Here is a 107881-nt window from a genome sequence, read left to right on the forward strand (position 1 = left end):
GATGGATCGGTGTGGTTGCCACAGTAATGGGGGCGCTGTGCCGGTCCCTTGTGGTGAAGAGAGGGTTCAGCCAATTTACCAGTTGGTCTACGCTCTTACCCTCACTTATGACCACTTTGGGTCATGACCGAAAGAACCAGATCCCGGATACAAGCGGCTGAAATGAGCTTCCTCCGTAGGGTGGCCAGGCACCCTAGAGATAGGGTGAGGAGCTCAGAGTAGAGCCGCTGCTCCTCCACGTCAGCCAGTTGAGGTGGCTCGTTCATCTATACCGGATGCCTTTTGGACGCCTCCCTTGGGAGGTGTTCTAGGCACGTCACACCAGGGGGAGGCCCAGGACATGCTGGAGGGACTATTTCTCTTGGCTGGCCTGGGAATGCCTTGAGCTCCCCCTGGAGGAGATGGAGGAGGTGTCTTTACAGAATCTGCTGCCCCCGCGACCCAATCCGGATAAAGCAGAAAACGACGAGTACAAGGAATAAGGTTATTACTCTAAGGAGCACTAATCTGACCTGCATCCACATCCATCTAAGTAATGCTAGTATGACAATTTCACGGTTATAAACATTACACTTTTGACCATCTCAGAAGAAAGGTCCGTCACAATGTGATATGTGCATGTATATGTATGTTTGTGTGTTTCCTAATGATAGTTGTTTTTCTGAGATATATGTAGCTCTAAAAGTGAAATTACTTTAGGACCCATCTAATCCAGATTCTATTAGAGGATTGGAGTGCATTGGTGGTTCACCTGTGCTATCAGTGCCTTTCAAAAATACTTCTTGAGCTTTTTCACATCACAACTAAACCTTTGATATATTTTATATTAATGTGAAGTAGAAGGAAAATTACTTTTATTACATAAAAAAAAAATGTATTCAATCCTAATCCAAATGAGAATCTAAAGGAAGACTTGAAAGTTGCTGTTTAAATAAGGGATCTGAATCAGGAAAATATTGGTATTAAAACTGGTATTTTTTTTAAAATATTGGTATTGGTCCGATAAGTAAAACAAGGTCGATATTAATAATTGATTTCCATTTCCATCTTGTTGCCCTTTGTGAATGTTCATTGGAAGTGGTTGGCCATGTGGTTGTTTGGTCACGTGATGCAGCACAGGATTGTGGGGGGTTTAACTGTAGCAGAGAAGCAATGTCAGCAGTGTGATTATTTGTTCACGGTGTCGAAAGGGTAGAAAATACAATGTATATAATATTGGTTATCAGACATGGCAACAATATTATCAAATATCGATGTCGGCCCCAATTTTCATATCGGTGCATCCCTAGAGTGAAAACAAAAGCATGCCACAATGTTCAGATTTTTAACTGGAGAAAATGTTGAATAGTGTTGCTAGGCACCGTATATTAAGCTGTTGTTTGACCATGTTTAGTTTTGCAAACCTCTTCAGCTGCATAAGTTTATGCCTTACCAATCAGATAACAAGAGGAAGTATGAGGGGCCACTGCTGCTTCCAAGCCGTGTTTGCCTCTGAAGTATGCTGATAACACCATTGTGCCAAGCATTTAAAACCTGGTATGTTTGCTTCCTCAATCTTTGTTGCTTTGCATTTCTTGGAACAGAATCAAAATAGAGGAAGACAACCAAGTGTGAAACAGTGTCTAAGCTACTCTGTTTGCTGTTGAGAACTACTTCCTGTTTTCTCTTTTGTCCATGCAATTAGAAGAAACAATTATCTAATTTTCTGAAGGTGTAATTTGACCTTTGCTTTGTGGCCCTCCAGTGGCAGAGACTGGTCATAGACAGGAGCCAAATACAGGTCCTTCTCAAAATATTAGCATATTGTGATAAAGTTCATTATTTTCCATAATGTCATGATGAAAATTTAACATTCATATATTTTAGATTCATTGCACACTAACTGAAATATTTCAGGTCTTTTATTGTCTTAATACGGATGATTTTGGCATACAGCTCATGAAAACCCAAAATTCCTATCTCACAAAATTAGCATATTACATCCGACCAATAAAAGAAAAGTGTTTTTAATACAAAAAACATCAACCTTCAAATAATCATGTACAGTTATGCACTCAATACTTGGTCGGGAATCCTTTGGCAGAAATGACTGCTTCAATGCGGCGTGGCATGGAGGCAATCAGCCTGTGACACTGCTGAGGTCTTATGGAGGCCCAGGATGCTTTGATAGCGGCCTTTAGCTCATCCAGAGTGTTGGGTCTTGAGTCTCTCAACGTTCTCTTCACAATATCCCACAGATTCTCTATGGGGTTCAGGTCAGGAGAGTTGGCAGGCCAATTGAGCACAGTGATACCATGGTCAGTAAACCATTTACCAGTGGTTTTGGCACTGTGAGCAGGTGCCAGGTCGTGCTGAAAAATGAAATCTTCATCTCCATAAAGCTTTTCAGCAGATGGAAGCATGAAGTGCTCCAAAATCTCCTGATAGCTAGCTGCATTGACCCTGCCCTTGATAAAACACAGTGGACCAACACCAGCAGCTGACACGGCACCCCAGACCATCACTGACTGTGGGTACTTGACACTGGACTTCTGGCATTTTGGCATTTCCTTCTCCCCAGTCTTCCTCCAGACTCTGGCACCTTGATTTCCGAATGACATGCAGAATTTGCTTTCATCCAAAAAAAGTACTTTGGACCACTGAGCAACAGTCCAGTGCTGCTTCTCTGTAGCCCAGGTCAGGCGCTTCTGCCGCTGTTTCTGGTTCAAAAGTGGCTTGACCTGGGGAATGCGGCACCTGTAGCCCATTTCCTGCACACGCCTGTGCACGGTGGCTCTGGATGTTTCTACTCCAGACTCAGTCCACTGCTTCCGCAGGTCCCCCAAGGTCTGGAATCGGCCCTTCTCCACAATCTTCCTCAGGGTCCGGTCACCTCTTCTCGTTGTGCAGCATTTTCTGCCACACTTTTTCCTTCCCACAGACTTCCCACTGAGGTGCCTTGATACAGCACTCTGGGAACAGCCTATTCGTTCAGAAATGTCTTTCTGTGTCTTACCCTCTTGCTTGAGGGTGTCAATAGTGGCCTTCTGGACAGCAGTCAGGTCGGCAGTCTTACCCATGATTGGGGTTTTGAGTGATGAACCAGGCTGGGAGTTTTAAAGGACTCAGGAATCTTTTGCAGGTGTTTAGAGTTAACTTGTTGATTCAGATGATTAGGTTCATAGCTCGTTTAGAGACCCTTTTAATGATATGCTAATTTTGGGTTTTCATGAGCTGTATGCCAAAATCATCCATATTAAGACAATAAAATACCTGAAATATTTCAGTTAGTGTGCAATGAATCTAAAATATATGAATGTTAAATTTTCATCATGACATTATGGAAAATAATGAACTTTATCACAATATGCTAATATTTTGAGAAGGACCTGTATTGGGTGGAAGGTTTTCTCCAATCACATAAACACAGCGGCAATGTTTGCCTCGGAAACGTGAATGTGGTTTGATACATTAGTTTCCTACATGCTGTTAAAGTGCCACCATTTCACACAGGAGCAGTCTTGTGCATTTTATTCAATCTGGTTTGTTTTAAAAAATCTTAGGTTTTAAAAGCATTTAGGACATGTTTGTGCTCTGATGTACAAGCTATTACATCTGAGGATTTTATATTTAGCTGTGCAACAACTCTTACAAATGATGTGTTAAGTTCATCTAGCACATATGGATAATATGGTTCACAGATGGGCATAAATGCAGCTTTCAAAGCCAAGGCGGTCATTTGGGTTTCGTGTAGGTGTCACCTGAATAATTAGACTGATTCAGTTTGGTTCTGACGGACATGTATTGCGATCACATCCTTTTACTGTGGAGCCTGGTGCTGTTCAGGGGAGACGACAGAACATATCTTATTAATGAAGATGTGTCAGCATGTGATGGGGGTCATTTACCATTCATGTTGTCCAGGACACTCAGGTTGACTCAAGTTATAAAATGACAACAGCTTTTAAAACTAAATCACACACTCCAAAGGTTCAAAGGTCACAATTCATTTTATTTAAAAAAAGTCAAATAAATATTAGAAAATATGTTTACATTTGTTTTTTTGGAGAGGGGAATGTCACAGATACGATTAATGAAACGTGCCCGATTGGTCGCTGGTTTGGTAGATGGATATGAAATGTTAAGTCATAGCACCATTGTGAGGTCATCTTCACCTTCCAGCTCTGCTAACCTTGTAAATCAGTTCACAAAAGAAAAAAAAAAAAAAGTAGAACAAACAGAATCTGCTATGGATCAATGAGCAGAGGGCCGCTGCTTTAGGTTTTATTTTTTATATAAATATATTAATTTACACATAAACTCAGTCATCACAGACACAACTAAGGTAAAGACAAAAAGGCAACAGATGATTTTAAAATCTAAACTCAGGTCTGTGATAAATCTAAATGAAGTATTTTAGCTGCACAGATGGAAAACAAAAACTTAAATTTGTTGTGCTTTAGGCATTAACCAAAGATATGCAAACTCACATGACATTTTAAAAAGGCATTCTAATTGGTTTACAATCTTTAGGAACAAGTGTCAGTATTGATGCTTGTAGAGAGTCATGAGTTTGTGCAAACAGTCAATGATGGGAGATCACAACCTTGAATTCACTACAGGTTCACCTTGTGCTGCAGCACTGACATTACAATTCAAATATTTCCTCATTCAGACAAACTGAGAACTTCTAATGGACGCCGACGGCCAACTAGCGCACCAGGAGGAAGGTGAGTCCAGCGATGCCGACTCCGGCAACAGCAACCAGCGCCGTCTTCATGGAGGAGTCCTGACTTACTTCTCTGGCGTTGTGGGCGTAATTACAGAACCCATCCTGAAAGAGTAGGGGGAAAAAAAACGCATAAAATCTCCCGTTTACAGCTCTGCAACATTTAACTTGGTCTAAAAGCAGAGCAGCTGCTCAGCCTTAAACATTAAAAACAAAGTATTAAACTGAACCTGAATTAGGTTTGAAAACACAGGTCATGTTGGTCATTACAGTGAGACACAGTCATGTTTTAACACTGAGGCAACACATTTGTACACGACATGACGACACCTGCTGTTAGCTCCAGGTGTCCCCCCCCCCGATCTACAGCTGCATGTTTTTCTAGTCATACAACGTTGCCCTTCAATGTGGAGCAGGGCTGGCATTCAATGCGGCTTTGACTGTTACCACAAAGTCCATCTGGCTGAGCTGGTCATGCGTCTGTTGAAACCAGCTGCCAGCTTTGCTCCAGAATGGAGGGTGTGTTTGTGTGTGTGTGTGTTATATGGTGGGGTCCATCTTCTGAAAATATACAACGTTGTGAGGACGAAAGCCAGGGGGCCATGGGGGAAAATGCTGTTGTAGGGTGAAAGGTTAGGTTTAGGCCATATAAATGAATGAAAAATGAAGTCAATGCAAAGTCCCTGTAAGAATAGAAAAAGCCAAGCTGTGTGTGCGTGCATGTTTACATGGGTGTTACGCAATCCCATTGATAAAAAAAAAAAAAAAAGACATTCAACTTGCATTGCATTTAGATTGAGCTTTCAGGGTGTCATAACTGCCCTTTCATGTAAAAGAATTTTTAATCATTAAACTGGAATTTGTCCTTGATTTCCTACCACTGATCAATCCTCCAGTTCCAGATTGCTCATTTCTTAAATTATTACTGCCTGAAATCCTGAGAATATTTTTAGCTGTATCTATTTTGGTATTCCTCTTTGTGGCTTAATTGTGGCAGCTAGATCAAGAAGTTAAACCCCAGCAGGAAATAAGTAGAATCATGTTAAAACAGGTGGTTTTCATGTGTAGCTGGTTCTTATTTTTAGGCAGTGTTTTGAAATTACTTGTCTGAAACAAAAACAAACTCCCCCTCTAATCTGCAGGTTTACATCCCATAATTTTTTCCCCAATACACAAGCATTACAACTTACCCATCCATTATTTTCCTGTAGCCAGTCTTTTTTGTGCCTCTCCAGGTAATCCGCAATGGTCTCTGCCAGCGCTCTGCAGCTTACGGGCTCCTGCTGCAGTTCCTGCTGCTTCTTGGGTTCCTGCCCTGGGTTCTTGCCCTTCTGCTCCTGCAGCTGTCTGGCCAGCACACCAGCAAAGGTGAAGAGGGATACAACCCTCCCCCAGTTGAAGTGTCCATCCCCCACCATCTCGTCCATTACCTTCCTCAGCCTGGAGCAGAGGTCCATCCCGCCGTGCTTCAGGAAGGTCTGGGCCAGGGAGTGGAATCGAGCCTGGTGCTGGGTCTCCAAGTCCCGAGCTAGGCGCCTCATGGCGGTGGCGGGCTCGCTGGGAGATGGAGGGGCTGGATGTGGGCTTGAGCAGCACAGTTGCATGTAGTCCTCTGCAACAGCCACGGTCTCTTTCCACAGCCCACAGGACATTTTCTAAGAGGATAACAAAAAATGTGCAATTATTCTGTCATAAAAGAATAAAGTAAATAAAAATCACTCAGAAATAGTATAAATAGTTGTACTGATGGTATTCATATTGTTTTATAAAATTCCTGCTAAGTAGAAATGCATCACTCAAACGACCAGATATAGGAATTTTCCTTAACTGGGTCTGATTGATGGTCTGCAAGTAAAATACTGAAAAACGTCATTTTTACCAGTTCAACTGCATATAAACACTCCCACCATTTTCAGTCTTAATATGTCCTAAAGGAAAAATGTTGTATGTCCCTAATAAGGATTCAGCACCTCTATAAAGGTTTTTATTTCGTGTGTTAAACTAAACGGATAAGTCACTACTTCAAAGAAAACCGGAAGTCAGTGGGACCCAGAAAACGCCTGATTGGTGCATCTGGGTAGATGACTAATAGAAAACAAGAGTGACCTTTAAAACCCTTACTGGGATTTCCAGATGTTTCCATCCACTCCAACTCTTTGTTCCGCTTCAATATTTATTTAGTTATACTTTTATATCTAAATAAATACATTTAAGTAGAAAAAAAAAAACCCAGTGGATATTGGTTGGACCAACCATGTTTCCTGTCAGCTGACAGGTCCAGTCATAAAGCCTTCATGTCCGGTCACCATCATCAGGATAGCATGACTGCAACTCTGTAAATAAGTGATTTTTCCGCTGTCTCATCTGGTAACACAGATGTTCCCTTTACTTAGTAAATAAAAACTAAACCTGAGTCCAGAGTGAAACAACATATTTTTGCATCTAATTTAACCAGCTTTGTCTAATTTATTAAACTTCATTATGACTAAACGCTGTTTAAAAAAAAAAAAAAAAATGGCGTAAAAAGTGAACAGAAAGCTAAGCGCGTCAGTCTGTGAGGTCAACCGCTTCACTGGGAGCCATGGCTTCATGAACCGAGAGAGAAACGGCTTTTGTTAGCTCCCAGTGAACCCAGCTGGTTAGTCTTCAAGCCGACTCAAAGCTTCGCACACTGCTTTGAAAATCTTAAATAATTTTTACTTTTTATTTTGGAGTACAAGACAGCATTAAGAGTCCGTTAGTCGCAGGGTTTAACCGGCGAACTTGAAGTTGTTGGAGCCGCTGTCTGTCAGTCACCGCCGCAATGGAGGACACAAAGAACCGCTCACACGGGGAACTAACTGAGCTCCAACATCCACTCTACGCCGGAGCCGACCACCGTACAAACACCTCTATATCAGCAGGCCTCCTATCTCCAAAACGACGCGCTAATATACCAGTAAAACAGGGTATTTTCTTTCACACAAAGGCTTACCCTCCCAGCGATATGTGACGGCTCTCTGCACATCCAGACGGCGGAAGGAGAACCTCGGTTCGCTCACAGCTTCCCCTAAGCCGGCTGGTAGCTGCGCGTTTATCTCCTAACTCCGCCCACAGTTTCCGCTAAAGGCAGCGGAAGAAAGCTTCAAAAAAAAAACACCGTGGAAATGAAATATGCACAGCCTTCGTGTTATTGATCTTAGTTCCAGATCAATATTTGGTTAGGAAAACAAAGGATTGCTTGCAGTGAAATTCAGACATACACAGACAGAGTTGAACCAATAAAACTGTTTATTCAGGATTTCTGAGAGGAAATGATTGACGTTCAAACAGCTAAAGAACACGTGAATGTGTTAAATTACAACCAATTATTGAAATGTACTCTCAACAAAATCATTCTACTCGAATTGATGAATTTTGTTTCTTAATAAAATTAGTTTCTAATCTTCTATATCTTGACTTAGACACAACAGTGTGATAAAGTAAAGATTGAGAACAAATATTACTGTTTCACAGCATCAAGGTAGTTACACAATAATATGAGGCAAAAATGTATAACACGAATTTACCTTAGATTTGGAATAATCATCTGCAAAATTAGCAGTAGAGTTTGAGCAAATATTGCTCAAAAAATACCGTATGCGTATTGCACTTTAGAGAGACACTAGCAGCATAATAAACGGATATTAACCAGTTAAATAGTTGTGTTATATTCTTGGCTACCAATTTTTAAGGCTCTTTTCTCCTTTTTGTCTTGGTTTTGTAAGTGAGAAAAAGCAGCATCATTCTTTAAGCCAGCTGACCAGCAGGTGAGGAGGGAGTTCTCCCTACAGCAGGAGAACGCTCAAGTCACTCCAGCCTTTTGTCTGACATTCCATTGAAAGTATTTGGAACCGTTGGACTGGGTTGATGGAAAATTATTGTGGTAAAACTTGGTTTCCGTAACCAGCTTTTGTCTAGACAAATTAGATTCTAATAAAAGATGTAGAAAATGTCACTACAATCAATCAACAGTTCATAAAAACAAGACAACAGCATGGATTTCAAATGTCTGTCCATAATGATCTTCTCTATACTCTACATTCTTGGATTGATCAATGCCAGCCTTTATGTGTCTCAGAGCTTACCTGTTTAGCTGTGTTTCTCTTCTAGATGAGGCCACTCAAGGTGCTATACTGCTATTAACTCTCTATGTTTTCTTAAACATAGAAAGTACTCCTGGATCAGTGCTTCTGTGTTCTTTTTGTGTCTCTGCTTTGTCCTCTCAAACCCCAGTTGATTGTGGCAGATGGCTGCTTTCACTGAATCTGCTGGAGGTTTCTTCCTGTTAAAGGGGTATTTCTCTTTCTGCTGTCAAAGCCAACGTCACAATGGAACAGAATGTCCATTGTTGCTACATGATCATTCAGGAGGAGTGAATGCTGCAAGTGATTTGACGCAGTCTGCTGGCTTTTTAACCAATTTGACTAATAAACAGAATTTGACTGAATTGTTTGATAAATGGGATCAGTTTTAATGTATGTACTTGACTTTGAATCTGTCTGAATGATTGGATTGAATTGACTCGGTAAAGTGTCTTTACATAATATTTGTTGTGAATTAGTTTTGTTACCAAATAAAGCAGTTCAGGCTGCTATAATTAAATCCTCATTGAGTATTACTTGACAAAGAAATATGCTTTATTAGAGCGTGAAAAATGTCTGATATATTACCCACCAAATTTTATTCCTCTAGTGTGCATTCAAGTCTATTACAGCACAATATTCCTCTTTTTTAGTGACCATGAATATATCTTTAAGAGTGTTTCAAAATAATTAAAAATAACCTTTATCTACCGTTTTAAGCCACATAAGCTAAATGCTAAGTTCTGCATAGAATCTGGATTTGTTGTGAGAGCATATAAAACCTATTTTGGCTGTCATAAATTAACAAATAAATCTTAATAATTTAATGTCCAGGCTGCTAATTTAAAATCATCCAATTCAAATTTGCCCCTTGTAATATCACCTGAGCTGTAAATAAGCTATCAACATAACAGGTGTTAAATTGTCACCATTAGAACCTCAATGTGTGGGAGGTAAAAGTCCAGTAGGTACTTTCACTTTGTGGGAATTCCCTCCTTATAAGTCACCTCATTTATCCTTCCTCTATTCCTCTTTCTCACTCTTTATTAGCCTTGATGTTTCCCTCAGGGATGTTTTGGGGATTTCTGGTTTAAACTGAGGTACGGTTTAATCTGAAAAACAACATTAAATTCTGCCATTAAGAGATGCTTTTTATTGTTTTGGTTTGTTCTGAGACAGAGCTACCAAATGCACAAGGCTTCAGTAATTCTTTGTGTTGCATTAGTACCTGAAATGACTTGAAACATACTGTACAATGAATCCACTCAAAACATAGCAACATGTCCAGAGAGCTTCAGTGGAAGTGTGTGCTGTATTTGGGCACACAACTGCTTGCACACTATTGATAGGTGAATCATGGATTATCTCTGAGTACATTCTGTGTTACAAACCCTGCGTATGTAGAAAAACTGCCTGACCTTTGAGCACTGTCAGTAAAATGGTGTGTGAGATAAAGTTTGTGGTCAACAATCAATTATGTTTTAAGGAAACAAACTAGACTTGAATTCCTTTATTATTTTCATTCACTGTTTTATATTTGAGTTTTTCCACTTCTTACCTTTAGTCTTCCTTCTGTTAAATCTGTGTTTTTCTGTGCCACAGTTTGGTCAGTTTTATTGCTGTTTTAAAGTGCTTTATAAGAAAAGTGGTGTGTTGTGTTGTGGCGTGGCGGGGCGTGGCGTGGCGTGGCGTGGCGTGGCGTGGCGTGGCATGGCGTGGCGTGGCGTGGCGTGGCGTGGCGTGGTGTGGTGTGGTGTGGTGTGGTGTGGTGTGGTGTGGTGTGGTGTGGTGTGGTGTGGTGTGGTGTGGTGTGGTGTGGTGTGGTGTGGTGTGGTGTGGTGTGGTGTGGTGTGGTGTGGTGTGGTGTGGTATGGTGTGGTGTGGTGTGGTGTGGTGTGGAGTGGCGTGGTGTGGTGTGGTGTGGTGTGGTGTGGTATGGTATGGTATGGAATGGTATGGTATGGTATGGTATGGTGTGGTGTGGTGTGGTGTGGTGTGGTGTGGTGTGGTGTGGTATGGTGTGGTATGGTATGGTGTGGTATGGTGTGGTATGGTATGGTGTGATGTGGTGTGGTGTGGTATGGTATGGTGTGGTGTGGTATGGTATGTTGTGGTGTGTTGTGGTGTGGTGTGGTATGGTATGTTGTGGTGTGTTGTGGTGTGGTGTGGTGTGGTGTGTTGTGGTGTGGTGTGGTATGGTATGGTATGGTATGGTATGTTGTGGTGTGGTGTGGTGTGGTGTGGTGTGGTGTGGTATGGTATGGTATGGTGTTGTGTGGTGTGGTGTGGTATGGTATGGTATGTTGTGGTGTGTTGTGGTGTGGTGTGGTGTGGTGTGGTGTGGTGTGGTGTGATGTGGTGTGGTGTGGTATGGTATGGTATGGTATGGTATGTTGTGGTGTGGTGTGGTATGGTATGGTATGGGATGGTATGGTATGGTGTTGTGTGGTGTGGTATGGTATGGTATGTTGTGGTGTGTTGTGGTGTGGTGTGGTGTGGTGTGGTGTGATGTGGTGTGGTGTGGTATGGTATGGTATGGTATGGTATGTTGTGGTGTGGTGTGGTATGGTATGGTATGGGATGGTATGGTATGGTGTGGTATGGTATGGTGTGGTGTGGTGTGTTGTGGTGTGGTATGGTGTGGTGTGTTGTGTTGTGTTGTATTGTGTTGTGGTGTGTTATGGTGTGGTATTGTATGGCACACTTTGCACGGATCAGGCTCTTCCTGGCTAATACCAATTTCCAGTTTTCCTTGAGCTCTGACTTACTTATTACAATTTTGACCATTTCATGTTTTTTTTCTAAGCACTATAACAGAGATAGTAGATTTGAATCCAACAAACAACAAAGCTAAATACAAGATAATTACCATTTGTGCATAAAACGTTTTGTTCCTAAGCTTTAGCTGATATTTATGAAACTCAAAACAGAGGCCTCACAGTAAAAGTTGTTAGTTGATGCCTTCAAATATACTGATGCATTTAATGAATAGAAGAAAAAAAATCTGTGTTTAACTTGCTGATTATGTTCAGATCCCACTAAGGGAAATTGCCAGATTTCATTCTCTGGGCAGATGTTTGATGCATCTCCAGATAAATCACATCTTAACACAAGTTCTTCCGAGGTCTGTATCTGAGGATTTGTAAAACCCAGAGGTCATCGTTTTTGCAAGTTTATTAAGGTGCATCTTTAAAATGTGCTAAATCTGCCTAAAATGGCAAATATCATATTGAAGGCATAGATATTTATAAATGTTTAAGTATAAAACACAGATAAATCATCATTGACCTTGAAAATGTGACCTGAGAACTGTGTGTAAATAATGCCGATAATCTGTTTCACTTAGTTTATCAAGTTACTGAAATAATTTAACTTTTTAATAATATTATAAGTTATTGAATCAGTCTGTATACATCGTCTACAATAGGTAGCTTCAGCAGGGAGTCAACAACCAGACCATGAGGTGACTGTGGGTGTTGTTTGTGAACATAATGTTTATCAGGTAAGAAAATGTTTTCTTTTAGTGTTTTTTTTTTTTTTTTAGATTTAATGTGTCTTCTGTCAGTACAAAATGTCTGCAGATTTTGCTAAATCAATCTCCACATGTTATCCATGATAATTTATCTTCAGGAGTGAATGTTTTCAGTTTTCTGTGTCTGAGAATTTTACCATCCCTTCCTCCTGTGTCTTATTAGCTTGAAGTGACTTTTTGGGACAAACCAAACGTGTAATCCTCAGGATTAAAAGACAGAATAATTATGTAGAGAACAAAGCAATTTTCACAACCACAGTGGATGGCTTGCTGAAATAATATAAGCAATGTGGTTGACCCATTTTGTTGGGAGGAATGTACTGCATGCCTTCATACATCCTAGGAACAATGCTGGCCAGGGCCTGTAACACACCAAATGGCCAAGGAGAAGAGAACCCAAGATAAAGTCCTCAAAAAAAGGGTTATTTTTGAATAAACTTTTAAAGCAAAATTGAGAAATGAATGGGCCCTTAAAAGAGGTCAAAGTAACAAAACTAGACTGATTACTGAAAGAGATTACCCAATAAACACTAATCAACAAACTGGTAATACAAAGAGACAAAGAGGAGACTTAAACAGTGGCTGATCAGATCACTAAACACAACAAAAGAGAAAACTTTACAAACACTAACTAAGTGAACACAATGAAACTGAACCCCAACTCCCCACCCCACATGACGATGGAGTCCATGGTTAAGTCCAATAGCAGACAGAAGCACTCAGAAATTAAGTCATAATTCATCACTATGCATCTTCAGATCTTTCGATGGGGTTCCCGTTTGTTAGGTAACCAGGTTACTGCTCTCTGAAGACATTTCTCCTGACGTCTACATCTTGACTGGATAAATAACCATTTCAAGATTCACTTTATGAACTCAAATTCAAGCTGGAGACTTTGCTATCACTGAGTTTGTCCTGGGTAGGCATTGTGCTGTTATCCCCGGGTCCGACTTTCCAAAAAAACATCACAGCCTTCGATTGTGTTCTCGGCTGCCTTTTGCAAGCCATTTATTATTAATTTTTCTTTGGCTCAGTGGTACCATAAATATAGGATACAGTCCTTCACGCAGCTGTCCCAGGTACAATTCCCAGTCCCAGGCCATTTTCTGCGTTTCTTCCCCATTTCTTTCTTCCCTTCTTCCTGCCCATCTACTAATGCATAAAGGCCACTAATGCCACACAAACCCCACTCATAAACCTAGTCGGCCTTTTGCAGACAGAAGTGCCAAAACATGTCGGGGTGACCAGATGTGCCCGAGTGAAAACAATATAATATGATATATGGAGTGTACATCCTCTGCTGTTAATAGATTGTGCCTCACAGACAGCCTGCCAGCCTCCCAGAATAACCTAAATTCCCAATAGGCATGGCAGAATGAGCTCCACAACTGTGTTTATTTTATCACAGGAATATCAGTGTTGATCAAAACAGTTAATCAAATAAAAACACGGTAATATCTGTAGTTAAACTGAATATATCTTCCTTTATGCCATAAGATGCAACAGTTAGAGTATCGCTTCCCAACCCAATAAAAGAAGAGCAGTGAACCTGACTATAGCTCAGGTATACTCATAAGTCAAATAAATAAGATTAAAATGACAAAAACAACAAATATATTTGTTAGTACTGCTTTTATCCGTGGCAGCAGTTATTGCATAAATATGCTATTAACATGATTTGTTTTAATTATTTAGTCTGATTTCTAAGGAGTACAACATCATTATCAGTGAGCCAACACATTAGTTAATTACTACTGTCTCTACAAGTAATAAAACACTTCAAAAGGAATGATATAGGATACAGTACGCAGTGCCTTGTAAAAGTGTTCATGGTTCAACTTTTTCACATGTCACATAATTACAAGCTTGAATGTGTTTTACTGAAATCTTATGTGATATACTTGCACAAAGTAGTGCATCACTATAAAGTCAAAGAAGTCAAAGATTTTTCACAAGTTCAAGTCTGAAAAGTGTGGCGTGCACATGTATTCAGCCCAGTTATATGATACCCATATATAAAATCCATTGCATTTCAGAAGTCACCTAAATAGTAGAAACTCCATCTCTGTTTGATTTAGTGGGAGAATCTGTTGGCAGGACAGCAGTTAGTCAAGTACTTTACAAAACTGTCCTTTAAAGAAGAGTGTCAAGAAGAAATTTACAAGCTATAAGAGCATTGGCGGTTGCTGGTCTTTTAAGGAGGGGAAGCTCATTTTCAAGATCGCTGATTCGCTCATTTTGCTGTCAATCAAAAAGGGATTCAGCCTCAGACAGATCATCCAATCATCATGCAGAAGATGAGCATCCGGGCCAGCTGAGGCCAGCCCACTGCCACATAGACCCCCAGAGATGCTGAGCGTCCGATGGGCGGGAAAAACCCCAGCATTTATCCAATGACTCGTCTCGTTTCGCTGCAGCCGAGGCTGCCCCATAGACCCCCAGAGACGCTGAGCGCCCGATGGGCGGGACAAACCCCGGCATTTTTGCTGCGCTATGGAACTCATTGTTTAAAGCACTGTGAAGCTGCGGGAATGAGTGAGAGGATAGTCACTTCGTTACCAGTGATAAGAAGCTGATTCTGAACAAACGTTGAGCGCGTTGTAGCGCATATTTAGTGAATGACATGTACACACAACAGTATATATTTGATCAAGGAAGCTGAGCTTCCCTTGCAGTCTTAGAGTAATCGCCACTGTATGAGAGAGTGTTTGCCAGAAACTACGGTATGTATGTCTGTTGATATGAGACTAAAAGTGAACTTTTCAGCCCTCATGCAAATGTTGACTCTGCACTGTCCCCACAGTGAAACATGATGGTGGCAGTATCATGCTGTGGTTATGCTTTCCTTTTTCAGGGTTAGGAAAACTGGTTGTAGTTGATGGGAAGTTGGATCAAATAAAGGTGAGAAACCATCTTTTCCTTCCACTTTACAGTTATGCACTCATATTCACATTGTTGTAACTTGACAAAATTTGAAAAAGTTCCAGGGGTATGAATACATTTTCAAGGCACTGTGTTTTTAGCCATTAAGCCATGAAACTAACAATGATGAGGTTTAAGCTGTTTCCCTTTGTGTGTTAACAAGGAACTGATACATCTTCACATTTAGATGTTGTTGAACTTCTGGGGGGAGCTGAAGTTTTGCATTATCGCATTCAAGCAGGAGTGTTGATTTCAGGCAGGCGTTTACGCGAACTGAACCATCGAACAACTTTAGGCCCAAATCTGCAAGAAAGAGGAAGATTATAGTGTCACAACATGTCTCCAAAAACAAACGTTGCAGTGTTGTGATACAATATTTTAATAACTGCTCATGTTTAAATCTAAATATAAAACTGAACATTTCATTTTCTTAATATATAAATCCTGTCACACATTTGCCATCATAATGCTTCTGTTTAGATGAATGGGAAATCTGATATTTATTTCTGAGGTCCTCCATCTGTTGGTTTATCTTTTGTTTGTTTTTATGTTCTAACTGACACAACCAGTTGAATGTTGAGTGTAATGTTATCTATAGAAGAAGTTGAGGTGGTTCGGGCATCTGTTTAGGATGCCTGAAGGCGCTTCCCTTTGAAGATTTTCTGAGCCAGTCCCGCTGGGAGAAGACCCAGGTGAAGACTAGGAACTTGCTGGAGGGACTATAAATCCTGTCTGCCCTGGGAATGCTTTGGGATTTCCCAGAATGAGCTGGAGGATGTAGATGGGGACCAGGATGTGTGGGGTTCCCTCTTGGGCCTGTTTCCCCAATCTCGGATAAGTGGAACACAGTGTATGGATGGACACAAAACTACTTCTTGCATTATTACTATTATTTTTTAACATGCATTAACCAGGCTGTCTTAAGAGTTGAAAAAATACCTAAACCCCTTTTCCACTCTCAGAATTCACACCATCCCATTTAATCTACATGGAGTGACATTTATGCCTGTAGTAGAGATTTTTATCAGAGCAATAAACCATGCCAACGGCAGGTTTTTGAAGCCACTGACATTAAGTCTAACAGCCCACTTCCTGCATTGTGGGGAAACTCCCGCTCACCCGTAGACTGTTGTCCCAGGAGGCCGAGCAGAGCGCCGTGCCATCAGGTGATACACGGACCCTGCTGATGCGGTTCTCATGGCCAAACAGGATGGAAACACGAGTTCCCTTCAAAACGTCCCAAACGTTAATAGTGTAGTCATTGTACCCAGTGAAGAGCAGACGGCCTAGAGGTGGGTGGACATGTGGGTGATGATGTAAAGTTAACAAAAAAAAGGAAGTCGGAAATTTTGGAATAGGGGAAACAGAAACAAATAAAAGGATTAGAGGGAACTTTGCTATGGCTCTAAAATACTTATGAAGCAAACATTTATCATACATACTGAACAACCTAATATTAAACAGTTTATTACTAATTATAATAAGGTTATATCGAAGAAAGATTAAAAGTTTCAGCACCACATTGTGTCAATTTCATGGATCAGAGGACAGAAAAAGGATAAATCAGTTGACCATTTATAGACCAATCTGAATAAAAAATGCTTCTCACCACTCAGAGAGAAATCCACAGAGGAGGCGCCAAATATGATGCTGTCCTTCTGATAGACGGCGACTTCACGGTCAGCTCGCAGGTCATAGAAACGGCACTGGAGAGCACCGACACACAGCTCAGACACAAATACAACACAGCTGGACCACACTAGATAAACATCTGAGAGGCTGTTTTAACTCATGCATTAAGGTCACAAGGAGTTAAAGATGGCCACAGGTGTTAATGATGTCACAGAGAAAAGGTTCTTCCTTTTATTAAAAATGATGCACATTGGTGTCATCAAAACCATATTACTTCCTCAGAATAACTGATATATGTAGTTCCTACTGACAGAGCATGATGACAGCAAGCGGGATAGGCAGGTCTGACAGAACTTACCGTGGCGTCATCTGACGCAGATGCAAATGCATCTCCACTGGGGTAATACCTGGACATGAAGAAAAGCACATTCAGACACGTTACTGGAGCAACTAATATACTTTACTTAGTGCCTTGAAACAACGAAAATTTCAGTTTTATAGTTCTGTTAATAAAGTCAAAACTCAATGCTTTTGGTTTGATCATTTCTACTGATTACGTTTGAGTTCTGGTCGCATTTATTCAGCAACTACTTTAATTTGCAGCCTGTGAAAATAATATAAAATTTCTCCTCTATTTGTATAAAAGCTTTTTCATTGAGCACAGCTGTGAGATCAAATAAGTGAGATTTTTTTTTTTACTAAATTTGAACCAGGTGAAGCTAAAGGTATGCCACTTGAGGATATCTGGATAGAGCATATTCAGAGACAAAAAAGGTTTTTCATCTTAAATGCCAAATTATTATTTTTTGTACAATTCTGGTTTAATTATTGCTCTGCATGGGTTATTTTTTCAGCAAATGGTATGTTTTAGAGTCTGTATGCTCCAGTTAACGATTATTCAATTACTAAATTAGTTGACGATTATTTAAATAACTGATTAATTACGATTAATCTGATTAATTGTTTTAGCCCTAGTGTTAACCCAGAAGTGGTTCCAGTAATCACATTCTGCCCAGGGCCCTGTATAACCTTGGGCTGGCTCTGACCTGCAAGGACCTCTAATAAATCCTAAACCCTGTTTTGAATTTTGATTTTTATAGCAGAAAATTACAACACTTTAGTAAATCAGAACTAATCAGAAGATCTTTATTTATTTACAGTCTAACAGATTTGCCATGTTTCTCATTTGTTTAAACTGAGGATGTTTTCAGCGCTCTCTTGTAATGATGCACTTAGCATCAAATTAGATTGGGTGTCCAAATCTATTGAAATGTGGACTGATCTCAGTAGTTTAAATTTTTCAAACAAGTCTTTGTATTTTTTCTTATTGTGACAAGCATGGCCCATGTTGTTTTCCTTGAAAGGTTTATGGTTGGGACGTGTAAATGCTGCAACACAGCTTTAATGACCAAAAAAAAAGCTTTTGCTGACACTGCTGTTCTGGGAATAATGTCATGGCAACACAAAGTCATACAATGTCACATGACTGCACTTGTAGGGTTATGGGTTAAAATGTAAGATAAAGCTGTATGAGGAATTTTCCAGAGCATTAAAATGATATGCGACATACGACTAAGGAGTGAAAACCTTAATTGAGTTTAACACTGAATATTTCCTCAACAAATCTCAGCAACCAGACAGCTGGAAACCCAAGAGACTCACACATGCAGATGCTCGTTTAAATCACATCTGTTAGACCTCAGAGTTTAATGGTGTGAAAAGCTGATTAGGCATGGCCACAACTCAGCAACATCTAAAGCAGCACTTTCTTCTAGTCTTTAAGTCTAAAAACACAAAAATGCTTGTAAAATGATGAATGCTGATCTGTTTTGGTTAATGCCAGATTTGAGTGTTTTTTAAAGTACTGAACTCACTTCACACAGTTGATGTCAGACTCGTGGCTTTCAAAAGACTGAATGTTCTGTCCTGAGCGCATATCCCACACATTGGCCTTCATATCACAGCCCTGAGAATAACACACAAAAAATGCAGTATAGTAAAAGAAAACCACTGATGACTTCATTAAAAACTGAAGAGTTTTAACATTATTCCTAATAAATATCAGGAGAAGTTCCTCACCCCAGACACAAAGGTGTTTCCGGTCTCAGACGGAGCGAGGTCCAGGGACAAGATGTCTGCCGTGTGACCGTGGAAACTCTGCAGCAGCTGCCCACTCTCCACGTCCCACAGTGCACATGTGCCATCCCCACTGGAGGTCAGCAGCTGGCAGATACAGCACAGCACACACACAATGTGAAAGGTATCACAACATGCCTGTGGGCTAGGGTGCATTGAATGCACTCAGGACAAAACAGAAAAACAAGCAGGAAAACATGAATTCACCCTGAAGGTGATTATAAGTGGTTTTGAAACAGTATTTTTTTAAACCTTGGTACACCTTAATTCTGGTAACAAACTAATACGTAGTTGGGTGTTAGAAATCCTACACATAGCATACGTCTGTTATTTGTGGAACCTATTACATCCTTTTCTTTTTAATTGCTTTACCTGCTGGTTTTACTTTCAATTCTCTAATTTACTGGTAAATGAAAGAGACAAAAATAAACCAGTAGCATCTCGGTGTCCTATATTTACTCAGCAACCAGACCAGAACCAGTTTGTTCCCAGGGGACCTTCATTAAAAGGAGAAGAAAGTTTTTTTTTTTTTCACATGATAAAGGAAGTTTCTGGTTGTCGGTAACAGTGGAAGGAAAAATTGATCTTTCCGAAGATCAGAGCTGGAATATGGGAATATAAAACGATTAATACATTCAATACACACAGCAAAGATAGTAGATCAGCACCTCCTTGCTTACACTGAGCAATCATCCATCTGCATAGAAACAGCCTGCAAAATGTTCAAATGTCACCAAATCCTCTGTTGAAAACAAATCATGGGCATGCAGAGATACACAGAAACATCTGACATCCCTGGTGGCTGCCTGATTAGAGAGGATGCTGCATGACCTCAGACCTGAAACACACCACATCCTGCTGCAGACAGAGCAACTCTCACTTTTAGCATTTAAAAGCCACAGTAAAACAGAAGCAAGTAAGCTGTAACTAGCAGACAGACTGTTTTGGTTTCAGTCTGACTGTGTTGATCTGCTGCATGGTATTTAAAAGCCCACTGACAGGTATGACTAAAGTCTTGACTCAGGTACACACAGATTTACTCTAATTTACCTCAGAGAGTTAGATACATAGGTGGAGAAAGTTGTGTTTATGTGTGCAGGATTATCCATTCTGCTTGAACCTTTCCACATTGGGTCACACTACAGCCATTATTGTCAGTGTGTTTCATTGGGATTCTATGTGACCAACACCAAGTAGTATGTAGTTGGCAGAAGGAAAACGATGTATGGTTTGAAAACAAATTTTAAAAGTGCGGCGCACATTTGTATTCAGCCTCCCTAATTCAATACTTTGTAGAACCCCCATTTCCTGCTATCACACCTGCAAGTCTTTTGGAGTATAGGTCTGTACTTTGACTGGGCCATTCTAACACATTAATTTGATTTGATCTGAACCTTTCCACATTGGGTCACACTACAGCCATTATTGTCAGTGTGTTTCATTGGGATTCTATGTGACCAACACCAAGTAGTATGTAGTTGGCAGAAGGAAAACGATGTATGGTTTGAAAACAAATTTTAAAAGTGCGGTGCACATTTGTATTCAGCCTCCCTAATTCAATACTTTGTAGAACCCCCATTTCCTGCTATCACACCTGCAAGTCTTTTGGAGTATAGGTCTGTACTTTGACTGGGCCATTCTAACACATTAATTTGATTTGATCTGAACCTTTCCTTTGCAGCTCTGTCTGTATGTTCGGGTTATCGTCCTGCTGGAAGGCGAACCCTCACCACAGTCTCAAGCCTTTTGTGACCTCTAGTAGCAGGTTACCTTCCATGATCATCCTGTATTTAGCTCCATCCATCTTCACATCAGCTCCACAGCCCTGGTTATAATGTTTTCTCACTTGCTAAAGGATTGTCTGTGAATATTATTAGTTGAGTTAATGCGATTTAAGATTTGTTACTGGAGGCAACTTTATTTGGGGACAACCAATGTATTTCCTGTTTGAAGTAAGGATCTGTTTGTTGCTAAGCTAACTACCGAAAACACCTGTCTGTAAATTTAAATTGTTGGATGTAATGATTTTGACATTATTATCATGGTACAAGCATTTTTATGTATTTCCGCTTATTTATCCTGTTACAGTTTCACAGAAAAACCGATGTCCTTAAATTCTACAAGATATCATACTGGAGTCTGTGGAGTTTCTGCGTTCATTCTGTTTGGATATCTTGTGGCACCAGGCTGGCAAGGCCTATGCAGCCATGTTTCACTGTTGGAATGGTGTGTTCAGAGATATGCGTAGTGTTAGCTTTCTGTTATTAAACTAGCTATAACTAAACCCTCCTTGAGACTTCTCCACAGCTTTATCTGCGATCTTCACTAATGTTCTCTAACAAACCTCTGAAACCTTGACAGAACATGGGAATTTCTTTCTACTAATTCAGTGGAGACAGTGGGTTTCACTGGGTTTTTATTTAGTGGTATTTGAATAAAGGGGGCGGAATACATGCCACACTTTTCGGATTTTGTAAAAACCAAAAAACCATGTATCCTTTTCCTTCCGCTTCACCATTAGGCCCTACTTCGTGTTGCTTTGTCACATAATATTTTTAGCATTGAAGGTTTTTTTCACTTCAATACACGGAGCCTTGTTCCTAAATTAGATCTGTTCAAAGCATGGTTCATAACTCCTAAGCCCGATATTGCGATTGTCTCAGAGTCCTGGGTAAAATCAAATGTACCTAATGAGATTATTCAGATTGCTGGTTATAATGTCTTTCGAGCAGATAGAAAGGGCAGAGCTGGAGGTGTTGCCATGTATGTATCTCAGCATTTGCAAGGATCGTTGTTGCATTCTATATCGATTACTAGACAATTTGAGTTTGTGGCTCTGGAAATAATTTTGATTAACTCTGCAATCACAATAATTAGGTGCTACAGACCTCCCTCAGCATCTGCAGACTCTATTTCTAATCTGTCAGACCATTTATCTAAATATCTGTCTCATGAGTTGATCTTAATGGGGAACTTGAGTCTAGACTGGTTCAATGTGATACACTGAATCTCACACAGCTTATTGATAGCCCTACTAGGATCAACTCAAGTAATTCAAGCAATGATACTCCTATTGATATTATTTTAACAAAGACTTCTCATAAGTATACATCTAGAGGAGTATTCCGAAATGACGTCAGCAATCATTGTTGCATTGCATGTGTGAGGAACAGTAAAATGACAAAGTCAAAGAGTCAAATTGTCATAAAACATAATTTCCAACATTTCTTGGACCAAGCTTTCCTTCAAGATATAGCCCTGGTGAACAGGGAGCAAATAAATTTAATACGCTCTGTTGATGATGCGGTTACGTTTTTCTGTGATACTTTTATCACAATAATAAACAAACACGTTCCATTCAAAAAGTGTAGAAAAAAAAAAAAACCCAGAGGCAATCTCTGATTATTTAAGTATTTAGCTGATTTATCACATGAGCGAAACAAACAGTAGTCAGTTGCCAGAAAAACCAAGTCTGAATTTAAATTGGCAGTGCTTTTGTGAACTTAGAGACAAAAGTACTTCATTTATTAGAAAATCTAAATCTAGTTATTATTTAAACTTAACTACAAACAACTTTATCAATCATTTCAAAGTTCTGGAAGACAGTTAAAAAGCTACAAAATAAGCCAGCTTTCAGTCTCCCTCAGAAATTGAAACATAACGACTTTTTTATTGTTGATATAAAGGATATGTTGAATTTATTTAAAGTTCATTTCAAAGAGGCTGGTCATGGGGAATCGGCTGATCTGGCTAAATAAGCAGTAAAGCAATCTGCTCCTAACTAGAATCACATTCTAGATTTCACTCCTCTGCTCTGCTGTGACGTTTTGCATGCTTTGCAAACATTAGATCTTAGGAAGTCTGCAGAGCCTGATGGATTTGATGCTTTTTTCCTTAAGTTAGCTGTTCCAATTATTGCACAATCTGTGAGTGATATTTTTAATCTGTCAGTGTCTTCAAATACGTGTCCCACTATGTGGAAGCAGGCCTCTGTCATTCCTTTACTTAAATCAGGTGATCCCACAGATATGAACAACTACAGACCTATTTTTAGTCTTTTGGTTCTAGCAAAAGTGTTTGAGTCTTTGGTGTCTATCCAGTTCAAACAGTTAGTTAAAACTAATAATATTCTTAATAATTTTCAATCAGGATTTAGGGCAGGACACAGTACAATCACAGTAACTTTAAAAGTAATTGATGATGTCAAAACAGCACAGGAAAGTAAACATGCTTGTTTAGCTTTGTTTATTGATCTAACTAAGGCATTTGACACCGTTGACCACTGTCACCTAATCAATACAATACAAATGCTTGGCTTTAGTACAAACATGGCTAGCTGGATAAAAAACTATTTATCAAAACGCAATCAGTTTGTTCAGTTTGACTCTTTTTTATCGTATCCGGTCACTTTGAATAAGGGGGTCCCACAGGGATCTATTTTAGGGCCCTTTCTCTTTTTATTCTATATTAATTGAATCTGCGATTAAATTTTCATCTTATCACATGAATGCAAATGACACAACTTTATACTCATCAGCACCCTCTTTAGATGCAGTACACTTAAATCTTCACACTGACTTCATTACCTTACAAAATGCCTTTCTTGATTCAAAATTAGTCCAAAATGCTAGCAAAACCAAAGTTATGTTGTTTTCCAACAAGTCTACGGCAACCACTCCTCCTATTAAAACATTGGATGGTGATATCATAGAGGTTGTAGACACATATAAATATCTTGGTATTTGGCTTGATAAAGACCTTAATCTTAAACATCATGTTCCTTTATTTACTATATATATGCTTCCAATAGGTCAAATTATCAGGCAGCGTAGGATAGGGTTTCACTGTTACGCTGATGATACTCAGCTTTACTTATCCATAAATCGTGATGAACCCAACCAGTTAGATAGACTACAAGCATGTCTTGAAGATATAAAAACTTGGATGACTTTAAATTTTTTGCTTCTAAATTCAGACAAGACAGAAGTTGTCGTCTTTGGACCTGAGTCTTTAAAAAAGAAACTGCTTAGTCAATCACTTAACCTGGATGGCATTTAATTGACCTCCGGTAATAAAGTAAAAAACCATGGTGCTATTTCTGAAGAGGACATGTCATTTAAATCCCATATTAAACAGGTTTCTAGGGTTTCCTTCTTTGAAATCCTGAACATTGCCAAAATTAGAAATATCCTATCCAGGAGTGACGCTGAAAAACTAGTCCATGCATTTGTTACTTCAAGGCTGGACTATTGTAATTCTTTAGTATCAGGATGTCCACAAAATGCAGTTAAAAGCCTTCAGCTGATTCAGAATGCTGCAAGAGTTCTGATAAAAATTAAAAAGAGAGATCATATTTCTCCTACTTTAGCTTCCATTCATTGGCTCCCTGTTAAATCCAGAATAGAATTTAAAATTCTCCTCCTCAAATATAAAGCCTTTAATGATCTAGCACCATCATACATCAGATGGTTCCTAGAGTCTCTAGAAGTAGAATGGGAGGCAGATCCTTTAGTTATCAGGCTCCTCTCCTGTGGAACCAGCTCCCAGTTTTAGTCCGTGAGGTAGACACCCTGTCTACTTTTAAGGCTAGGCTTAAAACTTTCCATTTCTGATAAAGCTTATAGTTAGAGTGGCTTAGGTTATCAGGGAGGGAACCTTCCTCCCTCCCTGTTGGTTGGAGTAAGGGGGAGTCAGGTTTAGCCTAAACCGGCTCAGTTATGGTTGAGGTGCAAACACACCCTCCATTTCTGCTACCTGTATGATCCCTTCTCTTTTCCAATGGTTGTGATCAGTCTGACAGGGAGAGGTATCCCAATCATTGTGGTTTTTAGTATAACAATGACCATCAGTGGGACCCTTTGTGGGGTGCCTTGAGACGACATTGTTGTAAATAAGCGCCGTTTAACAAAATAATCTGAACTGAAACTATCTGTGTAGTTATGCTGCTATAGGCTTAGGCTGCTGGAGGACATAATGACCACTTTCACCCTCTTTGCTACATTCTCACACTACTCTCCAATTTTGCATTATTTGCTGTTATTTCAGTTCTTAACTTTATGTTCTCCCTCTTTTCTCTTCCTAGAAGCTACACCTGGCCTGACTCTGTGTCTACCAGTGACACCTTTCTGGAGAAGGGCATCGTCCGACATTCTGCTGGCAACAACTTAATGCTCACCCTCTACCGATGACCCACATGGCCCTGTCTTTCAGTGTTTAACCCTTTCTCTCTCCCAGACATGGCAATTGACTGAGCTTTTACTGTAACTAATTACGTGCTCTCTTGCAGACTCTAACCTTGAAAACTGGCTCAGAGTTTATCTGTTCTTTCTTTCTAGGTGAAACGACTAAAGGAGCTACATCCATTAACATTTACTTTTCCTTCCCATAGAAAGGACTCCTGGATCAGTGCTTCTTTGTTCTCTTTGTTTCTCTGCTCTGTTCTCTCAAACCCCCAGTTGGTCGTGGCAGATGGCCACTCACACTGAGCCTGGTTCTGCTGGAGGTTTCTTCCTGTTAAAAGGGAGTTTTTCCTCTCCACTGTCGCTACATGCATGCTCAGTATGAGGGATTGCTGCAAAGTCAACGCCAGTGACTGTCCACTGTCGCTACATGTTCATCCAGGAGGAGGGATTGCTGCAAAGTCACTGACGCGATGCAATCTGCTGGGTTTCCTTAGATAGAAAAACTTTTTATCCAATTTGAATAAATAACTGAATCTGACTGCACTGTTCAATGATTAGGGTTAATTGGAATGTATGTACCTGACTGTTGTGAAGTGCCTTGAGACGACATGTGTTGTGAATTGGCACTATATAAATAAACTGAATTGAATTGAAAAAGTTTACTTAAAATTGTTTGTGTATATTAAAACCTTGCTTTTCTATTTCCTCCTGTACGCGACTAGAAACCAGCTTGTTTTTATCATAGTTGGACCACGGTGACACCATTTATAGATTTGCCTGTCATTTTAGTGTTACTTTGTAATATGAAATAACTTTTTATTTATTTTTTTATTTCTGTATATTGTGCTGTGTTTTATATTGGCCAGGACATCCTTGTAAAAGAGATTACAACTCTCAATGGATTTCTTTCCTGGAAACCTAGAGATAACATAAATAAATAACAAATATCCCAATAAAACACATCAAAAATAGTGCTTGTAACTGGATGTGAAAAAGCTGAAGGGGTATTAATACTTTGGGAAGGCACTGTTTACTTGTATGTATTTGTGTGATAAATGTTGTGCCCTCAGGGTCGATGTACTCCAGTCTCCCAGATAAAAGCCACTCAGTGTCTATTAATACTCCCAGGACAGAAGATCATACCACTCTTTCTCTCCTCAGCTCTAATATCTGCCGGCTCTTCTCTCTTGCCCTCTCCTTATTTCCCACCCCTCTGCTTTGTGGAGAGTCGGAGAAGAGTAAATTATTAATGCAAATAGCTCAGACCATTTCCTTCATGTTCTCCCTTTCACCCTGTCCTCTTTTCATTCTCAGCTCGGGAGTGATGTATACAGGTTGCAACCAATTAATCCTGAGGTACAAAATATCAACGATGTAACATTTTGATACATTAAATAAAGATAAAATTGCAGCTGTGACAGATTTTTTAAGCTAACTCTTTAACTAAACTAGAAATGAGAATCTTTGTCTGAGTTAGTACATGGTATGTAGGTTGTAGCCCCATATTCTGTGAGATAATAAAAAATTATGCACAAACTTTGTTTAATTTTAAAAGTTAATTAATCTGTTGCACTGTTTTGTTTTTAATTGCTGCTGCATGCTGTAGTCACCATTTTAGATTTTGCTTGAAGTGTTTAGTTTGTGTTCCTGTAGAATGCTTCTCAATGACACTAAATTAGTTAAAAACTAATTGTTCAGATTTTTTTCTTTTGGGGTTATGATGAAAAGTTATGACTTGGAAATATCTTACCTGCAGTAGTCTCATCTTGATTAAAGACATTTGTGTTCATAACGACCAGTCATGTAGAGTAGAGTGATTAATACTAAAACAGCTCCATTCTCTAAAAATGTATTACGGTCCATAAGAAAGAAGGTTTTGGTGTTGGACGGTTATTTGTATTGAAATCTATAGTTTTAATAGATTATATTGAGTCTATGTCTCTTGCTCTGATGCTTTCTGTGAGCATGTGATTCTGCCTTAATTAGGCCTCATGTACTGATGTTGTCCAGCATCAAGGTTATTTCTGTTTTTGCTGTTATTAACAGCAGTCTGTTATCAGGTGTGGCTCCCAAACCTTTTCAGCAGCTGCTGAGTCTGGATCCTACAAAACTTCACTTATATTTATTTTATTTTTCCAAGCTTTTGGGATTTCTCTAAAATGCTGGAGTAAATTGTTTCCATCTACTTGAAAGCCTTTTAGATGAACCTGATGTACTTAAGGTCTTTGAGTCTGTCTTTAAATTTCTTTATAGCAAAGGATCTGAGGTTTTTACTGAAATCCCTCTGGCTACAGAAGCAGGGAACATGTCATTATAATTGGATAGCTTTCTCCAACACAGAGGATCATAGCATTGCAGTATCCTAACAGAATTATTAAGGAATCTGTGGTACCACACAAGAGCTGTTCCAATTTTATCTGGTTCACAGCTGTTTTTGTGCTGGTCTAGATTATTTCAAATCTTTCTCAGTTCTCCTGTAGGGTTCCACAGGGCTTGATATTTGGGCCTCTGCTATTAAATTTGTATCTCCTGCCCTTTACTTCCATTCTTAGAAACCATAATCTGCATCCATTGCTTTGCAGATGATACTCAAATGTATGTGCCCCTAAAATGGAAGAGTGACTACTCACGCTAACACTAACTGATCTGGAGGAACTAAAGCCTTGGATAGATCTTAATAATTTTTAAATCCTGCAAAAGTGAAAAAGCCAATACATTTATGTACTGCAGGTAAGATACTGACTTGACTTGAGCTAGAATCTCTCAATGAAGCATCACTTTTAAAAATTGGAACTGCATGTTTTTAAAGCCAATTCTGTCTTCATAGCTAAGGTATGTTGTGTATTTTCTTGACCATTCCCTCTGTTTCCTCAGTAGTGGTTATGTTCCTGTTTGACATTTTCTACATATCTATTCTAATTTCTCCATGACTTCCAACCCTGCATGTACTTACTGAATAATATTGTAATACGTTTCATCCAGAAATGGAATTGTAATAGAAAATCCACCGGTTTACTGCCGGATTGGGTTTCAGCAGTTATCAGTATGTAGTTATTGTGTATTAGTAGCGTCATACTCTTCATATAGATGTTTGATTAGGTCTGTTATAATTGTTGATATTTCTGATACATCTCAGTACAGCAAAGACCTTGTGAGTTCCTATAGGAGAGGTACAGGACCCAGTTTGGCCTCCTTGTGGCTGAGAAACATATGAACCATGTTCTTAATGTGTTTTTATTCTTATTATTCAGTGTGTATTTGAAGCATAATGCTGGTCACAACTAATAGGCATGCTTTTAAGACACTTTACACCCTACAAAGAACACAGTAACCTATTGCTCATTGCTCACCTGCATGTCTGAGTTGGTGAAGGAGCATCCTGATACATAGTTGGTATGCATGGCGACCGACTTCTTCTTTGCAGCCAGATTCTCATTTCTGTCTAGTGACAACGGGACCACCGAGCATTTGTTATCCAAGCCGCTATGGGATGAAATTAGATATTTTTTAACATATCAGTTTACTGCTCATTGACAGGAAGTAAAGCAGACATCCTATATTTAAACAGGTTTAATAACAACCTTTCTGGGAGTTCTGCTAATAAGGAATGCCAACCAACTGATTTTCTCACCCGCATGCCACAGCACAACCAGAGGGAGCATATGCACATGCCATAACCCACGTACATGGTAGGGTCACCCCATGCTCCTTTAGGACACAAATAACACACACATATATGGACCAGCATCAAAAACTATTTATTCCTGATTAGAAAATGAATTCTGTTTAATAATTGTACAGCTCACACATGCAATGCATTGAATATAATTAATTTCCCTTAAACATTCTTAACATTTTCAGTGTGTTTTATTGGGACTTTATTAGACAGGCCAACAAAAAGTAATTAATAATTGTAAAGAGGAGGAAAAACATTTTACATATTTGTTTTAGCAACAAAAGCATATTTATGTTAAGAGTCCACCTGTGAGTAATTTAAATCCATCTGTTTTTCAGAGAACATGCAAAGTGCAAACCTACCAGTACATGGCAATTAACCTAAACTGACAGCCTAGTCAAAGAGAGCATTAATCAGAGTAGCAGCCAACAGGCCAATGGTAACTGTGGAGGAGCTTGAGATATCCACAGCTCAGGTGGGAGAATCTGTTGAGAGGACATCTATTATTCGTGTACTGTACAAACCTGGCATTTCTTGAAGAGTGGCAAGAAGAAAGCTGTTGTTGAAAGAAAGTCAGAACTAGTCCAATTCAATTGCTAAAGTCTGTTACAAAGTCTGCCATGTGGAAGAAGGTGCTCTGGTCAGGTGAGACTAAAATTTTCTGGCCTAAATGCAAAAACACACCATCCCTATGGTAAAACATGGCGACATATGCTGGACAGGAAAGCTGATCATAGCTGACAGGAAGATGCATGGGGCTAAATCCAGGGCAATCCTGGAAACAAACCTGTTAGAGGCACCAAAAGACTTGAGACCGGGGTAAAGGTTAATCTATCACCAGGACAGTGGTCCTACACATACAGCCTGATGGCAGAGGAATGATTCAGGTCAAACCATATTAATGTGCTAGAATGGCCTAGTCAGAATTCCAACTTAAATCCAACTGAGAACCTCTATCATAACTTCAAAAAAGATGTTCAAAGATACGCTCCATCCAACCCAACAGAGCTTGAGTGTTCTGGTATCCAGTTTTAAAAAGCTGCTAGATACATACACCAAAAGACTTGCAGCTGTTACTGAAGTAAAATGTCAAATCCATCCATCCATCCATCCATCCATCCATCCATCCATCCATCCATCCATTCATCCATCCATCCATCTTCTATTCCCATAAATCAATACACTTTTTAGATTTTCATTTCCAAAAAAAAAAATTCTTCCACTTCACAGTAATGCATTACTTAATGTTGATTTATTAAATAAAATCCCAACAAATTACACTAAGGTTTTTCATTGTAACATAACACAATATAGAGAAGTATTAATAGTCTCTTGGTATAGACCCTGTAGCTCCTGTGATTCTGGATATGAGGTGCATTAATTATGCATGTTGAGTTAAAAGTTCCAGGTCTGGTAATGAGTTGTGCATAAAATAAATATTTAATCTAGAAGAAATCCTGGCTGTCATTCACCCCCACTCAGACCTACATACATATTAACACACTGACAGATGTTAAGGTCGACTGATGGACAGATAGTCTGTAAAGGCATATTTCTGTCTAATCATTTTATGTCCCTAATGTTAGAAGAGCAGAGGATTATAAACCCATCAACTGCAGCTTTTATGGAGGAATGTTTACATCTAAGCCCTAAATGGGAAGCTGCTTGATGAGTAAAGAAGGTCAAACTGGGCCACCATTCCTCCAGAAATGAGAACAATAATCACACAGCGAAACACCTACTGCTTTGTTACAGGATGGTTATATTGGTCAAAGCTGACCTAATGAGTTGGATGAAACAAAACTGATTAGCCTACTATTAATAATGATTTTCATTTTCAACACCCTTTATTTTGGATTATAGGTGCGTACATAAAGGCACACATGGATTAAACGAAGGTTGCACCGTTTTCTGACAAGGCAATCTACATTTAAGACATTAACTCACTGTTGAGAAATATGGTTTATCCTCAGCAAGTCTAAGTCAACGCCTCATCCATCCATCCATCCATCCATCCATCCATCCATCCATCCATCCATCACAGAATAAAAACAAACCTACCTTATTAAGAGTGAATGCATCCCAGACAATCACTTTTCCATCCTAGGAGAGAAACATATTTGCATTTATGTCAGGGTTACGCAACGTTCAACATTTCAGTGTCTTACATGTCTGCCAGTGTTCCTGCAATGTATTAAAAAGCCAGAAAAACTAATAAAATAATGAACGCAAGTCTTGAAAAATCTTAAATTAGATATAGTTGTGTCTTATATTTGTACATTTATTCTATTCTATTTGTGATTTGCAGCTCTGGCAGAGGAAATATGAATTATGTAGTGACTAAACTACAAATCCCATTGTGCAAAGAAGCAATTGGCCCAGCTAAATGGAATATATGCTGAAAGACATTCAGTTGTCTCTGCAAATCTGTGAAAGAGTTTTTAATGGCTCTAAATTATGTTTAGATAACTCAAATCCAAATTTGCATGTGGGCCGCTACATGGCTACAGTCCTCAAAGCAGTTTGATTCTTGGCCCCGGGCCATTTGATGCATGTCTTCTTCTTCCCTCTGGCCTTCTTCCTTTCCAGCTACTAATGAATAAAGGCCACGAGTGCCCCAAAAGCCTTTAAAAAATAAAAACAGGCGTGTTATTTTATCCAGTACCAGCTCTTCATCATCATTAAGTGTATATTTATTTATATAGGTGGCTAAAGTCTAATGCCAATCATACATAAATAATTATGAAGCTTTTATACTGTAGGAAGGCACTGAAGTAAGAGAACCAAGGTGTAAACGTGTCACATGCCACAGCTGAAAAACACATATTTTTCTTGAAAAGCTAATATTAAACTTAATGAGTTAAACATAACTCTTTAAGCAATAAAGGTATTTAGTAAAGTGACTTTTCATAATTCATGTAGGTCTTTAATTCAAATGAACATAAATGGTCTTTAAAGTTCTTGTGGAGTCATAAAATGAACTTTTTCCTTAAACTTGCAGGAACCCTGTGTGCATACCACAGAACCTTTCAAAACACATACATTTGTGTGGACGGGGATGGGTGTGTACCTGTGAGGAGCTGACCAAGCGCCGTTTGTCCTTGCACCAGTCCATGCACAGCACCTTATTCCCATGACCTTTCAGAACACGCCTGGTCTTCAAGGAGAGAGCAGCCACCGCCTCAACCTTCTCAGCGACCTGATGCACTGAGGGGATGTGAACAAACACACACAGACATATATAATTACACAGTGACTGTTTGGCGTTTGGAACAAGGTCTGAGCTTTCAGTTTTTACAACCCTATGTTGTTTATATTCTTAGATTTTGCTTCCATGATTGTCGCCTGCAAATGAAACAAATGCTTTGATATGCTTTAATATTTTTTCTGTATGTTTTTAAAAAAAATGGAGTCTAAAGAGGGTAAAGAAGAAGAAAATGAAAACAGCCTTAGAAAACATTTCTTCTGAAATTAGCATCTCTACATGTATAAGAAGTGTTCCACTCAAGTGTCTGCTGAGTTCCAACATAAGCTTACATAATGCCAGTTATTGAGGTTCTGATTAGGAGATCATCAGATACCAATGGTAACATAAAGGACAAAATGAAAGCTGTCACTGAAAATCAAGGTTAAACTGGATTTTTAATTTCCTAGAGTAAAAGGAACACAAATGTTCCTTTTACTTAAAAACAAAACAAGTTAAAAAGAGAAAGTACAAATCTGGAAGCAATCTGCACCTTGAAACAAGTATGTACTTTGCTCTGAAGTGCACAGTTAGAGTGATGCTCATCTGACTTGTTAAAGTTGGGAATAAAATCCCTACGATCACTTCTATAAACAAACCAAATAAACTGGAAACTGGATGAGATCACTGCACTGTGTCTCAGTAAGCAATCAGACACAGAGCTCCAGCAGTTTTAGTTTCCACAGCCACTTACACTCTATGTCGTTCAGCTTGCCCCGCTCCTCCTCCAGCTTCTTCTTCAGATTCTCGCTCTCCTTCTTCAGCGATGCCAGGGTCTCCCCTTTCTGGAGCCCCTGACAAGCCATCTTCATACAGAAAAATGCCACCAAGACAGAAAGAGAGACAGAAAAAGAGATGGAGAGAGAGAGAAAGAGAGAGAGGGTCAAAAAAAGACAAGAGGAGGGAAGGGAAGGGAAGGGAAGGGAGCAGGGAAACAGGAAAATGTGGAGAACTACCAGAGTCTGGTTGGTGGTGAGAGGTCCATTAAAATAGCCCTGGAGAACAACTGTGATGCTGTCACACTCTGCTTAGCCTCCTCCCCCCACCTCGACTCTATCTCTCCTGCTATTCGACGACAATGAAGGCTTTTAAAAGCCGGCGCAGCAGAACAAACACAGGTTCTCTCCTCTAGTCCTTGTTTTTAAAGTCGACTGAAGCTGTAAGGCAGAAATCCGTCATGACGCTGCAAGTGTAGAAAGCCAGTCCCAGTTTGCTTGACTCATTGAAAAATAAACATTTGTTATAACGTTGAGGTAGGGTTTCCTGTTATAACCAGCAAGCTGACTTATCAGAATAAGGCTGTGCTTTTCAGCAAATAGGAGTCAAGAAATGTGACATTTGTCACAAATGTCTGATTTGCCAATTCAATAAATATCCAAGCATTTGCTCTTACATACATGTTAATTACATGAAAAATAAATGCTTTTGCCTTCTACTTCAGGGCAATCACAGTCAGTATTCTCATAGCTAAATATATGGCAGAAATCCATGCTAAAGTATCATATACCCCTATGATATCAATTATACTAATTAAAATGTGAATATGGACATTTGTACTCAGGCTCCCTGAGTCAGTTTGTAGAGATTATACTTTGGTCCAATTTTAGCTGCAAGTCTTTCATCATATGTCTCTACCAGCTTTACACATCTAGAGATTACAATTTCTGCAAAATAGTTTAAGCTCAGTCAGATTGGACTTTAAGTCTGGACTTTAACTTGGCCATCTAACACAAACAGGTGGACATCTGCTACAGTCTCATTTTTTCCCTCTAACATGTTTTCTTCTTTCTGTATTTTCTGTATTCTTCATTTCTGTATTTACAGCAGCTCCATAATGCATCAACTCTGACCAGATTGCCTCTTTGCTGATCAAAAGAAGCATACCCAGAGCATGATGCGGCCACCACCCATAAAGTTTGATGTGAAAATGTTTAAGGGATGTGACAACTTTTGCAAGGCACTGTAGCTCTGCAGTTTGTATTTCCACAGGACTAAAACAGTGAAACTGCGCAGCAGCTCAGAGATGATAACTGAATGAGAGCATTTACCATTTCCACGCAGAAGGAGCAGTAGTTGATGGCCTCGCTCTTAATGTAGATGTTCATCAGAGGACTCGCCTTGCTGCAGCTGTCACACGGGCCAAAAGTGGCCGCCATGAAAGTCTGATCACACATGGCTGCAGAGGATCACCGATGCACCTGTGGAAAACAGAGAAATTCACTCCATGAAGCCAACTGCAGGCTGATTAGGTTTTTATTTAATTAAGGCTTTCTTTGTAACAGGGTGGTTGTTTGTGTTGTAGTTAGTGGGAATGCTGTACAGGAGATAAGCAGTTAGTAATCTACTCCAACCTGATCCTTCTCAGGGCTGCAGAGCAGAGGACAGCAGCTATTCTGGGAAACACACACACTTACAGCGCCTCATCACACAGTAAAACAACTCTTTATACATGGCTTCAGCTTCTCTGCTTATAAACTATTTAAAAGTTACATAAATTATTTAGGTAGTAAAATAAAATTGTTTTTGTTCAAATTTCTTTGATTCCTTCTTTGATTTTTATATTTTAAGCTAAACCATGCATATAAAAACACTCCAAACACTGCAACACTTTGCTCCCAAATTAAGTTAATTGTTCAGAACGATATCAAACTGCACATAGTTCTAGATTTTTATCTCAAAATGCAAATTTTCTAGCAGCTATATGATTTGATTTTGATTAGTTTTTTGATTAGATTTTAAATATGTTTTGCAGAGGTCCCACATTTAACCAATTCCTTTGATACATTTCTAGATTAGCAGAAGAAAGCTTCACACATAAGCTATTTAGTGCAAAGCTTTCTGGGATTAAATGAAATTCCATCTCAGTGATATTTAACAAGTTTATTATAAATATTTCTAACTAAATAAAACATATCTTACCACAGAAGACAATGTTTCCCTCTCCACAGCAGGTACCTGCGCCTGTAGGTGTGAGCTGAGTTGTTCCAGTGAGGCGGGTTGATCAGTGAGGGACAGAGAGGACGCAGTAAGCTTCTTAGGACAGTGTCTAAGCTGTGACTCTGCTCTGTTTTTACTTGGCTGCTTCTTCTGCGAGGCCTGGAGGATCCGTTTAAAGGTAGGACCAAAGGATTTTACCATGAATTCATTCTTGTTTGATTGTACTTGGCTCCATGGCATCAGATCAGCTAATTCGTTAATCTGAAACAAAGAAAAAACAACTTACTCTCCCCTCAGTCCCACCATAGATTCCACATAAATTGCATGATTGATACCCTAAACTTCTTTCATCTCCATACCCATATAGTCAACACACTAAACTGTTAAAAACATAAATGAGGTTAAAATGTCTGAAAAGGAAACACTGAATAATGAAAGGCTTGCATAAAAACATAAGAAATAGTAAGAGTAGAAGCATTTCTAAAATTAAAATTAAATACAGTTAGGCTCAAAATTATTTATATCTCTGGTAGATTAAGCATTATTTTCAGCCAACAGAGAAGTTTATGAGAGGAAAATAAATCATGTCTCAAGAGATAATAAACCACATAAAAGAAGTATTGGTAAAAAAAAAACCAAAAACATGTTTTTATTTATATTTAAAAAAAAGGCATGTTGAAAATTATTAGTCAAAGCCTTATAATTACTCACCGGCTATTTCTATGACTGTTCTTTCTTTGGTGATGAGATCCAAGTCTTGGAGGTTGAAAGGCCTCCCAGCCATCACCTTAATCTTTAACTGCCTCAAGTCTGATTCCACTGAATCTGATTCTCTTTGAGGTTCAAGTCAGGACTCTGTTTGGGCCACTCCAAAATGTTAATATTACTACCAGTCAGCAGAATCTTTATTAAAATTAAAACATTATTTATAACCCTAATCTGACTGGGGGTATGAACAATTTTGGTCCTAATTGTAAATAAATAAACAGAAAAACAGGGATACAAAAAAGTATGTAATTAAACATGGATAAAAATCAAAAGGTCTGGTATTTATGGAAAGCAGATAAAGAATCAAAAGTACAAAGAGTGCAGGAAAACTATTTGATTTAAAATAAAAGCTAATTCAAATCTCAGCTTCAGAAGATGTCATTAGAATCTGAAAAATGCCAAATTAATAAGCTGTTTCTTCATTTTACTTTTAATATTTGCAACACTCAGTGCTGTCCCAACTTTTTTCCATGGTGGTACACAAAATAATTTTTTAATTACAGTTGCAAATATGTTTTTTATTTTCTATTTCCTTTTTAGCTGCTCAGCAATAGAAAAGGGATCTGTAACTCATCGTAGATCCGAAACATAACAAGGATCTCGCATGTTTTCCCAAATCTGCAATTTTTTTCGGCTGATTATGTGTATCTAGATTTCTTTTAGTGTGTATCTTCAGCAACATGAACTGGATCCGGCTCACTCTTGCTTCATTTAGCCAGGCTTAATAAATGGGTGTGTATTATTCTGCTTCTTGGTGGAAGTCACAGGATATTTGTGGTCTTTTTTACTAGCAAATTAAATTAAAAGCATTGTTAATACAAGATGAATACTTTGTGTTGCCCTTTACATTTCCCATTTTAAGGTTTTCATTTGCGTCTTTTTTGAAAGACCTCCCATGGGGGAAGATTATACCTAAACTCTGTTCTTTAAAACATATATCTGTATCAACCGCCTGAAAAACTAAATTTGTGCCACTCTCTAATCCATCCTCAGGTCCTCTGAGAGCCCATCTCAGAGGTAAGGACACAAAAATCGAGGCCCAGTTATTTGTTTTAGTTGTGAATCTCGGAATCTGTAAGGTACTAGGTTGTCACTGTAGAGATTTTGGTGGGATCTCTACCGTCTCTCTGGTTTGTCTTACTATCGTTGCAGCTTAATTCTGCAGTAGCTGTAGAGGAGAACATATTTGGGAAACCCCAAACAAAAGATAATTGCAGTAATGGAGTCTGTAGGTAAGAAAAGCTTGGATTAATGTCTATGTGTTCAGAGTCTTGAGAGAGAAAAGGTCTTACCCTGGTGTCATTTTTATGATAATAAAATCTAGTTGTAGCAGAAGATTTTAGACTCAAACTGAGGTCTGAAATAAAAATAACTCAGCGGTTTAAAGTCTCTCTAAATATGCTTCATTGAATGCTCTATTAATGTTCAGACTTATATTTGTAGCCACAGGTCAGGGGTTCAACATAGGCGATGGACGAACCCCTCCTCCAACCCCAGGCACAACAAAACTCAATTTCCCTTAGTATGCAACTTTTATCAAACAGTAGGAAATAAAAAAATCTTTGTGTTTTAACAATCACAGTAAAGGATTTGTAAAATGTTCAATGCAGAAGAATCCAGTCGTGGTCAGGATTCAGTATTTGAAACGGGGGCACAAATTCTGTCAACTGGCAAAATGGCAGAAAGGAAAACTTATTCAAGGAGCTTCTCTTTGTTTTGCTGATCTGTCTAAACTACAGCCAGGCCTGTTTCCACCACTGTGACAATAAAACCTCGTAATTATATGAAATTGTGAAATGCATTTTTCTAAAGTGTCAGACATTTCTGCCAAGTCGTTCAGACTCTTTGGATATTAGTCGGTCTAATTGCCTCAGTCTTATGAAGGCTGTTGCTGGAACCTCAAACCCAGTTGTGTTTATGGGCTGGTTCCTGCCTTTAACCATGCAGTGCACCAAGTGCGATGTTTCAAAATAAAGTGGTTGTGTGTTCCATAGCTCATTGGCCTGGTGTTATTCTCTGCCTTATTTAATTGGGTTTACTGGATTAAAGGTAATACAAGAGCTCAGGTCTTAAATAATTTAACAAAGAAAAATACTGTACAAACCCTTATTTTAAAATTTAGATTTTTTTAACCTCGTTCGTTCGTTCGTTCGTCGTCTTCCGCTTATCCAGGACCGGGTCGCGGGGGCAGCAGACTCAGCAGAGACGCCCAGACGTCCCTCTCTCCAGACACCTCTTCCAGCTCCTCCAGGGGGAGCCCAAGGCGTTCCCAGGCCAGCCGAGAGACATAGTCCCTCCAGCGTGTCCTGGGCCGTCCCCTGGGCCTCCTCCCGGTGGGACGTGCCTGGAACACCTCCCGAGGAAGGCGTCCAGGAGGCATCCGGTATAGATGCCCGAGCCACCTCAACTGGCTCCTCTCAATGTGGAGGAGCAGCGGCTCTACTCCGAGCTCCTCCCGGATGGCCGAGCTCCTCACCCTATCTCTAAGGGAGTGCCCGGCCACCCTACGGAGGAAGCTCATTTCAGCCGCTTGTATCCGTGATCTCGTTCTTTCGGTCATGACCCAAAGTTCATGGCCATAGGTGAGGGTAGGAACGTAGACCGACCAGTAAATTGAGAGCTTTGTTTTTCGGCTCAGCTCTCTCTTCACCACAATGGACCGGCACAGCGCCCCCATTACTGTGGCAGCTGCACCGATCCGTCTGTCGATCTCCCGCTCCATTCTTCCCTCACTCGTGAACAAGACCCCGAGATACTTAAACTCCTCCAACCAGGAAGTCCCCTCCAACCTGAAGAGGACAAGCCACCCTTTTCCGGTCGAGTACCATGGCCTCGGACTTGGAGGAGCTGATCCTCATCCCAGCCGCTTCACACTCGGCTGCGAACCGCCACAGCGCATGCTGTAGGTCTTGGCTAGAGGGGGCCAGCAGGACCACGTCATCCGCAAAAAGAAGAGACGAAATCCACTGGTCCCCAAACCAGACCCCCTTCGGCCCTTGGCTGCGTCTAGAAATCCTGTCCATAAAAGTTATGAACAGGACCGGCGACAAAGGGCAGCCCTGCCGGAGTCCAACATGCACTGGGAACAGGTCCGACTTAGTGCCGGCAATGCGGACCAAACTCCTGCTCCTTTATAAGAAGGTGAAGAGAGGGGCTGAGCTGTCCACTGATCATCACCTGGTGGTGAGTTGGATCCGCTGGAGGAGGAGAAAGCTGGACAGACTCGGCAGGCCCAAGCGCATAGTGAGGGTCTGCTGGGAACGCCTGGCGGAGCCCTCGGCCAGGGATGTATTCAACTCCCACCTCCGGGAGAGCTTCGACCAGATCCCGGGGGATGTTGGAGACATAGAGTCCGAGTGGACCATGTTCTCTGCATCTATTGTCGATGCTGCTGCCCATAGCTGCGGCCGTAAGGTCTGCGGTGTCTGTCGTGGCGGCAATCCCAGAACCCGGTGGTCGACACCGGCAGTAAGGGATGCTGTTAAGCTGAAGAAGGAGTCCTATCGGCTGTGGTTGGCTTGTGGGACTCCTGAGGCGGCTGACGGGTACCGTGAGGCCAAGCGTGCTGCGGCCCGGGCTGTGGCAGAGGCAAAAACTCGGGCCTGGGAAGAGTTCGGTGAGGCCATGGAGAAGGACTACCGGTTGGCCTCGAAGCGATTCTGGCAAACTGTCCGGCGCCTCAGGAGGGGGAAGCAGTGCGTCGCCAACACTGTTTATAGTGGGGGCGGGAGACTGCTGACCTCGACTGAGGACATTATCGGGCGGTGGAAGGAGTACTTCGAGGATCTCCTCAATCCTGCCATCACGCATTCCGTGGTGGAAACAGAGGCTGGGGACTCGGGGTTGGACTCTTTCATCACCCAGGCTGAAGTCACCGAGGTGGTTAAAAAGCTCCGCGGTGGCAAGGCTTCGAGGGTGGATGAGATCCGCCCTGAGTACCTCAAGTGTCTGGATGTTGTAGGGCTGTCATGGTTGACACGCCTCTTCAACATTGCGTGGCGGTCGGGGACAGTGCCTCTGGGTGTGTTCCAACTACAGGGGGATCACACTCCTCAGCCTCCCTGGTAAGGCCTACGCCAGGGTATTGGAGAGGAGAGTCCGACCGATAGTCGAACCTCGGCTTCAGGAGGAACAGTGTGGTTTTCGTCCCAGCCGTGGAACACTGGACCAGCTCTATACCCTCTACAGGGTGCTCGAGGGTTCATGGGAGTTTGCCCGACCCGTTCACATGTGTTTTGTGGACCTGGAGAAGGCATTCGACTGTGTCCCTCGTGATGCCCTGTGGGGGTGCTCCAGGAGTATGGAATCGGGGGCCCTTTATTAGGGGCCATCCGGTCCCTGTACGAGCGGAGCAGGAGTTTGGTCCGCATTGCCGGCATTTTTTTAACCTAAATTTTATAAATCAGTACTCAAATAAAAAGCAACAAAAAAGCTCGCAGCCCACAGTCCGACAGTGCTGAAATCTTTTATTTTACTTACAGAGTTGAACGTTTATTCCAAGTTTCCTAACAGTGAACACATTCACAAAGCACAGCTACCAGAAACATCAAACAGTCCAGTTTGTCAAATGTACACATGGGTTTAAAGAGGAGAACATCCGATACCAACTTCAGCATGTTTGCACCAGTACCACCACAGCTGGGCTCAGAACTTCTTTTTTTTTTCCTTTTGTTTATGAGCAACTTTTAAAACGGCACAATGACCTTGAGTGCTGATGAGAAAAACGATCATTTCTAATGTCTGGGTCAAAATGGTACAAGCAGCTGTCTGATTGGTGTGAACCTGGAGATGTTCCAAATGACAAAACCAACCAGTGGATGAGTATCACAGCTCCCACTGTCACTCAGCACAGTCCAATGGGTCGGTGCTTGTTTTAGTTTCCCAGCCCGTACTCATCAGTTATTTATCAGCCTTCCTGTGCAGCGTTCTGGCCGAGGGTTAAACAGCACGAACCCTCCGTGTTACACCAGCTGCAGGACAAGATGATCACATTTTTACAACCTCTACTCATTTAACAGCAGGAGAACACGATGTCACAAAGCTCATGGTATATGTGTGTAAGTCATTCACATAACGAGTAAGTGAGATAAGGCTTCTTCTACAATGTGCAGCTAAAATCATGATACACTTGTGGAACATTAACATTCAAATGGTGGATAAACTCCTTCGTTACTATCCTTCCAAACTCAACCAGCAGATATGTTCTCCTGGCACAGGCCAGACATGTAACACAATAAACAAAGCCAGACAAACAAAATGATAAAATGTGGTCCCAGTGGGATGTTCTTAAAGTGCCACACAGAAAAACGTCGTCACTGCTAATGCATCAATCAGACTTTTCCAGGCCAAAGAGAAAACTCTTTATCCCCTTTCATTCATCAAAGCCTTTGCGAGTCCAAAAGTGCATAAGAGTAAATGCTGCTGATAGATGCGTTTATAGACAGGAAATGGTGGGAATTCTCAGTTTTGATGCATTTAATGAATGCTTTTTTGGGGTTAGAACTGATTACGGATCAGGAAAAAATTGTCCGATTCCAAACTCTGGCCATTTGATTGGTGCATCTCTAAACATCACACTTTCTCTTAATCTAAGACAGGACTGTCCAACAAGACGCTTTATAAATAATCTGGTTTACTGAGATTTCTCTGCCTTATTTTGTCCGTTTTCTTTTTTCATGTCATTCCTTTACGATAAAAGATGAAATAAAGTCCACTTCCAAGAGGAGAAAATATCCTTCAGACATAGACAGCATTTTATTAAGCGGTTTTTGGTAAGAGAATGGTCCAAGGCGAAGAGGCAGACATGGCTCATCTTAAAAACTAATGGCACAACAGGGAGTAAGCTGGAAGTGCAGGAGGCAGAAAAGACAGAGCTGAGGAAGACAGAAGAGTCTTTGTTACAACATGGGCAGATTTCCTGGAACTTTCCCCATGACTCCACTCCACTCTTCAGTTATAGTAACATGCAGGCTCATTTCTCAAGCTGGTGATGTCTGGAAAGCCAAATCCATGCAGGGTACACGAATCAAGCAGCAGCACTTCATGCCTAACACTTGCCAAAGTACCAAACATGGCAAGATATCTGAAGCTAAACAATCTGTACACTGAATAAAAAAAGACTAAACACAGGTAAACACTGAGCCAGCAGTTCGAATGAGAACGATCAACATAATCTGTGGTTTTTGGTAACAAATGCCCATGTTGTGTCACAAAAACGGGAAGGTAAGGGTGGGATCAAAGCAGAGAAACAGTAACATAGAAGAGATCTCAGACAATTTCTGCAAAACCAACTTAAAAAAAACCCCACTTATGTTCTTTCTGCTCAGTAATTCATGGCTTTACAATACAAACAACCCTTAAAATGGTAATACTGAAATAAATAAGCACACAAAGGTAAAGGGAACATTTTCCAGTGCTCCGACCAGAAGAATGTGAAGGCAAACATAAGCTAGGTGGGCAGAGCCAACACTGCTCTGGGCAGGTTAACCAATCCAATGCTAACTAAATACTGAAATACTACTAAATCACTATAAATTATTTTCAAATATATCAACTTCAAATTTCAGTGAAGGGATTTCACATTTAATGATTTAATTATGGATTTTACAACTGACATAAATATTTAGGGATAAATTAATTGATCTAATGTAGCAACTTTAATAATCTCATAAATAAATAAGTATTTATTTATGACACTGTGGCACATTGGGTCCTCTGTAGTTAAATGTTCCTGGTTTATTTTCTTGGTTCTGGTCAAACTCTGGTCTGTAAACAGCAGAGATTAAGCCTCTCTTATCTTAAACCTGCACTACTCTGCCAAAAACACACATCAAACATCTAAGTTGAATACATAACTAATCAAAATTTGTGCCATACCTTTTAACTATATGATATAATATACCTATTATGACATAAATATTGTATATGTCAGTGCAGCTAAAGCAAAGCAGTTTAGCCTGTCCTGGTGGTCTTTATCCTTAATTCTGAAATGACGATGCAAGAAATCTTTAAAAGGGAGGCTGGCAACATAAGGTCAATAAATAAAATACAGGCTATATATTATCTATTTTTCTATAGATATATTTGTGTATAAATAATATAATACAATGAGTTTTATCTTGGCTGGACTGTGCTCAGAGGGCGAATAAAACCTGATAATTTGGATGTTTTTGCATCAACACGTCATGGTGGATGACAACTTGCTAAATAAGTCCTTGTCGTGAGATCTTTGCCTCCTTTGCTCTTATGATTCATGAACAAGAGCTACCTTAATGAGGACAGGAAACACAGATGAAGGATCAGGGCTGAGGACTGACCTTCTGGCTGATGGATTGATTGACTGGATCCTATGCCTACTTTAAGTAACAGGCGTTTCTACAAGCATGTAATGAAGCCTATCGGGCGAGTAGTGTGTGTGTGTTTCTGAGTGAGACAAGGTAATGCTAATCTAGAAAGTGACACAGATGTGTGTGCATGTCAGCATTTAGACAGAAACTGTTCAAATTGTGTTCATCCACATTTTCTGAAGTGCTTTATTATAATTATTATTAATATTCTTTCTTGGGCCAGTAGGTGGCAGCTGCTGTTGCAGCACTGATTGGGTTCAGCTTAGACCCTGGTGAGGAAGGCCAGGTTCAGAGAGGTGGGAATCTGAATGGTTTCCAGGGCGAGGGAGGACGGGTTAAATGGGAAGGTGACTGGATATATCATTTTCGTGTCCATTAACAGCTGGGGGCTCTCACAGCGGTCCCGTAAGCGAGTCTGAAAGAGAAGAAGGGAGAGTTAGCTCATTTACTGGACAGGAAGAAGGATTTGGGAACGAAGCAAAACAAGGAAGGACACTGTGACTACATTCCCCACCAGCTAATAGAAACGAGTACCGCTGTAACAAATGTTTTTGAAAAACTGTCATATAAAGTTTAGAACAAAAACTCCTAACTGTGATAATATATAAATACCAAACAAAATCTCAGTTTCCACAGCAGATATGTGTTTTTTTGGCCATAAATATAAAATATAACCATAAATTTATTCTCTAATCATAATAGTGTATTATTTATCTCACTTCACACTTTCCAGTTTCGCTACTTTTGACACAAAGTTTATTGCTTTAAAGGGACAGCTGCATTTCTTATTATATTGGTGATTTTACATTGGCAGGACTGATACAAACCATCAACATTCAAAAAATTGGACTTTTGCATGTTCAGCCAAAGAGGAATGCCTCAATCTATACAGTAAATATAGCCATGGGCCAGAGAGCATAACTCTGTCTGTCAGGCTGGTAATATTTAACCTGCAGTAGATAACTCTCTTGACATCTTAATGTAATAAAAACCCAGACTAGCTGGTCTTGCAGGCTGAAGCCAACAGGAGCCAGGACCAAAGAGGCTTCTACCATCTTAAAACACCTCTGCGCTGATCAGACTTTTCCAGGCCAACATATTTTTATCGATTGTGATTTCTTTTGGATTAGATCTCATGAAAGAGAAATCCTCCTATCTTAAAAACGTCTTAGCAGTTTATGCAAACACTGTTTTATAATATTTTTACCGTTGCCATGTTTTCATTGGGTGGTTATTTACACATGAATATTTATTTGGGAAAAGGCAGTGAAAACAAGACCATCAATGAAACAGTGTAGCTGCCTCTGACTTCAGAACAGCTGAGTCAGAACCTTTAACAAAGATGGATTTTATCAGACGGTTGGGTCAGGATGCCTGACAGCTTTATGGGTAAATATAAAGTTAGAAGTACAACCTGTACAAACACTAGCTTGCATTAAATCATTTTTATTACCAGTGATTTCTATAATAGCTACATGACACAACATGTTGTGTTTTACATATAAATGAATCACCTGTATAGTTCGAATGAAAGCGACTGAAACTCTCTCCTCAAACTCATTGACTGGAGTGTAGAGATTCAGGACCTTTACAATCTGAAAGAGACCAACCGTACCAAAAATCATTTAAAGAATATGATTGTTTATGGTTTTCACGTTTTTTAAGATGTTGCTGAGAGTTTACCTGAGCAGTGGTGAGGGCGTGACACATGGAGCAGATGGCCTCTGCGTCTTCGTCCGTCTTCTTCTTCACCTGCAGCAGCTGAGCAGCCTGGATCAGAGGCTCCAGGGTCTCCTTGGCGCCACAGTTCATCAGACCTTTGTCTCTTAGCCACTCCTCCAGCTGGCTCACATTGTACCTGCACACATGCATGATTAACTATGCTCTTACAGTAAAATCAGTCAGACTCTGCAGCTAACATCTCCTACCTGATCTGCATGCCTTTGCTCCAGGAGCACATGTCCTTGCGCAGCAGCAGGTTGTTGAGGGTGACGGCGCCGATGATGTAGAACATCTGCTTCACCACCTGCTTGATGAGCTCGGGGTCGGTGCCGTGCTGGCACATGGTGGAGTGGAAGGCGCTGAGCTGCCGCAGGATGGAGTCCAGGGTGTAGGTGCCCTCGTCGGCGATACTGGAAGTACGCTTACGGAGACCCGTGGGCTTCACTCCGGAGACGCCTTGGATGGTCTCGTGTTCCAACATCCCAGATACTGCGAGGAAAAACACACATACAGTGCCTTGCAAAACTATTTACACCCCTTGAGCGTCTGAACATTTTGTCAAATTCCAACTACCAACCTTAACGTGTTTTATTTAGATTTTATGTGGCAGACACAAACACAAAGTAGTGGATAATTGAGAGGTTTAAGGGAAATGACACTGTTTTTAAATTATTTAACAAAAAAAAAAGATTCTTCTTTGCAAAACAGCTCAAGCTCAGTCACATAGAAACGGAAATGGTCTTTGAACAGTCTTTTCACAGATTCTCAATTGATTTAGGTCTATACTTTGATTGAGCCCATCTACCACACCAATATGCTTCGATTGTACCATTCTATTGTAGTTCTCTCTATTTGTTCAGAGTCACCTTGTTGAAAGGTGAACCTCTGCCCCAGTTTCAATAAATTGCAGTCGCTCACATTTTCGCCCAGGACTGCCGTGTTTTTGGCTCCATCCATTTGTTGATAAATTTTCAACAGGTTCCCCTGGTTCAGCCCAGCCCAGAGCACCTTCTGTTAAGGGACGCATGTTTGCCGTTTCTTTTACATGGCTTGTGCTAAACTGCACAACAGATTTCTTACAGCCTCTAACTGCATTTGTTTCACTACTGTATTTAGCTTAACCCATCAGCTTCCCTGTCTTTGCTGAAGAAACCCATCCCCAAAGCATTTCACCCCCACAAATAGCAAACTGGAAATGGGATCTTAGAGGACTTTCTTGCTGTCCCTCCTCCATACAGTCCAGAATTGCGGAGTCCCAGACTAATAGTTTTCCTGTAATCAGATTTTTACACATGAGCAGTGGATCTCTGCTGCTCCCCTAGCAACACTGTGGGTCTCTTGCCTGCTGATTCGGCCCGTCACTTCAGGTGGACGTCCAAGTCTTGGTAGGTCTGCAGCTGTGACATACTCTCTCCATTTCGGGATGGTGGACTGAATAGAGCTCTGTGATATTTTGTGTTATAATCCTGCTTCACACTTCTCTACAACCTTTTAATAATAATGATGATGATCATATGTAAGTTTATTACAAATACTATTTATAATGTTACAGTAATGTTAGGCAGTCAGACTACCATGCGAGCAGACATGACTCTACACACCTATCATTGGCTGGAGGATGTTCTCCATGCATTTGACCAGCTGCTGGTAGATCTGGATGGCCAGGTCACTGATCACCTGCCTGTATTCTGCCAGGTCGAAGTTGGACAGACAGTGTTCATTCTGCCTCGATGTGTTGTGCTTCATAAAGGCCTGGAAAAAAAAACAGAAGGATCTGCCTTAAGATTGAACAAATGCAGCAACTTTTCCACATCAGATAGTTGGGACACATAAAGGCAAAATTACAGCACATTTACAACGATGAAAAGTTAGTTTGGTATAGATTTGCTACTTTGGTTTTAATATGCATACGCAGATCTAAAGTTGTGAAAAGATGTCAGTCTGTTTCAGAAAGGTCAAATCATTGGCATGCATCAAAAAGAGAAAACATCTAAGGAGATTGAAGAAACTACCAAAATTGGGTTAAGAACTGTCCAACGCATTATTAAAAACTGGAAGGATAGTGGGGATCCATCGTCTTCAAGGAAGAAATGTGGCCGGAAGAAAATCCTGAATGATCGTGATTGACGATCACTTAAACGTTTGGTGAAATCAAATCGAAGAAAAACAACAGTAGAACTCTGGGCTATGTTTAATAGTGAAAGTAAGAGCATTTCCACACGCATAATGCAAAGGGAACTCAAGGGATTGGGATTGACCAGCTGTGTAACCTTAAGAAAACCACTAATCAATGAGGCTAACGGGAAAAAAAGCTTCAATTTGCTAGGGAGCATAAAGATTAGACTCTGGAGCAATGGAAGAAGGTCATATGGTCTGATGAGTCCAGATTTAACCTGTTCCAGAGTGATGGAACATCAGGGTAAGAAGAGAGGCAGGTGAAGTGATGCACCCATCATGCCTAGTGTCTACTGTACCAGCCTGTGGGGGCAGAGCTATGATCTGGGGTTGCTGCAGTTGGTCAGGTCTGGGTTCAGCAACAGTATGTGTTCAAAGAATGAGGTCAGCTGACTACCTGAATATACTGAATGACCAGGTTATTCCATCAATGGATTTTTTCTTCCCTGATGACACAGGCATATTCCAGGATTCATTGGGCTGAATTGTGAAAGAGTGGTTCAGGGAGCATGAGACATCATTGTCACACATGGATTGGCCACCTCAGAGTCCAGACCTTAACCCCATTGAGAAACTTTGGGATGTGCTGGAAAAGGCTTTGCGCAAGATCTTGGTGAAAAATTAATGCAACACTGGGTGGAAATAAATCTTGTGACATTGCAGAAGCTTATTGAAACAATGCCACAGCGAATGCGTGTCATAATAAAAGCTAAAGGTGGTCCAACGAAATATTAGTGTGTGACCTTTTTTTCCTATGGTGAGTACTTTTTCTTTGTGCCAGTCAGTGTATTTGTGATCTTTATTCTGTATGTTTGCCTGTTTGTTTGGTTTTGATGAATAAAGTTTAACAAATCACTGGAATGTTTCTGTGATTAGAAGGTGCCAAAAGGTAAAATAACTATAAATCTGACCACACAAAAAGGACACAATGAAGCAAAGATTTGTTTATATAAATACCCTGTGAAAAAAAACTGTTATTGCTGAAATCCCTGAGGTGGAGAGCAGACAGAGGTCAAGGCTCTTTTTAGGCAAAATGTTATGTTTACATATTAGGCTTTAATGGAACCATAAATACAACTGGTCTGATAAAAGATGCGCCAGTCAATTGGCCAGCAAAATGTCCCCTTGACTGGCTCATGGATCAGTGGGTCAAATACCAGCCCACCAATAAATAAAACTGCACTATGAGCTCCAACTACTTGCTTTTAATCCTCAGCCTGTACTTTGATGCTCATTTGTTCTTTTAGGTTCATTGGAAGTGAGAAAAAAGAAGCACTGGTCAACATTGGAACAGCAGCTCAGACCTTGAAGAAAACCTGAAACTAGCATCGAGCAGAACAAGCAGCATCTCCAGTTAGAATGGGATTAAAGCAGAAATGCATGTCAAGATGTTTATTTATCAAGAATCGTTTTTCTTTCAAACTGTAAATAGATGATTATTCAATTTGTTTGTTCATACAGCCCCCAGAAAACTATTCATACCCCTGGCAGATCCTTTAACTTTACCAACATGTTTCTCCGGAGTAGAAGTTAAATGGCCCAGCCAAAGGCTGGACTTGAATAAGATGGAGAATCTGTGGAGGGAGCTAAAGATTAGGGTGATGGCAAGGTGGGCTTCCAACCTTACTGTCATAATACCAGTGGAAACATGAAAGAAGCTGGTTAGCCATTATACGAAGAGTTTAACTACAATGAAAAAAATGTCCACTGATTATTGATATAAATCATTTTGAACATGCAATTTTCAAAAAATAAAACACAACTAAAAAGGTTTAACATGATTTTCTTATCTTCTAATAGAAACAAACTTCTTGGTTGAAAGAAAATCATGTTAAACCTAAACCCGCCAGGGGTGTGAATAATTTTGAGCTGAACTCGTGACAGCAGTCGGGTTTTAGTGTACAGGTGTGTTGGTGTCACCTCGTCTCCGCTGTATTGTTTCAGACAGTGCAGGAAGCGGCAGGTGTTGGCCAACCAAAACGAGACGGTCTCAAAGTCATCACCTCGTTTCTAAGAGAAGAACCACATCGGTATCAATATACGCCTCCTACGGGCCTCCTAACAGGTCCGTTTCATTCCCACATGTCTACATCCCTCAACCTGATTCTTCTCTTTCGGATTTCCATTAAATAAACTGACCTTGAGGATCTTCTTGATGCTATTAATGGTTGATGTGAGCAGAGTGCGAACTTTCTGGTCATCGTTGACGTAGTCTGCATGTCTCAGACACATGAACAGGATGTAGGCTGGCAGACCTGGGATCAGATTCACTGCTACTCCACGAGGTTTCAGCTCTGGAAAGTCAAAAGAGAAAAAAAGATTTTCAGATGTCCCAAAACATAAACTGTGAAGGAACCTTTCATAATGAACTTAGTCCCATATTATATCTCATCTTAGCTTTTTTTTATTGAGAAAAAGCTTGAGGAGAAGAACCAGAACCCTGGGAAAGTTCAACAACTACCCTGCCTTAAAGGACTGAACTTCTTTATACAACATGTCAGTTCGTACCCAGAATAAGATTCTTAACCAGCTTCATTTCATCCTCCTTCTTGTACTCCAACATTCCCTGGAAGTCCTTCTCCCTGCGGGGGATGTTGACAGGGTGGATGGGCTCCTCCACCATCTGTCCTGGAGACGTTTGTCCTTCAGTTTGACCCGCTGGGAAACAGATTTCATAACACGTTTAGAGGAATACCTGCAGCACCAAACATTATTTCGACAGTCTAAAGATGCACCCAGAAATCTAGAGGTGACCATAATCTGAGAGTTTCTAGCTTGAGCGGATGGTTGGAAACTTAAAAATCTAATCTTTTCCTGATCAGGAAACCACATCATGCTGACAATAACACTTCACCGTGGAGGTTGACATTGAGGGAAGACGACTCAAAGTTAGCCGTTTTCAGTATCGGGGAGGTGTGAAGAACAAAAGCTGTAAGAGGCCATTTAAATTCACAGTGTATTTTCTATCGAAGTATGTTGCCTGTCCATTCAGTCTGCAACAACAGAGCCATCTCAGAGTTGCTCTTTTGTGATTGTGTACTTTTGCAGTTTTTGTCATTTTGTACTAAAACTGTAGGTGTGAAAAAAAGCCTTCTGCTACAGAAGGTCAGATCATTCCTACTTTGGGAGAGTTTCGTCGAGTCTGAGACCTGGAAACTTGGATACCAAGAAGGCTGAACATAGTATAGCGAAGTCCAGGTTGGAAATACCAGCAACCTCTTGGAAACCTCAGTGTTAAAGTATAAATCTACATTCCCACAAGACTGGTGTTAGTAATGCTAATGATGCTCATCAGTAATACAGGATGCTAGGGACAGTTAGAAATGTCAACAGCTTGATCACTCAGTCTTTGTTTGAAATGACTGAAACCATGTTCCGCAGCGAATGACGTCTCTCTCACACAATGTGTGAAGTCGTCGCTACTCCTAATATAAATTATTTTCACCGCTCACAGCTGAAAGCCTGTTTTAAATGTTATTTGAAATAAAGAGAAATGAAAACTGGTCCTTGCAGTTTCAAGCTTTATAAGAAAAGGAAATTGTAATAGTACCTCCCATCTCTCCGATTCTCTTCGAATAGACCTTCAGCTGCTTCTTCAGCTTGCGGATGGTTCGGTCCTGCTTCTCCAGCTGCTCCATTAGATCCTAAAGCAGACCGAGAGAAGAAGAGGAGAGAACAGTGAGGCCCCATTTGGACTGAATCAGAATCCTCAGCAAATGTCACCCTCTAGTTGTACGTGAGAGAAAAAGAAACCGAAAACAAGCAGAAGTAGGTGTAGGCAATTAGAGATCAGAATCAGAGCTGAGGTGCTGATTATTGCTTCAGAGGAAGAAAGGCTGTGAGACTTTCTAGCTGTTACAGAGGAGAAAAGTGTGCAGAACTGCTTCGCTTTGAGTTAGAGCCAACGTGGAGTGATCGCTCAGAATACACCTCTCTCAGTTAATCCTCACACACACACATGCAAACACACACACAGTAGCATGCAGGCCAGCACACGCAGACTCTACATACAACCATCCGCCGCAATATGATGACTCGAGCCTCTCTGGATGCCGTGGGGTCGTCGGTCATTAGTTCCTGTCAGGTGACAACATCCACACAGTGAGAGTGTGCTGTTGTTTGGCTTGATGTGTGGCCCAAAGTGAAAGTCATGATACATTATGGTAAAAAACGGTAAACTGGTTCAGAGTTTCAAAGGACCAGATACCCTGCTGTAACTGAAAGGGAATAATAAGAGCCAAGTCTTTGTTTTTAAAACAAGACCACCTGGTTGGCAAAGTGCTCAGATGCAGCTGAATACCCTCATCAGCTGATAACTGGGGTCTAATTCTCAGCAGATTGGACCTTTACTGTCCATGTTTTTAGTTTCTTTTTCGTACCTAATCAGTACACACAGTTTAAAATAAATAGCAAAATGGCTTTAAAATTAAACTTTCTAACCATCCTTCAGTTGATGAAACTAGAACTTCTGTCTGTATTTCTATAACACATCTGACTGCATGGAGGACTTTAGGTTGGACATGCATTTGCTCCTCATGCGTCCGTTTGTGAATGACTATGTTGGAGCATACCAAGTTCTCGTTGGTCAGCCGGGTGATCTCATGCTGCAGGCTGGCTTCAATCCGGGCCTCTGGAGGCAGCTGGAGGTTTTGGGCCAGTAGCTGCTGCTGCCGGTTGTTCTCCTCCTTCACGTTCTGCAGCTCACCACGCAGCGACTCCACCTCGCTGTCGTAAGTTCTGCGCTGGGTCTGCAGCTGCTGCTCCATTAACCTGAGGAGAAGAAGGGATAAAGAAAATAATCTTAGGAAAAGTGAGAGGCAGAAACACAAAGGGAATCTGATCAGAGAGATTTGAGTCTTAATTCAGCTGATAGTCTAACATGCAACAGCTGCACCTCTACTCAAAATCTAAAGAAACCCACAGAGTTAATTCATCAAAAAAAAAAACACTCCTAAGCTAGTTTGGGAGGTTTTTCTGAACCACATTTCCGGCATGCTGTCTTTGCATGCCTAAAGCTGATCTGGAGACTAAGATGACATTTTTGGCAGGGCTGCAGAGTCTGCTGTGCACAAGAACATGCATGAGCAGAACAAATCAAACAGCAGACCTCTCACAGAAGGACATCTCTGTAGCATCACAGGATGAATCGAACTCTACTGAACGTTTAACTGCAAGCCTGAATTAATATTTAGCACAACTGTGCATTGAAACATTATTTATACTGTTAAGAGATGAAAAATAAACATTAGAAACCAACAAGTCTTGGTTCAATATTCTATTATACACACAATCTGGCACGTTAACCAGAACATGTTATACGGGTAGATCTCCAAAAAGTAGAACATCATTTCAGAAAATGAACTTCTGATATTTTATACAGGTCCTTCTCAAAATATTAGCATATTGTGATAAAGTTCATTATTTTCCATAATGTCATGATGAAAATTTAACATTCATATATTTTAGATTCATTGCACACTAACTGAAATATTTCAGGTATTTTATTGTCTTAATACGGATGATTTTGGCATACAGCTCATGAAAACCCAAAATTCCTATCTCACAAAATTAGCATATCATTAAAAGGGTCTCTAAACGAGCTATGAACCTAATCATCTGAATCAACGAGTTAACTCTAAACACCTGCAAAAGATTCCTGAGGCCTTTAAAACTCCCAGCCTGGTTCATCACTCAAAACCCCAATCATGGGTAAGACTGCCGACCTGACTGCTGTCCAAAAGGCCACTATTGACACCCTCAAGCAAGAGGGTAAAACACAGAAAGACATTTCTGAACGAATAGGCTGTTCCCAGAGTGCTGTATCAAGGCACCTCAGTGGGAAGTCTGTGGGAAGGAAAAAGTGTGGCAGAAAACGCTGCACAACGAGAAGAGGTGACCGGACCCTGAGGAAGATTGTGGAGAAGGGCTGATTCCAGACCTTGGGGGACCTGCGGAAGCAGTGGACTGAGTCTGGAGTAGAAACATCCAGAGCCACCGTGCACAGGCGTGTGCAGGAAATGGGCTACAGGTGTTGGTCCAGTGTGTTTTATCAAGGGCAGGGTCAATGCAGCTAGCTATCAGGAGATTTTGGAGCACTTCATGCCTCCATCTGCTGAAAAGCTTTATGGAGATGAAGATTTCATTTTTCAGCACGACCTGGCACCTGCTCACAGTGCCAAAACCACTGGTAAATGGTTTACTGACCATGGTATCACTGTGCTCAATTGGCCTGTCAACTCTCCTGACCTGAACCCCATAGAGAATCTGTGGGATATTGTGAAGAGAACGTTGAGAGACTCAAGACCCAACACTCTGGATGAGCTAAAGGCCGCTATCGAAGCATCCTGGGCCTCCATAAGACCTCAGCAGTGCCACAGGCTGATTGCCTCCATGCCACGCCGCATTGAAGCAGTCATTTCTGCAAAAGGATTCCCGACCAAGTATTGAGTGCATAACTGTACATGATTATTTGAAGGTTGACGTTTTTTGTATTAAAAACACTTTTCTTTTATTGGTCGGATGAAATATGCTAATTTTGTGAGATAGGAATTTGGGGTTTTCATGAGCTGTATGCCAAAATCATCCGTATTAAGACAATAAAAGATTTGAAATATTTCAGTTAGTGTGCGATGAATCTAAAATATATGAATATTAAATTTTCATCATTACATTATAGAAAATAATGAACTTTATCACAATATGCTAATTTGTTGAGAAGGACCTGTAGATTAATTAAACATAGAATATAATATTTTTAAGCATTCATTTCTCGTAAATTTGATGATTATAGCTTCTAGATGACAACCCAAAATTCTTAGAAAATTAGAATATTGTGAAAAAGTTAAACATTGGAAACTCATGGCGTCACATCCTACTCAGCTTATTAACTCAAAACAGCTGCAAAGGGGTTTCCCGAGCCTCTAAATGGTCTGGGTCAGTAGGCTACATAATCATGGGGAAGACTGTTGACTGGACAGATGTCCAGAGGCCTCCATTCCACACTGCACTGATGCCGTAATTCATGCAACAGGACCTTTAACCAAGCATGGAGTGCATAGAAAAATGACCATAGTTTTCAAAAGCCTGACATTTCTGTTGAAAATATCCTTTTGCATTGATCTTATGTAATATTCTAATTTTCTGAGACACTGAATTTGGGTTTTCATTATCTGTATGCTATAAATCATTACAATTACAACAGATTAGGGCTTGAAATATTTAACTCCATGTATAATCCATCCATATCATATATGAGTTTCACTTTCTGAAATGAGCATTAAAAATAATGAACTTAATCAAAATTCTGGAGATCTACCTGAATAGTAACAGGATGAGAACTCAACTACCCATCTAACCTAAGGCTCCGAGAAATGATCATACATGGTGATTACACCGCCTCTTTAATAGGAAAAATCCTCTGAAGTACCACGTCCAAGAAGCAGCAATAAGTGGAACATTTATAGGTTCATGTGAAAGCAGAGAGAAACCCAGAAGCACGCATTCCCTCCTGGACTAAAGCCAAACACATCATGCTCGAAGGTCACCATGTGTTTGAGCCTCAGTTACACCTGATGGTCTCCTTTAAGCCCTGATTAACCAGCCACAGCTCCCCGTCCTCATTCAGCTTATGGAGGTCTGGAGCAGCAGATCTGACCAACACACAGCACAGAGGGACATGAAGGACGTCATGACAACAGCAAACATGAGGGACAGCTAACGCAAAAGAAAAAAAACATGAATGACATGAATAAATGAATAATTGCACTATATTATCTAACCTGAACTGTCCGTAGAGAAGCTAACAGAAATACTGCCCTACAGTACAATTATATACTGGATTCATATTGTAACAGAGGAGTGCAGTTGCTATGTAGCGTTGTCAGAGTAACTGAGCAGGACAACATTAGAAATATCTAAATGAATTTATATTTTGAACTTCTAAATGTCTACAGTCATCCTCTGCAGTGTTGGACATTCACATTTAACTACTTTATAGCTACGAGGAGCGATCAGAGGAAGCCGCAAACACAGGAAGCAGATAAATGAGAGGAACAGAATGGTCGAGGCAGTGATGCACAGTAAAACCTAGAAGCAAGCTTTGGTGGGACACACTGCAGAGCTGCGTTGCTGCTTTACTTATCCTTGCAATGTTTTACATTTAAAAGCTTGTTTCTCTTCACTGCATCCAAAGCACAGAACCACTAATCAGATATGCTGCTGAGAGCTACTGATCATCAAGAAATCACTGGTGATGTCTTCATCAGAACGGGTTCTGGAAAATGTGTAGGAAAAATTACAATTTTCAAATCACATGTAGAAATCAGTGGGCATCTTTATGTATACATCCTTTCTACAATGAAAAGATGCTAGAAGCTACACCTGGCCTGACTGTGTCTACCTGTGACACCTTTCTGGAGAGGGGAATCATCCGAGCTTCTGCTGGCACCAACTTAATGCTCCCCCTCTACCGATGACCCACATGGGCCTGTCTTTTAGTATTTAACCCTTTCTCTCTCCTAGACATGGCAATTGATTGAGCTTTTACTGTAACTAATTATATGTCCTCTCTTTCAGACTCTAACCTTGAAAACTGGCTCAGAGTTTATCTGTTCTTTCTTTCTAGATGAAATGACTAAAGGAGCTATATCCACTCACATTTACTTTTCCTTCCCATAGAAAGTACTCCTGGATCAGTGCTTCTTTCTTCTCTTTGTCTCTGCTCTGTTCTCTCAAACTCCCAGTTGGTTGTAGCAGATGGCCGCTCACACTGAGCCTGGTTCTGCTGGAGGTTTCTTCCTGTTAAAAGGGAGTTTTTCCTCTCCACTGTCGCTACATGCATGCTCAGTATGAGGGATTGCTGCAAAGTCAACACCAGTGACTGTCCACTGTCTCTACATGCTCATCCAGGAGGAGTGAATGCTACAAGTCACTGACTGGATGCAATCTGCTGGGTTTCCTTAGATAGAAAAACTTTTTATCCAATTTAAATAAATAACTGAATCTGACTGCACTGTTCAATGATTAGGATTAACTGGAATGTATGAACCTGACTGTTGTGAATTGGCGCTATATAAATAAAACTGAATTGAATTGAATCTCATTAAGAGTAAATAAGATGGCTCTTTACTTTTGAACCATACAGAAGCATCAAAGGACACCTTTATGTAGACAGCTTTCCAACCACGTACGATGGATGCTTTTTCTACTTCTTATGTTCAGACGCATTTAGACATCAGTAGATGCCTTCAGTTGAATCCCTTTTCTCCACTGACTTAACAGAAATTTGTCATTAGGTTTTAGCATCTGAACTATGTATGTTTTCCCGCTATGTGCCATTGTACCATTGAACTGGGATTTACTGACTGTAAATGGTGGGAAAAGCTGACAGGTTGCATGTTTGGCAGTTTAAAAGCACAAGCGGATACAGACTAAAAATGTAAGGTTTTGCAAACTTCCTTAATATTTTACAGTGCAGAAGTATTTTAATATGAAAAGAGAAAATAGAAATATTGAATTTCATGCACTATTGTTGACAAACTCATTCCTTCAACCATATCGACGCAACAGTCTGTGTTAGTCAGAATTAAAGGTCGTCTCTCCTTGATCTAAACCATTTGCATGTATAAATCCATTCTGGATTGTAAATGTGGAGTTCACCATGAAAGCTCCAGTTTCCAAACTCATCTGAGTTGCCTTAAGTCTAAGAGTGATGCTCGGCTCTAATCCATGCTAACCACTTTAACCCAGGCAGACCTTTAAAATCATAACTTCCAACAACATCCTGATAAACAACACATGCTGATAGCTACGGTAGAGCTGAACATACAGCCAACTTCTCTTCTGTTAGACCCAAACTAAAGCAAAAGCTGTTATGTTAAATCACATGCTGTAGGGGCACAAAATGCCATGTGACTCTAACGCAGCAGTCTGACATCAGCCATTTTGGTCCTCAGCGGTTATTGGTAACCTTTTCCCCCCTGACAGAAAGTGCATGCTCTGATCCATGATGCAAGAGCCACCTCTCTTCAGTTACCTCAGCATACTCAGGAGATCACTGACTTTCACCGCTGGGGTCACTGACCTGGGGGATCTGGCAGGACATACAGCCTTACACTGGTTTCTCACACATAACGGAACTACGTCTTGATAACACAGAGGTTAGATGTAATGGAGGCCGAGTGTGAGTAGAAGGAGAGCTGGCTTTTACAGCGTACCTGTTAGTGTCTTTGAGGCCGACGTAAGCTTGCTTTAATTCATCAGCGTCTTTCAGTTTGTTCACATCCTGAGCGAAAACTGAAGGCTCCGTCATGGTCTCCTGGAAGAAAGGTGAAACAGAGGAGGAGATGCTCAAACTGCAGGTGAAGCCCAAAATCCTTAAGCATCCTTTTTATCACAGTAACAATCTGTGAGCAAATCTCAGTGTGCACATTTTTCTTTTTATTTCACATTAGGACAAAACACTGCACTACTACTGAAATAAATCCAGGAGAACTTGCATCTTTCTCCAGATGTATGCTTGTGACAATCACAACAGTTCTAGTTTAGGTTGTTTTTGCCTCTAAAGGCAAACAACACAAGGGATAGATAAGGTAGTACAACAAAAAAAACTCATGGATGACTCAGTTTATCACCATACCTTCTCATCCTGTGGAAAAGCATGAATGGTGGAGAGAAGGTGGAGACAGAGAATTAGACATACAGCTGGGACAATGAGAATCTAAGCAACACAGGCAGTAAATGATCTGATGTTTAGTTCATTGTTTGACTTTTTAAAGACAAAAGGCAGCTACCAAGACGTGCTCTTTTTATCCGATACATAAAACATGAAAATGAAGGAGGAGTCATGTGGACTCTCGACGAATATGGCAGCTTGCTCCGTAGTTTGAAAAGACTACTGAAAGGTAGTCTGAAACACCTAAAATTGTTACGATATTGGACACAGTCTGTTGCTATAAAGTGCTTCAGTTTATGTTAAGTGAAGTAGTCTATAACCAACCGGCTCTCATGAATCAATGCCTAGGAGGCAAATAAGATGGTGGAATAATTCTTCAATGCACATTAACACAATGTAAGCAACTCTGATATGTGTGCTGAGATGACGGATTACGGGGTCTGAGCTCATCCCAAATCATTCCGGATCCGGCACAATTCGAAGGTTGATCAACCTACAACATCATGTAGGTTAATCACATCGGCAAAAACATCCCCCTCCTTATGAGGAGTGGTTGACAACAATGGCGTCTAATGGGAAGGTGACATATGGTCTATTGCAGGTGTTCCCAAACCCCTGCTCTATTGGGTCAGCTTCACCAACATGTTTGTATCTGGTCTCCCTTTCCCAGTTGGTTTTCTGCTACATGATGTACATGTTGACGGGTCTGTGTGTGTAAATAAAAGGTAAAATATGTTGTAGTATTTAAGCGTTATAACTTCGTTTTGTATTGTTCACAAACGTTTCAATAACGATGTAAATTATAAAACATGGAAATGACACGGGATTAGGAAGAGGGAACACCTTTTGGTGAACCTGACTAAAAACACATAAAATGATGGGGTCAACAACTCATGAATGTAAGCAGGTGGATGAAAAACAGCCACGGTGCCATCCACCTACATTCAGCATTGATGAGTCACTGCAGAACAATAGTTCTTCGCAGATGATCACAGCAAGTGGAACACTGCCTAACTTTCTATGTTTAAACACTGAAAAAAATAAGCAAAAATGAAAAGGTATTTTCACCTTGTGGTGCATGGCTTCCTTTTGGCTGACCAGCTGGGAACGCAGGATCAGGACCTCTTCCTTGCGGACCTCCAGCTCCTCACAGGAAGCATTGAGCTGGTCGAGGAGCACCTTGTAAGCTGGCGAACCCGGCGCCCCGGCACCTGTGGCTGCGTCACCGAGCAGGCTTTGCCTCATCTCTGCCAGGTCGTGTCTCAACTTCTTGTTCTCCGACTCCAGCTCCTGACGCTGAGAGGTGAGAGTTCAGAGCACCGCAGTTAGTCAAAGTAACATTTCATAAAGAATAAGGAGTGGGACAAATATTCCACATAAGTTGATGCATTTGGAAATTTTATTCTTCCCTATTTACCTTCAGGGACTCATACTCCAGCTCTGCTCCACGAGCCTTTCTAAACTGTGCATCATCCTGAAACACAAAGAAAAACCCTGACTTAAGGAAACATGTTGGTCTCCGATACAGTCGATCGAGCGATCATAGATCAATATAGATATAAAAAATACACACACAGCATCTCATTCCATTTTTAACCACACTTTTCCTTCCACTTAACTTTCATTAATATGCTTGGACACAGATCTGTGTGAACAGTGAGCTTCTTCAGCAAATCATCCACCTTCCTGTGGAGGATTTCAATAACTGTCTCATGGTCACGTCAGACGTATTCATGATTGTGTAGGCCATTACAAAACATTTCTGCTTCAAAACCAGCCTTATAATATTCCTATTTTCAAAGACATTTTGGTTATTATGAGCTGTAAGCATGGCTGATAAATGGACACAACAGAGCATATTTAATTTAACAATGAATACTGGCTGCTAACACTGTTGTTTCAGACGTAATATTATAGTGATACAGTGAGATAAGTTGTGAGAACTGAAAGTACCCTGGCTCTAGCCCGCTGGAACTGTTCCTCTTTGTTTTCCAGTTCGTTGCGCAACGACTGCTTTTCTTGCTCCAGCTCTGTAACACGTTTCTGCAGCTTTAGAGTCAGTGAAGTATCCATTCCCCGTGTCACATCCTGTGTGATAAAGATATGTAACAACGGTAAAAAGGTTGAAACAGAAGCCAAGCGCTACATGCCATACATTTTGTGACGTATCGTTTATTGCCTTACTTCGCCGGCACGGGAACCTTCTTCCAACTCGGCGTACTCTGAGTTGTAGGTGTACTCTGATTCGTTGCTGCTGTGGGTAGAGTCTGTTCTCCTGTGGCCGGGTTTGGAGACGTTCTGCAGAAAAAGTCAAGCTTTAAAAAACTCCCTTTGGTAGATGAATTATTTTGAAAATAGTTTTGTGAAGAAAAAAAGTAGCTCTCCATCTATAAGCTCCTCGGGATTCAATTTGGTATTTTTCATAGATTCAAATAAATTTGGAAAATTGTGTTTTATGACCGGCTTCTAACACAAAATCTCTAAATATCCAGTTTAATAGATTTTACATCTAAAACTGAACTTTTGCTCCACACTTACAATGAGGTATCAAAAGGTTTGCTCTTCAATGGTAACTCTGAATGAAATGTGAAAAGCAGACTACGTAATGAGATGACATTCTGTCTAAAAGGGCTCAGTCTTAGGTTGAGGCACATGTTCCTCACCGAGGAGTGAGCCAACTCTTCCTTCAGGTCGTCGTATTTCTCCTCCAGGCGAAGGTGCTCCGTCAGCAGGTTCTGGTAGCGAGAGCGCTCCTCGTTCAGATCCGTCTCCAGCTGCTGAGTCTCCTGTGCTATCGCACGAGCCATTTTCTCTGACAAGACGACACAGAGGACAAATTTGAAACAAAAGCAATCGCATGGATAAACGACGACGATGATAGTTCAGCCATAAAACTGTAGATAGGAAGAGAAACACACCTGTCATCTGCTGACTCTGTTCCTGAATCATCCTGTTCAGGTCGTCCTTCTCTTTCTTTAGCAGGCCGTTCTGGTCCTTCAACTCGGACACCATCTAAACAAAAACAAATAATCCATCTGTTATAAACTACTGCCCCTTTCAACCTTCCAGCATCTTTACTGACTCTGAAGGCTCAAAGGATGCTTCCTCCATAGTAGAGATGCACCAATCAATTTTCTCTTGAATCCACTAAATTAAAATATTTTCCCCCATTTATTAAATACATCAAAGCATTAATGGTCTATAAACACATCAACCAATAGCTGTTTCTCTATAACTGTAATTGAAAATTTGCTAAACGCTTTAAAGACTAAATGGGGATAATCTTGTGATTGCTTTATTGCCTTTAATATTCCAAACTACTACCTCCAATAAAGAAAATCAGAAATCAGTATCGTCTAGAAAAAGCCTGATCAGTGCATCTCTACAACGCCTCCAAAGACTTATTAAAAGGTCAACTACAAAGCTTAATTTGTTTGGATAATGTCAAGGTTTTAGAAAGTCAGCCTACTCCATGTCAGTGTCAACATGATCTGCATGAAAACACCAAACCTAAACAAAATAACAGAGCTCTAACACAGCAGCTACCTCAACGACCCAACACTATCCTGTGCTCACCTGCCCTGGAGCAACATTTCCTTCTGAGCCCACTGTAGGCCCATTCCCCCCTGGTTTGTTCTGGTTCTTAATGAGGATAAAAAGCATTTTCCTCTGATGCCGATATATAGTCAGTCAAAAATAATACCGTTGAACTAAAGGAAACCAAGTCCCATTCTGCTTAATGTTTCTATTTATAGGATTTTTATCAAACAGAGCGTCAGGAGGTAGAGACAAGAAGATAAAAATAAACACTGATTTATCAAACTGAAAACACACACATAAAATCCCAGAGAGACGGATGATCAGGAGACCCACACAGCCTTACCTTTTCCATTTCGTCCCTGTACTTTTGTGCCCAGTCCTCGATGGTCTTCTTCTCCTGCTGGGTGACGCTCAGCTCCTTCTTCAGCCTCTCCAGCTCCTCCAGCAGAGACGACACCTGGTTGGTTTTGTTCTTGGCGTCCTCCTCCACCCCCCGCAGCCGTCTCAGGTCGCCACGCATGCGCTCACTCTCAGTTGCATATGAACTCTCCACAGTGGCTAATCTCTCACTAATCAACCGGTTGTCCTTATTCTATGAGCACAGGTTGAATAAAACATTAAAAACTAATCAAGTAACAGATGAAGTCAAAATAAATCAAAGAGAAACTGGGACAGATGGTCAGAACATTACCTGCTCATCAATCTTCCTCTGCAGCTGCATGATTTTGTTCTCCATGCCTTTGTTAAGCTTCTTGAAGTGCTCTACCGAGCGAGCCTCAATCTTCAGCTTCTTCAGCTCTTGCTTGGCTCTCATCCTGCGGATGCAGCACTGCAGGTAGACGATAGCCTCCAAGCAGCGCTTGTACCAGCACCGGGCCAACCAGCCGCGGACTCGCTTCTGAATGATTATGGCCTTATGCTCCCGCAGCAGCTGCAGACACACGGCCACGGAGAGGAAGAGACTTTAAATTAGGAGAAACTATGTAGAACGTAAAGAAATGTGGGGAGAACAACGCAGCTTAAATGTTTTGTCTGAGCATGGTGATACAAAACATGAAATAAACATATAGGAATTCATCCTGTACAGATATGACTTTGTTTCTCCTCATTGAGTGTTGTGTCTCACCGCCTGGTACTTCTGCCGGGCCATGTAGGCTCTGAGGATAGTCTGCATGACCAGAGCAGCAGCCTGCTTCTGTCTGTAGCGCTCCCTTTCCACATACATCCTCTGGTACTTCTGGATGATGGTGGCTGCCTGAGTGCGACGCATGAACTTCGCCAAGCTGTCCAGAAGCAGAACACACACACTTTCAACTTTTCTTTAGGTCTATCATATTAACCTCAAGTTTAAATGGTTAGAAATAGTAAGTGAATATCTTTTATTCATCCTGCACTGCTTGGAGGGTACCACTAGGTGGTGTTCCTGGGCTTGATTGTGGTTGCTCTTCTTTGGCAAACCTCCATTATAACAAATTTGCGGCTTGAGTGCCTATTTATGCAACATGCACATTTATTCCCTTGTTTCTTATTCTTTTTTTTCTGTTACTTAACTTTTTTCATCACTTTGTTGTCGTTGTTTGTTACGGGTGCCGGTTGTTCACCATTTTGTAGTTCTGAACCCCAACTTTTTCGGTTGCGAAATAGAGCCCTCTCACATTGGACGTTTCATTCCAACCAGGACAAGATTTTACACTTGTGTTGGTAACTTATGATCTGAAGTAATTTTCTACATTTGTAGAGTACTGTCAGCAAATGTGTCTGTATTAATTTAATAAATATGATCCACAGGCAGGAGGTCGCTCGTAGTGTGTTTAGGAGTCATATTCTAAATGTTTCATAATGTTTTTTAGGAGTCACACAAACAGGAATATGAACAGAAATAAAATAATAAGTGTAATGCCATGATTTCAGAGAATAATGTAAATAACACTTGAGATTTGTGTAGTTTTATTATCATTTATCTCCATAATTGAACAATAGTTAAGAACAAAGAAAAAAAGCTGATCAAAAATGGTTAAAAAAAAGACTACAAAATTATTTGTACTGTATGCATGTACTGTAAATTGCAGCCAGAGCACAAATCAGTTGTTGTGACTCTACCTGCAATTTTTCTCTTTTAATAAATGTTGTGACACATCCAATATGTTGCTTGAATTGTTGTGGTTAAGTTAACTGTGCAGTTGGAGCGATATCTAACTTTTAATAGAGTACATCTGACCTGACGCTGCAAGGCAACTAAACATCCCTACACTGTTTGCCTAAGCCGCCAAGGCAGGACCCATAAAATAAAAAAGTCAGTGAATATCATGACTGTAATATATATTTTTAACTGGCCACCTACCATCGAGCCTGGTATCCTCTGGTAAACCTCTGAATGGTGATAGCGGCGCTGCGCTGGCGCAGGTACTTCTTGCGTGCCAACCAGCAGCGGATGGTCTTCTGGATGCGGATGCAGGCGGCACGCAGCTTGTCCGCCCTCAGTTTTTCCAGATAAGCCACCTGGCCGGCTCTGAAGAAGATTTTAGTCTTACCAAATTGATACTTATCCTGGTCCTGAGGAGGAGACAGAAGTAAAGAATGGAAAGAACAAAAAAGAGGAAATTCGCCATTTGTGAGATTACTAAAAAAGGACATATTAATTGTTAGTAATAAAAATAAAAAAAATGTGGATGAGAATAAAGAGTCCATCTAACTTGTACTAATTTCTCCAGGACATTCCTGCAGGTCAGCTTCTTATCAGGGAGAACATCCTTCTGCTTCATCAGCACTCTGTAACGGCTGAAGAACTCCTGGTACGTCCATCTGACAAAACACACAAGCACGCACCACGCACACACACAACTGAGTGTCCTTTTCATATAATCATAATTAAATCATCCAGTCATGGTGAAATGAAAGTACACAACATTTAAATTTTATAGTTACATTTATACAATTTAGGAAGTACTTATTTTTCACCAATCTGTGTAGTTTGGTTTAATACACTTCAGCTTAAAAGGAAATTATTTTAGAAGCTGGTAAACACTAGATGACTTTTACATTAAGACCCTAGATGTGACACAGGATGTACCTTCTTTTTTTAACATGACCAAATGGAATTTACACAAAATGGATTATCTGCAAAATATAAAGTGTTACTGTAGGTAAAATGATGCATAGAGAGTTTATACTATAAAGCAACATCAGAATATCTGAGACTTACTGAGAAATGTTACATCTGAGCAGCCATGACAGGTGATTGGCCAGTCATGAATTAAAAACCAAATGTTTTGGCTAACCACCAATAAATAGAAGCTCAGATTACTCTAACAAAAGAAGAAAAGAAGAAGCTTTTGGAAAGAAAATTGAACTTTGTGAGAAGACATGTCATCAGTTCATTCAGGCTGCTACTTTTAAACAGCGGTTGACACAACAGTAAATAACAAAGCTTAAAATACTGCAGCACAGGGGTTCTGTTTTGTCCTGAGCTTTCAGCCTCCGTCTGTGGAGGAACATGCTATATTTGGAAATGTTAGAAATATTAGTTATTATAATGGTCTACTAATGCTAAATGGAATACACAGAGACTGTAGTCTGTAAGGCTGATTGTGCTAAACCCTTAATATAGGATGCTGAAGAAAGTTTAAAATTCCACCTCAGTGATCATGTTTTCATTGTTTCAAAATAATAGTAAAATAAAGTTTAACTGCAGAGGTTCTGTAACCGACTTATTTCTCACACACACAACGCCTCCTAATATAAATAATTTACAATCAATCAAATAAAGGCTCCTATGTAGTTACAATAAATGAATAAATATGTTTTTTTCACCTCAAATGTTGGTCTGACACAGATATTTACTTTGAATATACCATTTAAAAATAAAATTAACATATTTTACTATGGTGCACTTATACATTTTGAAAAGTGCTATGGTTTTAGATAAATCTAACACATCTGTCCAATAATAACCTGGAGTGTTTAACTGCATTAGATTTCCTTAAATGCAGAGAAAGAGATGGCTCTGTATTTATCCGTAAATACGTTGAATTTTGTTGTTTATAGTACTTATAGAGAGGTCAGAATCAATCGTAGCTTTCAACTCATTTTTTGTTGCAGGCATGTTTCAGTACCTGGACGGGAAGCCGGCGGCAGAGATGCGGATGGTTTCCAGGACGCCACAAGCTCTGAGCTGCTGCACTGCTCGCTTAGGATCAAACCTGCCAACAGCACATATCCAGAGTCAGCATGTTCATCTGTGAGGCACACTGGAACCAAGAGTGTGACTGGGCTACATTATTCCCAACACAGTAAAGCCTAATTAGTAAAACAAAAATATACAGAGATGCAAATAGGGAGGAGACTCACGAGAAGGCTAGCTTGAAGTCATTGGGTTTGATGCAGCGGACATAGTGTGGAGTGGTGGCGTTCAAAGTCTCCATCAACATTTGGAGGGAGTTCCGAAACTACAAGAGAGAACCAGCATCCTCATCATTCCTCCATATTACTATAGTGAAGAACAATAACTTTTTTCAGGGTGCTTTGTTATGAGATGGTATCACTATGTGAGCCTGACTCATATGATGACCCTGTAGGGGGCATTGATGACCACCTGACAGCCCACGGTCTTCTTGTGCTCCTTGCTGCTCTTGTCCCGACCCTTGTCCGGTTTGATGCTGAGCCTGGTTCGGCCCCCAGTGCCGGGCACCTGGCCAGTCGGGGTGGTGGCCTTCTCCTCGTCCTGGAACAGCTCCACCAGCAGGTTGAACTGGAAACGACAGCCCAGGTAAACTATAACTGATACTATGAGACACAGAGGGTTTACCATTGCTAGGTTTAATGTTTTCACCATTAATATGATGTTAAACTACAGAATAATCTAGCCATGCTATTTAGATCTTCGTAAGCATTGCACACAGGCGTACAAAGCAATGACAGCAATGTGCTTGTACCTTAAATCACTAATCTTTTTACTTTTTAATCTCATAAAACTGAGCATTAGTGTTTGTTACTCTTTATAAGAAACACAGATGTGATGGTTAATCAGCATCAACATTTTATTTTCAATAGGTGAATAAATCTATCAATTAGTTCTTAAGAAATTCACTGAAAGTCAGAAGTTAAAAAAGAACAAAAACGGTGAAAATGTTAATGTTCGGTCATGTATGATGAGGCCATATATGACCCTATGGCATAATCCTGCCATAGTGTTAGGACGTAAACATTGCCACTCATGTCCCATTCAACGCTGAGGCGATATGATGAAGATGCTGTGTTATACGTGCAGCTTCGTGTCGTCCTGCTGAGTTTAGAGCCAGCACCATGCTGCTTCTCTAACCAGCATCATTAAGCAGGACAGCCACAGTGCCTTCAGCAGCTGCTCGCTCTCAGCTTCACTCTGGAAGATAAAAATGCCCTCCTTCCTTTGTCCCTTACTGTGGAGATGAATCCTTACTTCTCTCCCTGCAGTGCCACTGTTGATCCCACCCCCATGCAGCAAACAAAGGCGCGCACACACACATACACACACGGACACACACACAACTTCAAACTCCTCAGTGCTGTTAGAGTGTAATAACTCGGTGACACAAAGAAAGACAAGGAAGGAAGAAAGGCAAACAGCTGAATGAAGAGCTATGGGCGCACTAGCGTTCTCAGAGCACTTCTGATTACCTTCTGCTGGCAGGGAAGGTTGTCATGATGAGGACAGAACCAAACATACATGGACAACATATGGAAAAACAGTTACAAAGAAACACATGGCATTAAAAGTAAAAGTTAAAAGAAAACCCATATTCCAAACAACCAGACAGCTCAAAATGATGATCACCCTATTCTAAACAGCCATATAAAACAAAAACAAAGGAAAAAAGGCAGACAGACAATGAATGGAAGGAAACATGACTTTTTAAAATGTTAATATGGGTTTTCAGTGAAACATTCAGATCTGAAGTCAGTAAAAACAAATTCTTCCATGGGGAAGAATTTATTCTTTAGATCCACAACCGACCACATGTCAATTCTTCTTTATTAAACTGCTCTTTGCACAGTGAAGAGGAAGGTGACAAACAATATCTCTGTCAGCCTGGGTATTTTTATAAATACAATACAAAATCTTCCATCAGTTCTAATGAAATTCCTAAATTGCAGGCATGTCGGGAAACCACTAAAATCCAGCAGCACATTGATCAGAGCTGCAGACCCCTCTGTGTCCCGTGGCTCTCGGCAGTTTAGAGCAGAGGAGAGCACATTTTCTTCTAATCTGAATCTGTTTTGAACTGCTTACAGGTTCACAAAGGATTACAGCAGAAATGCTGAACTTACTTTGGGGAAAAAAGGCACATATAAAATGATCTGATCATATAAAAATAAAATATGATGCAAACCATAATAGTATGCATAACAATTTATAGACATTGTTAAACTTTCAGACTCTACTGCAGCTGCACCTGCTGGAAGATCTGGACTTCTGAACTGGTTTACAATGCTCTGAAAAACTATTCCTACCCTTTAAACATTTTTACATTTTGTCGCATTACAACCACAAACTGCAATGCCTTTTATTAGGTTGTTATGACACAGACCAACACAAAGTGGTGGATAATTGTAAACTGGTGAAGAGAAAATGGCACAGGTTTAAAATGATGTATTAAAAAATCTGTATAATGTCGCACGCATTTGTATTTAGCCTATTAAATCTGATACCCCTAAATAAACTCTTGTGCAGATAACTACTTTTAAAAGTCACTTAATTAGTAAAATAGTCCTCTTGGTGTAATTGTATCTCATATTAAATGCAGCTGTACTGTTAAGACCTCAGAGGTTTGTTGGAGAACAATCAGAACCATGAAGATAACCACAGCAGACAGGCAAGGGAGAAGGTTGTAAAGACGTTTATAGCAGAGTTAGGTTATATAACAATATCCCAAGCTTTAAGCATCCCACAGACCTTTGACAATGCATCAACTGAAAATTAAAAAAGCATGGCTAAACATCTAACAAGATATGGCCATCCACCTAAACTGGCAGGCCCAGCAAGGAGACCATTAACAGAGAAGCAACCAAGAGGCTGATGGTAACACTGGGGGAGCTGCAGAGATCCCAAGCTCACGTGGGGGAATCTGGTAATAAAAATAATTAGGTGTGCATTCCACAAATCTGACATTTATGGACGAGTTGCAATAAGAAAACAATATGAAGTCCCTTTTGCAGTTTGCCAGAAGTACTGAACGAAGCAAACATGTGACCTGAAGGAGCTTGGGGCAGAAAAAAACAAAACTGAACATTTTGACCTACATACAAAGCTCTATGTGGGAAAGAAAACTCAAACTGAACATTAGCCTGAAAATACCAATCCCATGGTTACACATGGTGGGGGCAGCGTCATGCTGTGGAGATGTTTTTCTACAGCAGGGACAGGTGGGCTGGTCAAAGTTGATAAAAAAGATAAATGGAGCTAAATACGGAGAAGTCCTAGAAGAAAACACTGGAGACCTTCCATCAGGACAACAACCCTGAACATGCAGCCAGAGCTGCAACAGAATGGTTTAGTTCAAAGCACTGTCATGTGTTAGAATGACCTAGACCTAAATCTAACTGAGAATCTGCAGCAAGACTTGAAAACCGATGTTAACAAACGCTCTCCACCTAATCTGACTGAGCTTGAGCTGTTCTGCAAAGAGCAATGAGCAGAAATTTCAGCCTCTAAATGTGCAGAGCTGGTAGAGGAGTACTCCAAAAGTCTTGCAGCCTTAATTCCAGTAAAAAGTGGTTTTATTATTGACTCTGAATAGAAACACATGAACAAATTTGCAGATTTCCATTTTTTAGGCAATTTTAGAAATTAGAGATATTTTCTTTTCTCTCCCACAATTATACACTACTTTCTGTTGGTCACCCTCACATACAATAAAATACATTGAGTTTGTGTTGGAACATGACGAAATGGGAAAAAGTTCAAGGGTCATGAATACTTTTGTGAGGCACTGCAGATAATCTTCTAATGAACTGCTGCCTTTTCTAATGAGATGTGACTCTGTCCACTTGTAGCGAATACAACAGACAGGTACATTTTATTCAACACCGAGAGCGTTCTGTGGTTCCCTATTCTTCTGGTAATGTGTTGAATGACAGTGGAATGAGTGGATAGTGGCTCATTATGTATATTTTGCAGAAATTATACAAAAAATAAAGAGAAAAAAATGAAAACACAAACTAACATGGAGGTTTTTATTTAAGCTAATTTATATCACTAACGCACGAAAGAGACTACATGTGGCTTGTAGGCTGATCCGTAAATAACTACCTAACAGCTCACTGTTAAAGTATTTACAGACAACAGTGGCATCAGGCTGCTGTAAAATGGCTGTTTAGTTTTTATTTCATTTTGTCCTTTTTCGTCTTGGACACACAAGCCAGTGAACCAAGTATGTATGTTGAAGTTTTAAATAAAACCTACCATTACATGTCCGTAAAAAAAAGATTTTTCAGACCGAGACTACTGATGTCTAGATGGTGTCACCACCCTCACATGGTCAGTAGAGGGAGCTGTTTCCCCGATCCTTCAGGTGAAATCTACAGTCTAAAACTTCTCACAGCTTGTCCTGAAAAGGCGATTTGAAAGAGCAGCAGCCTTCTTTTTTTTTTTTTCCCCAAATCATTTTTTTTTTCTTGAAGTCTAACATATTTAAAGTAGATTTAGGATTGTTTGTACGATCTGCTTCTGGTTGGATAAATTACCGTGGAGTTGCAGAGTGTCTCACCTTGCTGGCTTTCAGCACATTGATCTGTTCTTCGTTTACTGTGTCCTTATTCTTCTCCAGAAAACCCTCACACTGGTACTCTACCTGCTCAACAAGAACAGCAGCCTGTGTTACAGCAGGGGAGTTGTCACATGCATGTCTCAAGGTCCTAATGTACATTTTGTTTTAAATATATCACATCAAGGAGAGCAAATTGATGATTAAAACACCTCTCAAGAAGACCACTGATAATGCCACAAGAGATCATAGAGAAGCATTATTTGGTCCTTGACCTGCTTATCAATTTCTACTGAAAAACTAACAACAGATGTGCACAGATATGTTGGCACCTCTGTGTAATAAGCCTTAAAATGAACTCCTCTTTGACTGCAGTAGCAGAATCTCACACTTTTCCTTTCTGTTTGAAAAATCAAACCTTTAATTTAAGCATATTTATTAAGTAGGGAAATCAATCCATTTATAGATATCATTGCTTTAACAAAATCCCTGTAGCACAATTATTGGTACCCCTAACGACACCTTTAAAATGTAACTAAAGCATTTTTTATCTTTAAGTTGATCACAGTTTTGAGGAACTTCTAATTCACAATTCAAGGTTTCCTGTTTCCCTGGGGTACAAATATGACGAGGCACAGAGGTCCATTTCTTTTAGCCAATGGCCAAAAGGCTTGACGAGGACCCAAATTAATTTTGCCATTATGAACAGTAAGCAAAAGGGTAAGGGTTGTAAAAAAATAAAAGGAAAAAAAGATCTTCATCATCAAGTACCAGGCTGCAAAGAAAAACAAACTTTTGCAAGATTTTATTTTGAAAAACTGGAAGCCTCCGTCTATCTACATCTGATACAAAGCCAAGAGTGAGCAGGAAGACAAGCATGTTTGCACTGACACACAGTTATTTGTTCAGTTAAATTGTCTTTGCATTTGTGAGGTGTTATGCTCTTCTGTAATAAGCAAACACTATACAATACACCCCTCAATGGTCTAATAACTAGCCGAGCCAGCGGGTCCTTAGGGGGGAAAAAAAGGTTGCGGACCACTGCATCAGAGGCTACCTACACACAGACTTGTTGCTAAAGAGACCTGCCAGAAAAAGCCTTTTCTGTTCTACCATCACAAACGTAATGCTGGGGTTTAACCCTATGCTTTGGTCAGCAGGAACAAATTTCAGAGCCTTTCAGAAAAAAAATACATTAGGTGGGATGGCATCAGACAAAGGATGAATATGTGGTAAAGCCCCTCACATCCATTGTTGAATATAGTGGAGGATCCGTCATGCTGTGGGTTGGTTTGCCTTACTGTGGGACTGATAACCTTGCTGGAGTGCACAAAATACCAGGAGACTCGACCAGTAAACTGAAACAAGGATCTTGATTGTGCCTTTAGAAGTGAAAATGATCTAAAACACCAGACCCAGACCTCTGGAACACAGAGAGAAATCATTGACCATTACTTTTGGTTTAATCTCTTTAAATCATCCAATCATGTGAAATGTTATAGAGAAGGACTAAGTGTTGTCTTTCTGACAAAAGGTGGGTGCAACCAGGAATTTATAATTTTTTTCAGAAACAATTAATAAATATGCACAAACTAAAGGTTGTAATTGAGACTGTGCTCCTGCAATATGAAATGAGCGGATGAATGAATTCAGTTTTTAAAATCTCTACCAGTAATGCCAACAAAGTGTCTCTCCACTTACCTAAAACAAGAAAAGTCCTTGCTGTCACTTCCCTATAACCCTCACGCAGTCATTGTAGCCAACATGTTTCATAAACGTCTCATACTTTAAGCCAATACAAGTTACAGTGTGACCTTGGCTTAATGATTAAAACCGTGAAACACGGAAAAACATATATTTGACCATCCCACCTTATCAGCAAAATGTTGGATGATGAAGGCACGGTTAGACATGCGTGGCTTCTCAAACAGGGAACAAGTCTTTAGGTGGGTGTTGTACAGTTTCTGGGCCCATGAATCATCTGAACCTTTTGGCATCTGAAGAAAACAGAGAGAAACAATCACTAAAACTAAGAAAACATGTACTTGTTTTTATATATATGCATGTCATAATTGTTCCACAGATAATGCAGAAAAAATGTTTTTAATACAATTTTTTACAGTTTCTAAAAAGAAAAAAATCCTAACCATAGTGGCACCAGTGCGACCCACCTCAAATGTCAACATTCTACAAAATGACCTTGCAGAGATTGAGAGCCACAGAGAGATAAGATGGCATATCTGACTTTCTGCCTACGATGAAAATGGTGCAAACTGGAACCATTAGTACAGACAGAACTCAGTGGCTCAGTCAAACTATATGTGTAGGAGGGACCCGTTTAAAAACCAAATGAGAACTACTGACATGTCCACAAGCAAAAACTGAAAAGCAGAATGTGGATGTGAAGTACAAACGCCCCTGGATGACATGCAGAAGAGACAAACTTTACATTAATCATGAACTTTTCATCCCACCTGTAGCATAAATAGGTTTTACATCTCAGACAATGCAGAGTTTTGGAGAAAGGTAGCGAGAAAGGAACAAGATGTAAAATAAATGACATGGCCTGTACACTTTATGATGTTTGCGCTGCAAACATTTGTTTTATAAGCATGAAGCCCTTATACCTTGTCCACAAAAACCTCAAAATATTCTCCTGGCTTTATATAAAAGGATGTTCCATGTTTCTTGCTCTGACTCTGTACCTTGCACTCTTCGTCCAGCAGGTCCAGGATGCCCATCTTAGCTTCTATGAGGTTGATGCAGGGCTGATTATCGTAGAAGTCGATCAAAGTCCAGGGGATCTGCTCCTTCATGTACTCCTCCTGCTCCAGCTTGAACACATGCTGTGCTCACACAAAATAACATAAAAAAATAAACATATTTTTGTTTATTACTTCCAAAAACCAAATAAAAAAAAACCTTTGTCAGTAAGTATAGTAGGCAGTTCAGAGGGTAAAAACCATGCTGCTCACCATGTTGAACTGCTGCTGGAGCTTCTCATTAGCGTAGTTGATGCAGAATTGCTCAAAACTGTTGATTTCAAATGTTTCAAACCTAAAGAGCCAAAAGATCAGGAATAAAGCAGTGCATTACACTGGACTTGCACTATAAACCTGCAACACCAACATACTGACATAAAAATGTAGATCACGGTCATGTACTTTTTAATCACTGTGATACTGTGGTATTTTTGCCATATTTTGATGATGCATTACACTGAATGTCTAAACACAAGTTGTAGCTGAGCAAAGAGATGATAATCAGAGAAGCAGTCAAACAGGTTCATGATGACTCTGGAGGAGCTGCAGAGATCAACATCTAAGCTGGGACAGTTGTCAATGGGACAACTATTAGTAATCCTCCACAAAATTGGCCTTCATTGAAGAAGGATAAGAAGAAATTATTCAGCCATAAGAAGTCCAGTTGCCACAAGCTGTGTAGGAGACAGCAAATGTGGAGGAAGGGGTCCTTGTCAGATAAAACCACAAAGTTTTTTTGCAAACATGCAAAATGTTATGTGTGGCAGAAAGCTGACACTGCAGATTACACTAAACATGACATCTTCATGGTGGAACATGGTGGTGGTAGCATCATGCTGTGGGGATGCTTATGTTCAGTTGGAAAAGGGAAGCTGGTAGGACTTGATGGGAAGATGGATGGAGCTAAATACAGGACAATCCTGAAAGAAGACCTGTTAGAGGCTGCAAAAGACTTGAGACTGGTCCAGAGATTCTCCTTTCAGCAGTGTAAGCATGGCCTAGTCAAAGTTCAGAGCTAAACCAAACTGACAATCTATGGCAAGACTAAAAAGATGTTCATGGAAGCTCTCCATCAAAGCTGAGGGAACCTGAGAAGAATAAGCAAACAATGTTGACTCAAGATGCACAAATCCGTTAGGGACATGGCCTAAACACTGCTGTAATTGAGAAAAAGGTGGTTGTAAGTTGATGAATGTGAAATAATTTCAGGTGTATGAATGCTTGTGGAAAGCATTGTGGGTATGGTAGTCTTTGGTACCTCAAGGCAAAGCTACATTGCTTGCGTCTCACTTCTGTGACCAGGCCTTCAGCCATCTCTCTCAAAGTCTGGAACCTGCATCACTGGTTTCATTTAACATGACTCTTTAGCCTCTTGGTTTTAGGCCTTCTGATCCACATCATTTTCATCTTTCTGTCTCTTCATTGGCCCACTGCACGCTGATCCATTAACCACAGGTTAGCTGCTGCTCATACGTACCCATAAATGTCAAGGACTCCAATGAAGGAGTGTTGTTTAACACTGGTGACCAGAGCCTTGTTTACGTGTTCTACAATCCAGCTGAACAACTTGGCATAGATATGTTTGGACAGAGCGTCACGAGCGTTGGTGGCCTGAAGTCGAGGGAGGGGCTTGATATAAGTCTCTGTGGCCGTCTTCAGCTTCCTGTGGCACAGCCAGTGGGACATGTTCTGATAGGTCACGCCCACCAGCTCACAGAACGCCGTCAGGTGCCGATTGTTGGGCTAAAGCAGAGAGCAAAGATGTTCATTTTCTGAACACATCAGAAACTCAACATTAATCAAAATCTAAGCAGCTGAACCTTTTTCTGGCTCATTGTCACATGTTTTTCTATTGTCATGAAACTATTGCTTTGCATTTATCTATATAAATATATATCCAGAAAGTAAGTTCTAGGAACCATTTCTAATGCTGATAAAAAAAACACTGTATCCTCACTGCAATAAGGCTGCTGTCTGAATCTCTGTCTTTTATCTCCACGTTTCCAAGGTGAAGAATAGCAGCCAAAACTTGGAATAAGCCAATCTGGTAGGACTCATTGATACCTGCAAAACACAAAGGCAGACAAACAGATTTATCAAATGCATAGCATGTGCTGCCCTTTGGAAGCAGGCGAATCCAGCAGTCAGAGGAGTTAACAGAAAGCTACAATGCAGAATGTGTGGAAACAGATAAAACACAAATGTTTGTTTTACCCAGAAGTGTGAAGGCATGGCGAGTAGTGCGAAGCTCTTTGGCGTCGTCTACGCCTTCAATGACAGGACTGCGACCCTGCCTGGTGTAGAGGAAGTCATTTGCGATGCCTGAGAGGAGAAAGACGCATTATTTCTAGGTATTTAGTTATATATGTGCAACATGGGTAAAAGTGTAAACTGAAAACTTGGTTTATTCTCTTAATTAAACTATATTAACAACAGTGTTACAAACACCAAAGGCTTCAATGATTCAAGTCTGTGCTTCAGCTAACCTTGCAAGTAAGCAGAGCAAGAATCCAGACAAGAAGATAAACAGGAGAATAAACTAAAGAAGTGATCCATAGTGGTCAAAAAAAGTCAGATTTTTTTTAGTTCTAGATTAAAGTGAGGAAAACACTCTTCGAGGCGTAAAACACACAAGATACGTCTTTATGGACTCGTGCAAAATACAATTGTCGGTTATTGACCAAATGTCCTTCATTTGGATTAGAGATGCGCAGAAAAATTCCCTGGTGATTGGAATTGGATGATTTTTAGTTTTTTGCCTTAGACCAGTATCTCAAGCATACAACCTTTTTCAAGTTAAGGAACGTACTTTACCAAAGCGCTAACAGGTTGTGCTGACAACTAAACTCTTTGGTGTGGACAGTGTTGCTGAGCAAAGAATAACTGAAGTTAGCTACTTCAGTTGATAGCTATAAACTGAAAAAATAAAGCAATAATATTGTCTAAAACTCTGTTAAACAGCAACCACTCTCTCACACATGCAGTGTGATGTCGTCTCTGCTTATAATACACTAATGAACCCTGACCGCAAAAAAGCTACAAAAAGGATTTTCCATTCTGTTCTGACATCTTCTTATATTACAGAGAAATCAGAATCCGCTAAATGGATACTGGCTGATCAAGAAGAACTGGTGATCAGAAATCAGATGAAAAAATCTGATTGGTGCATCCCTAATTTTTTACAAAATCTGGAAATGTGTCCAGGGCACATTTCCTCTGGGCACAACCACCATGTGATATGGCGAGGTCCTGCAAGACAAATGAAATCAAAAGCACTTGAGAGATGATACCCTAACTTTCCCACAATCAGGTCCTTTATACACATTTAACACTTAATTAGGGTATGGCCTGTTGCCTGGCAACAAGAGGCGCTGACATGACTGTGACAACCACTCTATTAACAGGGCCAGGAAGTCAGCAGGAGAGGAAAAGACAGCAGCTGTGACTGTGTGTGTGAGAGAGAGAGCTAATGCCAACTGAGTGGGGGTAGGTAATGGTGCCAGAAGTGTGTGCGTGTGTGTGTGTGTGTGTGTGTGTGTGTTGTCTAAAATCAGAAATCAGGATGAGCAGGTGCAGGTCCACTATGGGAGCCTGTTCAACTACTGACTCAGTGAGTAAGTTGTTGCTGCAGGAACATGATTGGATACATCTGAATGATATAACACATAATGAAGTGTGCTGCTGGGGTGGGGGGTAAATATCATCACCACATTTTAAAATAATAAAATCAGGATTTTATCCATCCTCTAAATATTTTATGAATTGCACTACTCAAAGTCAAAGTTCTTAAAGATACATGAGAAAACTGTGGACAAAAAACATTTCTTCACAGATTTTAATCAGTTGGTGCAATTTTTGACAACTTGTGTCAAGCACAATGAACATTTATCAATTACTTTGACATATTTAAGTCTTGAAGCAACCCCAACTCTTAGACTTTTATCCCAAAATTGTTATTTTTTATATTTTAATAAAAAATGTAGACAAGATCAGCAGGACTCTAGAATAGAGCACTCCTGCAACATAGTCTACGAGGCTAAGGAAAAGTAGACAAATGAAACTGAAGCTGCAGAAGAACAGAGTGTATGGGTTTTATGACCTTCCTGCTTCAGCAGGTAGTAAACATGTTGCAATTCTTCACAAGGCATGGGCTGGTTACAAGGATCGCCGTTCCCTACAGTTCAGTGAGAAAATGCTGGAGTGACCGGAATAAAGCAATGTAGCGCTACCCCTCCCCACCTTTTGCTGTGCACTGACAGCCAGCTGAAAAAAGACCACCTTATTCTACTCTTGCTTACAAAAAAGACAAAATTGACTGTTAGGAAATATTTTGTGGGACAAAAAAGCCTGAAAACTTAAGGAATGCCACCCATCACTGGTTGATGTAAACCTTTAGAACTAAAGTTGGTAGGCTACAAGCGAGATGTTTGTGAAGCAGCTGACTGCAGGTTCCCTACCGAGGTAGATAGCCCCACTTATTAACAAGCTAATATCAGATTGTTATACTCCCACTGTTACTCTATTAAGAGCAAAATGGCAAAAACGGTTGAATATTTTATGCAGTGAAAAAGGTTCCCTAAGAACAATTTCTAAATATTTCTAAATCATTTAAATGTTTGTGCTGCTAAAACACATGGTATTTTAACTGAAGTGATTATACCCCAACAAACTTATAATGGCTTTATATGAGATAACATTTTATATCAAAAAGCCTTATTCAAGCTCTAAAGTAAATTAACTCAAATGCACTGGAAGAAAATAAAATAGAAGTAGCTGTAAAATTAAACAAAATCTTTATTTTCTATTTTGTTTTGGTTATTAAGCAAATACAGTAGATAGGGTCCTGCAACTCTTAGGATGTAGAGAGCAACCACAGATAAAACCCAGAAAGGTCAAAGTGCCCAGATATTTTAACCTGAACACACGTTTCCAGAGAGTGTTTTCTGCTTTCTGGTGTAATGTGAAGGATGTGAGGAGGTAGACATGCATGTAACTTACTTAGCCTCAGATTCTTGAACTCAGGCAGGTTAGCTGATGCACAGAGTTGATAGAAGATGTGATAATTCCTCTCCTCGTCCGCCTGAAGTACGGCAGGAAGAACAAATAAACATAAGAAACCTGATAACACACAAGCTACGAGAAGATCGGTATATTTAGATAAAATCATTTCATTCATCGTGATAGAGCATTCATATTACAAATGCATGATTTAACAGTTTTAAAAGTGGAAGATCTGGAAACAGCACCTTGCTCCAGGGCACACAAACACACTTACAGGAAATGGAAATGAAACATGTGACCATATGTATTCCACTCATACCAGAAAATCAGTGATGCACATTAAAATCCAGTAAAACCAAAATAAGTGTCAGCCTGTAGTTAAAAACTTACCACCACACCTGATGACCTCAAAATATGAAGTCTGGTACCTCTGACCCAGATCAGTACAGAAAAACACTCAAAATGCAAACCCAGACACACACACACTCCAAAATGGGTTTCTGGAGCTAGGTATGTAGACATTTGAGAAGAAAAGGTATTAGCCTTTGTTAGCAACATCCTCATTCCTCAATAGCGCCATCTGTGACACCAAAGTGTTTCTGTTCAGAAAGAAAATAGCTTTATTCTTTATTTAGAAGCTGCCTTCCTGGATCTATGAGTAAGCCACTACAATCTGCTGAGCATGTACATATATGTCATCTAAATGAGTAACACATAAAAGCAAAAAAATATATGTTTTTAAACAGTAGTTGGACAATGGCACTGAACAAACCAGACACTCAGACAGAAAGGGAAAAGCAAAGAAGACTTTATAAACTGCTCAGTACTTGTTCTGCTCAAAAAGCACCAGAGCTAGCCAGACAGCTACAGCCTAGGCAAATAAAAAAAAGGTCAGACCTGTTTTTTTGCTGCCTAATGTATAGATTTGATTAGAGCTTGCTTTTGCCTTGGAATCACTGGCACAGATGCTTACACTTTGTCACGTTTATTTTTAGACAAAGTGGTATTCATGCAATGTCTAAAAATGAACATTCAGTTCACAGTCTGATTTATAAATCCAAGCATTACTATCTTAGATATAGAGACAAGGAACAGCTCAGTCAGGTAGACCTTGTTGTTCTGCTGACTGAAGTAGATTCCCACAGTAGGCACTAGGTGTGATAGGTTCATTTTTTCATCTGACACTCGCATTACACTGTGAAATAACAGCAGCTCAAACCTACTGGACTATTTAGTGCCTCGCAGAAGCATCTCACTTCAACCTTTTCACATTACATATCTCACTTCACCCTCAGACTTTAATGTATCTGGGATTTATGTGATAGACCGACACAGAGTAGTGCATAATTATGAAGTAGAAGTAAAACGACCCATGGCTTTTAATTTTTTACGAATACAACTCTGAGAGGTTTGGCATGTATTTGTATTTACCAGTCTGAGTAAATATTTTGTAGAACCAGGGGTGTGTCCTGACCAGACTCGCACAGTCGATGAAGGGTACCTGTGAAAAATCTCAACTCTTGACAAAGGTTGTCAGTTGGTTTTTGGACTACACTTTTATAAGGCCACCAAAACACCTGAACACGCATGGATCTATGCATGTCCTCAGGGGCAGGTGTCCTGCAATTTTTAGATGCCTCTTCCAACTCTGGCGGACTTCAGTTTGAAACCCCTGATCTAAACCATTTCACTGTAGCTCTAGTTAAATGTTTAGGGTTGCTATCCTGCTCCAAGGTGAACCTCCACCTCAGTCTTAGCCACTCACATCTTTTCTGTTCAATCCATCATCAGCACTGACCAGATTTTCTGTCCCGGACATGGCCCCTCATGATGTTGTTTTGTTCACTGATGTTCTCCAACAAACCGCTGAGGCCTTCAGAGAACAGCTAGATTTATGAGATTAAATCATGCATTAGCCGGACTCTGTTTACTAACTATGTAACTCCTAAAGGCAACAGCTTCTCATGGGTTTTATGTAGAGGTATCAGAGTAAACAGAGCTGAATAGAAATACACACCACACTTTTCATATTTTTACTTGTAAACTGTTTTAAAAGCCATGTATCATTTTCCTTTCACATCGAAGTTGTGTGCTACTTTATGTTGGTTCGTTCGTTCGTCGTCTTCCGCTTATCCAGGACCGGGTCGCGGGGGCAGCAGACTCAGCAGAGACGCCCAGACGTCCCTCTCTCCAGACACCTGCTCCAGCTCCTCCAGGGGGAGCCCAAGGCGTTCCCAGGCCAGCCGAGAGACATAGTCCCTCCAGCGTGTCCTGGGCCGTCCCCTGGGCCTCCTCCCGGTGGGACGTGAATGGAACACCTCCCGAGGAAGGCGTCCAGGAGGCATCCGGTATAGATGCCCGAGCCACCTCAACTGGCTCCTCTCAATGTGGAGGAGCAGCGGCTCTACTCCGAGCTCCTCCCGGATGGCCGAGCTCCTCACCCTATCTCTAAGGGAGTGCCCGGCCACCCTACGGAGGAAGCTCATTTCAGCCGCTTGTATCCGTGATCTCGTTCTTTCGGTCATGACCCAAAGTTCATGGCCATAGGTGAGGGTAGGAACGTAGACCGACCGGTAAATTGAGAGCTTTGCTTTTCGGCTCAGCTCTCTCTTCACCACAATGGACCGGCACAGTGCCCCCATTACTGTGGCAGCTGCACCGATCCGTCTGTCGATCTCCCGCTCCATTCTTCCCTCACTCGTGAACAAGACCCCGAGATACTTAAACTCCTCCACTTGAGGCAGGAACTCCCCTCCAACCTGAAGAGGACAAGCCACCCTTTTCCGGTCGAGTACCATGGCCTCGGACTTGGAGGAGCTGATCCTCATCCCAGCCGCTTCACACTCGGCTGCGAACCGCCACAGCGCATGCTGTAGGTCTTGGCTAGAGGGGGCCAGCAGGACCACGTCATCTGCAAAAAGAAGAGACGAAATCCACTGGTCCCCAAACCAGACCCCCTCCGGCCCTTGGCTGCGTCTAGAAATCCTGTCCATAAAAGTTATGAACAGGACCGGCGACAAAGGGCAGCCCTGCCGGAGTCCAACATGCACTGGGAACAGGTCCGACTTAGTGCCGGCAATGCGGACCAAACTCCTGCTCCGCTCGTACAGGGACCGGATGGCCCCTAATAAAGGGCCCCCGATTCCATACTCCTGGAGCACCCCCCACAGGGCATCACGAGGGACACAGTCGAATGCCTTCTCCAGGTCCACAAAACACATGTGAACCGGTTGGGCAAACTCCCATGAACCCTCGAGCACCCTGTAGAGGGTATAGAGCTGGTCCAGTGTTCCACGGCTGGGACGAAAACCACACTGTTCCTCCTGAAGCCGAGGTTCGACTATCGGTCGGACTCTCCTCTCCAATACCCTGGCGTAGGCCTTACCAGGGAGGCTGAGGAGTGTGATCCCCCTGTAGTTGGAACACACCCTCCGGTCCCCCTTCTTATAAAGGGGGACCACCACCCCAGTCTGCCAGTCCAGAGGCACTGTCCCCGACCGCCACGCAATGTTGAAGAGGCGTGTCAACCATGACAGCCCTACAACATCCAGACACTTGAGGTACTCAGGGCGGATCTCATCCACCCCCGAAGCCTTGCCACCGCGGAGCTTTTTAACCACCTCGGTGACTTCAGCCTGGGTGATGAAAGAGTCCAACCCCGAGTCCCCAGCCTCTGTTTCCACCACGGAATGCGTGATGGCAGGATTGAGGAGATCCTCGAAGTACTCCTCCCACCGCCCGATAATGTCCTCAGTCGAGGTCAGCAGTCTCCCGCCCCCACTATAAACAGTGTTGGCAAAGCACTGCTTCCCCCTCCTGAGGCGCCGGACGGTTTGCCAGAATCGCTTCGAGGCCAACTGGTAGTCCTTCTCCATGGCCTCACCGAACTCTTCCCAGGCCCGAGTTTTTGCCTCTGCCACAGCCCGGGCCGCAGCACGCTTGGCCTCACGGTACCCGTCAGCCGCCTCAGGAGTCCCACAAGCCAACCACAGCCGATAGGACTCCTTCTTCAGCTTAACAGCATCCCTTACTGCCGGTGTCCACCACCGGGTTCTGGGATTGCCGCCACGACAGGCACCGCAGACCTTACGGCCGCAGCTATGGGCAGCAGCATCGACAATAGATGCAGAGAACATGGTCCACTCGGACTCTATGTCTCCAACATCCCCCGGGATCTGGTCGAAGCTCTCCCGGAGGTGGGAGTTGAATACATCCCTGGCCGAGGGCTCCGCCAGGCGTTCCCAGCAGACCCTCACTATGCGCTTGGGCCTGCCGAGTCTGTCCAGCTTTCTCCTCCTCCAGCGGATCCAACTCACCACCAGGTGGTGATCAGTGGACAGCTCAGCCCCTCTCTTCACCCGAGTGTCCAAAACATGCGGCCGAAGGTCTGATGATACGACAACAAAGTCGATCATCGACCTCCTGCCTAGGGTGTCCTGGTGCCAAGTGCACTGATGGACACCCTTATGTTTGAACATGGTGTTCGTTATGGACAATCCGTGACTAGCACAGAAGTCCAATAACAAAACACCACTCGGATTCAGATCGGGGAGGCCATTCCTCCCGATCACGCCTCTCCAGGTGTCACTGTCGTTCCCCACGTGGGCGTTGAAGTCCCCCAGCAGAATAATGGAGTCCCCGGGAGGGGCACTTTCCAGCACCCCCGACAGGGACGCCAAGAAGGCAGGGTACTCTGCACTACCACTCGGCCCGTAGGCTGAAATGATAGTCAGAGACCTCTCCCCAACCCGAAGGCGCAGGGATACAACCCTCTCATCCACTGGGGTAAACCCCAACACGAGACGGCTGAGCTGGGGGGCAACAAGCAAACCCACACCAGCCCGCCGCCTCTCCCCGTGGGCCACTCCAGAGTAGAAGAGAGTCCAACCCCTCTCAAGGAGATGGGTTCCAGAGCCCACGCTGTGCGTGGAGGCGAGCCCGACTATTTCTAGTCGATATCTCTCGACCTCCCGCACAAGCTCAGGCTCCTTCCCCCCCAGCGAGGTGACATTCCACGTCCCTAGAGCCAGCCTAAGCATCCGGGGATCGGGCCGTTGACGTCTCCACCTTCGTCCGCCACCCAATCCTCTTTGCACCGGTCCCTCACGGTTCCCCCTGCAGGTGGTGGGCCCACTGGGGGATGGCCTCGCGTCTCTCGTTCGGGCTTGGCCCGGCCGGGTCCCGCGAGGAGCAACCCGGCCACCAGGCGCTCTCCGACGAGTCCCGACCCCAGGCCTGGCTCCAGGGTGGGACCCCGGCTCCGCCGTACCGGGCGACGTCACGTGCCTCGATATTGTGTTCTTCATGAGGGGTTCTTGAACCATTCTTTGTCTGACCCATCACCTAGAACCTGTGTGCCATGGGAGACCCTACCAGGGGCATTTAGGCCCCAGACAACATAGCCTCTAGGATCATTTGAGCACTCAAACCCCTCCACCACGTTAAGGTGACGGTTATGTTGGTCTACCACATAAAACCCCAATGCACAACCTCTTTCAGTTTGAGGTTTTAAGAAAAAAAATATAAAAAAGCTCATTGGATATCTTTCCAAAGCACTTTATACCATTTTTTATTGCGTGAAATGCCTAACTTAACAAATGAAAGCATTTAATCCTTTTTTGCTTCACAGACATATGGCGCTTCTTTTTAACAGGACTGAATTTAATGGTTTCTACTTCTTTTCGGTTTGTGTTCAGCAAATATTTCCGTTATCTCAGTCCTTGACCACAATCATTCCCATTTTTATTGATTTAAAGGACAGTTACACTTTTGTTTTTCAGGCACTGATTGTTACAAGTTAGCACAACTCAAAATAAAAGCCACCTTTAATGCCTAAGTGGTAACCTGACTGTAAAGAGTTAATGTGATGAATCACATGTCCAACTTAAGGTTTCTGCCAAAGTAAACGTGCATCTCTGCCCTCACCTGGAACACCACTCTGGATTTCTCCAGCAGATATGTTCTCATGTTGGCCCCAATGATGCGATATCGATTGTCAAAGCCGATCTCAATGTATTTGCCAAAGCGGCTGCTGTTGTCGTTTCTGGTGGTCTTTGCGTTTCCAATGGCCTGAACAAAACAAGACAGAAAGTCACATTATGCTAACAGACCCTGCATGCTAGTGTGATTGCCTCATGACATTTTAAAGTGTCCTAAATGTAGACTTCAAATTAACTGTCCAGAACACACCATCTCAGTTGGTGTTTACAGGTTGATAAGAAAATAGACATATCCTCCAAAGCTGGTTGGTCAAATTCAACTACAGTAAGAACAACTTTTCTGTGTTATAAAGGATCCATTCTTCTACACACTGTATGCATTCAAATGAATCAACAACAGTCAGCAGCCATACTCCAATCCATGGAGAATCATTGATCAATGAGCCCTGTAGGAATTGGCGGGCGGGGCCACATAAACACACACATCAAAGCCGAATACCAGCTTGCCTGAACAGAATTAGATTAAGCATGAGCACAGAGGGTTCTTGCTGAGTTAAGGCCAGACACAGTCTTTCACTGCAGACAAGGACGCATTCAGCAGAGCAGGTATTGCCATCTCTGCCTGCATCAGCCAAACATGAGCAAACAGCACACGCTAACTCTCTCTCCCCGTCAAACTAGCATTCACACAGAGTGGTTCTGTAAAATCTGCAAAGCTGAGCAACCATCTGCTCTGAGTCCAGGTTTACAGGCTGAGGTGACATCACTGCGGCGTGGGGAGAAAGACTCCTATTCATTCTGTGAGTCCATCCTTGACTGGCTTGGAGGGGGAGGTGGTGGCTGGGAAGAAGACTGTGATGGTAGTACAGTGGTTGGAAAGTACTGACAGCGTGGGGGATGGTGCATTGTATATGTGATATGATTTAAATCCATCCATCCATCGAGCATGTACATATATGTCATCTAAATGAGTAACACATAAAAGCAAAAGAAAATATGTTTTTAAACTGTAGTTGGACAATGGCACTGAACAAACCAGACAGAAAGGGAAAAGCAAAGAAGACTTTATAAACTGCTCAGTACTTGTTCTGCTCAAAAGGCACCAGAGCTAGCCAGACAGCTACAGCCTAGGCAAATAAAAAAAAAGGTCAGACCATCCATCCATCCATCCATCCATCCATCGTCACGGGGGAGCTGGTTCCCATCTCCAGTGGCCTATGGGTGAGAGGCGGGGTGCACCCTGGACAGGTCACCAGTGCACACACCCATTTACACCAAAGGGCAATTTAGAGAAACCTATCAACCTAACAGTCATGTTTTTGGAGGAAGCCGGTGTATCTGGAGAGAATCTACGCATGCACAAGAAGAACATGTAAACTCCATGGCAAAAGACCCCGGGCCGGAAGTCAAACCCAGAACCTTCTAGGCAACAGTACTACCAACAGTGCTTCCGCTGTTCCACCGTGCAGCCCATTTCCTTAAACCATAACATGTAAAAGAGAAAAAACTTGCTTTAGGTTTTTTGATAGAAGTATTAGTATTAAATCTAATCGAAAATGAACTACCATTATCCACATTTATGCAGATTTTAGTCAAACATAAAACTTAGGTATCAAAGTTCATGCTGTTGGTAGATATGTTTACGAACTGAAAATAATGGGAGTTCTTTGCTTTGAAGCATTTACCACATCTCTCGAAATATCACACTCTCTTTAATCCAATACAGGATGTTCATCAGGAAACATCTTAAGCCTCCTATACTTCTCTGGCCTATTAAGTGTCCTAGATTTGTTTTGGCTGATTTCAGTCTGTTGCTGATTGATCGGTGCATCTGGAGTTCTTTCACAACTTTTGTCAGCAAGAACAAAAACAGTAATTCTGCAGCACTAACGAACAAAATAATAATTTCCTAAAGAGAAAACATTATTTTCACCTCCATGATGGGGTTGGAAGCCAGAACCTTCTCCTCTACATTGGCCTCGCTGGCAGAGCCACTGACTGTAGCAAAGTACCTCATGGCATATTTGGCTGATACAGTCTTTCCTGCCCCGGACTCACCACTCACGATAATCGACTGGTTTCTCTCATCTCTGCCAAATGAAAAAAAAAACAAGATATCCTAAGATGAAAAGTGAAGTTCAGAGTCGAACACAAAATAAAAGTTGAGGACATGTTGAAAGTAGGTCATTTTTAGCTGGCATGTATTTTTAGCCTTAGTTTATTCCACATCACATTTTATTTTAGGGTGGTGTTAGAGTCCAGTGACAACTCTGTTGTAGGTCTCTGCAGCTCCTCTACAGTTACCACGGGCCTCTTCTCTGATTAATGCAGTCCTTGCTCAGGTTGTCACTTTAGGTGGACGGCCAAGTCTTGGTATATCTGCACTTGTGCCACACTTTTTTACATTTTTGGACGATCAATTAAACAGTTCTCAAAGAAAACGACTCAGTTATTTGATTTATTTTATAACCCAACTCTGCTGTAAACTTCTCCCTGACCTCGTGGTTCTGTTTGTTCACTAAGGTTCTCCAACAAACCTCGGAAGCCTTCACAGAACATCTACATTTATACTGGGATTCGATTATACACAAGTGGACTTCTGACGGCAATTGGTGGCATTTGTTTTTATTTAGGGTTAAATACAAATACACAAAACACTTTTCAGACTTATTTGTGACAAAATGTAAACACCTGCACTTCTTTATGTGGGGCTATCACGGCTGATGTGTTCTTCAGGGAGTTAGAAGCCATAACTCCTGGAGTGGAGGCCAATAAGACTTACTGGTTGGGCTGTGGAAGACAGTTTGGGTTCATTTTCTTTGTGTGGGTGTCTCTTTGAGATCACATGAGCAATAACAGAAAGACAGGCAGTATGACCACCATGTGGCTATTTCAGGCCCAGATTTGACCTACAAACCCTGAAGAGAGAGGGAGGTCTAAGCAGCAGGGAGAACCAAATCTCCTCAGGTAACACACACACACACACACACACACACACACACACACACACCTTGCCATCTGTTTGTAAGCCTCCTCTGCCACAGCAAAGATATGTGGGTCCATGTCTCCCATGTTCTGCCCACTGTAGGCATTGATTATGTCTGTTCCATAGATGGGCAGCGTCTCATATGGGTTGATGGCCACGAGAACAATTCCTGTGGGAGAGAAAATGGAGAGAAATGCTCCTGGTTTTACGTCAAGGACAATAAACACCCAGCATGATGACACAGCTAACATGTTTTAACATTGAGAGACAACTGTTCAAAAGTGTTTTCCTCAGTTTAGAAGCACAGCATTCAGTATGAAAAATGTTTGACCAGGACAATAAACAAAGCTTAATGTGTAGCGTAAACATGACTGACCCTGTGGAAGATCCGAATGTTCAGTCAACTAACTATAAAATCACACACTTTAAAACATTATTCACGTTATTAAAGACAAGTGAAATGGTAAATAGCCTGCACTTGTAAAGTGCTTTATCAAGCGCAAGGACTCCAAAGTGCTTTACACTACAATCAGTCATCCACACATTCACACACTAACAATGGTAAGCTACATTGTGTCCACAGCTGCCCTGGGGCGGACTGACAGAAGCGGGGCAGCCATAGAATCGGTACCACCGGGCCCTCTGAAGGTTCTGCTTTGATCATTAACATTTTCATTAGTTAGGCATCAAAAACTAAAAGTCTTACCACAGTACGTGTAGATAAGTTTTGAGTCAATAAAGCGGACTTTAAGGTTGTGGAGCACAGCTGGCTCGTGGAGGTAGCTAAGAGCAGTGAGGTCATTCTCGCCCACCAGGATGTCCGGGTTCCGCAGGTAAGGCAGGTTCTTCGTCTTGGGGTCCAGCTTATGATCAATGGTCTGAGATTGAGAGATAGAAAAACTGTTTAAAATCAACATTCAGAATCATCCATCCATCCATCCCTGACTGTTGTAAAATGAAAAGAAATCTACAGAGTATCAATCCATCAATCCCCTAAAATGTAGCAATTATTTCTATTTCCAATTGTTTTTTTATGTGCTATATAAAAAAAGCACAATTAGAATTAACAATTGTAAATTTGACTGCAGGGAGAGATCAGATTTAATCTAAAACACACATTTAAAAGTTACTATAAGATGTGTGCTTATGTACTGTACAATATGTACACTCACTATTTGGTTAGGCCTCCATCTGCATAAATTACTGCATCAATGCAGCGTGGCATTTTATTTGTAAAATGATTGTACTTCTTTCACTTCATTATTATTATTACATAATTATGCACTACTTTGTGTTGGTCTATCATAAAATCCCAGTAAAATAGGTTGAAGTTTGTGGTTGTGAGGTGACAAAATGTGAAAAAGCTTTAAGGATATGAATACAATGACAAGACATTGTACTGTCACAGAAGTAACAATGTTTAGAGTTAGAAACAGCGTAATTGCTGATAATTGTTGGTTCTCCGACTGAACTAGATTATATTGAAAACGTGTCCCTTTGCTAGTTCAGCTGATTACTTGTTTTCCAGAAAGCTGTTGGGAAATTTTGGAAACATTAAACAGTCTGAGATGCAATCAGAGCCAAACAAAAAACCTCTTTTTAGTATTGGTTACATTTAATGTAATCATGCATTCTAAATCACAAGCGGCGATTTGGCAAATACATCAGCCAACTTATGCAGTTGAAGAAGTGCCTCTTTGTGATTGCTAGAAGAGAGGAGTGAGAGTTCATAGTGGTTTGTGTTTATGTGACCAAATTAAATGTACTAATCCATTTAAAATGCTCCTTGGAGGCATCTTTGCTTGAAAGTTCCGTTTGTGTGCTAATGGTTCGGCCAATAAGCGCTAATGAGATGCAGCAGAAACAGAGGGGGTAGTAACCAAAAATAGAGAGAAGACCCCAATTTCCTCTGCAGACCCGCCCCACCCCTCCCCTTTCCATTCAATGACCTCACCGTTCCATCCTCCAGCACGAGTTGCAGTGAGGCGTCGCCATTTTTGTAGTCCTTGGAGAGCTCGGCAGACTTCCACACCTCCTCCGCATCGGGGATCCACACCCGAGCAGACTAAAGGGAAGAAATACAGACAAATCCATTTTTGATTTAAATATAGATTTCTTCATATTCCATTCAGTTCCCAGGCAGGAAACTGAGGGAATGTTGGAAAAAGATGGCAGGAGAGTTTTTCTTCCTTCCTGTCTGCCAACAGCATGACTTGAGAGAAAACAGAGGGCTCTGTGTTTTTAGAGTCATGAGCACATGGCTCACAATGGTCAGTAATGTGGTGGGAACCATCTACGGAGCAGCTCCCGATAGACCAACAACGCAGTTGTGGAAATGTCACACAGGCAAACATTACTATAAAACTGTTTCAGCCTTACAGATGTGTGGTGTAATGCAAGCAGCTGATCATGTCAGATGTGTGGAAACCTGGATCCAACAGGTCAAAGCTTAAAGAAAAGCAGAAATCACGATAAGCCAGGAAAAAACATTAAATAAGTGCATTTTCACACGTTTATGGATAAATGTGCACAAATGCAGGGAAACTGCTAGAGGCTCCTGGATGACCACTCATCAACTAGAAAGATAAAACAGCTAATGGCCAAAGCCGTGGCTCCTGTCAGGACAACTAACAGGAACCATAACAGATTCTTGAAATCAGACATCGGCACATTCAAAGTTTCTTCTTCACTTTGTTGTTTACCTCAAATACTCATAAAGTGAGCTCCCCACCACAAAAATATTCAATTACTCTTCATGGATAGGGACAGGGCAGCTGAAGCACATGACGGTGAGCGCTCAGAGAATGTCCGCTGCAACCCTGATAGGGATTTCACTGCTTTTTATGCCCTCCATACATAAACTGCTGATGACAATTTCACAGATGTCAAAGAAAAAGGCACTTATTGTGGAAAAACACAACATGGGTTTATTACGTCTGCTGCTCCACAGTCGATAATCTGAATCATGACTTCATGGTCACACAAACCTTCATCCGGCTGCACTCATTCGGTCTGGGCCGCGCACTCCTAATAGGAACATGGGCAGGAAATGACCAAGGAGGAACTGCCGATAACACCACAAACGTTTGTTAACATGACTGGAAATAAACTGAATATAGATCAGGGGTGGAAGATTGGTGCCCACCTCTCTCCAAATAAAGACATATTTGATCCACCCGCCTCTATTGAAAATATCCACCATTGCATTTTTCCTATTCTATTTGTTAAAGTCCTTGGAAAAAAAGAAAAAGGAAATAATAATCAGAACTTAAATCAATAAACTGGTGTTGGCCAGGAAAAGCCTGATTGGTGCATCGCTAGCTGCTGCAAATGCTATCATTAGTAGAAGAAGAAACGGGTGACAGATACTACTAAACTATCTGAACGTTAAACAAATTAATGAGACACTGAAATGAAAAACTGGATGTGCAAATATAGATGGTGCCACCATATTCAACCATGATGTTAATTCATTCACCTTTTTGGTCCCTGCAGGAGACTGTCCCAGCAGTCAGCCTCCTAGCAACGGAGAGAGAGAGAAAGACAGAGAGAGAGAGACAAAGGAGAGGAGGAGGATGGAAGCTAAAAATAGAAGCAGGGAGTTTTGAGCAGGATCATACCTCACAGAGGCATCAATGCACTACTCGGCACACTTCCTGAAACCAATAATCACCTTCACACAGTAAACACCCCCACACTTATGTCACACATCACTTTAGTTAGTGCTGAAATATGTCAAAAAGCCCCTCGCTTCTTTGCTTTTTATGTGATCCGCAGACATGCGTTAAGTGGGAGACAAAAGAGAGAAAGCACCACAGTTTAACTGCAGTGAATCATATTTATACACAAGCTAAATCCCCTGGGTCCAAAAAGGAAGGAGAGCTGAAGTTTGAGATTTGACTACACACCCAAACTCACCCACTGAAAACACAAATACTGAACAATATTTTTTTATTTCAAGGGCATCAACCTAAGCTGTATTACTTTGGCGCATTAATGAAACACTGATTTGAAAAACAGAGCACCTGGGAAAAAAAAAAACATTACTAGTGAGGAAACAGAAACTCTGTCTGAAAGGACAGACAGTGAGAGGAGAGCATGAAGCTCACTCTGGAGTGTTGCTGGCGGCAGATGATAAAGAAGCAAAGACGTCAGAGCATGTGTGACATCAGAAATCACATGACCAAAGCCTCTCTCTACATATGCTGCATGCGGCATCTAAAAGGCGGGGGGGGGGGGTTTCTGCACATTTTCTGCACATTTTCAGCATAACAGATAGAAGTATATGTCGCACTGGTTTTCATGCCTTCATATGCAAACTTCCATCTGCATCTGCGTCATAGATGCTTTGATGGAACCATATTCAGGGCATTCACTATTTTCCCGGGCATATGTATGATATTCAATGCTTTCGTCTCAATGCTAAGTGCTTTCCTTTTTACTCTGAAATCTTTGCCACTGAATTTCACTTGACAAAGGTTTGAAAAGTGAAGAAGACTTGTTTTCATAAACCTTTGATACTGTTTCGATAGCAAAGAAAATGGTGATGGGGTTCTCAGGAAATCAGGATCACATTTTTGCCTAGAAATATAACTCTGGCTAGTTTGTTTCGACACTCTTTGCACCACACAGTGTGCAAACCAGAGAAAATTATTTAAATGATCTAATGAATTAAAAGACTATCCCCAACTTTCATCTCATTTTTTAAGTAAACTCAGAAACATGTAACAAAGTACATGTCATTGGCTGATGCATTTATAGACCAAAAACAGTTGAAGTTTCTACTTTTAATGCATTTAATGAGCAGGAGGGATGTGTTAAGTTCATGAGACTGAGGCGAGATTTTAGCATTATTGGGAGACAAAAGAACACAAGTCCCACTAATAGTGTGCTTACAATAGCCATTATAAATTAGTCCTGTACAGGTTTCCCAATTATGTTGGATTTTTTTGGTTTGTCTAACTGTACGGCTGAAAAAACAATGAAAATGCCTCCTTTTCGTGTTTTCTAACAGAGTATACAGGTTTTATAAATCTGAAACTGGTTTAAAGGACTCCTATTGAGTGTAGAATTATCAGGTTCAGATTTGATCTTTCTAATATTTCAGATGTTAAACTAAAGGGTCACAACTGCATTCTAGATTGCTTAAACAAAACCCAGGGATGTAGCCCTTTAGCTTAGAGCCAATAGGAAGCTATGAAGCAGGAGCCAACTGTAGCATCGTTAGCTAATGGTTAGCTAGCCGCAGTATTCTCACTTGCATCTTATCCATCTCGGTTACAATTTCCTTTTTCTAGAGAGCCCCTGAAATGCTGACATACAATTTAAAAGTAGTGATGGCGTCTGGAGCTACATTGGTTGGTGTGAACTTGAGTGTAGCCAAATTTAAATCCACATCCACCATAGTTTGAACATGTTAACTGACTAGACCGACTAGGGACCACTGTTGCGTAATGCAGAGTTTTCCAGATGAATCAAATGTTTAACCTCAACTTCCAAAGGATAACCAAAATTTTACTATTAATAGCCCTGCCTCCTCAAACTCCCAGATCTGGTAGAATTTCAAACAGCTCGGCTGATGTATAAAGCTAGAAATAAACAACTACCAGAAAATATTCAAAAGCTGTTCACTGATAAAATGGGAGGTTATGACTACAGGGAAAATCTCAATTTCAGAACCTTGAGGGTTCGTATGTGCATTTCAGTGAGTGGTGTGAAGGTCTGGAATAAACTCCAAAAAGAGCTGAAGCAATGTCCATGCATGAGTCTGTTTAAAAACAGACTAAAACTGATGTTTTTCAACATATACTGGGATGAGGAGGTGAGGTGAATGGTATCTCATCTGAGCACTGTGTGTGTGTGTGTGTGTGTGTGTTTGTGTGTCTCTGCTGTGTGTCTGCATGGGGTGCATGGGGGGTGCTGGGCCCTCTTCTCTGCTTCTGGTCCTCTGTAGCTGCAGCCTGACGCTGCAGTTGTTGAAGCCTGGCTTCTCTCGCTGCTCCTCGCTCTGTGCCTTGTGGTGGTGGGAGGCAGGTCGGGGTTCAGGGGACTCTTGTGGACGGCTTGGTAGTTCAGGGGGGTCCCGGGGATCTTGTCCGCCTCCTTGCACTGTGAGGTGTGGGGTTGGGATTGGTGGAGTTGAGCTGGTGGTGGAGCTGTGGTGTTGGATTGTGGCGCTGATGATTGGGGGTTTGGGGGGGGTCTCTGAGTGCCGATATACATGAGTGTGAATGTGGATTTAGGCCTGATGTGTGGTGTGTTTCCGTGTGTGTAGGTATGTATGTGTGCAGTTACATGTATATATGTGGATGTACATGTTTGTATGTATGTACATGTATGTATGTATGTGTGTGTGTATGTATATATATATATATATATACAGGGGTAGGACAATGAAACTGAAACACCTGTCATTTTAGTGTGGGAGGTGTCATGGCTAAATTGGACCAGCCTGGTAGCCAGTCTTCATTGATTGCACATTGCACCAGTAAGAGCAGAGTGTGAAGGTTCAATTAGCAGGGTAAGAGCACAGTTTTGCTCAAAATATTGAAATGCACACAACATTATGGGTGACATACCAGAGTTCAAAAGAGGACAAATTGTTGGTGCAGGTCTTGCTGGCGCATCTGTGACCAAGACAGCAAGTCTTTGTGATGTATCAAGAGCCACGGTATCCAGGGTGGTGTCAGCATACCACCAGGAAGGACGAACCACATCCAACAGGATTAACTGTGGACTCAAGAGGAAGCTGTCTGAATGGGATGTTCGGGTGCTAACCCGGATTGTATCCAAAAAACATAAAACCACGGCTGCCCAAATCACGGCAGAATTAAATGTGCACCTCAACTCTCCTGTTTCCACCAGAACTGTCCGTCGGGAGCTCCACAGGGTCAATATACACGGCCGGGCTGCTATAGCCAAACTTTTGGTCACTCATGCCAATGCCAAACGTCGGTTTCAATGGTGCAAGGAGCGCAAATCTTGGGCTGTAGACAATGTGAAACATGTATTGTTCTCTGATGAGTCCATCTTTACTGTTTTCCCCACATCCGGGAGAGTTACGGTGTGGAGAAGCCCCAAAGAAGCGTACCACCCAGACTGTTGCATGCCCAGAGTGAAGCATGGGGGTGGATCAGTGATGGTTTGGACTGCCATATCATGGCATTCCCTTGGCCCAATACTTGTGCTAGATGGGCGCGTCACTGCCAAGGACTACCGAACCATTCTTGAGGACCATGTGCATCCAATGGTTCAAACATTGTATCCTGAAGGCGGTGCCGTGTATCAGGATGACAATGCACCAATACACACAGCAAGACTGGTGAAACATTGGTTTGATGAACATGAAAGTGAAGTTGAACATCTCCCATGGCCTGCACAGTCACCATATCTAAATATTATTGAGCCACTTTGGGGTGTTTTGGAGGAGCGAGTCAGGAAACGTTTTCCTCCACCAGTATCACGTAGTGACCTAGCCACTATCCTGTAAGAAGAATGGCTTAAAATCCCTCTGACGACTGTGCAGGACTTGTATATGTCATTCCCACGACGAATTGACGCTGGTATTGGCGTCTATACTAATAAATTATTGTGGTCTAAAACCAGGTGTTTCAGTTTCATTGTCCAACCCCTGTATCATGTAATGCCTCCATTGCTTCATTCTGTGTTAGATTCAAAACTAGCTCTATCAAAACAACAGTAAGTAAGAGCAGTACGTTTTTCTCTTTTTTATATTATAGTCTTGAGAAAAGGAACAAAAGCAACACATGTCTTGATAACAATCTTTATCATGTGGTCAACCCTCAAAGAAAATCAGCAATCTGTATTGGTCAGGAAAATCCTGATCGGTGCATCTCTAGGTGAAAATTCTGCAGCATCCTCTAAATTTGTAGCAGCAACGTTCTTGTAATTGCTGTTTGCAACTGTTCTGCTGTTGCAGTCAACTTTCTACTCAGTAGGCTGTGTGATTTCAAAGTTTCCCAATTTTTGTGCTATAATAGAAGAGAAGAAATCTGGAGGAATGTCCCTCTTTATTTATAAAAAAAAAAGAAATCACATCACAATAATTAATGAAGGATCCAAACATTTTCCCTATACAATATTTTATCAAACCTCCAGTTATCTACTTTAGATAAGACAAATTAAAGTTACTAAGAAACATACGGTCCACACTATCAGAGCAGGGTAGCAGTCAGAAGGTCAATTCAAAGCATTTAAAGGCAGCTTGAAGATACATGGCTAATCCCTGTTTAACTGAGATAAAGGATCAGTATGTGATTAACTCAAGGTTTAACACCAGCTAATCTTATGACAGTCAACTACACCACAATTTCATTGCAAGGACAAGATCAGAAGTAACTACTTCCTTACAGTAATAAAAGCAATGATTTAGACAAGCTTAAAGTGAAATGTCAGAAGGATTGAAATGAAACAAGTAGATATTTTTATGCTGAACTTAATGCTGGATGATCCACACCTAACCTAATCAAACATATCATCCCAGGCGTTTTAGTCAGTTTTATGAATGTCATTAAAGATTCTTTTCATTTGGTAATCTACTTTAGAAATGCCGGTCTATGATTATAAAAGGACAATGAAATAGTCTGCGACTTCAGACTGCTTTTGATACCGATGTTTTCCAAAAGTGCCAGATCTATATATTAGCAGCCTGTACAGTACGTGAACATGTGTGCGGCTTCATGCACTGGTGGTGCACTACCCTGACCAAACGGGGCGGGGCATCTCAGAGGGGTGTTTACAAATCTGCTCAGAGTCAAGAGCAGATTAGAAAGACTTAGCCTGGAGCTTTCACTCTTGAACTCAAGGTCCTCTGGCAACGTTGTCACATTTGAGAACCTTTACTACAGTGTTTTTCCCCAAAATGTATCACCTTAAGTCCTGAGCTAGTATGAAATCCTTACGGTATGATAACCTTGAGCGAAAATATCACCCTCACAGTGTTGTGGAAAAATGTGTTTTTACCAACACAGAGACCGATGATTGTCTCTCAGAATCAGCTTTATTATAACCTTGCAAGAGAGAACAATTTTACAGCATAAGGCATGTATTCATATATCAGTGCAAACATGTTTGATAGAAATTATGATGGTAATCATTATGAACACTTTCTTATTGCTTTTACCTGAAACAGAATAGCAAGAATTATATTCTAAGATACTGCTCATTTCAGTCATAATACTGGTAATGTTATTTTGATACCCAGACTTAAGCTAAAATATAGAATAAGCATCTACTAAACTTTGTAGTCATTTTTCAGTGCTAGTCCAGCAGAATACTACACCTCTTTTTCCCCTTTAAGGATAACACAGCTATAACAAGCTGATATTAACTTGCTAATTGGTTGGGCTATCTACTTAGTCAGGCAGTCTGCAGTTTAGCCACCTGACTGGCGGTAAGCAGCAACATGTGGGGGAGGGGTGGAGACGTTTTATACATCTGCCTTTTCTGGAGATTTTTCTGGCATCTAATTAAAATGACTTTCAACTGTAGTAAGAGTATTATGGAAAGTTCAAGCAGTTACAAAAGCTTAACTGCTTAAAATGTTGGTATACCTTAAAACTGACCCCTGCCTAAACAAATCTAAAAACATTCAATGCTGGCATGAACACTTGTGAAACACACAGTGCCGTGGAAAGGTGTTTGACCCTTACGGATTTCTTCATTTTTGCCTGTTTTTCTAAGTTATAAAGTTTTAGATTGAATTAATTTTAATATCAGGCAAAGAATCTGTGGAAATGAAAACTGCAATTTTCAAATTATTTCATTTATTAAGGGGAAAGAAAAGAAAATTAACAACTTGGCTCTACAAGAAAAAGTAATTGCCCCTTAAACCTTAAAAGGAGCTGATCAATCCTTGCCATCAAGTGTTTCCAATAATCAGAATCAGAATCAGAAAAGCTTTATTGCCAAGTACGTTTTTGGACATACAAGGAATTTGTTTTGGCGTAGTCGGTGCAATACAATACAAATTAAACAGTATAAACATTACTACAATATAATATAAATATATGTGCACAGTTTTAAGTGAGTGAGAGTAAATATAGAGCAGTATAAGATGCAAGAGCAATACAACAGTGCAGATGATCATTGTGCAAGTATGGCAGTGCAAGTAAAGCAGGAGTCCAAGCTGAGCGTTAATGTAACGCATAGAGTTACAGGTTACAGGTGTCCTGTCAGCAAAAAAAAAAAGGGGGGGGGGGGGGGGGGGGAGGGAGAATGCCAATAACTGGCAATCAGCCTTTTACATCATGGTGGAGGAATTTTGTGTCAATATTCTTTGCAGAATGTTTTTTATTCAGCCACATCTGAGGGTTTTTGAGCATGACTGATCTGAATGTCCTGCCACAACATTTTAATCAGAATTGAGTCCAGACTTTTACTAGACCACTTCAAAACCATAGTTTTTTCTCTTTAAGCCATACTTATTGGTGTGCTTTGGATCATCGTCTTGCTGTAGCTTGAGTTACAGGTCACAAACCAATGTCTGGACATTCTCCTTCAACTACCACCTCCATGTTTGACTGTTACTATGATTTTCTTTTCTTAAATGTGATATTAATTTTATGCCAGAGCCACAACTTCCATAAAGTTTCCCTTTTGTCCCGTCAGCCCAAAGAATGCTTTCCGAAAAGTCTTGGGGATCATCGATTTTTTGGCAGATGTTAGATGGGCCTTCGTGTTCTTGCCCATGTTGCCAGTTTTGCACAGTTTCTTTCTAGAGGCCGTTTCCCCTCCAGGATAGCCTGGAGGACTCAGTTAAATTGGGCAGGAAATGCCCCTAAAATTTCACACCTTCATTTGGTTTTGTTCACTTTCACAGTGCACTTTTAAAAGCAAATAAAAACACCCAGGACAATCTCATGCAGTTACAACAACTGCTTGTTTGGTGTACTATCAGAAGGAGCTTTTCAGTATGAGCAGCAGGCAAGGCAGCAAGCTATCCAGAATGTTGTTCTGTATACATGAGACGATGCAGCAGTACAGAAAAAGATGGCAGAGATTATGACATGTTGTGATCACAGACTCTGACCGAGGACCAAAACATGTCTGTGAAACATTCATATGAGGGACGTCTCTTCCTTTCAATGGTTCGCTAGAGAATTTGTTTGCTTTCCCACTGTAACCAAACCACACCTGGGTTCACTTGCACCACAGCTTTTATACCTGCCCGAATCAAGCGGGTTATGTAAGGAAATTAACTCTAGCGAGACATTGCTTTTATTATACGATAGGATCGTTTTCACTGACCGTAACTGAGGCGAGTGAGGCCTGCAGTGCCTTAGATGTTGATCTGGGTTCTTTCTTGATGAGTCCTTGGTGCATTCTTAGAGTAATTTTGGTACTTGTGCGAAGGTTCCCACTGTTCCATATTTTTTCCATTTAAAGATTATGGCTCCATAGTAGAGGGATCTACATCCTTAAAATTGGCTTAGTAACTGTTTCCAAGGTGATAGATGGCTTTGTTTTTCATCTGTTCTTAAATTTCTATAGATAAGGGCATGATGCATTACCTTTTGAGATCTTATAGTCTACTTCATGTTGTCATTCAGGTCCTGTTCAAGTGGTTTCTTGTTTCCAAAGGTCTGGCATTTGTCAGACCTGAATTAACATGGTTAATTGCAGTTTATTTATGATTTTATAATAGGGGCTATTATATTTTCAGGTTGCTTGGGATAGCTTTTCACTTTACAATTGAAATCGTCATTTGAAAACTGCATTTTGTATATATCCAGATTTCTTCGTCTGATATTAAAAGTTTTATGATCTGAAACTTGAAAAGGTGACAAAAACCGATAATATTGTTCACAGCACTGAATATGGACATAATTTTGAAGTGAATTCTGTTTATTTGTAGAAACGTCCGCTTCATTTCTGAGAAAGTTAATTTATAACAATCACACCTGTGAGGGATTTCCGACAATAATAAGGGCCATGATGGCAAACAAAACATGAAAAACACACTACTATAACTATAACTGGCTCCTTCTTCCAAATAATACCTGAAATGTTTAAGAAAAATAAATTTACCCATGCATCATCTAACTAAAGCTTAAAAATGCTCAGTGCCTGAGTTGACGTTCTAACAGCTCTGCAAATTGGAATGAAAGGAATTTGGACAAAAGTGAACCAAGTGGAAGAAGATTAAAACCTTAAGACATGTTACAATGAGGAGGGTCAGAGGGAGCCGTCCAGACAGAAGCAGAGGTATGTGAACCGTTTTTTGCCCAGATATTCTCTGCAAAGCCGTCAATAGAGTCCCAGACTGCAGAGGCCTCGTCACATGATACCACTCATGTGAGGATCTGCTGTTTTCCTGCTCAGCTGGGCTGACAATGCATGACGCCAGTGTTCAGAGACTTCACTTCGCGTGGAGGGTTATGAAACGTACAAGTTCTCTAAGGAAAATGCTAGCCCAGATGGCGTGCACGAGACCCAATACCTGCCAGACCTCTTTTACTAAGAAACGGTGATGCTGCCCACCTACTGATCACATTAGTTTGGCCTGGGCCGACTCCCGGAGCTGTGCTGTTCATGTTGATATGTTACAGAAGGCCAGAAGAATAGGATGGATGCACAGTCGTAGTTTTTGTGCTGATTAAGGGTCGTTTAAACCAAACTTTAGCACACAGTACACTGAAACACTGATTATTACGTGTCCATTCTATGACAGGATTGCACAGGAACATCAAAATAAATAAATGAATACTTTGTCTCATTAAGTCCTAAAAGTGATTTAGGCTCACCAATTCACCAATTTCTGTATGAAATATTTTTGATCAAATTCAGCATAGGCTGAAAATTAAAATCTGATCTATTTGTCAGTCAGCAGATGTTTCTGTCCTCTTGACATGAGCTATTCAACTGTTTTCGGTGCATCTGGACTCAGACTCCATGCTCCCCATTAGAGAAGTGGTACCACATTCCTGACCAGAACTAAAAGGTGTCCAAACACTCGACTAATCCCTCCCTGTGAAACCAAACCACATCTATAACTTAACAATAAATATTTTAATGACTGAAGAGTACTAAAGCCCAAGAATTTTTAACTCAACACAAAACTAAATGGGATTTATTTTGAAGCCAAAATCAAGCCAAAACTTACTTGAACAAACATATACTCCAGCTCCCGGTTCATCTTGCCAGCAGAGCCAACCTCTAGCTCATCCTTTGCATCCGATTAGTTCTCCTTATGCCCCCAGCCACACATGCGGAAAAAAAGACCGGACTCGATCGAGTAATGAGCTCTGGAGCAGAACCGTCCCATTGTGTCTGCAAACACAAGCAGCGTTCATGGACGTTCCCTACAGTTCCGGCAACACATGACTGGCCGTCCCATCTGTCTGTCAACAAACATCCCAGCTTCCTTTATCGATCACATGAGTTGGGAGCCGAGCAAGACAACAGTACTCACTGAGATATGATGAACATGGTTGCAGAACTTAAACGTCACAAAGTATGCAAAAAACCAAACTACAAGTCCAACGCAAATGACTAAATGCGTCTTTATTTTTGCAAAGCCACTTTTAAAACTTTTGTGCAACAAAATGGGGATTTTATCTGCCTTATGATGCTGTATAAAATGTACAGGTACATTTCCAAAAATCAGAATATCATGAAAAGCTTTAATTTTTTGTCACTCATTTCAGAAATTTAATTCATATTGCACAGATTCCTTACAGAGTAAAATATTTCAAGCCTTTATTTGTTGTAATTTTTATGATTTTGGCGTATAGATAATGAAAACCCACAATTCATTGTGTCAGAAAAAAAATTAATATTACCTAAGATCAATAAAAAAAGAAATGTCAGGTTTCTGAAACGTAAGTTCATTTTTGTGAACTCAATACTTGGTTGGTCCGTCTTTTGCATGAATTATTGCTACAATGCTGCGTGGCATGGAGGCAATCAGCATGTGGTTCTGCTGAGGTGTTGCTTTGATAGTGGCCTTCAGGCCATCTGCTTTGTTGGGTCTGGTGTTTCTCATCTTCCTCTTGACAATACTCCACATATTCTCCACTGGGTTCAGGTCAGGCCAGTCTGCTGGCCAATCAAGCACAGCAACACCATTGTCAAAGGAGCAGCTTTTGGTACCTTTGGCAGTAGGGGCAGGTGCCAAGTCCTGCTCGAAAATGAAATCAGCATCTCCATAAAGCTTCCTTGAAATGAGGACCACGACATACAGTTAGTAGCCCATGTGCAGAAATCGTCTGTGTACCTTTTCCTACAACACTTTTTCCTTTCACTCAACTTTCTGTGAATATGCTTAGATATTGCACTCTGTGAACAACCAGCTTCCTTAGCAATGACCTTCTGTAGCTTTCCCTTCTTGTCGAGGGTGTCAATGTCTTCTGGACATCTGTCCAGTCAGCAGTCTGCCCAATGATTGTGTGGGCCATAATATGGCCATCACATATATGCATTGGCAAAGCTTTTTTTTTTATTCTAAAAAAACTATTTCCCTCTGTGTGTAATTATCTCTATAATATGAGTTTCACTTTCTGAAGTTTTTCACAATATGCTAATTTATTGAGATGTGCCTGTATGTCTGACAGTATGTGATAAACACCTATTTCTTAAGAGCATTTCCTGCTCATTAAGAAGCAACGTCATACAGACGGCTTGCCTCGGCATGAAGTCAGGGCAACACAATCACAACATATGTTTACAACATGGCTGCACAGTTACTTTCAACAGGTTATGTCAGAAATCTGATGCAACCTGGTCTCAATAAGAGTCTGACTTACAAAAATTAACATTTGTTTATTAAAAATCCTTAGTCTGCTTAACAATACCAACACTGTTAATAATTTCACCACTATCATTGAATGGTTAATTTATTTCACAAATTCAATTCAAAAAGGGAAACTGACATATATTACATATAACTCACATATATTATACATTTTAAGGGTTTGATTAATAACACAGCTAATGAAAACCTTAAATTCCATTTCTCTGGAAACTGGAATATTACAGCAGAATAAAACAAGTAAACAAATAAAGATTTTTAATGCAGAAATGTTATATTTTGGCCTACACAGTAACAGGACTCCTGACTGGATGGTTGTCCAGCAGACAGTTAAGGATCATTGCTGTTGACACCTTGCTGTATCCAAACATATTAATGGTCGGTTGTCCGGAAGGAAAGGCTGCGGTAGAAACAGCTCCACAAGCAACAAGGAGGTTGGGGGAGATTTATTTGCTGGTGTTGGTCCACTGAGTTTAAACATGTCCAAAACTCGGAGCAGGAAATTTTAGAGCAATTCATGCTTCCTTCTACTGACAGGCATTTTACAGCAAGACCTGGTACCGGCCCACGCTGCCAAAGGTACCACAAGCTGGTCCAATGACCATGGTGTTACTGTTCTTGATGGCCAGCAAACTAACCTGACCTGATCCTCATAGACAAACTATGGAGGATTGTCAAGAGGAAGATGAGAGACACCAGACCCAGTAGTGCAGATGATCTGAAGGCTGCCACCAAAGCAACCTGGGTTTCCATTACAGCTCAGCAGAACCACAGGTCGATCGCCTTCATGCCACGCGCACTGATGCAGTAATTCATGCAAGAGGAGGCCCAACCAAGTATTGAGTGCATATACTGTAAGGTACATGGATATACGTTTTAGGGGGACATTATGTGTGTGTAAAAAATATTTTTTTTATTTGTCTCAAATAATATTCTAAATTTTATGAAGAAACTGGGATGTGGGTTTCCATTAGCTATAAGCTCTATTCTTTAACTTAAAGGAAAACACCTGAAGTGTATCACCGTGTGGAATGTATTTACATTGTGCCAGTATGAAATCTACTTAATTCGTTATTATTATTTTTCTTTTAGACGGTAAAAAGGGCTGCACGGTGGTGCAGTTGGTAGCACTGTTGCCTTGCAGCAAGAAGGTCCTGGGTTCGATTCTCGGCCTGGGGTCTTTCTGCATGGAGTTTGCATGTTCTCCCCGTGCATGCGTGGGTTCTCACCGGGTACTCCGGCTTCCTCCCACAGTCCAAAGACATGCCTGTTAGGTTAATTGGTCACTCTAAATTGCCTTTAGGTGTATGAATGAGTGTTTGTGTGTTGCCCTGCGATGGACTGGTGACCTGTCCAGGGTGTACCCTGCCTCTCGCCCATAGACTGTTGGAGATAGGCACCAGCTTCCCCGCAACCCACTATGGAATAAGTGGTAGAAAATGACTGACTGACGGTAAAAAACCTACGATAATGTTAAACACACTCCAGATTTGGCACCACTTCTAAAGAGTTTCCAAACAGAAAAGCAAGCCAGCAGTAAATCACAGAAAGCCACCATTCAGTTGGCATTAAATCTATGGATCCCTTCTTAAATTGCAGATTCAGGGCCTTATCGGCCCGCCAGGCCTCTTGATGAGCTTTAATGTCCCCGTGTGATGCGATGACAACGGTTTCAGCATCACTGCTGTATACGTGTTAAAAAAAAGGTCAAACATGCTGTGCGTCTGGCATCCTCCAAACAAGTGATGTGTAACCGCGGGTGTTTTCTCATCTATCCCCTGCCCCTGACTGGACTACCACTGTCACTGATTGACATCACTGGCCCAATTGAAGCTGTGTGTGTACCACGTTAGACACATGTGTTTAGACCCATGTGGTACAACTCTGTAGCCTCCTGTCCCTGAAACCACATGTAGGTCTGTGAGGTTAGGATTTCAGTCTAACCAGACCCTCACAATCAAAGCAAATATACATGAAAAAAAAAAAACACTGATCCCTTGTGTTGTCATGAGACAGTGAGGCTGGTTCAATCAGGCTGCAAGAGAAGGAGATTTTCAGCAGATAACAGGAAGGGGGAACACATTGTTTTATCCTTTCAAGCTTTTACCTCGAGCTGTCATTGCACATGCTGGATGTAGAGATATTGGCAGGAAATCCCAGATTCAAGATAAGGATCTACATTCTCAATGAAATACACATAAAGAGCGCTGTTTTAGTTACACAGACATGCTAACATCTTTAATCAGTATTATAAGATGCTAAAGACAGGTTTAAATGTTACCTTTGTAATCATTTTGACTTCTTGTTTTGCAATGACTGTCATCTCCTGCACACAGGGTGATGTCGCCTCTGTGTTTAATGACTGTTAATGGGAGCATGGTTGGACCAAAATCTGATCGCTGTTTTAATACCTGCTTATATTGCAAATCTTCAAAGAGAAATTTGAATTTGTTTAAAACTGGTATCGGTGATAGAGCTTCGCATCAAAACGCCTACTAAGTTTGGACCATAAATCCTTTAAAGTTCTATTCTATTTGGTTTTTATCATGATGATTTAAGTAAAGACATAAACAAAGCTTGAACACTCAGTTTATCAGAGATCTGTAGAGGGATGCAAATTAATTTCTGTTCAATTTCACTAAAATCTGACTGAATTAAAGCTAACTGGCATCCAGGACAATGATCTATTAAATATCTGTAGAGTTAAACTACTTGAAATACAATCATCTGGTATTTCAAGTATTTCTACTCATAATCTGACCTTTTCCTATGTGTCCTATTCTTTTTGGTGTGTTTTTCCCCACAATTACTATAACAAATATGAAAGTTTGTAAAAGACCATGTGGTATATTACTCAGCTGTCTAAGCCCCCCATGCTGAGCTACTGGAATAAATGTACTATACCAATTAAGTGGTTTTCCAAGTCACAGCATCATTTACACAACCTTTTCATGCTGAGTTTGTAGGAAAGCAAAAAAAAAAATCTGCTGAGGCAACAGTCTTCTTTCAATTAAGGCTCATAAATCAATGAAGAGCCCGGGACCTTTAAAAAAAATTCACTGGGAGGCTTCATGTATTTTTATGAGAGCATCCTCCCTCTTAGTCATCTCTACTTTTTGTTTTAGAGCACGGTTTCCTTCACTTTCAGCCCCTCGTTCTATTTTTGACCGCAACTTGTTTTCCACAAAAAAGAAACGGACTCAAGTTTAAAGACCCTCAGCTCTGACTCACCTATCTTTGCATTGGTTAACAGACCAGACAGCCGCTAAACCTGAGACTGGATCTGTGTGTTTATGGGTGGGAGTGTCTCCAAAGAGCAGTTCAGTCCTGCTCAATGAGCTCCTACAGGCCTGACTCATAAGCACAAAGAGGAGAGTGTTTTCCAGTCGTGTGCTGAAAAGGTAAGTCACAGTTGAAATCACACACACTCTGAAATCAGAGGCGGACCTCTTAACTCCAATGAGCCATTCAGGACAGAAACTCGCTGTAGGCTTCCCTCCAGCCACGCCAACAGAAACGTACAAACTTTTACTTGCGATAAAAAGTCGATCAGTCTGGACAGAGGACCCATTTACATCCAGTCTGTTCACAGAAATAGTTGGAGGAAAACACAAGACATATGTGTGAAAACACTGCTGGGATTTTATTAAGGTCTGGCAACATAAAACACAAGGAAGCAGTTTTTGAGGACTGGCTAGGACTTGATGGATGTCATCATCAAAGACCTTTTCTGATCATACGTGTGGCAAATGTGCACGCAAACCAATCGACAGAAACATCCAAACAGGAAAATAAACCATCTGAAGACAGTAGTTGAAATCATTGCTGTTTAGTTTTGACAAACCCTCGTGGCTGAACCCTCTTTGAAACTTAAATGACACTTCAATACAACAAAACTTGTGTAAAATATTTCAAAAGTTATTTGTCTACCATAGTAGTTTTTTTTACTTTGTATTTTCTGCAGCAGAAATCTGGTCTTCATCACCCAGATGTGCTTTTATTGCCAGTTGTGCATTTGTAAGTGAACGAAAATACTCCACTATAAAGTACTCCTTATCACGATTTCTCTTCAACAAAACCCAAGTCGAACACACCAGCTGTCAAAGTGGAGGGGTGGGGTGACTCACCTCCCCGACTTCAAGCAAACACCCTACTTTCTTAATCTCTGCTGACACATTTGCAATCAGTTTGCAATCCCCATCATCATCATCATCATCATCAGCAGCAGCAGCAGCAGCAGCAGCAGCAGCAGCAGATGACCTTGCGAGCTGTACATAATGGGTCTGGTCAGCTCCACTGTCTCAGTGAGCATATGGTTCTCTAAAGCCACACTGAGGCCTGATCTGGTCTAAGCAGCCTGGATGCTAAGAGGAAAGATGCTACACTATCTGGATGCAGGTTGGCAACGCAGCATCTCGGCGGTACCCGGTTCCCAAAAGGCTCACCTTACATCCAAATCATAACACTGGCACCACCGAGACAAGCTGTACAAACATTTTCATTAAGATATGCGACGTCGGGACTGAGATAAAGAGATATCTGTTAGTGTTAAGAGCGAAAAAGAAGAGCCTCCATGATGGCTGGCACCGCCTTTGCATCATCTCGGCTCCCAGAAAATGCCTACAGCTAATTACTGACAACAAACAAGGCGATGGTGAATGTAAATAAAGGGTTTGTTGGTGATTAAGCTGACTTTGTGTGGACTGATGAGAGTCTCTGCCGCATCTGTTAACGATTGTTTATGACCAGCGTTACCATCACACACTGAATGTCCCCAGGAAGGTTTTCATTCATTTTAGAGACGGTCTCTGCTTAGAACGGCACGTTTACTGTCAGCTTGTTTACGGAGAGAAGCGGGTTGAAATCCCTCTAAATAAGAGGCGTCTATTAAAACACTGTTAACCCACAAGCTAACATCGTTGTCTGTCAAACAGCAGATATAAATATGCACTTGTTTTACCTTTGTGTACAGCTCCGACGCTGCCATGACGCTGACTCGTCTCTAAGTCTTTCCTCCAATCTGCACTAAATATCCGGCTGCGGCTCTCCGCTCTGCACCGGGCTCAGCGTGTGTTCTCATGAAGCGGAGGCGGGAACCCTTTGCTGCTGCGGGGACTCGAGGAGAAGATGTTGTTATATCGCCATGATAAGACTGTGCTCTCTGGGAGCGACGATGGGTGAAGTGATTCAGCCAAACAAACGGAGGGGGCTGCAGAAAGCGTGGGCAAACAACGCCACCTGGTGGCCGAGACACAAAGGTGCGCAAACAGAAAAGGCCAACTTGAGCGTCGGTGTGCAAAAGTTTTCAACTATCTTGATCAGCAGTTTACCTGGTCGCCTCTTGGAAAAAAAAAAAAAAAAAAAGGTTAAAGAGGTGGCTAGGTAGGGGAGCAGAGTTCGAGCAGTTTTATAAGGCTAGGCAAGCTTATTTGTAAAGCACATTCAAAACAAATCAAAGTGTTGTACATGATACAAACGGAAGAAAACAGAAAAAGAGTACACTGCAGGGGCATAATAGAGGAAAGTAAATAGAAGTTGGGCAACAAACTGAAATGAATGTTTCAGTTAATAGTTTAAATAGCACAGTCAAAGCCAACTCTAAACAAATGGGTTTTAACCTTGCTTTTAATGAACTCAAGGATTCAGCATTTTTGCAGTTTTCTTGAAGTTTATTCCAGATTAGTGGAGCATAAGAACTGAATGCTGTCTCTTCATGTTTGGTTCTGGTTCTGGGTATGCAGAGTAGATTTGAACCAGAAGACCTGATTGGTCTGGACGGTTGATATGACATCTTTAATGTATTTTGGTGCGTTCTAAACCGGTGATAAATAAACAGGCATATTTTAAAGTCTATTCTCTGGGACATATGAAGCCAGTGTAAGGACGTTAGAATTGGGCTGATGTGCTCTACTTTCTTAGTTTTAGTGAGAACGCAGCGCTCTGGATCAGCTGCAGCTGTCTGATTGACTTTTTGGGCAGACCTGTGAAGACATCGTTGCAGTAATCAAATTAACTAAAGATAAACGCATAGAGGAGTTTTTCATGATCCTGCTGGGACATTAGTTCTTTAATCCTGGAAATGTTCTTTAGGTGATAGAAGGCCGACTTCGTGATTGTCTTTAAGTGTCTCTGAAGGTTCAGGTCTGAGTCCATCACTAGACCCAGATTTTGGGCCTGATAAGTGGTTTCTGGCTGTATTAACTGAAGCTGTGTGCTAACTCTTTATCACTCCACCTTTGGATGAAAAATAATGACTTCAGTTTTGTTTTTATTCAACTGAAGAACATCCACACCTAACGCTCGAACAGGTTCATAGTCACCTGGTGACCTGTCAGTGCAGAGCTGTGTGTCATCTGCGTAGTTATGGTAACTTGTTATAATCTTAGCTTT

General features: G+C 41.1%; 3 protein-coding genes across 4 annotated transcripts; all 3 read right to left on the reverse strand.

The window, feature by feature from the left end:
- Positions 1-3970: 3970 nt before the first annotated feature.
- bcl2l10 (BCL2 like 10) lies at positions 3971-8986 on the reverse strand. The gene is made up of 4 exons (XM_047364083.1): positions 8815-8986; positions 7683-7830; positions 5899-6363; positions 3971-4813 (listed from the first exon to the last, which is right to left on the reverse strand). The coding sequence occupies exons 2-4, from the start codon at positions 7713-7715 to the stop codon at positions 4691-4693; spliced, it is 621 nt and encodes a 206-aa protein (XP_047220039.1). The 5' UTR covers positions 7716-7830; positions 8815-8986; the 3' UTR covers positions 3971-4690.
- A 4335-nt stretch (positions 8987-13321) lies between these two features.
- On the reverse strand, positions 13322-35420 carry gnb5b (guanine nucleotide binding protein (G protein), beta 5b). 2 transcript variants are annotated; one of them, XM_047363588.1, is made up of 13 exons: positions 35055-35420; positions 34184-34333; positions 32830-32941; positions 31962-32098; positions 30953-30994; positions 28847-28923; positions 28566-28698; positions 18977-19120; positions 18772-18863; positions 17256-17304; positions 16875-16971; positions 16385-16551; positions 13322-15568 (listed from the first exon to the last, which is right to left on the reverse strand). In XM_047363588.1, exons 2-13 carry the CDS (start codon positions 34307-34309, stop codon positions 15557-15559), a joined length of 1188 nt encoding a protein of 395 aa, XP_047219544.1. In that variant the 5' UTR covers positions 34310-34333; positions 35055-35420; the 3' UTR covers positions 13322-15556. The 2 variants fall into 2 exon arrangements, with proteins under 2 accessions (XP_047219544.1, XP_047219545.1); XM_047363589.1 differs by lacking the exons at positions 34184-34333; positions 35055-35420 and adding an exon at positions 33092-33291.
- A 4869-nt stretch (positions 35421-40289) lies between these two features.
- On the reverse strand, positions 40290-99943 carry myo5aa (myosin VAa). Its single transcript, XM_047364200.1, has 41 exons — positions 99845-99943; positions 88676-88786; positions 87428-87599; positions 86746-86890; positions 85669-85825; positions 83722-83865; positions 77794-77875; positions 75010-75117; positions 74753-74859; positions 74273-74538; positions 73009-73090; positions 72739-72879; positions 71905-72030; positions 70037-70120; positions 65887-66042; positions 65643-65740; positions 65408-65494; positions 63989-64097; positions 63637-63848; positions 62422-62578; positions 61987-62226; positions 61639-61887; positions 60674-60767; positions 60419-60567; positions 59940-60053; positions 59709-59843; positions 59173-59229; positions 58824-59051; positions 57720-57728; positions 57298-57398; positions 54652-54732; positions 51655-51853; positions 50634-50727; positions 49592-49741; positions 49223-49377; positions 49004-49093; positions 46510-46660; positions 45115-45397; positions 44870-45044; positions 44701-44781; positions 40290-43601 (listed from the first exon to the last, which is right to left on the reverse strand). The coding sequence occupies exons 1-41, from the start codon at positions 99875-99877 to the stop codon at positions 43449-43451; spliced, it is 5565 nt and encodes a 1854-aa protein (XP_047220156.1). The 5' UTR covers positions 99878-99943; the 3' UTR covers positions 40290-43448.
- Between the last annotated feature and the right edge of the window lie 7938 nt (positions 99944-107881).

The sequence above is a fragment of the Girardinichthys multiradiatus genome, chromosome 4, assembly GCF_021462225.1.
Source record: "Girardinichthys multiradiatus isolate DD_20200921_A chromosome 4, DD_fGirMul_XY1, whole genome shotgun sequence".
Lineage (NCBI taxonomy): Eukaryota > Metazoa > Chordata > Actinopteri > Cyprinodontiformes > Goodeidae > Girardinichthys > Girardinichthys multiradiatus.

Excerpts from the sequence above, each read along its gene's own strand:
- myo5aa (XM_047364200.1), bottom strand. The coding sequence starts at position 99,877 with ATGAACCGGGAGCTGGAGTATATGTTTGTTCAA. Across the intron at positions 85,826-86,745 it reads GCTTACAAACAGATGGCAAG|AGATGAGAGAAACCAGTCGA; the intron begins GTGTGTGTGTGT and ends TTCATTTGGCAG. Across the intron at positions 64,098-65,407 it reads GCCGCCGGCTTCCCGTCCAG|ATGGACGTACCAGGAGTTCT; the intron begins GTACTGAAACAT and ends GTGTTTTGTCAG.
- gnb5b (XM_047363588.1), bottom strand. The coding sequence starts at position 34,309 with ATGTGTGATCAGACTTTCATGGCGGCCACTTTTGGCCCGTGTGACAGC. Across the intron at positions 30,995-31,961 it reads GCTTGGTCAGCTCCTCACAG|GATGGAAAAGTGATTGTCTG; the intron begins GTACACACCCAT and ends TTTCTCTCCTAG. Across the intron at positions 28,699-28,846 it reads GGTTGTGCTGTGGCATGCGG|CGGCTTGGATAACAAATGCT; the intron begins GTGAGAAAATCA and ends TTCATCCCATAG.
- bcl2l10 (XM_047364083.1), bottom strand. The coding sequence starts at position 7,715 with ATGTGCAGAGAGCCGTCACATATCGCTGGGAGG. Across the intron at positions 6,364-7,682 it reads CGTCACATATCGCTGGGAGG|AAAATGTCCTGTGGGCTGTG; the intron begins GTAAGCCTTTGT and ends TTATCCTCTTAG. Across the intron at positions 4,814-5,898 it reads TACAGGAAAATAATGGATGG|GATGGGTTCTGTAATTACGC; the intron begins GTAAGTTGTAAT and ends CTACTCTTTCAG.